This window comes from Microcebus murinus, chromosome 8 (genome assembly GCF_040939455.1).
Source record: "Microcebus murinus isolate Inina chromosome 8, M.murinus_Inina_mat1.0, whole genome shotgun sequence".
Classification (NCBI taxonomy): domain Eukaryota; kingdom Metazoa; phylum Chordata; class Mammalia; order Primates; family Cheirogaleidae; genus Microcebus; species Microcebus murinus.
The window spans coordinates 99295707-99417602 of NC_134111.1; the positions used below are offsets into that span (position 1 = coordinate 99295707).

At 38.6% G+C, this 121896-nt stretch overlaps 3 protein-coding genes and 1 non-coding gene across 4 annotated transcripts; 2 read left to right on the forward strand and 2 right to left on the reverse strand.

Moving 5' to 3' along the window:
- Positions 1 to 948: 948 nt before the first annotated feature.
- Positions 949 to 16302, forward strand: C8H2orf72 (chromosome 8 C2orf72 homolog). The gene is made up of 3 exons (XM_076006032.1): positions 949 to 1602; positions 4670 to 4771; positions 10050 to 16302. Exons 1-3 carry the CDS (start codon positions 996 to 998, stop codon positions 10154 to 10156), a joined length of 816 nt encoding a protein of 271 aa, XP_075862147.1. The 5' UTR covers positions 949 to 995; the 3' UTR covers positions 10157 to 16302.
- A 2668-nt stretch (positions 16303 to 18970) lies between these two features.
- On the forward strand, positions 18971 to 118497 carry PSMD1 (proteasome 26S subunit, non-ATPase 1). The gene is made up of 25 exons (XM_012749386.3): positions 18971 to 19159; positions 23404 to 23447; positions 24087 to 24160; positions 24353 to 24522; positions 28703 to 28908; positions 33846 to 33989; positions 37043 to 37269; positions 40490 to 40550; positions 41785 to 41913; positions 43210 to 43298; positions 43767 to 43845; positions 44392 to 44565; positions 46322 to 46433; positions 46990 to 47186; positions 48158 to 48253; positions 49207 to 49271; positions 88808 to 88922; positions 92371 to 92487; positions 100989 to 101091; positions 107895 to 108064; positions 110325 to 110417; positions 111795 to 111881; positions 112466 to 112612; positions 115932 to 116087; positions 118279 to 118497. The coding sequence occupies exons 1-24, from the start codon at positions 19144 to 19146 to the stop codon at positions 116076 to 116078; spliced, it is 2862 nt and encodes a 953-aa protein (XP_012604840.1). The 5' UTR covers positions 18971 to 19143; the 3' UTR covers positions 116079 to 116087; positions 118279 to 118497.
- HTR2B (5-hydroxytryptamine receptor 2B) lies at positions 57524 to 75450 on the reverse strand. The gene is made up of 4 exons (XM_012749387.2): positions 75333 to 75450; positions 73798 to 74406; positions 62741 to 62941; positions 57524 to 58964 (listed from the first exon to the last, which is right to left on the reverse strand). The coding sequence occupies exons 2-4, from the start codon at positions 74216 to 74218 to the stop codon at positions 58072 to 58074; spliced, it is 1515 nt and encodes a 504-aa protein (XP_012604841.2). The 5' UTR covers positions 74219 to 74406; positions 75333 to 75450; the 3' UTR covers positions 57524 to 58071.
- Positions 66722 to 66828, reverse strand: LOC142872812 (U6 spliceosomal RNA). Its single transcript, XR_012920898.1, has one exon. It is a non-coding gene; the product is annotated as a U6 spliceosomal RNA (small nuclear RNA).
- Positions 118498 to 121896: the final 3399 nt, after the last annotated feature.

Sequence of the window (121896 nt, forward strand, 5' to 3'; positions counted from 1 at the left end):
AGAGGGCACTAGCCTGAGCTTGACTCAAAGGGGCCTTCAGTGTAGCACTGCATAATACATGGGGGAGCAAAGAGCCACACACAGCTTTTTACATTTAATTAAAATGAAATGAAAAGTAAAATTCAGTTCCTCAGTTGCACTAGCCAAATTTCAAGTGCTCAGTAATAGCCACATGGGGTTCGTGGCGGGAGCATTGGACGATGCAGATAATATAAAACATTTCACGGTTCTATTGGACAAGGCTGATCTGCACTCCTGCTCCTGGCCTGCCGCGGCCCCGACTCACGCCAGAGCATCCCTGCGAGCCACATCTACCCCACTAGGCCTTCTCCCTGGCCGTCTGCATGCCTGGTTTTCACCCCCAGTGCCTAGGGCAGTGCCCCGCGCACAGTAGGTGTTTGCGGAAATAGTGGACCCTCGACCAGCGTTTGCCAAATGTTGAAGGCCCCAAGGAGAGTTGGATGGCAGCAGTAACCCCTACTTCTCTCTCCTGTCACTCCCTGCCCTCTTCTCTGCAGCCACCTTCCACCCACTCGGAGCAGGAGCCGGGGGCACAAAGAGGGGCCGGCCCTGCCCCCAAACCATGTGGGATTCCAGAAATACCTGCTCCAGGTTTCAAGGCATCTTACCTCCAGAGGGTATCTTCGTTCACAGCATAATTATCTGTCTTCCCCCACCCTTGGCTGTCCAGCGCCTGGACCTACTAGGTGCTCACTAAGTATTTGCGGGATGGATGGACGAGTGCATGAATGAATGAATGAATGAATGAATGAATGAATGAATGAATGAATGAATGAGGGACGCTCAGTTTCCCGCGGGCTCCGGGAGAACCGCCCTCCCAGACCCCGCCCCACGAGCGGGCGGAGGGCGATGTAGAGCGGCAGCCCGCGGGCCGGGGTCCGGCCGGCTCGGCCCTGGGGGCGTGTCCTGCCGACCGGGGCCGCGGCCGGAGAGGAGGCGGCGGGCGCGGGGCCGCAGAGGCGGCGGCGGCCGGCATGGAGCGCGAGCTGGAGGCGCTGGCGGCGCGGCCCGCGTGCCCGGCCGAGCCGCCCTTCCAGGCGCTGGTGGAGGCGGCGGGCGGCCGCGGGCAGGTGCTGCTGGTGGGCGAGCTGTGGGAGCGCGAGCAGAGCCGCGCGCTGCTGCGGGACTTCGCCGGGGCCGTGTTCCCGCCCGAGCCGGCGGCGGCCAAGCCGGGCGGAGCGGCGGCCGAGGGCGCGGGGCCCGGGGCGGCGCGCGGGGCGCAGAGGGCGCCGGGGGCGGCGACGCGCGCCATCCGCTCGCCGCTCGTCTTCGTGCTGTGCCGCGCGTCGTCGCTGGCCGCCCGGGAGCCGCGGCGCCGCCTGCGGGAGATGCTGCGGGACGTGCGCGGCCGGCGGCGGGCCGGCGCGGCGCTGGTCGGGGTGCTGGTGGCCGAGGCCGGGCCCGAGGACGCGGTGGCGCCGGGGCTGCGGCTGCTGGAGGCGCTGCTACGCGCCGTGTTCGGCCGCCAGGCAGGGGGCCCGGTGCAGGCGGCCGCCTACTGCCCCGGCTGCCCGGCCTCCAGCCTGGCCGTCCAGGCGGCCGCCTGCAGGGCCCTGCAAGCCGCCGGGCCCGGGCGACCAGGTGAGAGTGAGCGGAGCCCGGCTGGGCGCGGGGCGGGCGAGGGGGGCGGCGGCCTGGGGAAGCCCCCCAACCTGGACCCCTTTAGGCTGCCCAACCTCATTGAGCACCGAGGTAAACTGAGGCCCAGAGCGGGAGGTGCCTAGCGGTGGAGAGCGGGCTCTGGGCTAGGAGTCGAGCCTGTCGCGGGAGGATCCGGAGTGCACGGGAGATGTCTACAGGGCCTGGGAAGGCCGAGGGGACTAGCCGGAGGCCGGGTAGAGAGAAGGGTTGGTGTGGGCAGCGGGTAGGGAGGGGAAACGGAGAAGAAATGGGAAAGACCTAGGATGCGAAAGTTCAAGGCGGGCGGATGGCAGAACTGGGACTAGTGAGGTTGGCGGTGCCAGGAGCTAGATTCTAGGGCGCCGCGCAGCTGGGGATGCGTCGGGATCTATAGGAGGGGCGACCTCAGCGCCAGGTAGGCTCAGTGTCCGCCGGGTCAGAGGAAGAACGCCAGGAATAGGTAATAGGTGCCGGGGACTTGGCGGCGTGGGGGAGGTGCGCGGGACTGACTACACAAAATGTTCTCGTGCTTCCTGGCCGCCCGCCAGGTGTGCACCCACTGCTGCGCCTCCTGCCTGCCCCGGGTCTGTTGAGGCCACCTTTTCCCTCCTCAGTCTCCTAAAAGGTGGAGAGGGGAGTGAGTGTCTTTTCCCATCCCTGTGACTGCAGCCGTCAGCAGAAAAGTCGGAATCTCCTCCATCCTGGAACACAAGCTTTTACAGGAACCCTCCAGTGTTCTAGGATTAAAACATGCACATTCGGTTTAGCTGGATCTGGCAAAACTGGGAGATCTTTGCGCTCCCCAGCTCCCTCTGCCCGCCCAGTTGGGCAGCCCTCCAAGCCCTGCAGCCGTGGCTGTTAAGGAGTTAATGCAAACGGTGGCTGTGTGGTGCCTCCCAGTATCAGTGTGTAAGCCAGCAACTGGGAGAAGCCAGACATGGGGGGAAGGGGGGTCTTTCCCAGCCAGGAGACCTGTGAAGTTACCGGTGTCATACTTGCACCTGCCAGCCTGGCCTGCCTGAGCCGGTCAGCTGCAGAGCCTGCCCTAACCTTCCTCCCTCTCTGGGGGGAAGCCATTTTTCGTTGAAGCTGTGAGGATAAATTTTATTTTATTTTATTTTTATTTTAGCGTATTATGGGGGTACAGGTGTTAAGGTTACTTATATTGCCCATGCCCTCCTGCCCCCTCAAGTAAGAGCTTCAAGCGTGTCCGTCCCCCAAACGTTGCACATCTTACTCGTTGTGGTTGTATGTACCCCTCCCCTCCTCCCCCCTAGGATAAATTTTAAATTCAATGCCCTGCATCCTGGAAGAGAAAGACCAGGGAAATGCCCTGAGCTGGATTGGTGTTCAGATTGCAGATTGCAGTGCCTGCCCCTTCACTGACCTGCAGGTACCCCCCTTTCCCCCAAAGAAAGGAATTCTCAAATTTTCTGCACCTTAATGAGCTGGTGCCCCAAAGTCTCTTAGCCTTTAGTCCCCATTCCCAGGAAACAACTTTCAGTTCCCCAGAGCCTGGCTTGCACTGCCCAGCTGTTGCCTGAGCCTGAAAAGCCTTTTCTCCACTCCTCTTCACCTGGCCAGTCCCATCTTGCTTGGACTTCTTCCTCCAGGAAGGCTTCCCTGACCCTCCCAGCTCTAGTTTGCTAATGAAACCTGAGAACCCTTTGCCCTGCTGCTCCTTAAGCTCTTACCACATGATTTTGTCACTTGTGAGTTTAACCACGATTGCATTCCCCCGTTTCCTGACACCCTGCCTGGAATGCAGAATGGGTGAATGAATCCTTGCTTCCTTTTAAACAAACACTAACACTTTTGAAATCTTAGCACTTTGCAAGGGTGTTTTTCTCTACTGTATTAAACTCTTTCCTACTTTCATGAAAACACTGAACAAACTAAAACCTTCATTAATGACTAAAGGCCATGAGCATAATTATAACTCACTGGTCACCAATTTCTTCTGTAGCTTTCGCAATGGGCAATGCTATTACCCCCACGCCAAATGGATTTGTCACTAAGGTTTTGCTAGCAGTTGTGTCTGGTTTTTAAAAGTTTTCTGATCTCTTTCCTCACTGCCCAGTGATAATTCTTATTCTTTTAGATTGCTTGCCTTTTGGCAGTGCCCTTAGGCCCAGTTTATGTTGCCTAATCCAGCTGCCTTGGGCTGAAATACTAAGGATCCAGTCTTGTTAGAACTGGACAGTGCAAATGAAGGGTAAATAGATTTATCTGTCAGGTACAATGTACACTATTCTGGGGACAGGTACACTGAAAGCCCTGACATCAGCATGATGCAATTCAACTAACAAAAAACACTTACACCCCCTAAATTTTTGGGAGAAAAAAAGTAAACAGACCCTGAGTAAAGATTATGAACAAGGATTTTCCTTGTTTTTGGCTGCCTGGAGTCTTTTTTTGTTTTTAACTTAGTTCCTGGTGACTTTATGTTATTGTCAAAAAAATTAAATCTATTCCTTTTAAGGAATAGTTTTAACTAAAAATCAGAGGGAAAGTACAGCTCCTTGAGTCTTTTCTTTGGTGTTATGACATTGTAATTAATTTCATGTTATTTGTGTTACTGTAGTTTCCCCAACATGGTACCTACATCACAGGGCTTTGTGAGGATGAAATGAGAAAACTTAGGTCAGGCGTCCTCACACTACGGCCCACAGGCCACATGTGGGTGTTTTTGCCTATTTGTTTTTTTACTTCAAAATAAGATATGTGCACTGTGCATAGGAATTTGTTCATAGTTTTTTTTAAACTATAGTCCAGCCCTCCAACGGTTTGAGGGACCGTGAACTGGCCCTATTTAAAAAGTTTGAGGACCCCTGACTTAAATAAAGCAATCATTTTTTAGTAAGTACAAAAACCCACCCACTTTCGAAAATCAGAATCTTTGTTTTTTTAATCAGACAGTTGAAACTAGGGCAGTTGACAGTTGAGGCTCTTGGTTTGCTAAACAAAATCTGTTTTGTGAAGCAGGAACCATTTGACCTTCTGCCTCTGGGTTTTGTGTCCTTTCTAGCGGAAGCACCGGGCCTTCCAGGACTGCTGGCCTGCTTTTCCTGGGGTCCCTGGAGCCGGAGGAAGGACCGGGATGTTGCTGCCTCCAGCAGCCCAGCTCAGGGTGAGTGCTTCACCTCTGACTTCCTGCAGCTTGAGGGCCGGGTGTATGGGATTACGGGAGTGGTCACATGGACATGGGGACCTTCGGGACAGAGCAGACCAACATCCATGGAGCACTTGCCATGTGCTGGGTGGGGGTGTGAGCAATGCGAGGTGCCACATGCCAGGCAGTGGGCACATGGGCTTGGTCGGTCCGGGCTGTTTCCCCAGGAGCCTCCCCCTAATGAAGCAGTGCGGTGAGGGCTGCAGTGCAGGTGTCCCAACATGCACAGTGGGGGCCGGGGGGCAGACACACTAGGTCTCCCCTGAGGATTCAGGGAGTATCGTGGAGCAAGTGACATTTGAGCTGGGGATGGAGGGATTTTCGTAGGCAGGAGTAGGAAGCTTTGGAGCACCCTGAACAAAGGCGTGACAGCGCGATGTCATGCTCAGAAACCGCACCGCCGTCAAGAGTGGCTGGAGGTGAGGTGCAAAAGGAGACCAGTGAGGGTCAAGGCTGAAGAGAAGAGTTGGGACCAAATCAGGGCCCTGGACATGAGTCCTTCAGGAGGAGAGCGCCTCTGGCGATTTCTGAGCAGGGAGAGTGGGGGTGCTTGGGGACCTGGCAGGGCTGTCCGCGCAGGGAGACAGCAGAGGCAGAGCCCAGCCTGGCAGCCGGGGCGGTGGGAATGGAGAGGAAGGAACTCACTTCCAGGGTGGAACCGTCAGGCCACCACAGGGAGGTGAGGGAGAAGGCGAAGGGACCATGAGGAAGGTGAGAAGCGTGGTATATCCCCCCATTGGAAGGGAATGTTTCCAAGACCCCCTGTGGATGCCTGAAACCACAGAGAGCCCCAAACCCTATGTATACACTATATTCTTTCCTATATATACACACCTATGATAAAATTTAATTTATAAATTGGGCACAGGATGAGATTAACAACAATAACTAACAAAATATAACAGTTATAACAATGTACTATAATAAAAGTTATGCACATGTAGTATTTCTCTCAAAATATCTCGTACTGCGCTGTGAGTCACTGAAACTTGGGAAAGTGAAACTGTGGCTGAGGGGGACTGTGGTACCCAGGGGAGCAGGTTGTGTCCGGGGAATGGACATGAACCCACCCCACCCCAAGGCACACTGGAAAGGATAGCTTTGTCACATAAACAGTGGACAGTGGTTTAAAATAAATTTGTATTGCGTCTCTTATTTTAAAAACAAAATGATGTATCAGTTGATGTAGCAGTCTTCATTGCTGTGTAACAAATTAGTGGCTTAAACTTAGTGGCTTAAAACGCATTGATTGCGGCCGGGCGCTGTGGCTCACGCCTGTAATCCTAGCTCTTGGGAGGCCGAGGCGGGCGGATTGCTCAAGGTCAGGAGTTCAAAACCAGCCTGAGCAAGAGCGAGACCCTGTCTCTACTATAAACAGAAAGAAATTAATTGGCCAACTGATATATATATAAAAAAAAAATTAGCCGGGCATGGTGGCACATGCCTGTAGTCCCAGCTACTCGGGAGGCTGAGGCAGAAGGATCGCTTGAGCCCAGGAGTTTGAGGTTGCTGTGAGCTAGGCTGACGCCACGGCACTCACTCTAGCCTGGACAACAAAAATGAGACTCTGTCTCAAAAAAAAAACAAAAAAAAAAACGCATTGATTGGGTCCCTGCCTTCTGGCTGGCTGTCAGCTGGGGCTGCTGTCAGCTCTGAGGGTCCCCTGCCATTCCGTGCTCTCCCAAGCCCTCCTACAGCAGCTCCTGCTCCAGTCAGCAGGAGAATCTCCCTCTCCAGTTGGCCTGGAGGGAGTCTCACATAACATAAAGTAATAGAGGGAGTCACTAGCTGTCACCTTTGTCATAGGAGGTGCCCCAGTCAACAGAGTGGCTAAGCCATCATATTCCCCGGGCCTGCCAACACTTGGAAGGAGGGCTCAACACAGGCTCCCTACACTTAAGGGGCTGGAATCTTGGGAGGTATCTTAGAATTCTGCCGATCACAGCTGAAAGTTCAGAAGATACACAAAACAGAAAACAAACATGAAAAAGCATTCACTGAATTCCATCCGTCAGAGGTGACTATAATCAGTATTTTGGGGTAAGACCATTCTATTTACCCATGTATCTCTCCCTCTCTCTCTTTCTTTTGTGCTATTTACATTTTAATAAAGTCACTTTTATATAATATATAATCTTAAAATGTAGCAGAATTTGAACTGTTTAATTGCAAAAATATTAACTTCAGCCTCTCCATCATCATTTTGGATTTATCTGGAAACTAAAGGGGAAAAAAATAAGGCAAAAGAATAATTAGCAATTTTATATAAATCTGGGAGAACTTCCCTCTCTGTGGTATATAACAAATCTCATGTGGAAGTGAATGTATTAAAATGCAAATGGAATTTGTGGATAGACAATATATATTTTACAGTATACTTATTAATACATACATATGTAGCCTTGTGTTGCTTAATAACAGGGACACGTTCTGAGAAATGTATCACTAGGCAATTTCATCATTGTGCAAACATCACATAGTATACTTACACAAACCTCGATGGTACTACTACAGACCTAGGCTGTATAGTATAACCTATTGGTCCTAAGCTATCAACCTGTACAGCATGTTACTGTATTGAATACAATTGAAACATAATGAGAAGTATTTGTGTATCTAAACATAGAAAAGGTACAGTATAAATACAGTATAAAAGATAAAAATAGGCCAGGTACGGTGGCTCATTCCTGTAATCCTAGCACTCTGGGAGCCCAAGGTGGGAGGATCCCTTGAGGTCAGGAGTTCGAGACCAGCCTGGGCAAGAGCTAGACCCTGTCTCTACTAAAAATAGAAAAAATTAGCTGGGTGTGGTGGTGTGCACCCGTAGTCCCAGCTACTCAGGAGGCTGAGACAGAAGGATCATGTGAGCACAGGAGATTGATGTTACAATGAGCTATGATCTCGACACTGCACTCTAGTGAGACTCTGTCTCAAAAAGAAAAAGAAAAAAAAAAAAGATAAAAATAGTATACCTATATAGGGCACTTTCCATGACTAGAGCTTGCAGGACTGGGGGTTGCTCAGGAGCATTTAGGTTCTGAAGCTTCCTTTCACTTACCTTCAATAATATTGAAATTTAAATAAACTCTATGCAGTTCTGAACTATTGCATTCAAGTAGTCGCAAATTAACTCATTACTACATTGTTGGATGAAAATATTGACTTAGAGTGACACTAACTACAGTTATGGGTTGTTTAACAACAAGGACACATTCTGGGAAATGCATCGTTAGGCAGTTTCGTGGTTGCCCAAACATCATAGAATGTACTTAACACAAACCTAGGTGGTATAGCCTACTATACACCCGGGCTGTGTGATACAGCCTATTGCTCCTAGGCTACACACCTGTACAGCGTTTACTGTACTGAATACTATGGACAGTTGTAACACAATGGTATTTATGCATCTAAGCACAGAAAGGGCACAATAAAAAGGGTATAAAAGATTAAAAAGGAAAAAGGGTACACCTGTATAGGGCATTTGCCATGAATGGAGCTTGCATGACTGGAAGCTGGTCTGGGTGAGTCAGTGAGTGAGTGGTGAGTGAGTGTGAAGGCCCAGGACGTCGCTGCACACTGCTGTGGACTTCCTAAACACTGTACACTTAGGCTGTACCACGTTTATACAAAATATTTTTCTTTCTTCAGTAATAAATTAACCTTGGCTTACTGTAAGATTTTTTGCTTTATGAACTTTTAAATTTTTTAAACACTTCTTGACTCTTGTAATAACGCTTATCTTAAAACACAAACACAGTATCCGACTGTACAAAAATATTTTCTTTATATCTTTATAAGCTTTTTTCTATTTTACTTTTTATGTTTTAAATTCTGTTGCTAAAAACTAAGGCACAAACCCATCGGCCTTGGCCTGCACAGGGTCAGCGTCGCCAGTGCTGCTGTCTCACCTCCACGTTGTGTCCCATTCGAAGGCCTTCGGGGGCCACAGCATGCCTGGAGCTGTCACCTGCTGCATCAGTGCCTTCTTCTCCAGTGCTTCCTGGAGGACCTGCCTGAGGCCGTTATACAGTTGTTGTTGTTTTCTGTTTGTTTTTTAATAAGTAGGAGTACACTCTAAAGTAACAATGAAAGTAACAATTTAAGTATAGTAAATACATAAACCAGTGACATAGTTGTTGATTACCTTTATCAAGTAATATGTACTGTATACGATTGCATGTGCTTTTAGATGACTGGTAGTATACAGTAGGTTTGTTCAAACCAGCGTCACCACGAACGCGTGAGCAGTGTGCTGTGCAATGACGTCAGGACAGCCATGAGGTCACTAAGCGATGGGAATATTTCAGCTCCCTTATAATCTTATGGGACCACCATCCTCATATGCACATGGTCGTCGTTGACCAAGACATCATTACGCCATGCATGGACTGTACACACCGTTTTGGAATCTAGTTTCTTCATCTGTAATATTGTGACTGTCTTTCCATGGCAATAATCATGTTATTTATATATCTTTTATCTTTTATTTTTGGGGAGATTGCAAATTAACACGCAGTTGTAAGAGATCATACAGAGAGATCCCGTGCACACTTTGCCCAGTTTCCCCCGTGGTAACATCTTGCACAACTGTAGTGCAGTATCACAGCCAGGATACTGACACCGATACGTCCACAGGTTTTATTCTGATTTTCCCAGTTGTACTTGTCTCATTAGTGTGAGTGCGTGTGGGTGTTTAGGTCTACAGAGCTTTAGACACCATTTTTAGTCCCTGAATCCCACTATAGTGTGAGCCACGCTACTCAACAGTCCCATCTGGACGTTAATCAGTTCCGGTGCGTTCAGCCGCAGGTAAGAAACCATGACTCAAGCTAGCGAAAGCGGTGAGGGGAAAGCAGTGAGGGGAGTCGTCCTGTCGCCTAGCACAGGCCAGAGGGGGAGGCGGCTTCCAAGTTGCTTGGTGCAGAGGCAGGGCTCGGTGACCCCACCACGGAGGCAGGGTCTTCCCTTCCCTCTGCTGGCCGTCCTCACTGCTGCCTAGGCTGGTGGCGAGTTGGCTGCAGCAGTTCCACTAATTACTCCTAATTATTTCCTTAGGATAAAATCCTAGGAGTGGAATTGCTGGGTCAAGGGTATGTACGTTTTTAAGGTTTTCACTATGTATCTTGTTTTGTTTTTTAAGTAGATACTCACTGGGACCAACTTCCTCCCATTCGTTCCTAGCTTGCTCACTCAAACGTTGGTGTCTGATGGGGCGATTCCCTCTCCTGTGTTCCAGGTAACCTCCCGGAGCCTGGAGAGGAGCTTGCGCTCACAGCTGTGTTTCCCAACGGAGACTGCGAGGACCTGGGAAGCCGGGCATGCAGTCCTCCGCGCTCCCGCTGAGCCCGCTGGGGACTCCAGATGAAGGCTGGACCCTTGCCTTGGGCTGTCCTGGCTCTGACTACAGACTGGGGCCTGCCTCCTGCTGTCTGGGCCCCCGTGTCTCCATGGTGGCCTCAGCTGGTGGTAACTACATAGACCCTCCTGCAGGGGGGCTGCCACATTCACAGTCACCAGCTAGACGGCGGGACTTACTAAGACAAGCTGCACCTAGGAAGATGTATCCCCTGGGAACCTGCTCCCCACTTGGCATTTGCTAACTGATCACAGGGAGCTTACTCTGTCTCTCTGGGCCTTGGTTTCTCTGAGCCGTGGGGACAGCCGGCTCTCTCCTCTGAGGCTCTGCAGTGCTGTGCTACCCCATGGTGTGTGCAGTGCTCCCGGCACATGCATGAGCATCCGTTGCTTAGAGCCCAGCTGGAAAGAACTGCGGACCAGGAGTCAGCAGATCTGAGGCATGGCCTTGGACATGTCACTCAGTCCCTGGGGCTTCTGTTTCCCAAGTACACGAGGGGGCTACCAGCCCAGTGGCTTTCCAGCGGGTGCAGCTGCCCCTGCAAGCAGCACTGGAAACGTGTGTGTGTGTGTGTGTGTGTGTGTGTGTGTTGTGGGGGGGTCACTGTGACTATGGAACCCCTAGAATTTAGCGGGTGTCCTACAGGGTGCAGGACAGCCTCCTAGCAAAGACCTGGTCTACTCAAAATGCCAATCATCACCCCTTTGAGAAACTCTGGATGAGCCAATCCCTTCTCCCTGTCAGAGTCCCCCAGAGCAGAGAGGGTCGGGTTTTCTGGGACCTTGGCTCCTGGCGCCAGCCAGAATAAAGAGGGACCACACTGTTGCCTTGGGGGCCTGTCAGGGCAGGGCCAAGACAGTCCGTGCGGTGCAGGGCCAGGACAGGAGTAGCCATGCACACCTGAGAGAAGAAAGAGCCTTTCTCTTTCTCATGTTGACACTGACTTTCTGTGCCAAGCCCTTTGAGGATAAGAATGTTGGGAACTGCCCATGGCACCACACAGAAGGAAAGCTAGGGGCATGGCATGCTTGGGTGCAGGACTTGCTCTAGGTCCCAGGTCCTAGCCCAAGGTCAAAGCAGACACGGCCCAGAGATTCTTGAATCCTTTCCTCTGTGTCAGTGAGCCCGAGAGGGTCGATGGTGTTCTTGTGGAGCCGGGAAGGCCGTCTGCCACTCACAGAGGAGGCTCTGCGTTACCTCCCTTGTCTTCTTCGCTGCCCCTGGGCAAGTCCAGAGTCTTTGGGCTGGCAAGAGCAGCTCCTGATTTTCCTAGCGGGAAGCACTGTCTGAGGGAAGAGGCTACATTCATTCCCTCCCGCGTGACTCGCTCAGCAGACACTCAGTTGTGGTCACTATTTGCTCGGTGCCCTGTGAAGTGCTGCATAACTTTGGTTACTTCAGCTGTCTGTGTGATAGTGCCAACTTGTGCAGTGTGAACGTTTCTTTGGCTGAGGGGCTCTATGATTTTAAGGAGGGGCCCTCCTTGCTCGGTGCCTCGGTTTCTTCTCCATCCTAGGGAGCCTAATCCTATCTGAGCCCCACAGGGACAGTGTGAGGATGAGCAGGATGACAACATCCTCACATGTGGGGTTGGTTCGCAGCAGGCATCATTTTATTGCAGGGCTGCCAGGTGTGGTGACTCCAACCTGTAGTCCCCACTACTTGGGAGGCTGAGGCAGGAGGATCACCTGAATGCAGGAGTTCAAGGTTACAGTGAGCTATGGTCACACACCTGTGAGCAGTCACTGCGATCCAGCCTGGGCAACATATTGAGACCCCATCTCTAAAATTAAAATAATAATAATGCAATAGATTGACCCTCCTTCTACACAAGAGTGAACTCAATGAATTTTGACTCACTGATTTTATTGATTTTGTTTTAAAAAATGGGGAGACATGTATTTTTGAAGCTGCTATATTTTTATATTTCTTTATTAATTTCTTTGTAATAATTGGGTTAAAGTTTTATTATTTGGTGGGGGGAGCGACCTTTTTTTAATTTAGAAATTTGTCTAAGGCAGAAGTTATAAGGTTTAAAAACCTCTGTATCTGTTGCCAATATTTGAAACTTGGGAGATTGCACATTAAGAAACTGAGTTTTCTGGGTGGAGGATGGGGCATAGTGGTGGCTCCAGTTTGCAGCATTTTCCCACCGCCTCCACCTTAGTCCCTCTCTCCCCGTGCCCACGCATCCCATCCCCTACTGCCCTTCACTCCTAGAGGACACCTGCCTGGTGCTGGCCCAGGTGGGCTTTTGAGTTTGCAGCCTCTGGTCTAAAGGGTTAGCTTTACACATTGCGTTTTCATTGCCTTCGGTATTTCCTATGAATAGTTAGAAGATCTTTGTTTACTGAAATGGGTTCTGCCTCCCAACTGACAAAACAGGGCTGAGCTCGTCGCAGCTTTCTTGAGATGTGGCTGCCACAGGCACCATGCCTGTAGGGACACACTCTGCTGTTTCCTGGCTAACAGAGTTAGGTGCCAGAATTCTTCTCTGAAGGACGTCAAGAAGGCTCAAAGGTTGGGGTGGGCCTGTGTGAGGGAGGAGACCCTGGATTAGGTCAGTGGTCCAAGGAGCCATCAGCAACGGGCCTCCAGCAGGGTCAGATCTGGGCTCTCGAGCACTCATCTTCCTAATACAGCAGTGGTTGTGCCGCTTCTGACTTGAATTAATAGTTCTTTGTGTCTAATAAAACCAAGCAGAACCTCACTGGTATCTTGTCAAAAACAGAAGGGCTCTTCCCCTCTATTCTTTCTGTCTCTTTTTTTTTTTAATGTCAACATTAATTTTGGTCAAGATTTTTGATGTTGTTTTTGTTGTTGAGACAGAGTTTCGCTCTGTTGCCCTGGCTAGAGCGATGTTGCCCTCATCATAGCTCACAGCAACCTCAGACTCCTGGGCTCAAGCAACCCCCTGCCTCAGCCTCCCGAGTAGCTCGGACTATAGTGGGCATCATCACACTCGGCTAATTTTTCTATTTTTAGTGGAAATGGGAGTCTCATTCTTGCTCATGCTGGTCTTGAACTCCTGGCCTGCAGCGATCCTCCCACCTTGGCCTCCCGGAGTGCTAGGATTAAAGGCATGAGCCACTGCCCCTGGCTGCCTTTCATTCTCATAAGGTATTCCTTGCAGCAGCCCTTGGGAGCAGGGAATCTGGGTCGAGGGTAGAAGCCTCTGGAATAGTGACCTGAAAGTCTCTAAGCCTCTGCCCTGGGTGACATCTCCACAGCTCTACCAGCCAAGATTAAAAATCATGTAACTAGGAAACATAAGCAAATATTTTAAAAGATTAAATTTTAAAAGATAGCATTCAGCTTGGTATACAATAGTGCACGAGCATGTTGTGCACATGCATACGCACTCATGTCTGACCAGAGCTCAAACGGCCTTAACTGAGTCTCAGAGAACCCTTTGTACCATCCATATCACATTTTTTTCTCCTCTCAAAGTATTTGTCTCCAAAACTTGCTGCACAGGAGGAGTCCCTTGGATGTCAAACCAAAAACTAAGGCAAACCTGCACAGGAGCCAGAGCTGAGGCCCCAAACCTTTGATCTAAATGAACCCCTCTTACCTGGCAGAGAACCAAGGGCGAAACCTCGCTAGGGAAGGTTAATGGCAACCAGGTGAACTTGGAAGTAGTCCATACTTTAAAATGTAGAGGGGAGAAGCTGCAGGGTGTTCCCTGCAGTGAGGAGGCCTGGACTTTGTCATGTTTGCATGGCAAACACAGCACAGTGAGCAAATGTCAGAGGTTGGCTGTTTGCATCCAAGGGTTGCATAAGCCCTTCTGACCTGGTTTTGTGCGTTAGTGGATCAAGGATTGGGACAGACAAGGAATTTGGCCTGGGCAGCCTGCCATTTGTGTAACCTTGGAGTTGAGGGAGAAATGGGGTACAAGGCAGGGTGGATGACCAGGATGCTACATGGACCCTTCATGTGCCTTTAGCCTGAGCCAAAGGCTCTGGTTTCCTTATATTTGGGGCTGCCTAATTGGGAGCAGAGGCAGAGGCTACCCCACCAGGCCATGCCATGGTTCACAGGGTATGTGCCAGAAATCCCACTGTGAAGAATGGGAGGGACCAGAGTGTGGGGTAGCTCAGGTCCAAAGTGGGGCTGGGCGCTGAGACCAGTGTGGGACTGTGGCTTTGGCAAGGACAAGAACCCTGTCTGGCTTTCTCCCTGGGCTCCCCAGCCCCAGCTGGTGCTTCTGCCACAAATGCAGACCCAAGACTGCCTGTTCTTGACCAGTGAAATCCAGAGACCCTCAGTAGGGCTTGTTGCTGTCTTACTCTGCGTCTAGTTGGAGTAATTAGACACTGAGTTTAGTCCTGTGACTGAGCCCACTTTTGAGTCCTGGTTGCAAAAACGGAGTGTCTTGAAGCACTGAGTTCCTTTGTTTCCTGACGGGTTAAAGAGGCCTTCTCAGAGCAGGCAGTTGCCTCTGATCATTGCCCTAACCCCAGGCTAACCTCACCCTGACCACCTATAGTCCCAGGAATGTCGCCTGCTCCGGAACCCATTGCTGCCAGGACAGCCACTGCCAGCTCCTGGCTCCCCCACAGGAGTGGGGCTCACCTTCAGCCTCCTCACCGCCTCCCCCCACACACACACACACAATCTGGCCCAGCAATGTGGCATCGCCTAAAAGCAGGCAAGACCTTGGAGCTAGACCAAAGGGCCAGGCCTGAAGGGGATGGCAGAGGAATCAGGCCTGGAAAAGGGTCTAAACCAGCCCTGCCTAAGAGAAATCTAACATGAGTAGCTTTATATTTTCTAGTAACTACATTAGGAAAAAAGAAACAGGTGATGGCCAGGCATGGTGGCTCATGCCTGTAATCCTAGCACTACGGGAGGCCGAGGCGGGCGGATTGCTTGAGGTCAGGAGTTCGAAACCAGCCTGAGCAAGAGCGAGACCCCGTCTCTACTATAAATACAAAGAAATTGGCCAACTGATATATATGGAAAAAATTAGCCGGGCATAGTGGCGCATGCCTGTAGTCCCAGCTACTTGGGAGGCTGAGGCAGAAGGATTGCTTGAGCCCAGGAGTCTGAGGTTGCTGTGAACTAAGCTGACGCCACGGCACTCACTCTAGCCTGGGCAACAAAGTGAGACTCTGTCTCAAAAAAAAAAAAAAAAAAAAAAAAAAGAAAGAAAGAAAGAAACAGGTGAGATTAATTTTAATAATATATTTTCTTTAGCCCCAAATATCTGAAATATTTCAACTGTTAATTATTAGTGAGACATTTTACATTATTTTGCTAAATCTTTGAATCATTTGAGGACCTTACACTCACAGCCCCATTCAGATATTAAATTTCCATCAGAAAAACTTGATCTATACTTAGATTTTATTAAACTTACAGCTATAAGGATATTCAGATCCTCAAGCTGGGCGTGCCTGTAGTCTTAGCTACTGGGGGATGCAGAGGGGGGAGGATCGCTGGAGCCCAGGAGTTCAAGGCTGCAGTGAGCAGTGATTGTGCTAATGCACTCCAGCCTGGGCAGCAGAGGGAGACCTTGTCTCTTTAAAAAAAGCAAAGGAAAAGAATATTCACATCCTTGAATTGTTCCAGATATACTTAAAAGTTGTCCAGTAACTGAATTCAGTATCTATTTTAAAGTTCCGATCAATTAAAATTAAAATTTAGATTTCAGTTCCTAGGTTGCACTAGCCACATTCCAAGCCCAGGAGGGCACCTGTGGCTGGTGGCTGCGGTGATGCACAGCACTGGTCTGGAAGGGAAGCCAGCTGCAGAGCTGTCTGGGGGGGGTCATCGTGGTTCCTGAGGCAGCTGCTTCTCTTCCCCCTGTCCTCACTTGCCGGGAACTGGCTGGTCATCCTAGCCCCCTGGGCAAAGGATGACTGACAGTAGCTGCCAGCAGTCCGCTTGTGCAGGACAGCCTCCCACTGCCAGAGGCAGGAGCTGCCCTCCTGGACACCACCCTTCGAGGGAAGAGAACCCAGTTCCTCTGACGGCTTCACAGATCCATCTGTGCCTCGGTTCCCCAGATCAACTCCAGCCATCCCGAGGCGTTTCCCTTTAACCTCGCGCCCACCCACGGGAGGCCCGTGTCACCTGCTGTGCACCACGTCTCTGCTCCCACCAATAAACGCCTTTACCCTGCGAACATGCGGCACGCGTGCTGTGCGTGAAGCCGCCGCCAGGCTCGCGCGCGAGTCGGTGAGATCTGCGGTTTGTCAGCGCCGCTCGGTCCTCCGTGGCCCGGCCGGGTCTGCGCGCTCTGCAGGGGACGCCTGCCCCTCCCCGCACCACCGTGCAGCTCGAAAGGCGACCCGGCTGGATTCCCGGTGGAGGGGCTGCGCCCGTCTAACGCCCAGGGCCCTGAACGCCCGCGGCCGGGCGCGGGGCGGTCGCGGGGCTCTGCGTCTCCTGGGGAGGTCGCGCCCCCTAGCGGGCGCGGCGGGAGCTGCGCGAAGTCGCGGGGTCGCGGGGCCGCACCCGGAAGGAAAGCGCAGGGCCAGGGGCGCGGTCTCCTTCCGTCACCCCGGCGGGCCCGCAGCCAGCCGGTACCTGTGTGAGGCCACCGCTGACCTCGATTGGGCGTTGAGACGCTTCGTGTCACTCCTAAATTTGTAGGGAGATGGTTTATGAGCAGAGCGGTCCGCACGGCTTTTCTGTGATTTCACTATGTCCCACCACAGTACGGCTTGCGTGTCTTGTAGCAGGCAGGGTTCAGAGCTGTAGGTCTGACTTCCAGACGTGCGCCAGTGACCACCTGACCGGCGTTCCTCCATCCGCCCACAAACATGACCAGCAGAGGCGATCAGAGTTGCGCTTTGGAAAGATTGCTCTAGACTGTGATGGCATGCACCTGTAGTCCCAGCTTCAGCGGTTGAGGCGGGAGGGTTGCTTGAGTCAGGGGTTTGAGGCCAGCCTAGGCAACATTGCAAGACCCCATCTCTAAAAGAAGAAGAAGAAGGAAAAAAAACCAAAAAACCAAAAAACCTCATTCTGGCTAAAGAGGACAGAATGCACTGGAGAGGGAGAAAGGCTTGCATGGGGCTGTCATCCAGGAGGGAGAGCTGTGGCCGAGCCACTTCCCTTCCTGCCCATCTTCACAGGTTCATGTTAAGTTCAGATGGCGTCGTGTTAATGACAAGCACAAAGTCCAAGCTGGGGACATGATTGTCCTCCCATACAGAATGCCTTCTCCTCAACGAGTAGAGGTAGCACATTGGCTACCTCTCTTTGTAAAAAACATTTTTAATTTGTTGCCAACATTTAAAATTTTGAAGTTGTTGCATGAAATTCTCATTCTGGCTTTTCTTGGAAAAAGCGTAAGCTCCCACAATATTCACCCTGCATTCTTGCATGGCAACACTGCAGGAGCTGAGAAGCAGCTGCTCTTTAGATGGGACACTCACTATTTTGTCACAGTCTCCACCACCCCAGACTGTCTCCCTGATGCTAAGACACCATCCTGCAGAGCTAGTTATTTTCTTGCACTAGGCCTGCTTCACTCATTTCTATTACCCATTGGCATTTGTTTGTGGCTCCTTTAGTGGTTTGGGGCACACATATGTCTTTATGTGAGGGATCGAAGTGCCTCTGTAGAATGATATCCCAAACTCTCAATCTGTTTATTTTGCATGCACGCCTTCTCAGGCAGTGCCTTTCAATCTGAGCCATAGGCTCTTCAAAAGCATTTAATAATATTTAATCTATTTTTTAACAACCATAGTTTAAGGATACTAATTTTTAAAAAATTCACACATACTAAAATGTGTTATCAATCACGCATAATTTGTTGGCAACCACAAAATATTGTCTTGTGCCCTTAGAGTAGATTGTTTTAAGAAGGCCACAGAAATATACTTTAGTCACTGCTGTCCAATCGAAGAGTAGCTTAATAGTGCAAGGTTAGTGGCTTAAAAAATGCTACTGTTTTGCCACTAATCTTTGTCAAGACTTTCTTAGTACTGACTATTGAAGTAAGTTGACTATTGAAGTTGGTATAAGGCTGCAAATGGCAATCGCAACTGCCATTTCAAATTTCTGAAGATGTATCAGAAACCAAGAACCCATTGTTGAGAGGAACTGGGCAGATGGAAGGAAAGCATGGAAGCCAGGTGTTTTTTCTTATTCTCTTTGGAAGACTTTCACCATATATCTTTCTGTACTTCTGATTTTTAAAACATGTCAATGTACAGTATTAACTACTGTACATTTTAATACAGTATTTAGTAACTTAGCATAACATTAACTACTGTAGATTTTAATACATTAATAATACTGTACATTATTCCAAAATAAAACCTTCATTGTTCAACTTCATAATAAACCAGTGATTATGTATGGATTCATTATGATAACAAAGCTTTTCTGAGAGTATATCTTTTGAAGACAGGCTATGCTTAAAAAAAATTGAAAGCCACTTTACTAAGAAAAACGCTCTTTGCCACACCTCCAACTCCCAAAGTCTTGGCTGGAGCGGGGGATGGGGGACCAGGTGAAGTGGGAGTTGATGCAGTGAGACCGCCCACCCAGCAGGTGCCACTGTCCGCACTGCTCTCACCTCCCCTCTGCACTCTTTCTCTCAGCAATGGCGGGTGATGGTGGGGTCCTCTCTTTGCGGGAGTGTCCATTCTGATGCCTGATGCCAGGTGCAGATTAGCGTCCCCACTGTGCAGAAGCTCTGACTTCAAGAAGGGTTATAGAAAACAATGGCGCTCTCTGCTTAACCTTCCGAGCAGGCTGGGGAGGTGTCCGCGGCAGGGGAGATGCAGTCCAGGGGAGAATTCGTGCCGGGTGGCAGGCGGGGCAGCGGGCAGCCCCGGGGCGGGCGGGGTCCTGAGTGAGAAGCGAGCCGGCGGCCTCAGCAGGCGACTGACTGAGCAGCGCTCCCGGGGAGCAAGGAGGTGCGGCGGAGCGAGCGGTCCCGGAGCTGACAGATACACTGCGCGGCTGGAACGGCGAGCGAGCGGACGAACGAGTGCGGGACGCAGCCATGATCACCTCAGCCGGTGAGTGCGGCCCGTAGCTGGCGCTGGGAGGGAGCCGCCGCAGCGCCGGCTTTTAGCTGAGTCAGGGCCGGTGACTGGGCACCTCTTGGCGGAGCGCCGGCCTGCACAGCTCCTCGCTGCCCAAGACCCACCCCCGGGCCGGGGGCTGGGAGTCTGACCAGGGCTCTGTGGGCCTCCCTGGCCACTCTGGCTTGAAGGAATCAAGCCAGGTCGACCGCCTTGGCTTCCCTCCCCAGCCACACCCCCGTGCCGGCTCCGAGGGGCGTCCTGGGCCTTCCCTGGACTCCGGAGAGCTTTCCTTTCTTCTATTCCTCGCATTCCTGGTCGTGTGAGGCCGTCCGGTCCCAGTCCTTTCCCGCAGGTGGTTGGTGTGGGATGGGCCTCCTGTGCCGTCGACAAGAAGGCAGCTCCCTAGCCTAGCAGCTTATCTGCTGCATGAGTGCCTCGGGACCTGGCCGAGCTCCATTCTGTTTAGAGTGACATCCGGAATAAGGTTTGGGATCGGTTGATACTGAGTCCACTCCATGGTATTCAGTTAACTTTCGTGTTCTATGAAGATCCTGAAGACATCATTATACTGAGACCCAACTTACTGTTTCGAGGCTAGGTGCTCTGTAAACATTCTACATTCAAGAAAGAACTGATGGGTCTGCAGAGCGGGTTTCATTCACTTAAACCATTGTGTAGGTAGATTCATGTAGTGACATTTGAAATGAGACAAAATATAGAGATGAGGTTTCAAGGAGATTTTTAAGTTCCCCACCACAGGCTGATTTGCATATAGCTGTCCACAGCCTTGGTGCTTTTTTCTTGCCTGCTTACGTAGCGTTTTCTGGTCATCTCTTACTCTTACATTTTGTTGTAAACTGGTGATCAGAAGACCTGTATGGTAAAGGGATCAAAACCATATTTGTAGGAGGACTGGCTAAGGAAATTGGTGGAGATGCTGGGAGACTTAGTAGTTATTTTCAAACACCAAGAGCTGACTCCTGTACCTGGAATTAGACTTTTTTTCCCCAAGGGTTACACATGATTTGGAGATGAATTTTAGTTCAATATAAGGAAGAGGTTTTATTCAGTCATAGCTTTGTAAGGATAAAATAAACACCAAGTTTCTTGTTACTTGTTTCAGTTACTTATAAATGTAGATGTCATCCTGTTTCAAATCTGTTATAACTGTTTCTTCTAACTTGGCCCAAACCATCTTCATCTCTTGCCTGGGTTTCTATATCAGCCTTAAGACTTGTTTTTTCCACCATTACCTCCATATAGTCCATTCTTCTTGTTGTAATCAGAGTATTCTTTTTAAAACTTTAATCACATAATGCATCTTTGTTTAAAATCTTCCAGTGCTTCCATTGTGTTTAGAACAAAATCCAGACTCTTAACCAAATCATGTATGATTCCTGCTTTGCCTTGTAGTACCCTCTTGCTCACTTACTATACCATAATTACACTGACCTTTTTGTTCCTTAAATATGCCAATTTATCTCCTATCGTAGGGCCCTGGCACATTCTGTTCTCTTTCTAAACTCTTCCTGAAGTTTTCCCTTAGTTTCTCATTCTTTAGTCTCAATTCAAATGTCAGTTTTCCCTTACTGCTCCTCCTCTCTTAAAACATGCTGACTTTCTCTTCACTAGCTGCTACCTCTCTCCATCACAATTCTGTGATTACCTTGTTTGTTGACTTGCCCAATTACTGTCTCTTTCTGGGAGAATTTTGGCAGGAAACTTGTTTTCATAGTTTTTAGAATACTGCTAAGGGCATGGCAGAAGTTCAAATGTATGACTTGAATGAAGAAATCAGCTAGCCAATCAAATCAATATATCAGTCCCTAGAGTTTTTAAAGTAGAGGCTGAAAAAGCACTTTTGGGGAATAGAATAGTGTTTAAATGTCTTTAGGGTGGCAGGACTAATAATTTCTGAAGTTCTACCCTGAGATGCTGTATGATAGTATAGTATATATTTATTACTGTCACTTAAGTTGATTGGATTACTTGTTAGCTTCTGCTCCAAACCTGTCACTTTTTTTTCCTGTCCTATGGCTTGTGTTGGCTTATAAGGAAGGAGGTGCCTTAATATAGGCACCTTGCAATAAGTGGTGAATAAGAAGTCAACATGTACTCTTAGTTTTTTTTCAAGATGATTGACTATGAAAGGGATAGAGAGAGACGCTTACTGGAGGGAGATGTGAAATTGAGTGGGTTGGCGAGGGGGGGTTGTTTTTGTTTTATCATAATATGGCATATAAAGGAAAGTAGTGCTAGAAAGCTTTCAAACAATAGTCTCCCACCTCACTTTTCCCTTCTGATCCCCAGAGGCAAGCATTTCCAACTTTTAAGCTGTGTCTTCTGGAACATAACTCCATATTTATAAATAATACCCAGATATTGCTATAAATTGATTCAATAATTTTAGACAGTATCTGCTGTGTTCTGATTATGGCATAAGAGGTTTTTAGCATCCAAAGGCCTTTCCTATTCCTTTCCTCATCCAGAAGAGAGTCTGTTTTAAGATGGGAAATATTAGTGTATCGAGTGTAGAGTATTTGATTCAGTTCTAGTCCACGGCCAAGGGCTGACTTTGTAAGCCAGGACAACCATGTACCAAATTAGTCACTGTTGCAACCAAACCAGAGAGTATAAAAACCTATCTCTTCTTTTGGTAAAAGCCATTCAGATACAACATTGATTAATGAGAGGTTATCAGCACTTTTTGTATTAAATGTTCTGTTATTTATGATCTGTTCTACATTTACAACACTCTGGTCTGTCATCAAATCCACACCACTAGTTTGCACATTTCCTTTTTACTGATTCAATTTCTAAATGTATCTGTTCTTCATGCTTTCAGTTAGTCTCTCTGTTCTGGTCTTGTCATACCAACCTAGAGTACCAAGAAGTTCTTTTTATCTGCTTTTATGCTTTTGGAATAGTAGTATGCTAATCTTGCTTGGTAAATTTTGTATCCTTTCCTGTATGGCTCCCTAAAGAAAGACTTCTTAAGCTATTTGACAAACCTACAATTATTGGTTAGAAATGGCTACATCTCCCAATTACAGCTGCCTTGACACTTTTTAATCAAATCACAGTTTCAATTCAGTGTTCCAGAATGATTTTAAGACCCACATGGAAAACATATTTGACAGACAGTTTGGTTTCCTTTGTGGTCTAAGGACAGTAACTTCCCATATCTTTTTTCTAATAATCCCTTTAACATATGACTATATTTTAAGATATGTTCTTTTGGAGAGGATAGTTATTTCTTTTACCCTCTTTTGTTAGTGGTAACACCTTGATGCTAAAAGAAGACAGATGGGGACCACTGTGCTTTGGTAATTGGAATTCAAAATGAGTAAGATTGCTCATTTAGTAAAACATTCTAGGTTACTTTTGATAGGAAGAAGGTGCCTTAATATAGGTACCTTCAAATAACTGAAATATTTTACCCTTTTGAGTTGATAACTAAATGCCCCTTTTTTCCATAAATAATTGTATAACTTGATTTATTTTGTATGAATAGTTTTATTCTAAAATTGCATGGGAAAGTTTGCCATTTTGGTCAATAAATTAGGCTAGTGGCTCTCAAACTGTAGTGAGCCAAAGAATCATAGGAAGGGCTTGTGGCCCTGTTACTGGGCTCCTTCCCCATAATTTCTGATTCTGTAGGTCTGATGGAGAAACAAAAATTTGCATTTCTAATAAGTTTCCAGGTAATACCAATGCTGTTGACCCAGAAACCACATTATGAAAACCATTGAATTAGGCAAATGATATGATATATATGGTATCATGAAGGTTTGATAACCTTTACAGTTTTAAAGAAAAATAATCATTCCCCTAGTGAAGTCACTCCTCAAAAAATACTTATTTTTTCCATCTTTTTTTTCCCCCACTCTGTCACCCAGGGTAGAGTGCAGTAACCTTATCATAGCTCTCTGCAACCTTAAACTCCTGGGCTCAAGTGATTCTCCTACCTCAGCCTCCCTAGTAGCGGTACTGTTAGGCACACTTCATCACACCCAGCTAATCTTTCTATTTTTTGTAGAGACAGAGTCTCACTCTTGCTCAGGCTGGTCTTGAGCTCTTGAGCTTAAGCAGTCCTCCCACCTCAGCTTTCCAAAGTGCTAGGATTACAGGCATGAGCCACCATGCCTGGCCCCATCATATATTTTTGACCAAGTGTTAATTTCCATCTTAGTGAGCATATGCTTCATAATCATGATATACCTTTTGTCTTGTAGCTGGAATTATTTCTCTTCTGGATGAAGAAGAACCACAGCTTAAGGTATGAGTTAAATAAAAAGTAACTAGGCTTAGTATGAATACTGTGTAGCTTTTTAAATTTAGTAATATCTATATATCTTCCATCATTTAAAGTAGCCATCCTACCCAGCCTGTACCTAGTCATTGAAATCTAACCAGAGAAGACAGTATTTTAGCAACAGCTGTTGGTTTCTCTTGAGTATAATAAAGCTAAGGCAAGTAAACCTCAGTATGGCACTGAATAACTCCCTAGTTTCTTTATCAACAGATAGCGCAAAAAGTTGTTTCTTCTGTTTCGCCTATTTAAAGTTATTTGCATTTGATGAAAATTTGGAATGTACTTCAGGTGGCTCTAAATACCTGAATTCATTTACATCTAAACTAGCAACCTGGAGTCATCTTATATATTTAAAGAAGAAAAATGTTTATTATGAAAAGGAGTGACATTATACGGTTAGTCTGATGTTTTATCGTTGAAAACATAAAGGAAATGTGTAAACCCAAGAAAAAATATCAGTAAATTTTTATATTTGTCATATATTAAAAGTTCTAGTGAATATTATTGATGATTTGGCCATTGATTAGTTGGGAACTTTTTTTTTTAAAGGAAATGTAATGGTAAGTCCATCTCAAAATAGAATTTTGGTTTTATCTTCTACAGGAATTTGCACTACACAAATTGAATGCAGTTGTCAATGACTTCTGGGCAGAAATTTCTGAGTCTGTAGACAAAATGTAAGAAATTACTTTATTTCTATAAATTGGAATAAGATAGATCAACTTCAGTTATCTGTGGATGTGAATCTTGTGGCTTATTTATTCATTTAGAAATTTGCTGCTACTAAATTGTGGCTCAAATATTTAGATTTGGGAGTTTAAAGGAAAACTACAGTTTTAACTAGGCCTATACTTCCTAATTTCTTTCAGAGAAGTTTTGTACGAAGATGAAGGTTTCCGGAGTCGGCAGTTTGCAGCCTTAGTGGCATCTAAAGTATTTTATCACCTGGGGGCTTTTGAGGAGTCTCTGAATTATGCTCTTGGAGCAGGTGACCTCTTCAATGTCAATGATAACTCTGAATATGTGGAGACTATCATAGGTAATTATTTTCTCTCTGGTAAGACCTTATCTTATTGGCTTCTTTCTTGCTCTAGTGTATAAAGCATTTTCCCCCCTGAATTGGATGTTGCCAAATTTCATTTTAACTGGAAGATGATAATCTTTCTCTAATAATTTTATGCAGTCTTGAGTTTTTAGACCTGCCTTCCAACTGAGTGCTAGTTTTCTTAGCAGTCATGGTTATCTCTAGTCCAGTGAGCATACTGTTAGATGGAAAGGTTATTATGAGTAACAGAAATTAAATGATACTAATTTATGGAGTTGTTCCTCATGCAAGAAACCATTATTCAGTATCTGCATTGTGTTAGGCACCATGCTAGTCATGATAGATACCATGGTTTATTTCACAACTGCCCTGTTAAGAAGGAGCTAGCCCTGTTTTATAAATGAGAAAACTTGGGTTTTGAGATAATAAAGACACATGGCTATTAAATAGGAGGGTAAGAATTTAAAACCAGGTTTACTTGTGCCAAAACCCATCCTGTTTCTACTAGTTACCATTGTTTTCTCATTGGTTTCTTTATTAGTATTATTCTTTTCAAGATAGGATCTCGCTCTGTTTCCTAGGCTAGAGTGCAGCAGCATGATCATAGCTCACTGCAGCCTCAAACTCCTGGGCTCAAGTGATCCTTCTGCCTTAGCCTCCCAAGTAACTGAGACTACAGGTGTGCACCACTGCACTCAGTTAATTTTTCTATGTTTTTGTAGAGACAGGGTCTCGCTACATTGCTCAGGCTAGTCTCAAACTCCTGGCCTTAAGCAGTCCTCCCTCCTCCGCCTCCCAAAATGCTAGGATTACAGGCATGAGCTACCTTGCCTGGCCTGTTTCTTTATTTTTGAAGTGAGTGTGTAACATGCAGGCAAAGTTTTGGATTCTCTATCATATTTCAACACAGTTTTAAGTTCAAACAACTATGTAAGATTTTGTTCAAACAGAAATTTGGTAAGTTTAAAAAATGCTTGAAAATTCGTGATCTAGTAGATGAAAGAAGGGACTGCATACCCTTCACACATGTCTTTATGACTGTCAAGCTTTGGATTATAGTTACAGAGAACTCAAGGGTGTGTTCTGTCAAGAGTGTGCAGTAAGCCGGGCGCGGTGGCTCACGCCTGTAATCCTAGCACTCTGGGAGGCTGAGGCGGGCGGATCGCTCGAGGTCAGGAGTTCGAAACCAGCCTGAGCAAGAGCGAGACCCCGTCTCTACTATAAATAGAAAGAAATTAATTGGCCAACTAATATATATAGAAAATTAGCCGGGCATGGTGGCGCATGCCTGTAGTCCCAGCTACTTGGGAGGCTGAGGCAGAAGGATTGCTTGAGCCCAGGAGTTTGAGGTTGTTGTGAGCTAGGCTGACGCCATGGCACTCACTCTAGCCTGGTCAACAAGCGAGACTCTGTCTCAAAAAAAAAAAAAAAAAGAGTGTGCAGTGTGCATACTTTGTATTGCTAATTAAAAGGTGATCTGCGTTGTTCACCTGAATGTCTACAAGGAAAAGTTGGTATTCTCTTTCAGAAATTGGGAAATACTACATAAGGGGGTTGCAAGCGGCACCTTCATATGTCCCTAAGAGTCTTTACATTTTTAAAGTTTGTGCTGTGATGTTGTATTAGAGCTGTCCAGGAAGTATCCAGCCACTGTTAATGTAATGAAAACGGATACTTTCAGGACAGGCCTCAGTAAAATGTTGCAAGTAACTTTATTGCTGATTGAATTGGGCTTTTTATCTGTGAATCCTATAGGAAGTGATGGTTTTAAAGGGTAGACCATATCATTTGAAACCAGAGTGCACTTTCTTTACAGTAAGCTAGAAATGGGGAATTAAATACACTTATTTATCTCTTTTCTGTTATTTGATGATTTTTTTTGATGAACATTGATAATTTTTTTCTAACAATGATCTGCAAGCACTTACAATGCCACTTTTTTTACAAAATGTGCTTTTAAACAGGACTGTTGGTATAAAGTTCTATGAGATGATAGATGCCTTCCCTGTCTCTAAACACTGTGTCATCACACTGTGTCATCTTAGTGTATGGAAGTTGAGTGTTGATCAGTAAACAAGTTCTGTTTGTTTTTCTTTGTGTAGAATTGGGATTCTTCTAGTTTTGTAGGGTACATTTTTAAAAACATCAGTGAGATTTGTGAGGGGGTATACAAAATAGAATTCGGAAAAGGCTTCCTACCATCTTTATATAATAAACAATACCTCTAGAAAATTTAAGACAGTAATAGATCTCCCAGTTATAATGAAACTTCAGCTGGGAATCAGGCTAGAGTCTGGGTTTTATTTAAAACATAAACCTGGAATATAGTTATTACATAAACATAAACCTGATGAATCAGAGCATGAATCTCATTTGAAACCTACGAGGTATATTTTTTTCCACCATAGTTATGTAATCTGAGGAAAATTTTGCAAATGTTCTAATTCTGAGGTTCCACCTTGATGGGGTAGGAGTAACACTTTCTCACTTAACTGTAGTTGGTTCAAAAAGCTCGTATTAGAGCCTGGTGAAAATTCTCTACAACTGTAATTGTTTTAAGGTCTATTTTGTGACTGCCACTTTGTTCTTATTAACTGTAACTGAACCTTCATGGTTCTTCCTGAATAGACTCTGAATGTGGTGTATTCCAGTTTATAACAATCCTCTGCTTCCCTCAAAATAAAGACAAAGTTAACCTGAGCCATCTAGTGGGCCAGCAATCCTTTATGCTAGTTCAAATTATTTTTGTTTCTTGGGGCTATAGTTTGCAACTAATTAAACTTATCCCAATCCCCTTCTCTTTAAAAGGGAGAGAGATAAGCCAGTGAGTTATAGAGAGAATAACTAGTATATATGTCATTCCTCTTGGGTGGCTATTTATATTCTTTATGAATGTGGAAGGCTTAGGGAAATGCTCTCTTTCGGTTGTACCTAGAAAGTTTAAGGTGTGATTGCAGAGAAATAGAAGTTGCAAGCAAATTAATGTTTCTCATCAGGTGTGCTATCGATGCCCTTCAGTATGTCACTCCCCTTCCCCATCAACCCATATTATTGTGAAATGTGGAAGCCAAATTGTGCACATATACCAATGCATGAATTTTCAGACACCGTCTTGGAGGAAATAGGTTCTACCCACGTCACACTGTGGCAATGAATGTAGTCATGGCGCTGCATAGCATGTTTTGATCAATGACAGTAGTGGTCCCATGAGATTATAATACCATGTTTTTACTGTACCTTTTCTATGTTTGGATACACAAATACTTACTATTGTGTTACAGTTGCCTACAGTATTCACTACTATAACATGCTGTATACAGGTCTGTTCCCTAAGAGCAATAGGCCATACTAAATAGCCTAGGTGTGTAGTAGGATATATCACCTAGGGTTTGTATAAATACACTCTGTGATGTTCGCACAATGATGAAATCACCTAACAATGCATTTCTCAGAATGTATCTCTTTTGTTAAGCAACACATGACTGTTGTTTCAACTCTTTTATAATTCATGGAAATGTTTTTGAAAATCTTTGAAATTGCCTTTCAAACCTCTGACATATTTCACGTCATTTCACTGTTGTTTTACAAAGATGATTTAGACACAGTCTTTACTCTGAAGGTGCTAATGGTTTCATTAACGCGAAGAAGTCGAAGATACTAGTATGTAATAATTGCTATAATATCCTCAATAGTGGCAGGTGTTTGTTTTTTGAAAGTGAAACAGCAGTTATTTTGTAGCCAACTCTTAAATAAGCAGCTTAATCAGGTAGAGCAATATAATTTTGGTCAAAATTAAGTAACAAGACAGAATTTTACTTTATTTATTTATTAATTTTTAAGAGGCAAGGTCTTACCCTGTTGCCAGGCTGGCCTTGAACTCCTGGGCTCAAGCAATTCTGCCTCAGCTTCCCATGTATCTAGGACTATGGGCACATACCACTGCACCCATCTGAAAAATGTTTTCAATAATGTCAGCCTTATTGGAATTAGTGTATAGTGTAACCATAATGAAGAGAACAATATTAATTTGAATGTATAAGTTCTAGCATTTTAAAATTTGCTTATTGCTTTATAGTCATCCCATAAGTTATACATGATTATAAATGCAGGCATTGTACTTTCTGGTTGTTCAGCCCAGTGTATAAGGTAATTAGTTATTTTATTTTCTCCATAGCAAAATGCATTGATCACTATACCAAACAGTGTGTGGAAAATGCAGATTTGCCTGAAGGAGAAAAAAAACCAATTGACCAGAGACTGGAAGGCATTGTGAATAAAATGTTCCAGCGATGTCTGGATGATCACAAGTATAAGCAGGCTGTCGGCATCGCTCTAGAGACACGAAGACTGGATGTGTTCGAAAAGACCATACTGGAATCGGTAGGTAGCTGTTATTTTAGAGATTGTTGTTGACGAAGAATCAGCAAAGCAAATTATTCAAACTGAAAATTTCATGGGTAGTAAAAAGAAAATGGGGTTTAGAAATAATAAGGTACTCTTTTGCCATTTGTTTTATTTTTATATTTATGTGTGAACCTCAGCTGTTTTGTGTTCATAACTGTCTGCTTTTTAACTTATTAAATTTCTTTATTCCTTTGAAATAAAGAAATTATTTCAAATAATTATTTATTTCATAAATAAATAATAAATATTTATTTCAAATAATTTCAAACTTGCCTAGGGAAGTTGTATTAATTACCCTGCTCTATTTAAGAAGAACATATTGATAAACTACTACCGTGTTTCCCCGAAAATTAGACCTACCCATAAAATAAGCCCTAGCAGGATTTCTAAGCATTTGCGCAATATAAGCCCTACCCCCAAAATAAGACCTAGTGATGGGCGTGGCTACACAGTATCTGTACAACCCATGCATTCTGTCGCGGAATGGTAAAGAAGACGAGCAGCCCTTCTCATCTGCCCCATCGTGACAGCTACTATCCTAGAGGTGACCAAAAAGGTGCAGGCAACCCCACCAACAAGGTTGGCTCCCCCTGTCAGGTCCCGGCCATCCTGTGCATGCTGCAAGCTGAGGCTTTGAGGGGAAAGTCTCCTCAGTGAAGTGAGCAGGACGCTCCGCTTTGGTTATTGTGTGTCCCCAGGGGGGAGAAGGAAAGCTGTGGCTGCCATTTTACTATGATGATGTTCCAGAAGAAGACGACTTAACTATATTTGAATAAATGTAGATTGTTGTACCGTACTTAAAAAAAATAACACATCTCCTGAAAATAAGCCCTAGGGTGTCTTCTTGAGGAAAAATAAATATAAGACCCCGTCTTATTTTCAGGGAAACACGGTATTTTAATATATTTATTATAGTTAAAACTACAAACTAGATTCATGGTTTGGGGTTGTTTTGCAATAATTAAGACAGTTGTATTTAATTATAATAATTAAGGAAGGGAACTTACCAACAAAGTAGTCAGAAAGGTGCAAGGCTGAGTTAAATAGGCATTGATCTGCAGGCCCATTTTGGCTGCTTCTTATCTCCTAGATGTACTCTGCCCAATTTCTCTGCCAAAAATATATTTTCCATTCCTTTCTTTACCTACTTCATTCCTGTTCATGATTCAGATCTCAGCTCAACTGTCACTAATTTGCAGAGCTTCCGTCAATCCCCAACACCCATACCCTCCTCAACCCCTCCTGCAAAGATTAGGTCCAGTTTCTTTTGTTAATTTCATGGTGCCTATATTTTTTGTAGTGTTTATCACTTGTTATTAATTATATTAATATGTAATTAACATCTGTCTTTCTCACGAGATTAAAAGCTCCATCAGCACAGATGCTTTGTGCCTTTTTCACCAGTATATATCCATCCCTAAAGCCTGAGTCAGTGTTTAGCAATAGTAGTAAGATTTTTTTTTTAATTTGTGAATGACCTAATGCAATAGAAAGGCCCTTGTTTCACTCTCAGTTTTATTTTTGAGCAGTTGTACCCTCTTTTTGTCTTCATGTGAATAAGATTAAAATATTTATTTTCATTCATTCAATAAATATATTTTGAATGCCTGCTGTGTCCCACTGTTCTAGACATTAGAGATATACAGTAGTTCCCTGTTATCCCCCCTTTCCATGGTTTTGCTTTCCTTGGTTTCAGTTACCTTTAGTCAACTGCAGTGTGAAAATGGTAGATGGAAAATTCTGGAAATAAACAATTCATAAGTTTTAAATTATGCACTGTTCTGAGTAGTATGATGAAATCTCTCTCCATCTCCTTCTGTCCTGCCAAGGACAGGAATCATCTCTTTGTCTATTATATCCATGCTTGTATATATTACCTGCTCATTAGTCACTTAAGTAGCTGACTCACATATCAGATGGACTATCACAGTACCACAGTGCTTGTCTTCAAGTAACCCTTATTTAACTTAATAATGGCCCCAAAGCAGAAGAGAAGTGATGCCTAGAATTCAGATATGCTAAAGAGAAGCCTTAAGGTGCTTCCTTTAAGTGAAAAAGTGAAAGTTCTCAACTTAATAAGGAAAGATAAAAATCGTATGCTGAGATTGCTAAGATCTATAGTAAGAATGAATCCTCTATCCATGACACTGTCAAGAAGGAAAAAGAAATTTGTGCATTGTATATATAGGGTTCAATACTATCCATGGTTTCAGGCATCCACTGGAGGTCTTGGAACATATCCCCCTTGGATAAGGGGGGACTACTGTAGTGGCAAACGAGACCCAACAAAGTTCCTACCAAAATGAAACAGTCCATTGGGAGAACCTAGAGGAGAAACAAGTAGTCAAACAAATATACAAGGTAAAGGAGTGGTAAATGTAAAAAAATTAAAAATAAATAAATAAATAAATTTAAAAAATAAAGCAGAGTAAGAAATGCATCTCAGTGAACATATGCATATAGATACAAATTTAAGTTTTATGAAACAATACCTACCTTTACTAACTACTTGTGATATAACTCTGATATTTTAAAATTGTATTTCATTTTTTAAAAGAAAATTAGTTATACTGCATTGATTTTAAATCACAGTGATAAGTCACAGCTTGCTTTTTGAGAAACACTCTTGTAGCTTCAGTATGCTTATTTATGTTAAAGGACTGTTATAGGGTGATATCTCAAATATTAGGGGTGCTTTTGAGAGCCACAAGGTAAACACATAGGTCAAAGTTTCTTCATAGGGAGAGCACCAGACAGATGTAACAGCACTCAATGCTAGAATCACTCAGACCTAGAGATAGTTCTATACATTGTGTTTCCTGGTCAATGAGTGAGTATAGGCAGTAAGTCATGAGGGCATCTAGTAGCTAGGTAGGAAGCAGAAAGACTTCAACAGACACAATTGAAAAGCATAGCCACTTAGTATATGGACAGTTGTACATATCTTTTTATAGCCAGTGCCACTCAGATTGCAGCATCATATTGGGTTATTAAGTGTGGAATGTCTGGCTTTTTTAAGTATTAAGTTTGACAGTTGATATCTCTGACATTTCACTTTGACATTTCATTTTTTTTTTTAATTGTGAAGGTACATCCTCATTCTTTCAAATGTAGGTTTTGGCTTTTGATTATCTTCCAAAATTTTTTTAGAGCAATTTTTGCTCTAAAATGAAACCATGGATAAGTCAAAAATTCGTGTTATTTTTGACTATGGGTTCAGTTGTGGAATCAATGCAATGCAGATAGCTGGAAATATCAACAAAGTTTTTGGGAAGGATGTGGCTAAAAAACATACAGTACATCGATGGTGTGAGAGGTTCCATTCTGGTGATTTTAATCTTGAAAATGAGCCATGTGGGTGACCTGAGACCGAGGTGGATAAGTGATGAGCTGAAATCTGTAGTGGAAGCAGATCGATCTTAACCTGCGTGTGATTTAGCAGCAAGGTTTGATATTTACTGTTCTAACAATATTGGACCATTTGAAACAAAATGGGCAAAGTAAAGAAGCTGGATAGATGGGTACTGTATGAATTAAATGAGCATCGGAAGAAAAATTATCTTGAAGCTTCCCTTTCTTTGCTGTCATGACAAAGACAAATCATTTCTACACCGTATTGTTATGTGTGATGAAAGATGGATTCTTTTTGACAATTGCAAGCATTCAGCACAATGGTGGGAGAAAGATAAAGTGCCGAAACTAAGTCCGAAACTGAATATTCATCATAAAAAGCTAATGGTAGGGGAAATGGGCATTTATTGAAACCTTAAAATCTGTACCCCCATAATATACCAAAATAAAAAAAAATAATTAAAAAAAAAAAAAAAAAAAAGCTAATGGTGTCTGTCTGTTTGGTGGTCCTGCGCTGGTATTATCCACTACAGCTTTATGAAACCTGGTTAGTTGATTATAGTGGCGGATGTCTACTGCAACCAGTTGGATAAAATGATGAGGATGCTTGTGATTAAGCAACTGAAATTGGTCAATAGAGACAGGCCAATCCTACTGCAAGAACACATGTCACAAAAAAATAGCACTTCTCAAACTACAGAAGCTGGACTTGGAAACTCTGTCATCCACCATATTCACCAGACCTTGCACCAACTATCACTTCTTCCAGCCTTTGGAACGCTGCTTTTTTTTTTTTTTTTTTTTTGAGGCAGAGTCTCACTCTGTTTCCTGGGCTAGAGTGCCGTGGCATCAGCCTAGCTCACAGCAACCTCAAACTCCTGGGCTCGAGCAATCCTTCTGCCTCAGCCTCCCAAGTAGCCAAATTATAGGCATGCGCCACCATGCCTAGCTAATTTTTTTCTATATATATTTTTAGTTTGCTAATTAATTTCTATTTTTAGTAGAGATGGGTCTCCCTCTTGCTCAGGCTGATTTCGAACTCCTGACCTTAAGGGATCCGCCTGCCTTGGCATCTCAGAGTGCTAGGATTACAGGCGTGAGCCACCGGGCCCGGCATGGAACACTTCTTACAAGGAAAAATATTCAATTCTCAACTAGCTGAAATTTTCGCGATTTCATCACCACTCGCTCTCCAGGCTTCTTCACTGCTGGCATAAGCAAGCTATTGTTAAAGAGGGCAAAACTGTGTTGATAGTTTAGGCGCATACTTTGATTGATTGTACTGCTGCTTGTTTGAGACATAATAAACTACACTTTTGATTTGAAATCAGACATTTCATATTTAATGACCTGATATAATGGTAAGATTCCAGGGCTTAGTGTCAGAAAGACCTAGAACTTTAGCTCTGACAATTAAATAGTTCAATTAAAAGTTTTTATTAAAGTTTTATTAAAGGTTACCTAGATTGACTAAATAAGCTAGATTAAAATAATTCAATTTCTAAATAAATATAATGCTTCAGTAACCAGATAATAATATATCTTTAAATTGTGTCTTTCAGAATGATGTTCCAGGAATGCTAGCTTATAGCCTCAAGCTCTGCATGTCTTTAATGCAGAATAAGCAGTTTCGGAATAAAGTCCTAAGAGTTCTAGTTAAAATTTACATGAACTTGGAGAAACCTGATTTCATCAATGTTTGCCAGGTAATTACATTATATTATATTGCATCACACCGCACTATGCTGGGCTATGCACATTACACCATATTACTTATATGTTAACGTTTTATTACATTACTATAGTGGCTTCCTACATGTATCTCAATTAATCTTTTCAACAGCCCAGTGAAGATAAGGTACGTGATTTATATTCCTTTTAGCTGATAAGAAATTGATTCTCTTGACACTGAAAAGCTATTTTGTTATAATGCATTCTTTCTGTGTATTCTTTTTTCATTTTGAAAATAATCCAAGCATTTAAAGAAATTTTAGAAACAAAGAAGGTCCAAAAAAAATGGTAGAAGGAAAGATAAAAACAATACCTGTGCTACACTAGTTATTCTAAAAATAATTCAAACTGTAGAAACTATCAATGGTTTCATTACCCAAACACAACCAAAACATTTGGGTATATTTTTTGTATCTCATGTATGTGTATGAATTTGCTTACACATAGAAAAAATTCAGATGGTACAGAAAATATAGAAAATGAAAAGTAAGTCTTTCCTTTTCACTTCACCTGAACCTTTTTCCAATGATAATGCATAGATGTTTTTCTCCACTTATTGGCACATGTAGAGCTACCTCATTCTTTTAATACCTGTGTTGTAATTTATTGATTGGAAGTGTGCATAGGTTTGCTTTTTAACAATTATCATACCATATACATTTTTTATTCTGCTTAGAATATAGCATTTTATTGTAAATTTTATTATTTCTTCACTATAATATACCCTAATGTGTTTCCATCCTCTTTACTTTTAAAAAAATTTAGATTTGGCCGGGCGCTGTGGCTCACGCCTGTAATCCTAGCTCTTGGGAGGCCGAGGCGGGCGGATTGCTCAAGGTCAAGAGTTCAAAACCAGCCTGAGCAAGAGTGAGACCCCGTCTCTACTATAAAATAGAAAGAAGTTAATTGGCCAACTGATATATATAAAAAAAATTAGCCGGGCATGGTGGCGCATGCCTGTAGTCCCAGCTACTCGGGAGGCTGAGGCAGGAGGATCGCTTGAGCCCAGGAGTTTGAGGTTGCTGTGAGCTAGGCTGACGCCACGGCACTCACTCTAGCCTGGACAACAAAGTGAGACTCTGTCTCAAAAAAAAAAAAAAAAAAAAAAAAAAAATTTAGATTTAAGCACTGTTTTTACAGTGCTTTTTAAAGCATGTTTGAAACAGAAAATGCTAGGGAAAAAAATCCATGTTTAAATCACCAAAGTCAGTATTTTAATTAATAGTTTTAAGTTGATTTTTTTTGTATCACCCAAAATCAATTTTACATTTAATAGTGTATTTCCTTTCAGTTTTCTTTATATAGGTTTTTGGAGTTTTGCTTCTATATATAATTTTTAATACTTTTTAAAAATAGTTTTAAAAACCTCATATGAAAAATATTAATCAATAGTTTAGAGGCAGTTTTATTTTTTTTAGCTGTTTTATTCCTAATAAATTTTTAAAAAATTCATTGTACATTTAAAAAAATTTTGAACAGGTGATAATAGTCACATGATTTAAAATTCAAAAACAACCGTACAGTATACAGTAAAAAGTGTTCTTTCTATTCCTTCTCTCCAGCTACCAAGTTTTCTTCCCTGGAGGCAAACAGTATCAATTATATGTAGCCTTCAACTTAACATTTTCTATTTTCTAACTCTTTACTAGCTCTTGAGCTAACTCTTTATTGATTGTGCAGTCATCATTCAGTTCATGTACTTTCTTATTTAATCATTCCTCTGTATTTGGTCATGTATTTTGTTTCTATTATTTCCTGTTCTTAATTACAATAACTTTGATTAATACGGTTATTTTGGGCCGGCGCGGTGGCTCACCCTGTAATCCTAGCACTCTGGGAGACCTGCTCAAGGTCAGGAGTTCAAAACCAGCCTGAGCAAGAGCGAGACCCCGTCTCTACTAAAAATAGAAAGAAATTAATTGGCCAACTAATATATATAGAAAAAATTAGCCGGGCATGGTGGCACGCATGCCTGTAGTCCCAGCTACTCAGGAGGTTGAGGCAGCAGGATTGCTTGAGCCCAGGAGTTTGAGGTTGTTGTGAGCTAGGTTGACACCACGGCACTCACTCTAGCATGGGCAACAAAGCAAGACTCTGTCTCAAAAACAAACAAACAAAAAATATGGTTATTTTGAAGTTGAGTTAATTACTGCCCTAAAGGAACAAGAAAATTTATTTATTTATTTATTTATTTGAGACAGAGTTTCGCTCTATTGCCTGGGCTAGAGTGCCCGTGGTGTCAGTCTAGCTCACAGCAACCTCATACTTCTGGGCTCAGGCAATCATCCTGCCTCAGCCTCTGGAGCAGCTAGGACTAAAGCCACATGCCACCATGCCCAGCTTATTTTTTCTATTTTTAGTAGAGATGGGGTCTCACTCTTGCTCAGAGCTGATCTAAACTCCTAAGCTCAAGCAATCCTCCCACCTTGGCCTTCCAGAGTGCTAGGATTACAGGCGTGAGCCACTGTGCCCAGCCAAGAAAATTTAAATTGAGTTCTTCAAGGAGAAATTCTAACCTTTTGGGATAATTTTGTTAAAACATATGGCAAATCATAAGACTAGTAAGAGAAATGCTTCAAAATGGTATTCTTGTCCTATTAAATATACTATATATTTAACATATATAGTATTATGTCCAGCACAATACTATATGTGTTAAATGAATCAATGACTCCCATAAGGTGGAAAATACAAGTTAAGCAACAGAAACACTTAGTAAGTTATGAATAAGGTTTAAAGAAACCAAGATGCAATCAGTACTGAATACTGTATGCTAATTATCAGGCATAATATTAAGAGCTGTGCATATAATTCATATGGATTTTTTTATGGAAGGCAGATGCTATTTTCAGGAAAATTTCACTTAGTGCTCAGTTTAGAAATAGACTGGTAGACTAGAAAGTTAGTCTGCCCTAGTTTGCCTCTGCTTATATTTTAAGGTTTCCTACATTGTTGACTGTTTCTCTCTTAAGTTCTTTGTGGATAAAGTTTTCAATTGTTATGTAATTGTTCTTTATCTCCATTTCAGTGCTTAATTTTCTTAGATGATCCTCAGGCTGTGAGTGATATCTTAGAAAAACTGGTAAAGGAAGACAACCTCCTGATGGCTTATCAGATTTGTTTTGATTTGTATGAAAGTGCTAGCCAGCAGTTTTTGTCATCTGTAATTCAGAATCTTCGAACTGTTGGCACCCCTATTGCTTCTGTGCCTGGATCCACCAATACGGGTACTGTGCCAGGATCAGAGAAAGACAGGTATAAGTATCTTTTTCTGCATCAGAACTAATTAAACAAGCTTTATTTCTTGTGGGGAATAAGTAGAATATTCATAGACACCATTCTAAAAATAAATAAATACAACTTTTCGCTTTCATAGATTGTAAAGTCTTATTAGGCTGTTGCTCTGTTTTGTACTGGGCTAGGCACAGTAAGGAAAACCAAAAAAATGGACCCCCCGGGAAGGAATAGAAGTGATTATCTGATACAGAGGCCTACCAGACAACATGTGTGCTATTTAATCAACTAAATTAAAATTCTTAGGTGGTATAGGTAGGCTACCTTTTAGATAAATATTTAGCAATAAAAAGGAAAAACCAAATTAAATATTTGGTTTAGATATTTGAAAAGTAAGAAACATTCTTAGCTTTTTGTGCTTTTATTACAACTAATTACACAAATATCTTAGGCTGACATGCTATTAAATTTTATTTTCCTGGGTTTTTTCCTTAACACATTTAGGCCACTTTAATAAGAATATGTGTCTTATTTATGCCTGCTTATTTTCCTTCTGAAGTTGTACACACAGCAGTTGAGAATCATTCTTTGGAAACCTACATAGATGTCACTCCCCTTTCTACCTCCAGTACCTTCTCAAATAAAATTCTAAGCCCTGAAAGTAGCCTAGAAGGTTATATATGATCTGGCCTTTCCATGCCCTCGGTTTATCTCTTTGTTCCTTATGGACATCCTTCACATGTCACTGGCCTTCTTGCTGGTTCTCAAACATACCAAAAATATTACTGCCTCATTAAGGTTTTCTTGAATTTTAGTTTTTATTTGTTTTCTTCCCTTGCTTTATTTTTCTTCTTTGGGGGCCTCCTCCTTTTTTGCCCATCTTCTGTATTTGTCACTTTCTTTTGAATTTTTTTCTATTTAAATTCTTTTTCTTTAATTAAGTAATAATTTAAATACAGTAAAATACACATGTCTTAAATATACATTTCAGTGAGTTTTAACAATATAAACACCCATGTAACCAACACGTCTGTTATCATCTCAGAAAATTCCTTTGTGCCTTTTGCAGTCAACCTCCTGCCCCTAAGACAACCGCTATTTTGATTTCTCTCGCCATAGATTAGTTTGCTAGTTCTCGAACTTCGTAAAAGTGGGATCTCATAGCACATTTGTTTTTAGCTTTTCTCACTCAGGATAATATCTGTGATATATATCTATGGTCTTGGGTGAATTAGTAACTGATTCCTTTTTATTGCTAAGTAGCATTTCATTGTACACATATAGCACTGTTTATCCATTCTTCTACTGATTGACGTTTCAGTTGTGTCTGGTTATTGACCATAAAGAACAAGGCTGCTCTGAACATTCTTGTACAAGACTTTTTGTAGACAGATGTTTTTATTTCTATCTGGTAAATACCTTGGAGTGGAATAGCTAGACTATAGGACATATGTTTAACTTGGTAAGAAACTGTCAAACTTTTATAATGTTGTTGTACCATTTTACCCTCTCACCAGCAATTCTGAGCATTCCAATTGTTCTGCAATTTGCCCAACATTTGATGTATCTGTCTTTTTAATATTACCCTTTCAAGTGGTGTAAAGTGATGTTTTCATTGTTATTTTTTCTTTTCTTTCTTTTTATCCCCAGTTTTTCAAAAAGATGGGATCTCTCTGTGTTGCCCAGGCTAGAGTGCAGAGGCTGTTCATAGGCGTGATCATGCCACACCATAGCCTTAAACTCCTGGGCTCAAGCAATCCTCTTGCCTTAGCCTCCCAAGTAGTTGGGACTACAGACACATGCATGCCCCTGGACCCAGCTTTCATCGTGATTTTAATAGAAGTCATTTGTCAGATACATATGTGAGGAATATTTTCTACTAGGCTTTGGCTTGTCTTTTCATTTTTTTAGTGTGTCTCTTGATGAGCATAAGTTTTTATTTTTGAAGAATCCAATTTTCCATTTTGGAGTTCCATCTTAAGAAATTCTTTGCCAGCCTCATGGTTGCAAAGATATTCTGCTATATTTTCTTCTGGAAACTGTATAGTGTTAGATTTTATATTTAGGCCTATAATGGATCTCAGTTTAAATTTTTGCATATGGTATGAGATAGGAATAAGATTTTGTATCATCTGGGGGATGGACACGCCTGAAGCTCTGACTTGGGTGGGCCAAGGGCAATATACATAACCTAATCATGTGTACCCCCATAATATGCTGAAATTAAAAAAAAATTTAAAGAGATTTTGGTTTTTTCCCCATATGCATATCTAGTTGTTCTATAACTTTTTATTTAAAAGACTGTCCTTTCCCTGTTGAATTGCTTTGGAGCCTTTGGCAAAAATCAGTTTACCATGTTTATGTCTTTTTTCCATTGATCTGTAGGCATATCTTGGAAATATAGGTTCAGTTTTAGACCATTGCAGTAAAAAAAAAAAATGCAATATCTTGTCTTTCTTTTCTTAAGGCATAGTATGTTGTGTTTGTTTGCTTACATGTCCCTTCTGAGTTAATCTTCACTTCTGAAATGATTATTTTTCCTCCTTCATTTCTAATTTTTCCCTAGTTCTGGCATGTTAATATGTCTTTTACCTCTTTTGGAATAACTTTTTCTTATAATGTTTATGGGATTTTAGTTTGATCCTTTTCTGTGGCTTATTTTTACAGAAATTAGTTTTTCTAAACTTTTATAAGGGAGCCTTGTTTAAGATAGTTTTCAGTTTCACTGCTCTCTAGAACTTCCTCTTCTGTTGTGTTTTTGGAGTATTAAACAAAATGGTGGCTTATGTTCTGAGATCTCCTGGCTCTGTTTCCTTTCCCATTTTTATTTGGACCTTCTTTTTCTTTGTCCCTGACTTCTTTATTTGGATTTTGTGCCCAGTATTTTCTCCTCAGTATTGTGCTTTGACCTAGAAGGGGGTGTTGGCCAGTTAGTTTTATCAGTAGTTGGGGTTCCAGCTGCTTCATTGCTGACTGGTTTTGTAGCTTGACTGTTTTGGGAATGGGGGATTTATTTTGCCACCAGATCTTGTTGTATTTGTTGTTCGTGGATTATGCTTACCTAGTTACTTTGTTTATTTATTTGGGGGAAATTTCTTAGTGCTAATGATTATAAAGTAAACATTATTTTCTTGCAAAATATTTAATTTGGACATGGCTCAGATCTACGGTATAAATAAATTGCACATTCTATTCAGAAAAGAGTTATCAGATTATTGATCGTTGGATCTCTTCATTTTAGTGACTCAATGGAAACAGAAGAAAAGATAGGTAGTGTGCTTGTAGGAAAAACACCAGAAGCGGTGAGTATGCTTTTTGAAGTTGAGATTGCCATTTAACATATATTCCCACAGTATACTGTAAATACTTTCAAGTATGTATTATATACCTGCTTTTATGAAAGTTTATTATTAAATGTGATACCAAAGTCATTTTATAAAAATGGATTTTCTGTAAAAAGCAAAATTTTAAATATTGATCCAAAAAAGCACTTAGAAGAAATCAAATCCTTAGATCCTTACCAAAGAATAATCTCTGTACAAAATAAATTCAAGTTACCTGTCACAGGGTGGGAAAAAACTATGACCTCTAACAAAAGGCAATTTTTCACATGGGGTTAATGTTGTTTTTCATATCAGTGGTGTATGGATGGGTGGGGGAAATATTAGAGCAATAGTCTATTAAAGGTAAATCCTTTCTCCATTAGTACTTTGGTTTCTGATGCTCAGGTATGGAAACTTCAATTGTTCTTCACCTGGGTGGAGAGTTATGTTAATGATTTGGTAGTTCATGAGACCATATGTATGTGTTGATTAAAGGTACTTTGTTTTCTCAATTTTAAGTAGGGAAATTTCATCTAACTTTTAAATTGACTATAAAAAGTAATTTTCCTGCATTTCATTAGTCATTATTCTTTCCCAGTTTTTAAAAAAGTATTAAAATATTGGCCAGGCACGGTGGCTAACGCCTATAATCCTGGCACTCTGGGAGTCCAAGGTGGGCCGATTGCTCGAGGTCAGGAGTTTGAAACCAGCCTGAGCAAGAGTGAGACCCCATCTCTAGTATAAATAGAAAGAAATTAATTGGCCAACTAATATATATAGAAAAAAAAAATTAGCCGGGCATGGTGGCGCATGCCTGTAGTCCCAGCTACTCGGGAGGCTGAGGCAGTAGGATTGCTTGAGCCCAGGAGTTTGAGGTTGCTGTGAGCTAGGCTGACGCCATGGCACTCGCTCTAGCCTGGGCAACAAAGCGAGACTCTGTCTCAAAAAAAATAAAAATAAAAAATGAAGTATTTTACATTGTATGCTAGTTGGGAATGAATTATATTCTTCCATCAAACTAGTATCATATCTCAATGGCATCTAATAAAAAAATAAATTCTTCTTCCCTAGTAAATAATTGAGTTTTCTGGATCTTATTAAAATATAAGTTTTATTGACTATTTGAATTGCACTGGTTTAGGGCTGATGAAATAAAGTTGGCTTAGTGGATTTCAATAATACTGATATGAATTTTCATTCTTTGTTTTGGTAGAGTCCAGAGCCCAAGGACCAGACTTTGAAAATGATTAAAATTTTAAGTGGTGAAATGGCTATTGAGTTACACCTGCAGTTCTTAATACGAAACAATAACACAGACCTCATGATTCTAAAAAACACAAAGGTAGGAAATTCATCTATAATGGAGGTTTTTTTCCTTACATCTCTTTTTTTCTTTATATTTCTTTGTTGAATGAAAGTACTTATATTTATTTCCTTTTGAATACTTTATTATATTTTATTCTTAAGGAAATAAGTATTTAAGTTTTTATTAAAAAATGGGTAAACCTCTTGGACTTGTTGGAAAGGGAAGGGAATTAACAATGATTGAGCTCCTGTTTTGTGCTAGTCTCTTGTTGAGAAGCTTAGTGAATTTTTCTTTTTGTTTTTTAGAATTTTTTATCTTAATGTATACATGTGACAGTTGGACAAATAGCACAATCAGAATATTAATATAGTTTGTTTATGTGTCTGTATTTCCCATTGAACCATGAACTCCTTGAGAGCAGAATTTTTACCTTGTTTTGTTATAGCCTTTGTTGAGATACTGATTCTGACAGTTAATACTAATTTTAATTTTTGAACAGCTAATATATTTGGTTCAAAAATGTTTTAATATACAAAGATACATAGCATGAAAAGTCTTCCTTCCTTCCCTCTCTCTTATTTACCCAATACCCCTTTCTAAAGTCATTTATTGTTTTTTTAAAACCCTATACTAGTCACTGATTAAACAGTTGTTTGATTGAAGCATATGTAATAATGCTTTTTGCAACGTTTGATACAATTTTTGCAAATGGTAAAAAGATACAGAATCACATAACTTGCACTTATGATAAATATCTGAAGCTACTCTTTATAATATAGTGTCATTAAAAATAAAATTATTTGGTGGCTGCCAGAAGTGCTGGCTGGAAGAGTGCAGCACTGTTCCTCAGGTTACCCCAATGCCTGGGAGACCTTGGGCAAGATGCTGAAGAGAAATGGCAAGTGAAACTATTCAGAAACCAAAGGATAGAAAATGTGCTACCTAAATTCCCACTTAAAATGTGCTATTGAACTCAAGTTAAAACTGCAGTAAAACTATTTGACTTCACTATTTTTATAAACTAGCTATTTCGTCTTCATAAAGAAATACTCAGGGCTGTTCCGAAGGTAGTGAGTTATCTCACGTGATTGTTCACAGTCAGTTACAGATTGAACTCCTTATTCTACTACTTTCCCCCCTCCTCACCACTGCACTTGACTAGTCTTAAAAAAAAAAAAAAGAAAAGAAAGAAATACTCAAAATCTGTATTTTAAATCTTAGTTCAATTTGTTCATGTTTCTGCCACAAAATAGGGCCTCTGACTGTGTGTGTGAGCATGTGGATGTGTGAATACTTTGCCAATGATAATAAAATCTGTATTTGTTTTTAAAGGATGCAGTACGGAATTCTGTATGTCACACAGCAACAGTTATAGCAAACTCTTTTATGCACTGTGGGACTACCAGTGACCAGTTTCTTAGGTAAATATACTTGATGATTTCCACTTTGGTTTAAAATCATCTTTAACAGAGAATGTGTTGACATTGTTCCATGGATATGGAGACCTTTACCTACTGACTAGTCTTAAATTCTAAATCATATTTTTGCTATTTTATATATTTTTTATTGCATATGCCTACTTGTTTTAAGGTGAAATTAATTCCTTTATTAGTTGGCTTGATCGTAGGCTTTTGAAAGAAATATATTAAGGTCTGAAAATTTAATTTTGATTTTGTTCATAGTGGAATTACATATCATACATTAGAAAAATGCTCAAAATGTTAAGAACTTAGTAGGTAAAATAGAATTAATAGTAACTTGAGATTCACAAAATAAAATGATTTGAAAGGATTCAAGGTAAAATTTTAATGCTTTTGGCCTTAGTTTTAAAAAGCTTTATGGAATTCACTTGTTTTATAATAGCATTATTAAGTTTTCTTTTCTTACAGAGATAACTTGGAATGGTTGGCCAGAGCTACTAACTGGGCAAAATTTACTGCTACAGCCAGTTTGGGTGTAATTCATAAGGTAATGCATATTGATTGGTATGAACAGGCATCAGAACAGAAGCAGTTTTTCTGGGGTTAAGAAAAAATAAAAGTTTACAATTCATTGACAAGTACATTTTGTTAAATCAGATCAGTCATCTTACAGGGAAGGATAAAGTATATAAGATATTAAAATACATATGTGTATGTTTTTAATAAAAAGTAGAAATCTTTTTCCTATGAAGGCTGTCTAAGCCATTGAAAGGATGAATTAAAATGTTATTTGATGGCTAAGATGAATCTGGGCAAATGTTAGAAAACAAAGGAAAAAAGCTCAAGCATTTGTGATCTTTTCTAACCAGGATATGACTGGGTCATATCCTGGATAAACTCCTATACAAGTTTATCACTCAACGAAAGGTTGTCCTTTCGTTTGAGTGATAAACTTATATAGGAGGGAGCCCCACTACCGCCTTCTCTATCAGCGAGGGATCGTTCTGGGGACAAGGAAATAACCATAGAAAATGTTATGTCTTTTGTTTTCTTGTTTTGTCTTACTGACTTCTTTGTTGTGACACACTTACAGGGTCATGAGAAGGAAGCATTACAGTTAATGGCAACATACCTTCCCAAGGACACTTCTCCAGGATCAGCCTATCAGGAAGGTGGAGGTCTCTACGCGTTGGGTCTTATTCATGCCAATCATGGTGGTGATATAATTGACTATCTGCTTAATCAGCTTAAGAATGCTAGCAATGATGTAAGTACTAAAATGGAAAACTAAATTTCTATTACTTAGGAGACCAAGAAAACATTGTATTTGCCAAAGTATTTTAGTGAATGGAGATTTTGTTGAATTTGGGAATACCCAAAACAGAACTGTTTTCATAGTTTTTTTCATAAGGTAATTTCCTTCCCTTCTCTGTAAGCTAAAATTGTGCCTCTTAGTCCTTTAAACCTTGTGTGTGGTCAGCAAAACAAAGCAACAAGTACTAGTAAAACATATATTGTATTCCCACACTTCAGAGTCTTAGAATGTTATAACTATAAGTGACCTTAGTTTCCATCTAATCTAACCCTAACATTTTATAGGAAACTAAAGCCCAAAGAAATTGTATATATTCTCTCAGAAATAAGAATTATTGCTTGTTTGATCTTTGGTAAATGTTTTTTAATATAAATCTTTTGGAAAAACTTAGCCCTTTTTTTATTTTAAGGAACCTTAAAATATTAATAGGATTTTAGACTTTACCTTTTATGTTAGAATAAACTCTTTTAGAAGGCTGTTAGGAGAGTGGCTAAGTGAGCCAGAAAACCTTATACTTCAGTAAAAAGATTGAAGCCAATAGGAGGATCTTTCTTAGTTAATGATTCCCCATCCACAAATCTTGTGTACATGTACACACATCTTGACCTCATTTTCTCTGATCTAAAGTAAAAATTTTCTTATGTGACAGAGTTTATGGTTACAAAAAACAACAGCGATAGATGGCATTAGAAACCTCCTCTGACTAACTTGAACTAGCAGTTTATTGGAAATAGCTTATGTATTAATAATTAATAGAAAAGTAAATGAATCAGTTCTCACAAAGGTTAAGAGCCAGGGCAATTCCAGGGATCTAGATAACAGGAACTCAGAATTATCTTTTCAAACCCTACTATCAGGATGAACTTGAAACATTTTTGGTCATTGTGTCATTCCACTTAAGAAAGATTAAAATTCCAGAGAAAAGGAGCATCCTATTGGCCTGGCTTGGGTTACATGCCCACACTTTGGCTAGGGGAAGGTGGGAGCTTCTTAAATGACAGTCCTCCCAAGACTAACCAATGGGAGAGGAGTATTCCCAAAGTAAGGTTAGGGTGCTGTTACCAATAATAGGATATGCATTCAAAATTGACAGATAACCACTGAAGTCTACTTTCAAGTGAAGATCAACTTTGTACTCTCTCTCCTACTTTTTTCACAACCATGCTCCATTAAATACTTTTTTCTCCTCTGTCCTTAGTTTCTTCTATACTGCTTCCTTTCCTTCAGCCCATAAGCATCCTCAGGTCTCGCCTATCCTTAAAAAATCTTTCCTTGACACTTGTGTCTCCCTCTTGGTTGTTGTCCAGCCTTTCTCCTCTCTTTCTCATGTAAACTTATTGAAAGAGAATTGTACTCCATCAACTTTTTTCTCCCATTCATTTCTCAACTCATTCTCTTTTTTTAATTTTAATTTTTTTCTTTTTTTTCCTTTTTTCTTTTTTATATATGGGTCAGGGATGGGGAGAGGCAGGTGGACAGGTGGGGCAGGCAGAGGTCAACTCATTATTATTTTGTAACAGCAAACATCATTCTACTGAAACTGAAATTACTGAGGTCACCACTGACCTTCTGATTATCAAATGCTTTGATCACTATTGCTGAGTCAACCTCTGCATATTTAATATCAAAATGTATTTTGAAATTTGAATGAAAGCTTGGGTTTTAAGTATAGTGTACCAAGTCAATGGAGTCAATGTTTTTTCCCTAGATTGTTCGGCATGGTGGCAGTCTGGGCCTTGGTTTGGCTGCCATGGGAACTGCACGCCAAGATGTGTATGATTTGCTAAAAACAAACCTTTATCAGGATGATGCTGTGACAGGTAAGCATTTCTTTCTAAAGACATCAAACTTTAGTATTAATGTAATTGTAATATTTGTTTTCTGTCTATACTTTGTAGCCTTTTACAATACTGATGGATTTCTCTACTTGAAGAGGGAGTAGATTTTGCTCCATTTGTCAGACTTATCTTTTAAAAACATGTTTTGTGATATATATAGGCTTCCTGAAATGGTATATCTTGTGTGTCTGCTTGTATAATTGGATTTTTGCACATAGGATTTATTAGAGTGATCTACTTTTATTATTCTATATTGCTTGTTGATAATGTAGGAAAAATGTCATAATGTCTTCTTTGAAATTACTATAGGATTTGATGGTATATTCTGTCAAAGTTTAAGAGGAAAACAGCTATAAAATGTATGGATGTACTTCCACATAAAGTATCCTCCTTTTTATCAGGTGGTTTGAAAAAATGTTATCAAAAGCCAATGGTTCTTTTGGTAGTTAATGCTAGTAGGTGTTACTTTCAATTGGATGTTTCATTAACTTGAGTTACAAATACAACTCTTAATAATGTTTTACTCTTTAATTGTTAGGGGAAGCAGCTGGCCTGGCCCTAGGATTGGTTATGTTGGGCTCTAAAAATGCCCAGGCTATTGAGGACATGGTTGGCTATGCACAAGAAACTCAACATGAGAAGATTCTGCGTGGTCTTGCAGTTGGCATTGCATTAGTGATGTATGGGAGGATGGAAGAGGCTGATGCTCTCATTGAATCTCTCTGCCGTGATAAGGTGTGATCACATTTATCCTCTTTTCCCCCTGTATCCCTCACTCTCCAGTTCTCGATGACATGTAAAAAACACTTATCTTCACTGGAAATTAACTTTTTTTCCCCATCAGAACACTTAGATACTTGTTCATAAAACTTCTTGCAAGATATATAAAGCCTAATAGAATTAAGTAAGAAAAACACTGATTAGAAGAGGTGAATGGGAGTAATTGAGAGTTTAAAATTTTGCCACAGTGTCACATCAGTGATATTCAGATAAACAGATCCAGAATAGTTCTTTAGGAATTTAAAAGTTAATCATCTTTTAGAAGTAATATTTTCAGAATGATTTTATAGTTGTTTTATAAGATATAAAGTTCACTTCATTATTCTTTCATCAGAAAACAGTATGAATCTCTATATTTATTTGGGTGAGATTTTTTTCCATTTCCTTTGGTTTTGTTGTTTTATAATGATATTGTATATGATAGGTCATCAGTGATAAGTAATACTGTCCTATTTAATCTGATTTAAAAGAACCATTGCTATAGTTTATTGATAAAATTGCTAATTAATTTGTTCAGTTATTAATTTTCATATCCCTTTGACTCAGTGGTCAGTGCCTAGGAATTAAATGATAAGGTAAAAATCAGAATGTGGAATTGGAAGCCAACTTCTTTGTTTGATAAATGGAAGTTGACTACCACAGGGATGGATGTCAGTATTGACTTGAGTTTTTATTTCTTAGAAAATATGAGGCAGGACAGGAATATTGCACAGAATATTGGGAATTAAGAGCAGTTAATTCCTTCTATATTAGAGTCTTTTATTTCTCTATTCATTTAGAAAACTACCAACTACAAAAGAGTTCTCCTTGAGTTCATTTCTTACCTAAAACCATCTTACCTGGTAGATGCCACTATGCCTTTAGACTGTAAAAGTCATTGTTTAAAATAGTATGTTGATGATTAATGTTGAATTACTCTTTCTTAGGACCCCATTCTTCGACGGTCTGGGATGTATACTGTAGCCATGGCCTATTGTGGCTCTGGTAACAACAAAGCTATTCGACGCTTGCTACATGTTGCTGTAAGTACACTGACCTTTCTTGGGAATGGGGTAGAAGGGAAAGTTTGCAGATGGACAGTAAGTGTCTAGGTGACTGCAGCACCCACACAACGTGACCAACACCAGTGGTTTCAAATTGAGATTCTTATTTACTGGACACAGTAGGCTATAACCTAATACTAAGTTCACTGAACTTTGCAGAAGGATATAGGACAGTATAACTGTGTCTGTATGAATGGAAGTCTTTAAAGCCATTTAGGTGCAACTTCTGAAACCCCACTCCAAGGACCACCCTCATTTGTAAGGGAATGAGACGATATGAGTATGTGCAACCACCCTAGGATAGGGAAATCTAATGAACAACAGGAACTGTTTCTTTTTACAGCCAGTGAAGTTGGTTTCCAGGTACCCCTAAGGGACATGCTCTATTATAAAAGACACACTGCGCAGGAAAGCCAATGCCGGTTTTCCAAAAGGCTTTCTCCACTCATGGTCCTCTTAATACAGGTGTAGTTTATCAGCAGTAATATTGCCTGGCCACACAGTAGACATTCCACATAAGTTTAGCTCAGTAGTTTTCTATCATCATGGTGCTTTGAGAAGGTAAATTCCCTTGCAGAAAGGCTTACAACTGTTATTAACTCCTTTTTCCCAGAGATGATCACATCCCCAATATTTATTAGTAATTTTTCCTTTATCAGTGCAGTATGTGGTATGTTCTAAATGCTTATATTGTACTTGACATATTTTTTTGGAAACAACACTGAAGGAATTCTAAATTGGGGAAAGACTTTTATAAAAATATATGTCTTTTTTTTTTAAATTTATTGTGGATTTAAGGTGTGCAACATGATGTTTTGATATCCATATGCATAATGAGGCAAAACATTCTATTAAGAAATAATATATTAACGAGGTCTAATTTACATTTGAATGTGTGGAATAATATAATCATCTTAAACTTTTTCCCTCAGGTAAGTGATGTTAATGACGATGTCAGGAGGGCAGCAGTAGAATCTCTTGGGTTCATTCTATTCAGGTAATAATTTCTATCTTCTGATGCTATTTATATTCCATCTCTTTTTGTTGTCAGTAACTAAACGGAAACTAAATACTTGAGGAATATATCTAGGTTCAGAGTGAGAACAATTTAACAATAAGATTAATACTGTTCATCTGAAAAAGAATAAAGTATGTCCTGGTATTCTGAGAACCTATTTGAGAAGTGGTAAAACAATATAATTATTTCTCTTCATATTTACATAGCATTCTGCTTATTCATTTAATTTTTTAAATCCAAATAACTCCTCTTTTTATATATATTGGTAATTCAGATGGGATGTTATCTCTTACATAGGTTTGTAAAGTTTTTTAAGCTATTTTAATAAAAGTAAAAGGTAATAGGCTTTGTTTAAATGCAAAAGGGTGAACATTTTGCAGATTAAAATTGTTTTGGATTTACAGATGTGGAAATGCCTTTGGCAGTATAATATAGGTGTGTTTAAGAAGGCACACTCTAAACCAGCCTGCCTGGGTTGAATCCTGGTTCAGCTTCTTACTAGCTGAGTGACTTTGGGCAAGTTATACAACCTCTTTGAGCCTTAGTTTCCTTATCTTTAAAATAATAGTATATATTTGAAATTTTTTTGATGATTTTTAGATGATTAATTGAATTAATATATCTAGTGCCCTTAGAACATTGTCTGTAAGCACTACCTAAGTGTGTGTTAATGTTGGTAATTGTAGTGATTAGAGTTAGGGTGGTATTGGTGGTAGTACATATAGTGGTACTTCTTCTAGTAGTTCTCATTACTGTCCACTAAGCTCCAATCTCAAATCTCAGTGTTTCTTTTAGCTAAGGTACAGGCATACCTCATTTTATTTTACTTTGCATATACTGCATTTGTTACAAATTGAAGGTTTGTGGTGACCCTGTGTTAAGCAGTCTGTCAGCACCATTTTACTAATAGCATGTGCTCACTTTGTGTGTCTGTGTCACATTTTGATAATTCTCTCAACATTTCAAACTGTTTATTATTATTGTACCTGTTATGGTGATCTTTGATGTTACTGTTACAGTTATTTTGGGGGCACCCCCAACTGCATCCATATAAGATGGTGAACTTAATTGATAAATATTGTATGCGTTCTGACTGCTCTACTCATCAGCCATTTCCCTGTCTCTCTTCCTTTCCTCAGGCCTCCTTATTTTCTGAGACACAGTAATATTGAAATTGGACCAATTAATAGCCCTACAGTGGCTTCTAAATGTGGAAGTAAAAGGAAGAGTCGCATGTCCCTCACTTTAAATCAAAAGCTAGGAATAATTAAGCTTAGTGAGGAGCAGGGCATGGTGGCATGCACCTGTGGTCCCATCTACTTGTAAGGTTCAGGTGAGAGGATCTCTTGAACTCAGGATTTCAAGGCTATGAATTGCACCACTGCACTGCAGCTTGGGTGACAGAGCAAGACCCCATCTCTTGAGGAGGAAAAAAAACTTAGTAAAGAAGGCATATAGGCCAATATCTGAAGTCTCAGATAATAGTTAGCATTTTTTAAATCAATGAAGTGTTTTTTAATTAAGGTATAATACTATTGCACAATAGACTACAGTTTAGTGTAAACATAACTTCTATATGCACTGGGAAACCAAAAAATTAGTGTGACTTGCTTTCTTGTGATATTCTCTTTATTATGGTAGTTTAGAATTGAACCCACAATATCTCCAAGGTATGCCTGAGCTTTATGTTATATATATTATATACTGTATTCTCACAATAAAGTGAGCTAGAGAAAAGAAAATGTTATTAAGTAAATCATAAGGAAGAGAAAACATCTTTACTATTCATCAAGTGGAAGTGGATCATTATAAAGATCTTCATCTTCCTCATCTTCACATTGAGTAGGCTAAAGAGGAGGGGTTGTTATCTCAGAAGTGGCAGAGGCAGAAGAGATGGAGGAGGTAGAAGGGGAGGCAGGAGAGGCAAGTACACTTAGTATAATTTGTTAACAGAAACAGTCCACATGTAAGTGGATCCACACAGTTCAAGCCCGTGTTCATGAGTCAACTATACTTTGTACTGTATGGGCACTGCCTATTATAGTTTATTTGTGATGAAATTACACAGTAAGTCCCAAGTTACATGTTTGATGAATCAAGTGTCATGCGTTCTTTTAATTTCTAGGAAGAGTTTTTCCACCCAGAGTTCCTTAGGAGTGAAGCTCTGTTGTAAAGATTCTAAGATAATTTAACAGATATTTCTTGATCATTTATTGTAAGCTAGTTATGGGATCATCTCCGTAATATTCCAGATAGGAAGTCATCCAGCTACTACAATCTGTAAAATATTTTCTTTGTATTATGGATAAAAATGTTGAATAAAATAAAACAAAATGCAGACCCATGTAGCATGCTAATAGTTTTCTCCTTACACTAGTTTTCTTGAATGAGGTTCAACTAGATACTAATCTCCTTCACTGTATTATCCTCTAACCCTCATTTCTCCAGCTTATTCACAAAGACACTAGAGAACCTTCACTAAATGCTAATAATATAATACCCAAGTCTACTAGTCTGGCACCTCGGAAATAGGTTATGTCATTAGTTGAGTATGATTGTTTCTTATGTGACACTTTTCATAGAATCATTAGGTATTGATTGAGGTCTTTTCTAAAGTCTGATAAAACCTGTGTGTATTAAGCTATTCTGCATTTTTTTTCCAAAAGATCTGCCACAGACTCCACACTTAATTTCTTGAACCCCATCTCTTCATTTCTCTTCTTGAACATGCAAATGCTTTGCCGCAGTCTTTTTGTACCTTTGCCATTTTGTTTTTCCTCTAAAATTTGGTTCATAATTACATCCATAAATTTGTTCTATTTTAGGGAGGTAATTTATTTAGCTTCAAGACTTGAACTCATCTCAGGCAGCTAGTTTCTTAATCTGTTTTGCATTTTGATCCGTCTTTTTATCTTTCTGGGTCTAAAAATTATTCTCTTTGAGAGAAAAGATGGAAGCAAAGTAAAAGTTTAATCCTTCCTGTCGTCTTTGTGATATCCAGCCAAGCTGTGACCTCGACCTTTCCTTATTCTTGCTGTAGAGTTTAGACACACTCGAAAATGAAAAAATGGTTTGTCATTGTCATCCTTAGAGGGTTCTTTCTTAAAATTCTTATCAGGAACTAGATAATTTTAGTATGGAAAATATATTCTTCAGGTGTTCCCTTAGTGACTCTTGGGTTATGTAAAGAATCCTACTCATGTTTGTCTCTTAGATTGTTTCTTCGTTGTCACCTATTAATTCTTCCTATGACTCAGTGACTTTATATTCCTATCAGTGTAAGTCCGTGGCCTTGTGTATGTATATATTCTGCAACATTGGAAATTGATGGGCTTTATGAAACTGTTTTTTTCGTTTTTAACCTGACAGTACTTTGCTCTCTAATAACAAAATTCATTTCTGCCCTTATATCTTCTGTAGCCCACACATGTGTTAAATTCTCAATTTCAGCAGCAGATGTCTCCCATGAGCTGTTTTTAGGTTTTGCTAAGGTCTCTATACCTAGAATAGTCAAATACAACTAGTAAATTGTTTATGTGCTTGCTGCTCCTAAGGGACCATTCTGAGTTCTCTTATCATAATGTGATTCTTTAAGAAGTAGGAACTAGGAAAGACTTTAGAGATGATTTTGTCTAATGCTTATTTTATAGCTGAAAATTAAATGTAATTGACTTATTTAAGGAGATGGAGTTAAATCGGGTTCTTTAATTTTTAAAGGTAGAAGCAACTTTTAGAAATCAACCAATATTCTCATTTTTTTAAGATAAGGAAATTGAATTACAAATTAGTTAACAAAATTTCCCATTATCATAAAGCTAAATGATAGAACTGAGATTCTAATAAATAGGTCTCCTGATAGACCAGTGCTTTCTGTATCATGCCTTGTAGTCAGTGGCTCTGATAGAACATTTTTATTTTCAAATTTCCTCATTTTCAGATTTCCTTATTAACTTATTAACTGTAATATTTGGGAAGTGTCTGTCCTGTCTCCTAAGACTATTACATGTTTACTGATGTGATATCATTTACTTTCTTAGTGTCTACTCCATTTTATCTTTTTTTCCCTTTAGATTTCACTTTTTAATAGTGACTTTGCAGACATTTGGCTTTATTACACCATGCTTTAAGAATTTATTTCTTTTTAACCTTTTTTTTTAGGTGTATTTTTGAACATGAATACTGAAAACATGTTAGTAAACACTTATTTTTACTTCATCAACTAAGATAAAATTGTCTTTGTATAAAATTCTAGTGTATATTATGCCCTATATTCACAGAATAGTCCAGGAAGTTATAGTGTTTTCCTTATTTCCTTCTGATATTTGTGGATTGTTATTTGTTCATAATGCTTATGATAAAAGTAAAAAATTAAATTGAAAATGATTTTTGCTTAGTTAAAATGAACCTAAGACATTAATTTTTTATCTAAATAAATGTTCTTTAGTGGAACATCTAATAAATAAGTGATTATTTGGCCTATTATTATTGGTCTAGTTGGCAGACTTTATTATTATAACAGTACTATACAATACTGTTGTTGGCATTGACTGAAACTCATTTGAAAGTGAATAGAATTTGCATTATTTTAACTTGACACTAGAAAGGAAAATGAAAGAAGTCAAAAGAAGCCATTGTTCTTTATATACTTGCTAAAATTAAATTGCTATAATGAATAAATTGATAATCTGATATGGACATTTCTTAAAATTAGACAATCTTCAAGGCCCCTACTTGCTATGACTTAGGCTGTTATTAATACAATGTGAAATTAAATATTTCTCAGCATATACATTTATATGTTTTCAGATATGGGTTGATCTTGCAAGATGAGCAAGAGATTCTTGGTGCAGATACTTTTCAGATCACACAAAGTGATTCCTTGAATATAAAAATGTTGTATCATTATAGATCCTTATAATTTGAAAGAACCCTAGCAGTCAACCAGTTACCACCTAATGCATGATTTGCCTTTACAATATCTCTATTCACAGTTTTATATCAGTTTGATACATATTCTCTATATGCTGTTCTCTGTTTCTGCCTCAATATCTTTGTGTTTATGTTCTGGGTGCTGTGGCTTTTCCTTACATTATGTCTTTTTCATTTTGTTTTTCTTTTTTGAGACAGAGTCTCCCTCTGTTACCCAGGCTAGAATGCAGTGGCTTCAGCCTAACCCACAGCAACCTCAAACTTTTGGGCTCAAGTAATCCTCCTGCCTCAGCCTGCCAAATATCTGGGACTGCAGGTGCATACCATGACACCTGGCTGATTTTTTTTTCCTATTTTTAGTTTCCCAGCTAATTTTTTTCTATTTTTAGTAGAGACTGGGTCTCACTCTTGCTCAGGATGGTCTTGAACTCCTGACCTCAAGCGGTCCTCTTGCCTTGGCCTCCCAGAATGCTAGGATTACAAGCATGAGCCACCATGCCTGCCCTCATTTTTTTTTTTAGACAGTCTTCCTCTGTTACCCGGGGTAGAGTGCCGTGGCTTCAGCCTAGCTCACAGCAGCCTCAAACTTCTGGGCTCAAGCAGTCCTTCTGCCTCAGCCTCCTGAGTAGCTGGAACTACAGGCATATGCCACCATGCCCAGATAATTTTTCTATATATTTTTAGTTGGCCAAATACTTTCTGTTTTTAGTAGAGATGGGGGTCTCGCTCTTGCTCAGGCTGGTCTCGAACTCCTAAGCTCAAACATCCACCCGCCTCGGCCTCCTAGAGTGCTAGGATTACAGGCATGAGCCACTGTGCCTGGCCCGTCATTATTTTTTATACCTTTGTTTTCCCCTCTTTGTTAATTGACAATAATATGAAATAGAGTGAAAGTTTTTTTCAAAATTATTGTAAACAGATATAATCTGTTCCTTTGCTTTGAATAGTAAGATTACTAGAGTCCCTTTGTTAACTAGGGGTGTTTATCTGCTGAGATTTGCCTCCAAATTATAGATTTCTTTAAAGTATTTATAAAATTGAAATATCAGTTATTTATCAAAGTGGTAAAAATTTGGGGTTATGTACCTTTTCACAAATAGTGGATATTGGAGTTGTATTTCATTTTCTAGAATACTGTGAAAATATTAGAATGATCTCTCAGTTAATTGTAAGCAAGGAATTTTCTTGAGGATGTGAAGCTAAATAGTTTACAGGTATTGTGGTTAGTTTTGTAGGTGTGCATATGGTTAAGCACACAAATCTGTAGGCAGTTGTCTACAGGTAGAACTTTGGCAGTGTGATTGCCAACTCTAGTATTTAGATTTCTTGAAACAATTATGTATGTTTTTAGTTACATAAAATATAGAATGTGGAATACCATTGTGGTGATATCTGAAAACTTAATCTCATGTACCTTGGCAGAAATATAGATATTACTTAACATATGCCGAACCATTTATATTAGAGACTGGAACCAAAAAGGAGAATGATTTTTTTTAAGGAATGTAAATTATTTTGCCTCTTATCTAAGATAACCCATGCTTACTACTACTGAAAAATCTTAGACTAATAGGAAAAAATGCCCAAAGCTTTGATGCTTTAGGAATTTATAAGATATACTCTTCCTTCGAGATGATATAGAACCAGGGAGAAAATGTAACAGATCAGCTCATGCAATACGCTGTCCAGCAATAAAAAAAATAAAATAAAATAAAAAGAATATAAAAATAATTAAATAAAATATAATTTAAAATAAAATAAATATTTTTAAAAAAAAAAGAAAATGTAACAGATCAGGATCTATGACTTAGAACCAAGTTCTAGGAAAGGATTCTGCCATTGGGAGAATATATGCCTGGTTCACTTATGCTGAGATTCTCCATAGGCAACGCATTTCTTGAGGTAATGATCCTAAGCTGAGTTGCCTGGAAGAGAACAACAGTAGAGTCATAGGTTGAGGTGTAAGTATGGGTTAACCTGAAAAGAAAAAGCTAAGATATGGACTGTCTTCACTTTAGACCCCCTTAGCCTAAATTTGCTTACCACTTATAGGAGTAGCATAAAAAAAATGTATCAAAAGTAAACAGAATTGTTTGCCATTTACTGAATGTCCCCTAGGTATCTCATCCTCATAAGAACTGTATGAAATGTAGATGAGAAAACTGAGGCTCAAAGAAATTAAGTATTTCTCCTAAATTTAGTCAGCTATCCAGTAAGTGGTACAGGTTGGATTCATTCCCAGATCTAACAATGTAAAATGAAATAATGAATAAAAAATTTCGTGCCAGAAGTTCAGCTGAGTCATTTGGCAAGCACAGGCAGCTGTGATCTTAGTTTATGAGCTCACTTAAAGTTTAGATCCCCCGATTGAGGTCCTATTCTTCCAGCTTATACATGTTCATTAATATCTTTAAGGAACATAGCGTGGTTCAGGTAACCAAGAGCAATTTCATTTGCTTTTTCCTCTTCCAGTAGACCCTGCCTGCAAGTAGATGTTTCTGGTATCAGCCATTTAACAAACAGGCCTAGGCCGGGCACAGTGGCTCATGCCTGTAATCCTAGCACTCTGGGAGGCCGAGGCGGGCGGATTGCTCCAGGTCAGGAGTTCGAAACCAGCCTGAGCAAGAGCAAGACCCCATCTCTACTATAAATAGAAAGAAATTAATTGGCCAACTAATATATATATATATAAAATTAGCCGGGCATAGTGGTGCATGCCTGTAGTCCCAGCTACTCGGGAGGCTGAGGCAGAAGGACTACTTGAGCCCAGGAGTTTGAGGTTGCTGTGAGCTAGGCTGATGCCGCGGCCGGCACTCACTATAGCCTGGGCAACAAGCAAGACTCTGTCTCAAAAAAAAAAAAAAAAGAAATTAATTGGCTAACTAATATATATATGGAAAAATTAGGCATGGTGGCGCATGCCTGTAGTCCCAGCTACTCGAGAGGCTGAGGCAGTAGGATTGCTTGAGCCCAGGAGTTTGAGGTTGCTGTGAGCTAGGCTAATGCCATGGCACTCACTCTAGCCTGGGCAACAAGCAAGACTCTGTCTCAAAAAAAAAAAAAAAAAAGAAATTAATTGGCTAACTAATATATATATGGAAAAATTAGGCATGGTGGCGCATGCCTGTAGTCCCAGCTACTCGAGAGGCTGAGGCAGTAGGATTGCTTGAGCCCAGGAGTTTGAGGTTGCTGTGAGCTAGGCTAATGCCGTGGCACTCACTCTAGCCTGGGCAACAAAGCGAGACTCTGTCTCAAAAAAAACAACAAACAGGCCTAGTTCTAAGATCCTGTTATTTTGTGTGAGATCTAACTACTATCCTACCTATCCCTTCCATCAAGACAGTTTCCTGACCAAAGGAACATTATGACTACATTTAACTATACCAAATGTAAATGGCAATCTTAAGATGTGATTATTGTTTTGTGCACTTATTTTTAGCTCTCCTTATCACTTTTGTTCTGTATCATGCCTTATAGCTGGTAAAGCCTTGAAGAAGAGGCTGTTTCTTTTGTTTTATTCTTAGCACAACTTCGCATATAATTAGGAATTAAATACATTTTATGATGACATTGATCTTTTTTTAAAGCCTAAAATTTATTGATTTATTTGATTTTATTTCATTTGAATACCTTGCCATTTAATCAAACTACTGGATTGTCCTCATTTGTAGCTGTACAAAATTATTTTCTTCATGGAGTTTTTTGTCCAAATAAGAAATTGGATAATCTTAATCCCTAACTCTTAGATTAAAGAGATGATTTTGATATATGACATAAAGTTGTTCTTTATAGGATTCTTGGTATCTTTGCCATCTCACTCATCATGTTAGATAAAAACGGTGCTGTTCTGCTATACATAACTGACTTGCTCTTCAGTTTTGTCGCCTTCATTTTCAGTGAGGAGAAGTGTATCTAGTAGAATGATTGATGAAGACTGAATGGTTGAACTTCGGAGCCTCATTGGACTCTGGTACATGGCAGGATTAATCCCATTTCGAATTCCATGTTTCATGAAAAACTTAGAGTTCTCTGCCATTGGATTCCTGAAGTAAATCTTACTTGAGCGTTTTCTACGAGTTTTTACTCTCTTTGTCACCTGGTAATTGCAGGTTATGTATCGGCCAAATGCATCCCGAAATGTCTTGTTGAAGAGGGTGTAGACCAAAGGATTCACCCCTGAGGAAACATAGCCTATCCACACAAATATCTCCAGGAGCATTTTGAGAGTAGTTTGGTCACAGGAATCACACAAAACTAAAGTTATATTTGTAATAAAAAAGGGACACCACATAAGCAAAAAGAGGAAAAACACAATCCCTAGGACCTTTGAGGCTCTCTGTTCATTGGAAATGGTCTGCACTGACTTTTTGCCAAGAGAGGACATTCTTCGCATAAGTGTTTCATCACTTGAGTTGGGCAGAGTTTTGTCCTTGCGAGAACCATCCAGCATTGCCACCTTTTCAGGTGATGAACAAGGTGTTTCATCCCTTTGGAAAACTGTAGACACAGTCAGCCATGTTAGGTGTTGAGGTGGCTTTTTTTTGACCAAGTAAGCTTTCTTCTGTAGAGCATGGATAGTGAGAAAGTAGGTGACTATCATGATCGCAAGCGGTATAAAAAAGGCAGCCAGTGAGCCAAAGAGCATGAAATTGCCAAATCGTTCCTTTGTCAGCATGCAGGTGATGTTGTTTGGGTTATCCACATCAGTCTCTATCCCTTTAATGGGGATCGGAATGGCAATGCCTAAGGAAGAGGAAAACAAGATATATTGAGTTATTTTAGGGCCTATAACTCTTAGATTCAGTCCTTTTAGATTTTATTCTAATCACTTTACACTGGTTATGGCATTGTAATTCTTGGGACCTATGATGCAGCATCTGTCAAAGCATTCATCAGTGGAAGATTTGACAGATAGAACCTAAGTAAGCATATCTGCTGTTTTTAAACAAATGAATTGGTTAGTGATTTCAGGTTTATGATGAAAGCTTACCTAAAGCTATAGTATGTCTGTGACATAGTAAGGGATGTCTTCATTTATTCTGCATTTCTCCTAATCCATTTGTGTTTTTTGATCTATCCCAGATTAAGGAAAAGGAATTCAGAAAAGAAGCTGCTTTTAGTATCCAGTGTAACTGATCTAGAGAGATTTCAGAGTACATTCATTCAGTATCTCAATTCTGAATAGATACCTATTTTATCTTTTGAGGTTACAGTTGCATTTAACAGTTTTATTTTTTGATAATTTGTGGATGTCTTTTAATCCTTTCTTTCTAACTTCTTAGGGAAAACTAAGGAAATCTTTTTAATGGTACTTAAAAATTTGAGTGTGAGAATTGTGAAATTTATTTTCAAGATTTAGAGTTCTTCTAATAGATTATAAAAGAAGTGCACCTCCTGCTAATTTTCTGATGCTTTAAATACCATGAAGTAGATATTTAAATATTTTGTTGATCAGTGAAGTAGCTTATTAGAAAGAGGAATAACACAAAGGTTAGTCCGAGTCTTTTCCCCTTGAAACGCAGACATTTTTAAAATGTCTGAATTAATCTTTAGAACCCTCTAGATTCTTGTGGTGTTTTATGAATCCAAGAGTACTTCATCATCTGCACAGCTTTTAATGGTAGCTAAAGAGCCCTTGACAAGAATATTTTCTTCAAAACCTTTCTAATGGAGGCCATTCCTTTTTCTACTTTTCCTCATGTACACCACCAGAAAGGATTCTGTATATTTTGTTCTACACCAGCAGTCATCGTACTACAGCTTGAGGGCCAAATCTGGCCCACATTTAGTTTTTGTATTAATAAAAGTTTTATTGGAACACAGCCACACATATTTGTTAATTTATTATCTATGGCTGCTTTTGTTCTCCTCCAGCAGAGTTGAGTAGCTGTGACAGAAACCATATACAGCATGCAAACCAAAAATATTTACTATCTTGCCCTTTATAGAAAAAGTTAGCTGACCCCTGCTTTACTCTGTTACTTTCAGGTCATCATTTCACTGTTTTCTTTCTCCCCAGAGCACTTTCCGTTGTGAAGTCTGTTTAACCTACTTCTCCATCCTGGTCATCTCCCAGCCTCCAGGACATTTGTCCATCTTCCTCAATGGTTTCAGTACCTTGCTGTAGTCTTTCTCTTCACTGTTTCATTGCCATCATATTCCATGATTTCATCCCATTGGTGACCCTTTTAATGCCTTAATTTTATATTTTTTGAACTCTTCAACTCTAATTATTATTTGCACTCCTGAAGCCATCCTCAAAACAATCCCATATCGAAATTTACAAACTCTGATGTTTGCCTTCCTTGTCCTGCTACTCTCCAGTATTGGAAAACTTCTTTTTATTGCTACCTTGGCCTCTAGTCTATCCATCCTTCTTTATTTTCTCACTTCATTACCACCACCACCACCCCCATTCAAGGCTCCCATTACCTTCCTATCCAGCTTGTTGGTCAATCACTATCCAACTTTCACTAGTACTTTTTATACTCATTTCTTCTTATATTTATTTTATGCTTTCTGTTGCCAGGTATTACCTAGGATAACTGTAGATACAAAAGAAGATAGTGAACTCTTCATCACTTTGTAGAATTTCAGCCTGAATTTACACCATCATCTGCATTTTCTTTTTTTCAAAGTAACCAAATTAGGACTGGTTCTACAAGACAAAGTGTGACAAGTCAAAAGAACATTGATCTTGGCCTTGGTGCTAAAAAGCTGTAAGAGTTCTTAAGCCAACTATTTAATACCTTTAGGTTTCTCTTTTTCTAATCTCTAAAAGGAAAAAGTAGATTTCTAAGATCCCTTCCAAATCTATAAATCAGGAATCTTCCTTTTTTTTCTCCCGTTTACACTTATCCCTTTGTATTAGTGTAATTTGTTTATATATCTGCCTCCCTTGGGTGCAGAAATTCTTTTTCTTAATCGTCCATGTATTCTTAGTGCCCAGCACATTATAGACACTCAGTAAAAATTTGATTAATTTATAAATTCATATTATCCAGCCATAATTTAGATATCACTTCTACCAACAGGCTGTTTGCCTTATTGGCTTGATCATATTTTACAGTTTTAAAATGTTATAATTCTCCTTAAGGATCCATTTCTCTTATTTTTTTCCCTGCCTCTGCGCTACTCCTTCCACACTACTCCTCACACTCTCCTTTTTCACCTCCCTCATTGCAGTAACTGCCCAAAACAATGTGGGTCATTTGACATGAACGACTTTATTTTCCTCTTCTTTCAAATTTTGTCACCCAGTGTCTCCCATCCCCTTTCTCTAGCTTCTTTTGCAGGGGTTGGGGGTTGGGTCTGTTCTGCTCTATAAGTCAGCCTCTTCCTTTCAAACTGGCTTTTTCTCATTGTTTTCAAATCTCTCCATTCTTAATAGACTTTTAGACTTAATAGACTTAATAGACTTTTCCTTGACCCTACTTTCTTCCCACACCGGAGAATTAACATACCTTGCTTTTACCTCCAAACTTTTTTTTCTTATCACCATAGAAACAACAGAACCTCCAAACTTTTTAAAAGAAATGTGGCCCCAGTATCATTATTTCAGGAATATAAAGGTCAATTTCAGTGTCTTTCTTGATTTTTTTGCCCCAGTGTTCTTACTCTGATTAGACAGAAGTAACATTTTTTTCTTGCCTTTCTTTTAACATTTCAGGTCTTTTAATTTTTTTCCTCTTTGAAATTTTTGTGCTAGGAAGAATTGAATTTGCTATTCAGGTCATTGTAATTGTTGCAAATCTGTTTGTTTTTCTGATATTGACTTAGAGCTTTGAATGATTTATGTTGTACTTCATGCTAAGATACTCTATTATAGCAGCTATCTTTGATCATTAAAGATGGGCACAAGGGCATAAAACAGTTTAGGAGAAATGGGCTTTCTTTTTATAAATCATTTCTGAATATTTAACATGTTTTCTTTGCATCTCAAAACTTTTGATTAAACATATTCAGAACACAAACAGACATTTAACTGCGCTTAGTCTATACACACATATGTATTGAAATGTTGGCTTCTAAGATGAATTTATGTTCTTTGATACCTGCCTACAAAAAATTGGGGGGTTTTTTGTTTGTTGGTTTTTGGGTTTTTTTCATTTGTTTGCTTTTTCTCTTTTCCTATATATCTTCTTAGATGTAATTTAAAGATACATTTTGGTTTTTGTGACTTTAATGTATTTGCAAGATTCTACCTGCTACCTAGACCTTAATGATCTATAGACAAATATGAAAACGCTTTTGTATATGAAAGTCAAAGTAGGAAGATATCTCACTGTGAAGATGATTTTTTCTGAGGACATGAACTTTGTTACTTCTTCATACTTTTACTGAGAGTATGGTTTAGAAGGTATAAGATGTAATGACGTAAAGAGCTTGTGTTAGTACATCAGTAGGCTGCTTTGATCTCTTATGCTGAGTTTCATGGGCTACCAGACCTGGTATTCTCCTAGCCAAATGGAACCAAAAGCTATATATACACCACCCACATTCTGGTATTCCCCACATACCTGTTGAAATTAGCCACACCACTGTTATCTTGATGAATGCTGTAGCCCGTGAGTTATATTGATTGGCCTGGATTGGCTTTTTGATGGCTATGTAACGATCCACTGAAATGGCACAGAGATGCATGATGGATGCAGTTGAAAAGAGAACATCAAGAAATAACCAGGCAGGACATAGAACAAGTGGGAGGGGCCACGTAGCTTCTGAAAGAAAGAAAAATAATACAAAAACATTTTTTTCTGCAAAATGGCAACCTTTAGTCTACAGTTTCTTTATTAAGTGATACATTTTTTTCTTATTCATTATTCATCTGAAATTTTATGACTTAAACCTCTATAAGATAATGTTTAACTTCAGATAATGGAGACAATAATATTAAATACAATATTTCTATAGATGGTACCTTTTAAATATATTTTCTGTTTTGTATAAGAATTATAACCCTTTTTTTCTAAGTTAGCAGCAGTTTAGAATCATTTTGATTTTGTTGATTTTTTGTGATCATTTTGATTTTTGTTGATTTCTTTGTAATCTTTTAAAAATCTGTATAATGTTTTGACTGAAACTTAACCTCGCTATTCAAATGCAATTTATTTTTAAGTTGCTATTGTATAAAAAGAAAACATTTTACCTTAAAAGGAAGCAATATGTAAAAAAGCATATTAGGAGTCTCTGTGAGGCCTAGGTTTTGGGCTCATTTCTAGCAACAACTATCAGCACAATCCTTGTTTATAGCAAACTCTCAATTGGTGAAATAATTAAGTGAAGTAATTTTTTTCCTTTTGACAGAAATAGTTCTTGAATAAAAATTGCAAAAGGAATGGCTTCAGATTATCCTGGAGAAAAGAGGATTATTATCCTTCCATCATCCATCATTCACTCCAAACACTGGAGATGTATATAAGACAGACTTTTAGTTTAAAAAGAAAATTTCAGAGTTAGACATAATACTTTATTTATTTAACAGACTTCTATAAAACACTAACTATGTACCTCATATAGTCTTAAGCACTTCAGAAATATTAGCTTTTTAAAAAATTTCATGTTTGGATGTGATATTGAATATTCTATCTACAGAGTTTTCCATAAATTTACTTACACAGGTATTCATACATATCTGAATTTAATACATTATGCATTATATTTACACACAGTACATATATGTTCACAATTTCAAACAACTGAAATTTATTTTAGAGTTCCCCCAAGAATATTTTAGTTAGAACCCACTTTTCAAAAAAAATACATGTAGATTTTAGAACTTGTTATGAAAGCAGATTACTCCTATAGAAAACAGATGTCATACGTATGAGATTATCTGAGTTCCTTTTATGATTTGATTGTTGTATGTCCACTGATAAAATATAAATTACTTTGTCTTCTCCTGGTTATTACAAGTATATCTGACTTTGACAGGTATAAAGTGATTGGTATAATTGAAGAGAGACCAAGATAACTATGTCTGGATTGCAGGGAACCAAGAGACCCTTTAATCTTGAACTATGTAAATTCAAGGAGCCTGGGGATGGGGAGAGGTTAAAATCCCAAACCAAAAAAAAGGCCATAATTTAGGGAGTTTTTAAATAGACTTGATTATGTTATTTTCAAGAATCAAGGAGGATTTCAGTGAAAAATATTTGGACACATTACAAAAAAGGTAATAAGGGTGACAAATTCACTTTTTAATGTCTTTTATTTCCAGAGTTGGTATGTGGTGTTATTAATAGGAATATTAAAATATTTTTTCTTAGGGACAAAATAACAAAATCAGCATGAGTTTTTATTCAAAATGAATAAATGCTTGCTTGGTACTTGGTTCCATGTTCAGCAGCTTCTTAAAAAGGGATTAAAGCATTAGGTGGAAGGAGTCATTCATACTTTTAAGTAAATTACTATAAATAAACTTTGCCTACTTGTTGAATTGAAGGTAGGAAGGGATGGAAATGGTAGATTATAGATTTATTGAGCTGGAGGGGACCTTAGAGAGATTGCTGATTTTGCATATGAGTAAGTTCGGGTACAATTAAGTCTCTGAATATAGGGGTGTGGAGGGGAGGCATTTAATGTTTATCAAAATTTAAATATGAGTTGAAAATGTTCTTTAGAACTTGCTGCTTAGTGTACTTTTCAGGTCAGAGAGTGAGGATTGGCATCACCTGGAAACTTACTAGAACTGCAGGCTCTTGGGTCTCATCTCAAACCTACTGCGACAGTCTCTGTAGTTAAGTAAGATCCCCAGGTGATTTGTATACTAATTAACATTTGAGAAAAGCAGTGCTTTGGAAGACTTTCTCAGAAGGATTGTGTGTGAGTCTTAAAGATGCATCTAGGTTTGCTGTTGTAGGATAGATACTCAGAATACCTCATGGAAGGAAACTTATGGGAGGCTTCTCAAAATAAAGAGATAAAGTGTGGCATAGAAGCCTATGTTTAGAAAAATCTAATCAATTGGATTTTCTTCCACTTAGCCAAAGCCTATAGATTTTCTGTCAATGAGTAGAAAAGGACCTTGGACAAAGGCAGCTTAAAAGTAAACTAACAATCTAAGTGGAGTGAAAATAAGCACATATGATTGAGAGAGTGTTGCAGTGGAATAGAGAGGTACCGTGTTTCCCAAAAATAAGACCTACCCATGAAATAAGCCCTAGCAGGATTTCTAAGCATTTGCGCAATATAAGCCCTACCCTGAAAATAAAACCAAGTGATGGTCGTGGCTACCCAGCATATCTGCACAACCCATGCATTTAGTCGCAGAGCAGTAAAGATGACGAGCAGCCCTTCTCATCTGCTCCATGAGAGCTCTATTGCTCGACATGAGAGATTGGGGCCAATGGTTCTAAAGGAAATAGAGTCGCAAGAAATTCAGGATGGAATTCAGGGTTTGGAGAGTTATGATGATGTTCCAGAAGAAGACGACATAACTATATTTGAATAAATGTAGATTGTTGTACCGTACTTTAAAAAAAAAAAAACACATCTCCTGAAAATTAAGCCCTAGGGTTTCTTCTTGAGGAAAATAAATATAAGACCCTGTCTTATTTTCGGGGAAACATGGTAGAAAAAAGTCAAGTTTAGAGCTGTAACCAGAGATATTGATCATAGTTAAGGATTAAAAGGGCAGATAATTATTGTGCTGTATCTTAGGTTTCCTTTCTTTAAATCCAGGGTCTCTCTGTATCATCTTTTAAAATGGTTTGCTTTTAGTTTAAACCTTCCTATTCAGCTAATTCTAGTTATGGATTATACTTATGAAAATTAGGCTCTGGAAAATTCTAGTTATAAATCTAGCAGCCACAAGAAAACTCTTATATAAAAAATATGTCTCTTTGGAATTTGACCATCTGACCCACATACTTTTAATTGTGGACTAAGAGGGAAAGCTTTTTAGTGCTGATTTAATTAAGCCTTATTAGCCTCGCTTTCCAACTAAATGAATTTATTTATACACTCCAATTTTGGAGCAGAAAGTGTGAATTAAATTTAATACAGATCACTAGAATTTTCTTATTTCAGTCAGTGCTTCTTATTGTTAAGAGAAATATTGAGATGTGGTATCGAATTTTCTTTAAGAAAGAACAAGACCCAGCCTGAGCAAGAGTGAGACCCCATCTCTACTAAAAATAGAAAGAAGTTAATTGGCCAACTAAAAATATATAGAAAAAATTAGCCGGGCATGGTGGCACATGCCTGTAGTCCCAGCTACTTGGGAGGCTGAGGCAGAAGGATTACTTGAGCCCAGGAGTTTGAGGTTGCTGTGAGCTAGGCTGATGCCACGACACTCTAGCCCGGGCAACAGAGTGAGACTCCGTCTCAAAAAAAAAAGAAAGAATGAGACTGAGGTTTACAATTAAGAGAGATCTGTATGATTCCGGGTTTCATGAAATATTAGTGAGTAGTGTCTTACTTTCATGTTAGTTTTGTAACTAACATGAATGTAACAGGTAACTGTATTAGCAGATAATTGTATTAACTTTTTTTTTTTTTTAAATATGGAACGCTTCACGAATTTGCGTGTCATCCTTGCGCAGGGGCCATGCTAATCTTCTCTGTATCGTTCCAATTTTAGTATATGTGCTGCCGAAGCGAGCACTGTATTAACTTTTTATACAAAGAAAAACAGGCTTGTGTAATTGCCTAATAGATTCAGGCAGTCTAAGAATTTATAGAAATCGAAAACAGTTCTAGGCATTCTTGGTTCATAATAAAGGGACTTTTCCTAGTCCAACTATTTCAGTTTAAAATTATTTTTCAAGGCCGGGCGCAGTGGCTCACACCTGTAATCCTAGCACTTTGGGAGGCCGAGGTGGGTGGATTGCTTGAGGTCAGGAGTTCAAAACCAGCCTGAGCAAGAATGAGACCCCGTCTCTACTATAAATAGAAAGAAATTAATTGGCCAACTAATACATATAGAAAAAATTAGCCAGGCATGCTGGCACATGCTCTGTAGTCCCAGCTACTCGGGAGGCTAAGGCAGGAGGATCACTTGACCCCAGGAGTTTGAGGTTGCTGTGAGTAGGCTGACGCCACGGTACTCACCCTAGCCTGGACAACAAAGTGAGACTCTGTCTCAAAAAAAAAAAAAAATTTATTTTTCAGTTCCTATTAATTTGGTAGGTTTATAATCAGAAAAGTTTTTTCCTATTTAGAATAACTGAATAAAAGTTAAATTTGTATGATGAGACAGTTTTAACTATTTCAAAACTTTTGTTATTTTTATTAAGAATTTTAGTTTCAGGGCCGGGCGTGGTGGCTCACGCCTGTAATCCTAGCACTTTGGGAGGCCGAGGCGGGTGGATTGCTCAAGGTCAGGAGTTCGAAACCAGCCTGAGCGAGACCCCGTCTCTACCAAAAATAGAAATAAATTAATTGACCAACTAAAAATATATATACAAAAAATTAGCCAGGCATGGTGGCGCATGCCTGTAGTCCCAGCTACTCGGGAGGCTGAGGCAGTAGGATCGCTGAGCCCCGGAGATTGAGGTTGCTGTGAGCCAGGCTGACGCCACGGCACTCACTCTAGCCTGGGCAACAAAGTGAGACTCTGTCTCAAAAAAAATAAAAAAAAAAAGAATTTTAGTTTCAGAATTTATAATTACATTTATTTGTTATAATATATTATGTCCAATTTATTTCCACAAGGGCTTGAGACATTATTTAAACTTTGAAATAACCAAGTGAAACAGTTACAGATTCAAATAAAAAGAAAGAGTAAACGTGTACAGAAGAGTCAGTCTAAGGGAAATAAATTATCAGGTACTTGAACTAAATTAATTACTGCTATTCTGGGGCTCTAAATATTTTTTGTTTAAAATGAAGGCTGTATGTCCTAAATACCACCATACAAAAGGTGTAGTAGAACTGTTATTCAGTTATAGAAGTCTTTGTCCCCTGGACAAGGTTCAACAACTTATAGGCATGGGCCTAGGTCTAATCCCTTCCTCAGAAAAGAAGTCTGGCAGTCATCTCAAGGATTTGTACAGTATTGGTTAAGACTAAATTATTGTGGGCCAGGCGGGGTGGCTCACGTCTATAGTCCTAGCCCTCTGGGAGGCTAAGGCGGGAGGATTGCTTGAGCTCAGGAGTTTGAGAATAGCCTGAGCAACAGCAAGACCCTCTCTCTACTAAAAATAGAAAAAAACATTAACCAAGCAACTAAAAATAGAAAAATCTTAGCTGGGCGTGGTGGTGTAAGCTTGTAGTCCCAGCTACTATGGAGGCTAAGGCAGGAGGATCGCTTGAGCCCAGGAGTTTGAGGCTGGTGTTAGCTAGGCTAGGTGACAGAGTGAAACTCTATCTCCAAAAAAAAAAAAAAAGAATCAAGTATTCTGTACCACTTAAAATGAAATATAACTTTAAACAAAAAAACAAACCTGAGATTTGCTTTGTCCCTAGAAAAAAAATTCTATGGCTCTCTTAAGAGTTACATGGAGTTATATAAGATATAAATGTTGGCTCTGTATGCTAAATATGGTAGAATTTGTCGTTTGCATTTTAGAAAGCCATAGTAATAGAGTTTAAGAGTGTTAATTCTAGAATCAGTTCTGGGTTAAAATCATGTCTCTGCCACTTATTTTGTAACCTTGGACAAATTACTTATCCCTCTGCTCCTATGTCCTCTGTAAAATGGGGATAATAATACTCATTTTATAGGGTACTTTATAGGGATGACAATTAAATACATGTGAAGTGTTTAGAACAGTGTCTGGCATAGAGAAGAAAACATTCAATTAATGTTAGTGCTTATTACTCTTGCTGTTTGACAGAAGTTGGCCAACTAACCCAACCATGGAAACACTCCTACTTAGAAATGATAAGCCAAATCATCAATATATGTATGCTTGTCGTTCTGCCTACTGTGGCAACAGTGTGTACATCTGACTGAATTTAAAGCTGTACTTAGGGAGGGGGGGGGGCGGTGAGACGTGTTTAACTCTGTTTAATTTTGAGTTAAATTTTTTATGGAATTATGTCTTTTACTAAAGTTGAATTTTAACTGCTATTTATTTTATATATGGCACATAAAAATAACTTGTATGTATTGCAGATTGGGCCATGCCTAGGTTTTTGGTGTTTTTTGGGTTTGTTTTCTTTTTTTGCTTTCTTTTTAATAAGTATAAAAACCTGAGGTTTTCAACCAGAAACTCCATCTCTTGATGAAAGAGACTCATTTTATCTGAAACCTGCTTACACTTTAGGCAAGTTTTTAATTTGGAAAGCCAAATTATGCCATTTATTCAGAAAATAATTAACATTGATCTGTAAGTCTAAGGCATAAAATATTTCCCTTTTGCGGATTTAAAAGGCTATATTTAAAGCCATTCTAAGAGAGCTGTTCCTATAAGAGTTCATACAGATACATAGTTCATGAACTTATTGGAGCAGGAAAAATCCTAAATAACTCTAAATGTCCAAAAAGAACATAGTTCTAAAATACACGTTTTTTAATCTCAGAAATTCTAATGCTTCTCTATCTTTAGCTTCTAGAAAAAAGAGACATAGTTCAGTGTTTAAATTATTGTTATAAAGTTTCTGTTTTGTTTGTTATTGTTTTTCGACTATATTTGTGCATATGAGTTATCCTGGGGTTAGATGTCTAATATGATAGTGTTTTAAGTAATTTAATACTTATGTAAATTTTTCCCTGATTTTTTTACATTTCCCCTTTTCAAAAAGAAGTGGCTTTAATTGCTTTTCTCCCTCATTTCACAATTGGATAGAGCAGCATTTGACCGCAAAAATGAATAACTGACTTTTTTCTTTTACTGTTATATATCTGTTTTATTTCTGATTAGACTAATTTCAGCTAAATCACATCTTTAATCTATACTAATAGCTAACTATATTAATATCTACCAGTTATTAGTGCCTATACCATGCTTGGCCATACTTGACAATGTGGTTGAACTCTGAGATATTTGAGATACAAGTGACTTGACTGAGTCAGCACAGGAGAACCAGGATTCAAACCCTGGGATGTCTTGCTTCAAATGCCCGTCTTTCAGCCATTTTACACACACTGTTTCAACTATACCGCAGATGCTGTTTATATAGATCATGAGGCATGAATTAAAACTTATAATATAAAGCCAATAATGCTCAATGGAATTTTTTTGGCTTTTTTTTTTTTGGTCAATACAATCAAGATTCATCCCTTTGCTTTTTAAATCATTTATAAACTGAAAGAAGGAAAAGTTGAGAGAAACTCTTAAATGGTTAAAATGTTGTCTTTTTTATACCAGCATACTTTGTTCTGTTTTCTTCCTACTCAAGTATTTCTAATATAGACATTTTCAAGCTACTGATCTGTGATCATGGATTTTAGAAATTATAGGCAAGACAGTAAAAAACTAGAACTACGAAGATCAAGTCCAGCGCTCCCAGATAGGAAGAAGTGGTAGAAAAGTTCAAATCATTTGAAAGACAATGTTGTGGCCAAGCTGTCACAATCTTGATAAAATAGAAATTTAAACAATATATAATTAAATATTATACAAATCAATAGTTGAATAAAATATTCCTCAGTATAAGGGTGCAGGAGCCACTTTTATTTTCCTGCTCTCCTTTTTTAAACTTAATTTTATTAGAATACTAGCTGGTGTAAAATTTTTGTGTTACTTTCATTAACCTACCCTGAGATGGCTAAAATTGCTCATAGTGATATGATAGTTAATCTTTTATGATACAAAATCAGGGACATTTGTTTGTACAGACTTCAAAAGTCCTGAAGATTATCCGTATAATAAGAGAAAAATATACAAAGTCTACTTCTGCCTTTTAAAGTTATCAGAAGTTCTTCTAAATGCATTAGTTTAAAAAGTATTTATCAACATATAAAAGGTTATAAAAATACTTAGTATTCGAAGCCAGGTCCCTATTTGTAATATGTGCAGTGCCTAATTTATGAATTCATCCTTTGAAGCTTTTTAGAGGGCAACATGCATTTTTTTCTTATACTTTCTCATAGAAAGAGAATTATATTTTAAATAATGAATTAATTCAATAATGTTTTAAATAGTGGTTACCAGGTTAGTTTATTTTTTAAAAGTCTGTTAACCCCACTGTACAACTTAATTACTGATAGTAAAAGTGTTTAGGGCTATGAAAGATTTTATTTTGTAATTAAAAATTAACAAATATATGAGCCAAGCACATGACACACACTTGTGATCCCAGCTGCTAAGGAAGCTGAGGCAGAAGGATCACTTGAGCCCACGAGTTTGAGGCCAGCCTGAGCAACAGTGAGACCTTGTCTCTATTAAAATAAATAAATATTAAAATCTAACAAACATTTGAAAGAATGAAATACTCTTAAAATATCTGTCATAGTTATTTAATACACAAATATGAAGATATTTTATATATATATATATTTTTTTTTTTTTTTTTTTTTGAGACAGAGTCTCGCTTTGTTGCCCAGGCTAGAGTGAGTGCCGTGGCGTCCTAGCTCACAGCAACCTCAAACTCCTGGGCTCTAGTGATCCTTCTGCCTCAGCCTCCTGGGTAGCTGGGACTACAGGCATGCGCCACCATGCCCGGCTAATTTTTTATATATATATCAGTTGGCCAATTAATTTCTTTCTATTTATAGTAGAGACGGGGTCTCACTCTTGCTCAGGCTGGTTTTGAACTCCTGACCTTGAGCAATCCGCCCGCCTCGGCCTCCCAAGAGCTAGGATTACAGGCGTGAGCCACAGCGCCCGGCCTGAAGATATTTTATATATTTTGTGTTAACATATGTTGGATTTTCTGCTTTTATTGCTAAGAATATTTTGGGTACCAAGATTTTAAATATAAACTTAAAATTTTCAGCTGCTGGAAAACCTACTGTTTTCCTATAGAATACTTGGAATTATCTTTGTTATCTGTTTTTGTATTTTGTTAGCTCACTTTAATACTATGGAACTTTGCCTTTTAATATTTCTTTACTATTTAGCTGATAATTTAAGTACCTGTCACTGTATTTTACATATATATAGATGTTTGATACTTATGAACTCAGAGATTTTAAAGTTAAAATTCACTTCTGCATAACTCCTTCAATTTTATTTATTCAACATATCAATTAAATTTTATAGCAGTATGAGATAAGCAGTTTGACATTTTCTGTATGCCTAGCTAAACAGTGGAAGAGTATGATTTTACATTTTAAGCTACTATTGTGTGCTTGCAGATGAGAGATCGTATCATATGCCTGTACAGTCTTTATCAAATATGTATATATAGTTGTTCATAATCTTTTTTTTTTTTTTTTTACTTTTTTCGGAATTAAGGCTATTTATGTTCTCTTAGTGTAAGATTTCTTAATTATTTCTCAAGGTTACATGTAGCATTAGATTATTCAAAAGATTACAAATAGATAAAAAGGAGGAGCATAGATAAAAAAGATAATATTATGATTAGAAAGTTTAATTAAAGCAATAGAACCTTATTCATTGCTGCTTGTCCTGCCATAGAATTTTCTTGATTTATTTAAAAGACTAGTAAATGTTGATTTAGACTGAGAAGTTTAAATTTGTTACCATCTGATTGTATTTAAGACAACAAGTACTTAATTTTAGATATTTTTCTATTATAAAAAAGTAACATTTTAAATCTGGGTATAATAGATGGACTAGTAGTTTTTCTTCACCTAATATGCATTCTAGTTTAATAAATTTTATTTCTATAGCTTAAAATATTTTTATTCTTATCATATAAGTAAGTTTAATCCTAAGAAACCATACATGCTACAAATAATCATTTTTCTTAAGCAGTTTATGAATGAAGTATCAGTTTACACCAAGCATTGAATAAGTTAAACATCTAATGCTGATTCCAGGGGTCTAGGAGCCCTTATGATTGATCAGCAGGATTGTTTGCATTTACCCAAATTTTATAACTCCATATGATGTGCATAAATCAGAAACTAATTAATGTCTTTTAATATCGCTATCCTTTCTCTATTATAACAAACTGAGATTTCAATATCAAGCCACATTTTTATTATAATAACGTAGGTTTGAGTTGACTTATTTTATTAACTTAGAGATTCTATCACGAACACAGATGGTCAGATAATTTTAAAAAATCAAACAGATGGATTATCTCTTGGGAAACTCTAAGCCAGACCATTTCTTTCAACAACTAAACAGTTCGTCTTAACACGACACATATAGGAATTGTGTTCAAGTTTAAAGTAAACAAACTATTAAGAGATATAACAAAAATTTTTAGAACAGTTCCCAAAGTGTTGATAAAGAAAAGTTAAAGTGTAGTCTATTCATTATAGTTTTTAGGTAATGTATGCAGAATCTATAACTATTGCTAACTTGAATGGCTTTTTAAGTGATTATATTAGATGGCTTAGGAGGGAGTAAAATTGTTTCCAAGAAATTATTTTTTGCTCTTTAAAACTGATGATCAACCGTAAAAAATGGTGAGAAATGAAGGACTGTTTACTTGCTATACCTTTAAATAGTCCATCTTTTATTTCAGGGAAAATACAGATTAAATGAGTGTCCACTTCTCTAACAGTGTATCATAGTTCTGTTTGACGGCAGGAACAGAGTGAAATACTTACCAAACATTATTGTCAAGAGGGCAATCGGCATCACAAACAATCCAACCAGCAAATCAGCCACTGCCAGGGACATTAGAAAGTAATTGGTAGCATATTGCAGCTTTTTCTCCAGTGAAACAGCCAGAATAACAAGGATGTTCCCACCTATTGTGGGTATTATCACCATGAGTATCAGAAGAGCTGCCCAGTGCAGTTTATTTCCCTCTTCCTCAACAATCTGTTTCATTTCCTCTGGTATTGATTCTGTCTGTAATCCAGAACGGTTAGAAGAAATTAAGTGATCCAATGTCCTCTGCAAAATGTGCTCAGGAACCGTGCTTTGTTCAGACATTCTATAAGAGAGAGCCATTTGCTGTTTTTCTGTAGTTGGATCCAGTTCCGGATAGTGGTCATCAGCATGGTCAGTAGCTAAGCTAGTCATCTGCTTTTATAAGGCATTGTACCTATGCCAAACACTCAAAGCCAAAGTTGACTCCTTCCTTTAAAAAAAAAAAATCCCAGTTTTCTAAAATGAGAGTATGTTTGTCCATGTTTGTAGGTAAGACCTCCAGGTAGTTAGTATTTTCTAGAGGCTTAGATTTCAGAAGGCTCAGTGAAAGAAACTGATAGCTGTGGAAAAAAAATAAGCTATTTATTAGTTTCTCTCTCTCTGTCTTTTTTATTTAGCTGTAGTTATAGAGTCATTTTTGAACTTGAAAACCAGAGAGTTCTCCCAGATACAAAATATGTAGATTGCGTTATTTTATTTCCAAAAATCAGTAAAAACACTTGAATTTAGTAGCCCCTCCCTTCTCAATAGATCTGTTGTACATTTGTCACAATGCAGCCAAATCCCCAAAAATGTTATGTTCCAGATGTTCCTCAATTAATGAATTAGAAGAAACATTAACTTTTTCAATGGTTATAATAAAAAGATAGGTGTTTCCTGACCTTTGAATGTCTTTTTACCCTTACGTACGGAAAAATAGAAAAGTCAAAGCATTAAATAGTTCAGAATAGAGCTTTCAATTACATACTAGCCACCCACCTAGAAATACTACAAGCCTAACTAATGTCCAAATAATTTACCGGCTAGAAATTCTTATATACTTGGTTTTGTCTGATCAGGTTTGTCTTAGTACTGATATAAATTCCATTTTTATAAAGCATGTTGGAATTTCTTCAGTTTGAGAGAAGAAAAAAGTAGATATTACTAGGATCCAAATGGTTGTTTTTAGTAATTTCATCTCTCATAGCATGTTTGTGCAACAAACACTTTCTGAAGTTAATCACTAAATTTGCCAAATTTGAACCATTTCTTTTTTTAATTAGTAATTTTTTTTCTTAACCTTCCCACTTCCCTTGGGAAGGAGGGGAAGCTGAGAGGAAGATTAAACCATTTGTTCATAAAATTATAAATCTCCCCTTTAGCATTAGTAAATTTTCATTTTCGTTTTTAAAACACTGAATAGAAATGAAGGATTATGGTAGCAGAGTTCTCAAAGATTAAAAAAATACCTGTAGATTAATTCTGTATGTATGTGTTAAATACTTACGTTTCATTTGCTTGTTACTTTCCTGAGCGTGTCTTCTTATCCGTTCTGTAGACCTGCTTGCTTCTGTGACTCAAATCCTCCTCCCATTGACTTATTCTGAGCCTCTAGCACTGGCGCTTGAAAGCAGTGAAACAAATGTGTTGTATAGCTGTAAGCATGCCAAGGAGGTTATTTCCTCTTTAATACATTCATTTTTAGAAAGTAGCAACATTCATTGTAATTCATAAACCACTGTTAAGTGTGTTGAACCAGTTCATGACCCTTATTCAAGTTATATTCTTAAGAGTTCTCTTTGATACTGGGAAGGGACTGTAATAAACTCTGTCGTCTTAGCTTAAGATAGTTTTGTTTGAGATTAAGCCTGGACTATTTTTCCCATTTGAGAAAGAATAAGATACAATCAAGAGATTCTAGAGCTTTCATTCTATTAATATAAAGATTCTGTGCTGTTAGCCATACAGTGGTTTCCACAGTTTTGATTTCTAGTAGTGAAACAAGATTCTCATCCAGCTTTTATGCCTTTGCTGTGGAACACCATTAATTTTCTCTGGTTGCAACCTTATATAGAAGAGCATGGAAAAGTCTGAATTCTACATGTATACATAGGTTTTAGCAGAAACTTTTCACTGCTTATTTGTAAACAGATGGGCTCTGGGTTTAGGGGCTGGTTCACTGGCAGCTATTTTTTCACAGATTTTACAGTGGGAAAAGTATATTATATGCAGTGAAAACATTTTTGCCTTATTTCAGAAAACTGATATATAAATCTTAATAGTTATGCTATTTATATTTTTTCTAAACTGTAAGACTAGCTTAGTATTAGAACTTCAGCATTCTCAAGGTTACCTTTTTAAAAGATCACTATAGATAACTCATATTTTAAAATCATTAATATTATTGATCTGTGTTGGTATTTGTGCCCCTTTTTTGTTTCAAATTTATATTCCTTGTGTTGAAAGCTATTAGAAAATATTTAGTTCAGTTCTGCTGAGCACTTCAGGTTTTATTTGGTATTTGCTGCTTTTTTCAAATTAAAATTCAATATTTTAGAAAAAATTACTTGCTAAGCATTCTAGGTGCAAATAAATGAAATAATACTCAAGAGTAATCAGCTATATTTTAATGTGCCAGAATTTCTATTCAGGAATATGAAAATATTTTAAAATACTGCTTTGCTCTGAATCACAATTTGATATCTGTGCTTATGCAGGTAGAGGTCTGCAAAACAAATAATGTCAGATTGAAGATAGCAACAGTATTATATCCAGTGAAAAGACTTGTATGAAATAAGCCTTTATTGGTTTGTGTTTATCCTTAAACTTTTAAAATACTCTTGAAGAATATTATAAAAACCCCAAACATTGTTACTGCAATGCTTTGCCAGTATAACCCTTTCACTCATATTCACTCATTTTATTTTTCCTCAACATATAAGAATAATTAAGATTGGTACTTGGTATTTTGCATTTTCAGATTGGTTTAATGACTAAGAAACATAATAACTAACTAGGATAACTACTTATTTGGCAATCTCAAGTTACTGGAAACATAGTTGAGAATCAGAAAGAAAGCAAAATAATAATAAATAAATAATTATATAAAAGATTAAGTGAGTCTGAGTTGGCAAATAATTAAAACTGTGCTCTAAAAATCCTGTGCAATTTAAGTAGAAGGTAGTATGTAAATACCCACTTCAAGTCTTTTTACTCTCCATACACACACACAACCTTGGCCTGTCCCCCCTCTTTAATGAAAGTAGCATTTGCACATGGCAATAAATCTAAATAGTACAAAAGAATGTTCAGTGATAAATTCACTTGAGGCAGTTTTAACAAACATGTTTCCCTGCCTAATCCAGATTAGAGTAACAAAAGGTGAACAAGCACTTTGACAATAGCAAGCAGGGTCAACTGAAAAAAACAAATCAAGAATTTAAAAGTACACTGCCCTCTGGGAGGCCGAGGCAGGAGGATTCTTTGAGCTCAGGAGTTCGAGACCTGTCTGAGTAAGAGCAAGACCACGTCTCTACTAAAAATGGAAAGAAATTAGCTGGACAGCTAAAATAAATAAATAAATATATATTAGCCGGGCATGGTGGCACATGCTTGTAGTCCCAGCTACTCGGGAGGCTGAGACAGTAGGATCACTTAAGCACAGGAGTTTGAGGTTGCTGTGAGTTAGGCTGATGCCACGGCACTCTAGCCCAGGTAACAGAGTTGAGACTCTGTCTCAAAAACAAAAAAAAAGAATGTAAAAGTACAAACATACAGGCCTATGCAGAGTAGAGGCTTGTAGCCCTTATGTAACTCAGCCCTCCACAGACTTATGTGGTATAATTGATAGCATAGTGATGATGTCTATGTATTTAAGAAAAGGCTAAATCATCTTTGTTTAACTATGTTTTGGATGCCAGGAAATACGAAATGTATTATCATTTCCATCCAAAAATGATAATAAATATAAAAGTATGATTCTTAGTGTTAGGGTAGGATTTCAAATATCTAGAAATTTCATTTGTGTAGAATATTTCACTCCCCTAAAACTTAAGATAAATTAGCTCTTACTAAAGTAGCTTAAAGGTCAGATTTAGCCTCTAACTATAACCAAAAAACCTATTTGGGGCATTTTTTCTAAGATACTGAATTTTCTCCCTGATGCCTTTTAAGTTTATTGAACAGATTCTATGTTTGACCTGCAAGGGCAGTCTAATGTCTCTTATAGGTCTAGGAAGACAACTTAAACAGCCAAGGACTTTTTTTTTTTTTTTTTTTTACTTCTCCTTATAATATCTATCAAAGACTAACCATTAAGGAATTTTTACCATTATGGGGATTGTATCCATTACATAATCACTCATTTGTGAAGTATTTACTAAGTGCCATATGCTTATGGAAGTACAGTAATGAATGAGATAAACATTTTCTGCCCTCATGTAATTTATAATTTTATGGTGGATGCAAACAAGTATATTGATAACTGTAATAGAGACATGGTAGAACTAATACTAGCTAACTTCAGCAGGACCCACAGTGCAAATATTTCTCAGCCACTTTTTTATTCAGCTTTCTAATTCATTTCTTTGACCAGATCAGTGAAAGAGCTAAAACTGTAAGAATAGCTATTCCAAACTTAATCTGTTCTCCTTAGACTCCTTCACTCACTGTCCCGAATAACTTTAACATTGTATTTTAATGAAAAATAAATCTGATACAAGCTCCACCACCTTTCACTGTCTACTCCTCAAAATGTCTTTCTTTTCATTGATCCTGTCATTCCTTGGGATTAAATTATCATTCTTTTCCACGACTGACTTCAGTTAGGTTCTTGATCCTAACTCTTTAATATATATAGATATAATCTCCTTTGCAATCTTGCTGAGTAAGGTACTTTCTTTTTCTCACGTAGAATTTGTGCCTTGAATATTCACTCCTTCACCTCTAACATCTTTCTGGCAGAATGCTCAGGTTTTCAGATAATGAAAAAGAAGACCTTTCTTATACCATAAGTCTCTTTCCTTCATTAACAAACTTTTTAAAAGTATTACCTGTCTTTTTCTCTTCTTACCACGCATAGTCTGTAACCCTTATAATCATATTTTTGTTCCCAACATTCTACTACAATGCTTGGAAAGTCACTAATTAATACTGGTTGTTGATTTTATGCAATATTCAGTAGTATTAACTAAGCATTTCTCCTTAAACTGATTCTCTTTTGGCTTCAAATATGCCCCATCTGGGTTCTGTGTCTTTCTTGTAGAATCTTTCCTGACTCTTATATACTCCCTTAATATGTAGATTCCCACCCCACCCCCCCAGTGTCCTCAGTTGACTTCATCTTCCTCATTTTTCCCCTCCGTTTACTTTTATTATAGTTTCCATCAACTTGAAAAAAAAAACTCCTGAAACTCTGTTTCTAGCCTGATGGCTATGACTCTGGTCATCAAACAAGACAAGCAACATACCTAAGACAAACTTGCTTAATATTTCTGAGCTTTAATTTCTGTTTGTGTAAAAAGATGATGATGTAATCTGTTCTGTTTTACAGCAGCATTTGACCCAGTAGATCTTTTCCTCTTTCTCTTCCCTCACTAGCTGTTCCTCCTTAGTTTCCTTTGCTTGTTCTGTTTAGTCTTCTCAACCTCTTAAGATTGGGACTCCACTGGGACTCATTTTTTGATCTGTTTTCCCCTCAGTGTGCACTTGGTGATCTCATTCACTTTTATGGCTTTAAATACTATCTATATACTGAAACTCCCAAATTTGTATCTTTAGCCCAGATATCATTTCCTACACACTTCAGACTCCTATGTCCAGTTACCTAATCAGCATTTCTCTTAGATGTCAATGAAACATCTCAAACTCGAATTGTACAAAATTGAACTTCTCTTTTTTTTAATTGCAGATCTGCTCTTCTTATAGTTTCTTTATCTCTGTTAATGGTAGTTGGGTCCTTTCTGTCTCTTTCTCTCATACCCTTTTCTCCATCAGAAAATTCTGTTGATTCTACCTTCAAAAGATATGCCAATTTAAAACTCTTCCCCACCCCCCAAACCCACCACTACTAACATCTTACCAAGTCATCATCATATCTTAAGTGGATTTCCAAGGAGCCCCCTAACTGGTCTTCCTTCTTCTACCTCAAACTCGTGGGCTCAAGTGATCCTCTTGCCTCACCCTCCCAAAGTGCTAGGATTACAAGTGTGAGCCACCACACCTAGGCCAAAATAGACCTTTTTAAACAAGTCAAATCATATCATTCCTTTGCTCAAAATCCTCTGATGGTTCTTCATTTCACTATTGGAAAAAACCATAGTTCTTGTAACAGCCTATAAAACCCTACATGATCTGCCCCTTCATTATTTTTCTGACCCTGTCTTCGCTTGCTCTTCCCTTTCTTCACTGCACTCAAACCATTGGCTGCCTTGTTGCTTGTCAAACATGCCAGGCATTATTCCACTGTAGGACCTTTGTGTGAGCTGTTTCGTGTAAATAGCATACTCTTTCTCCAGATGGCTGCTTGGCTTGCTTTTGGAGCATTCCTTCAAGCTGAGCCAGGTCTTAACTACTCCGCCTTCACCTTCACCTCCTGCTTGTGCAGACAGAGCCTGAGGTGAAAGTTGAGGGTTTCCCAGGCCTTTCCTGAGCATGCATCCAACCTTGGCCACGTGTTGGTCTTCCTAATTTGATTGCTATACACAAGAGCTTTTAAAAGCCGTTATTATCCCACCTATTTCCTTTCTCAACCTCTTCCTTCCCAGGCCTTTCAGTCTGCTTATTGCTTGCCCTATTATCCCTTGCCCTAGGCTGCTGAAGCCAGTACTTTTGCCTTTAAAATATTTTCAGCAGGCCGGGCGCTGTGGCTCACGCCTGTAATCCTAGCTCTTGGGAGGCCGAGGAGGGCGGATTGCTCAAGGTCAGGAGTTCAAAACCAGCCTGAGCGAGACCCCGTCTCTACTATAAATAGAAAGAAATTAATTGGCCAACTGATATATATATATAAAAAAATTAGCCGGGCATGGTGGCACATGCCTGTAGTCCCAGCTACCCGGGAGGCTGAGGCAGAAGGATCACTTGAGCCCAGGAGTTTGAGGTTGCTGTGAGCTAGGCTGACGCCACGGCACTCACTCTAGCCTGGGCAACAAAAGCGAGACTCTGTCTCAAAAAAAAAATAAAATAAAATATTTTCAGCAAATGCTGACTGGAAAGCAGTCCAGCTCCGGGAACTCTCTAAGACAGGTGAAATGAAGACAAGCCATTGTGCTAGATGTTGAAACAAGCACATTTCTGCGAGAGTAAGGTCTGTGTTGCTTCCTCAGGCGGCAACTATACCAAGAGTACAGGCTGCTGTCTTCACTGTCACAGCCAGTCTGGGGAGTAGGGGACAGTAGGTGGACAATTGAAAACACCACATTGTTCCCTTACCACAACACAGTAGCTTCTTGATTAAGCTTTCCCCTGGTTGTTGTAAGTTTTTGACTGGATTCCAGTGTGAAAGTTGATCTAGACAGACAATGTTTGCCAGGTTGTTACTCCCAGAGTGCTGCTCATACTGTATCTGCTTTTGTTAACAACAAAAGGATAAGATTTTTTTTAAAAAAAAAAAAGAAGTGAAACTCTATAGTACTACCTGATGTCCTTTAATCAAAACAATTCTTATACTATATAGTTAATGATCATAAAGAACCTAAATATATTTTGGTGGAGATTTACTCAACTCTGCAAGCCTTCAGTAATCACTATAAACAGCAATCAGAAACGGACTTGTATTATCAGAATACTTGCTTAAATGTCAGAAGTAAACTACACTTTCTGAGAATTGAAGTATATTTGTATTTTTTTTTCTTGAAACAGAGTCTCACTCTGTTGCCCAGGCTAGAGTTCAGTGGTGTCAGCCTAGCTCACAGCAACCTCAAACTCCTGGGCTCAAGCAATCCTTCTGCCTCAGCCTCCCGAGTAGCTGGGACTATAGGCATGCGCCTGGTGAAGAAACCAGGTCATTATTCCTGCTCAGTTTCCCACAGTATGGATTTTGCTGCTCTGTATGTAATTTAATATGTTGTTTGATCATCTCTATTTTCTATAAGTTGATAGTTGGATCTAGAAGCTTGATCACATTCAGGGTATTTTTGAGGGGCAGGGCTGACAGTACACATAAGGGCTAATTCTTTTTTCATGATGTTAGCAGACATTGGTAATCATGCTGAGATCCATTAATTTATTATAAGTTGCAAAATGGTGATATAATTTTATTGCTTTATTAACTGTTACTTTAAAAAAATTTTATATATACATACATCATATGTCTACATGTGTGTATAGAGATTAATGTGCAGAAGTTTTGCTTTCAGTGAATGTTTGCATTCCAGTCATTGCTTAGAAAGTTTTTTTTGTCCTTTTAGAGCTGCCTGCTGAAACATTGAAGTAAACATATAAGAATACTATGGTTTTATTATACTCTTGAAAAGATTAAATGTCTAAGCTAAGTTATTAAAGAATTTTTCATTCCTTGTTTTAACACTTGTTTTTTTTTCCTAAAGAATGTATCAAAGTTGGAACTGTTACTAGACTGAGAACCTGACATGTTCTTTTAATATGCTTTTGAATTTATAGCCCTCACAACATATCTCTGTCTTTATTGCCGTCAACTAGGTAAAGCTCTGCATTAGGCTCCCAGTATTTATGTTCCCAGGCAAAGTTTTTTCTAAAGCTCCTGAAATTGTTAATGCCCTTTGGAAAACAAAACCTAAGTCTAAGTTCTGTCTCCTTTCAGATTTTTCTACTAAAGAAAAGAACTTGAGTTTTGTGATTGGTTTAAGGATAGTATATACAATATCTTTTATTTATTCTAAATGTAATACTTTTTTAACAAGTGGAGATCATAATATAAATGAAGTTTTATGATTTTAGGATAAGCTCCTTCCTATGAGTCAGTTTTCCCTGGAATATCCTGCCCTTGCTGCAGCCAAGGGGCAGGTTGCTAAGTATTCTGTCTGCCATTAGCTCCCTAAAACATTGATGAGGAAACCTAGAGGTCAAAACCCTAAATATAACCAGCTTTCTGGGTTTAATATCCAACTTGCTTTATATTGTTTTGAATGAACCTTTGGTCATGAGTTACCCTACCTTTTTTAAAAATAAGAGCCCAGAACTGGGCACTGTGGCTCAACCTGTAATCCCAGCACTTTGGGAAGCCGAGACAAGAGGATCACATGAGGCCAGGAGTTCAAGATCAGCCCAGGCAACATAGCAAGACCCTGTCTCTACAAAACATTTAAAAATTAGCTGGACGTGATGATGTGTACCTGTAGTCCCAGCTACTTGAGAGGCTGAGGTGAGAGGATGGCTTGAGCCCAGGGGTTTGAGGCTGCAATGAACTATGATCATGCCACTGCACTCCAGTCCAGGCGACAGAATGAGACCCTATCTTTAAAATAATAATAATAAGAGCCCAAACTACAACATTAGCCAAATTTCTGGTTCTGATCCAAAGCCAATTTCTGATTACACTAGATACCAAGGATGATAGTATAGTATTTTACTCTACCATACCACCAACTCTCGCCAGTGTGCATAAGGAGGAGCAGGTATTGTTTCATAGATAAGGCAATTAAGGCTTAGAGAGATTTATCTCCCTGCTTAGAGTGATTATCTCCCTGCTAATAAATGGCTGCACCAGATTTGGAATCCAGGTCTTTTTTATTCTAAACCCCCTTTTCTTTTTAGCACAACAAACTGAAGAGATGAAAGAAAGATCATTTAAGGAATCATTGTATTATTTGCAGTGAGAGGTGATCAGGGCCATTATTTCTAGAAACAAATAAGATTTAAGGGTTTTACTTGACTTGGTGGCCAATTGATTAGACATAGGGAGTGAGGGAAGAGAATGATTAGAGATGTGGGCTTCCTGGGTGTATTGATGAATGGTCATGTTGGGAGGACAGGCAGTTTAGGGGTACAGTGCCCTTCTTCATTCCTTTCTGTCTGTATGGGATTTTTTATGTTGACCAAGGTGTTTGTGGTATATTTGCTTAAAGACATCCAGTAGGCACTTAGAAATTCAGGTTGCTGCTCAGTTTATTTGGAACTCTTTTTAAGGAGTATAGGGGAGTTAAACAGGGATGGGTATATTCTTAATTCCTGTGTATTGTGTTAATCCTCTGATGCTGTGGCACTTACCTAATGAGAATTATAAACTGATAATTCTACCAAGGGACTATCCTGAAGTTTTGTAGCCTCAAAAATTTCCTTCAAATACTTAGCTAGCATGTTGGATTCCATAGGCACAACAAAGGTGGTTTTCCCAGGGTGCAGTTTGTCCATCGCATTTTAGGCTTGCCGGCTCTGTTGATTTCACCAAATGTGGGAAACTTCACTGCATAATTTGTGGTATTATGCACTTTCATGCAGTGTCGCGGGGTGGGAGGGTGGTTGCAGAAATTCCCTTTGTGATGGCCAGGCTTGGGACAGTATTTCTGCCTATGTGCATATATTGCTGTATTTTTCCTCCTTTAGTGAAGATAGATTAGAGGGGGGAAAGAAAGACATATTCTTGAAAGCGTCTTGATTTATTAATATGATTTAACGTTGAAGTTGCACAAAACATTCAATAAAGAAACAGTAGTTAAAAGCCAGTGTGTTGAAAGAAAAGAATTCATATGTGCAGTTGATAGTTGGATGATATAGTAGTGACTTGTGCTCATGCCTCTTGCACGGTTCCTCCTCTGTGGAAGGTTTGTACAAATAGTAACATTGACAAGATGACTGTTAGCTACAAGCTAAGAAATTTTATTGAAACAACAAATCAGAACTTAGTTACCTTATTTCAGTGTGTGTTTCATTTTTTAAAGCAGAAAATCACAAATTATTTTTATTAAAACTGAATTATATACTTGACATTAAAGCAGTGTTTTACTTGTTGTAAAGTTTTGTTGTAAAGTTGTACAGTTTTACTTGTTGCTGCTTATAATATTGTTCTTCAAGATGAACCACAAGGGTAGCAATACTTAAGAGCAATGAGATTGTTTGTTTTTTCATTTTCTTTACATGATAACTATATAAATTAGCTATTAAAACCTCAGAGGATATATTCTCTCATTTTACATTTAAAGATTAGACTCCCAAAATTATGTGTGTCTTTGCATTTTGAGAGAGGAGACTAATCCAAAAAAAGATTTAGAACCACAGAATCGAATCATTGGCGGATAGTTACATACTAAGTACTGAGAGAGCCTAAACCAAGACCCAGGCTTTGCAGTTTTTGAAGCTATTTCACATCCATTATCTCATTCTTCACAACAACTAGCCTGCTAGGGCAGACACATCCATAAGGCATACCTGTGCTGAACCAAGCTCTTGCTTGCATGGGATTTAATATTCTAGATTTAGGAGGCAGACTAAAGAGATGATAGTATGAGTAGAGGCAGGAAATAGAAAAAGGTAGAACCTGGGAGGGATAGTGAGTAACACACTGACTGGTATGGAGTCTGGAATTGATATAGTAAAGGGAAGGTTGAAAAGAAGGTTGGGTGCCATCATTGGAAAGCTTGCTACCTGCCATGCCCCTAAGTAGTTATTGTGCCAATAGTCCTGATTTTTTATTCCTAATGTTATCTTCCATTATTCCTCTACACAAAATCCATGTGGTTTATCTACTAACATTTCCTCACGCTTGCTTCCCACATTCCAGTGTCCATTCCTTTGCCCACAACATTCGTCCTTCTCCTATCAGAATAGTGCCCATCCTTCAAGTCCCAATATAAACCTCACCTGTGAGGCCTTCCCTGGCCCCTCCATCTGGTCTTCCTGCTCATAACATCAGAACACCTAAATAAAATTAAAAGATACTTAATTAGCCTTATGAAGTAATAACTCACAAGTATGTTCGTTCTCCCTGGTTTTGATTATCTAGCTGAATTATAAGTTTAAGGAGGAGGGGGAGCGGAACAGGGCTTGGTATATTTTCCAGTGCCATTAGGCCTTGAACCTAGTAGAAAATACTTACTGATGAAGTCTCTAAATATAAATTTAGTTTCGCTTTCTTTGTCCTTACTAAGTAATAAAAACTATTTTATCTATAGTACCTAGCTAGCACTGTGCTAATAATTTATGAGAGGTAAAAAAAATACAGAAGATTTGAATGATAGGTCTACTTTTAGTTAAAAAAAAATAATAAAAATATATATGGTTTTATTGGTAATTAGATGGCAAAATACTTGAGTTTGTCAGAGGATTTGGGGATATCAAGTTATGGAAAGAGCTTTTAGGTTCTTAGCGTAATAGGAATGAAAATAAAAGTTAAATGATGGTGTCAACTACAGGTTGTAGAATAACTTTCCAACAACCCTTTAGTGTAATATCACTATAAATTTCATTTTTATTTCATAAGAAAAGTTGTCCTATAATAATGGGCATTGGTTTAAACCTGTGATAATTGGTTCATTTTTAAAAACCATAGAATTGTATAGTTGGAACAGACCTTACAGAATTTCTAGTCCCATTTCTTCTTTTTTCAGATGAGGAAAGGAACCATGGAATGTTTGGTTAATTGAACTTTGTCAAAATTGGCCCAGCTATTTAGAGATAAAACAGGAACTAGAACATGAGTTTTAGACTTCATGGTTTCCTCATATATAACTTATTCTTATATTTCTCATTATGGATTAACTGAAAGCATATATGTTATTACTGTATTTTCAGTTATTTGTTCATTTTTTATATTATTTCTGAAAAATAGTCAAGAAAACCTATCTCCAGCTGGGCATGGTGGCTCATACCTATAATCCCAGCACTTTGGGTGACTGAGGTGGAAGAATCACTTAGGCCAGGAGTTGGAGACCAAGCTGGGCAAGATACTGAGACCCCATCTCTACAAAAAATAAAGAAATTAGCTGGACGTGGTGGTGCATGCCTGTAGTTCCAGCTACTTGGGAGGCTGAGGCAGGAAGATCGCTTGTGCCCAGGCATTTGAGGTTGCAATGAGCTATGATGACACCACTGCACGCTACCCAGGGTGATAGAGCGAGACTCTGTCTCAAAAAAAGGAAGACATCTGTTATACAGAACAAGCAAGATCCTATCTCCAAAAAAAAAAAATCTATCTCAGATTACAGAGAAAAAAAATCTAAGTGACTTGCCTAATGTGTCACATAACTAACAAATTAGCAAAGCTAGAACTAACATCCAGATCTTCCATTTTCTAGTACATTCCTTTTTTTCTGACACCATACTATTTTTCTACATTGTTGCCATTAGTATTATCTCCAAATTATTCATACAAGAAAGTTTAATCACTGGGAGGCCGAGGCGGGCGGATTGCTCGAGGTCAGGAGTTCGAAACCAGCCTGAGCAAGAGCGAGACCCCATCTCTACTATAAATAGAAAGAAATTAATTGGCCAACTAATATATATAGAAAAAATTAGCCGGGCATGGTGGCGCATGCCTATAGTCCCAGCTACTCAGGAGGCTGAAGTAGAAGGATTGCTTGAGCCCAGGAGTTTGAGGTTGCTGTGAGCTAGGCTGATGCCACGGCACTCACTCTAGCCTGGGCAACAAAGCGAGACTCTGTCTCAAAAAAAAAAAAAGAAAGTTTAATCAAACTGAGAACATTTTTCAAGAAAAAATGATAGACTTCTGTTGTAGGGGGAAATGATCCAACCTTCTCTTTCAAGCAAAATTTCATTTTAATAGATAATAGTTTTCATAAACTTGGCTCTATTCCATTTGAAATTTAAATTTACCGTGTACTAGAGTTTGAGGGTAGAGGACAATTCCAATATAGAATTATGGATTTGAATTGATGTGGGTAATAACTACTTTCATTCATAACAGGATGGTCTTTTAGAAAAAAAAACTTTTCTCTGGGAGGCCAAGGCAGGTGGATCATTTTAACTCAGGAGTTCAAGACCAGCCTGAGCAAGAGTGAGACCCCTATTTCTACTAAAAATAGAAAGAAATTATATGGACTACTAAAAATATAGAGATAAAAAAATTAGCTGGGCATGGTGGTACATGCCTGTAGTCCCAGCTACTCGGGAGGCTGAGGCAGGAGAATTGCTTCAGCCCAGGAGTTTGAGGTTGCTGTGAGCTAGGCTGATGCCATGGCACTCTAGCCCGGGCAACAGAGTGAGACTCTGTCTTAAAAAGAACCAAAACTTTTTATTGAAGTTTAACATACATCCAAAAATGTGCACAAAATCATTAGCCTACAGCTTGATGAATTTTCACAACTACATAGACTTGTGTAACTAATACCCAATTCAAGATCATAACATTACCATTACCAGCTTTCCAAAAGCTCACCTTATACTCTTCTGGCAACTGCCCCAGTCCTGTTGCTCCTCAAGAATAGCTACCATACCATGATAATCCTTTAAACAATGAGGTCAGGTACTTCATTAGTCAAGTTTGTCCTGTTTTTTCTTTGCTGCAAATATGGAGAGGATGAAAAAGAACAATTTCTTTTAATTCTTACCAATGCAAAAATAATTGCTAAAGGCAAAAAAAATATTCCTCATTATCAAGATTTATTTGCTGGTTTAGTATTCAACTAAAGTAATACTGGGGGATTTAAATCTTTCATGCAGCTTTAGAAACACCCAGGAGTCACTTTAAATGACTTTTGTCTTCTGGAACAAAATGCAGAGTGACCAGGAACTAGGAAGATGGATGCAGAGCAGTGCGCTATCCCCCATGTGGCTGTCGTATGCCATGGAGGAGGCACAGGCAATGACTGGAATTTAGGGCTGTGGATGAGGAGTCACTAACAGGACCCTTTTTCTTTGCATACATTCTCTGAATATTGAAGGTAGATTTCTTTTTCTATCATTATTAATTAGAATTCTGTGGGAGATTTTTAATTGTACAGTTTATGTGTTGCTCTATTGTTTCCCATTACTTTTAAAAAAACTCAGTTAAAATTCTTCCATCTTGATTTAAAATATGTTCCCATAACACTCTTATTTTTTGTTTCTTATCAGGACCCCTGAACAGTGTCCAAGTGTTGTTTCTTTGTTGTCAGAGAGTTACAACCCTCATGTGCGCTATGGAGCTGCAATGGCCCTGGGGATCTGCTGTGCTGGTACAGGAAACAAGGTAAAACCTGAAGCCAGTGGATCAGTTCTTTCTTGGCACCACAGTTTTCCCTCACAGAAGAGTTTATGTAACAGCTGTAAAAATACAAGTGTAGTGTGATCTATAAGACTCACAAAGCTTCCCAGTGTTCTCTCACTTCACTATGCTGGATTGCCCAAAGCTGCTTAAGAACAAACCATCACATTACATGGATAGCTGTAACTGAAGCAATGCTGTTGAATTTTTCCTAGAAATCATTGATTTCTTTAAAAATAAATAAAACAAAATATTAATAGTTTTTTCTTTAAAGAAACTACTCCAGTCATTATACGTGGTTATTTTACATGTTTGATTTGTATAATTAGTATTATAGAAATTAAGGTTCTCATCCGAAGCCACCAAAATCTGTTCATTTGGCAACATTTCTATTTGAAACAAATTACTTATGTGCTATTTTCCTGTTTTCTCATCTCTAATCTTGAGGGATAACCTGGTATGTGTTAAGCCCTCAAAAGTAACAAAAGAAAGAGGTGAGTTAGGCAAGGTGGTGATCTGAAAACATAATTCATTTTGAGATTCATAAAGAAATGTGCTATTACTTAAATAACAAGTATTCTTGATTCATAGCAGTGACATAATCATCATGCTTTACCTCTCATGCACAAGCCTTGGCCACCTCCTAGAGGCAGGCCTTTCTTTTAACAAAGAGTGTGTGTGTGTGTGTGTGTGTGTGTGTGTGTGTGTGTGTGTGTGTGTGTGTGTAAGAGGACATGGTTCTGCTTACAGTGTCTTTACATCAGAGAGAAGGGAGTCACTTTTTTATCATCTATTGTCCAAACTCAAAACAAAACATAGATGTAAGTTTATGTATTGATTCCAGGAATCTAAATTTTACTTTGCTTAACTTTTTCTCTAACAAAAGGTATTGGTATTGGATACAAATAATGTTTTCCAGTCACATAAAACATTATTGAAGCTGGGAATAAAAATAGGTATTTTCACTACTTGTGGCAAGACTGGTTAAAAATTTATAGAGAGATATCCCCTTCTAATATTTCATACTATTCTGTCTCCTTCCCTTCATATTTTCTTCATAGCACCTGGCATATTTTATACCTATTTTGTTTATTGTCTGTCTCCTCTCTACTGAAATATAAAGTCCCTGAGACAAAATGTTCATTACAAAAACCTAAAATCAACCTGGCACATAGTAGGTTTTCAATAAATATTTACTGTATGAATAATGGATGGCAAGATAATTTAAGGATACCATGGACATGGTCTCTGTCCTCACAGTTTTCATTTTTTGGTGGGGGACAGAGTCTTTCTCTGTTGCCCGGGCTAGAGTGCTATGGCATCAGCCTAGCTCACAGCAACCTCAAACTCCTGGGCTCAAGCAATCCTCCTGCCTCAGCCTCCCAAGTAGCTAGGATTACAGGGATGCGCCACCATGCCTGGCTAATTTTATATATATATATATTTTTAGTTGTCCAGCTCGTTTTTTTCCATTTGTCTTAGTAGAGATGGGGTCTCACTCTCGCTCAGGCTGGTCTCGAACTCCTGAGCTAAAATGATCCGCCCACCTCAGCCTCCCAGAGTGCTAGGATTACAGGCGTGAGTGAGTCACCACGCCCAGCCTCCTCACAGTTTTTTAAATCTTTACCTTCTTTTGGGAGAGAATTGCTTACATGAAAATATATCTTCAGTTTTACTAGAGATGTGTTGGGTATATAAGATGCAATTTATAGAAATTGACCCTTTTTTTTAATCAAGGAAACATCTCTTCTGTAAACAAAGGGAGAATATAGTTGGATGTTTTATTAAGTATTTGCCCCCTCAGGTCTTTAGTTGACATTTATATCAGGCCTCATAAGTTAAATGTAAATTAGATTTTTTTTTCTATTCCAGATTATTCTACACTTAATATGATATCTAGGAGCAAATGTTCTTTGAAACATAGCATCTGACAAGTTAATTCAATGAGAAAATTTTATTACTCATATTAAACAAGTCTGCTTTATTTCTAGACAATTTGTGTGATGTTATCAGTACCTATCTAAGGTTTGGTGCTTTGGTTTTTTTATTTCTTGAAAACCCAAAACATCTGTTTATTTCTAAAATATACCTTTGAAGTTGTATTATTATACATACCTCAGAGGCCAAGATATTATCTTTTAACTTGTAAGTTAGAAATTTGGTATCATGACTTCATAAAGAATATTGACAATATGTGTTTGAAAAATATACTCCTCAGCACAGCGTCATTACATTTTTCAGTAAAGTGGAGAGAAAGAATGCACATATCTGGTATGTGTATTATCCGTTAATAGCTATTATATATTTTAAAAATATATAAATAAGTTTACATGTGGAAGAGTCTAAAGTCATTTTCTAAAAAGGGATTCAGTTTGTTCTTCTTTTCCTTGGTCTTGGAATGAAGGATACTTGAGAAGTTACAGACTGAATTAAGAAATGTTTGATCATTGTGAACCCATTTCTCTCTTCTTCCCAGATTTATACCTACCTAAGTCTTCCCAGATTTATACCTACCTTATAAGGGACGTGTGTTATAAAGTGGCACTTCCCAAATATTCTGCAGGGTGTTAATAGAAGTTGTATGGGGCAAAGAGTTCTTGGTGAAATACAATGGACAAATGCTGAGTTAAATAAAGTTTGAGCTGGGCGCGGTGGCTCACACCTGTAATCCTAGCTCTCTGGGAGGCCGAGGCGGGCGGATTGCTCGAGGTCAGGAGTTCGAAACCAGCCTGAGCAAGAGCGAGACCCCGTCTCTACTATAAATAGAAAGAAATTAATTGGCCAACTAATATATATACAAAAAATTAGCCGGGCATGGTGGCGAATGCCTGTAGTCCCAGCTACTTGGGAGGCTGAGGCAGGAGGATTGCTTGAGCCCAGGAGTTTGAGGTTGCTGTGAGCTAGGCTGCTGCAACGGCACTCACTCTAGCCTGGGCAACAAAGCGAGACTCTGTCTCAAAAAAAAAAAAAGTTTGAGTGCTTTCTTTAACATAAGGCATCCTAGAGCCTTTGGTATGATATTCACATTCCTAGAGCCTTTGATACAATATATACATTTGAATCTGCAAGAGCTGATGATACATAGTATACAGGAAGTCCTAACCTTATTTAACAAAAGAGTTCTTTTTCATAGAACTGATATTCTGAAAAATAAGATATTGAGGAAATAAGTACTAATAAACATTTTGGAAAATTCCATCGCTTGTCATCTTGGAAAATGCAACCATGAAATTAATTCTAGTCTATTTGATTTAATATGTTTTGCTATTCTACTAGCAAGTAGAATCTTTTGTTTTGGGAGTTTTATTTCTTTTTTGTTTTGATTTAATTTTTAAAATTGAGTCTTGTAAAATCATTAATGAGGCACATGATTGTAATTTGAAAATCCAGCCATATCAACCTTATTTAAAGTTGTTTTTTTTAATTCTTTCAGGAAGCTATTAATTTGCTAGAACCCATGACAAATGACCCTGTGAACTATGTGAGGCAAGGAGCACTCATAGCTTCAGCTCTCATCATGATCCAGCAGACTGAAATCACTTGTCCAAAGGTGAGCAAAGAAATTCTCTGGAAGGGAGCCGATTTGGGCTTTTCTTTAGTAACTTAACTTCTTTGAGGACATTTTTGCTTCAAACACTGAAGTCACAGGAAGGTAAAGTATTTTGGGGGGTTGAGAGAATGGGAAAACTTTAAATATATATATGTGTGTGTATATATATATATATGTATATATGTGTGTGTGTATATATATATATATATATAATGCTCTTTAAATGTATTTTTTAACAGACTATGATGTTTTAAATTTAAGTATATAGCCATGCTTAAACTCTTGGGATGATAAAATCATAAAATCAAATTTTTTTGCCTTCCACAGACCTTTTAGAATTTATTTAGCAGTTCCTCTGATATAGGATGCAAACTCAGGCAGCCCATGGCTTGTCTAATCTATCCTTCTAAGGTAATAAAAAAAGTCCTGCAGTCAGTTTATATCATATATACAATCTCAGTTTAGAAATGAGTGTGTCCACATTCTCTGTTGGAATGTCTTCACCCTCCTGGGCAATCTTCTTGGGCAGGGTTTCAAATGATTGTAGGATGTTTTTTCTTCCCACTTGACCTACATTTACTCCATAGAAACCCTCCTGCATATTTTGCCCTTCTTGTGGGTAGAAATATATAGCCTGTCAGTTCTAGTACCTCAGCTGATAGCTAATGCCTCTCATGTGTCAGATGTTAGAGCACAGTGACCCCTGATCATATAGAATGCTCCAAGGGGTCCCTCTGAAGTCCCTTTCTCTGGGCTTGGAGCAAGGGGAAAAGACTCACACCCCAACTTTCCCAAAGAGATCCTTTTCACATATCCTTCACAATCCATATCTACCCCGTGGTTGACTTTGTAATAGATTTCGAAATACCTATTTTAAAATTTCCTCATGACAGTCTCTTAAGCCTCATGTTGTTATGTTCTTTTTTGTTTTTTGAGACAGAGTCTCGCTCTGTCACCTGGGCTAGAGTGCTGCAGTATCAGCCTAGCTCACAGCATCCTCAAACTCCTGGGCTCAAGCCATCCTTCTGCCTCAGCCTCCCAAGTAGCTGGGCTTACAGGCACATACCACCACACCTGGCTAATTTTTCTATTTTTAGTAGAGACAGGATCTTGCTCAGGTTGATCTCGAACTCCTGACCTCAAGCGATCCTCCCGCCTCCGTCTCCCAGAGTGCTAGGATTATAGGCATGAGCCATCGCACCTGGCCCAGATCTTTCTATTCTTGGCTTAAAGTTAGGGCTCCTTCTATTAATTCTGCTCAAATATGGGAAGTAGTAAAAAAATTGACAACAGAAAACTATTGACATTCTGTCTTCTGCCTCATCGAGCAGATATAGAACACCACCCTCATTTTAAGAAAAGTAGATTTGCGAGGGTGGAAAAAGAAAAATTTTCAGAACTCAAGTCATTGATTATTCATTCTAATTTTATAGAATTTTGTTTAATAAATTTCAGTTTATAAGCAGTTGCTATCATTTTTGTTTCATTTATCCAGTGCTTCTCTCTCCCTTTTCTCTCTGTGTCTCAAAATCATTTCTAAGACTTCCAAAAGTTATATATTGCAAAGATAGAATCTGGCTTCTCATCCTGTTTTTATAATATATTACTTAATAAATGAAATCTTCGAGTATATAAATATCTTTCCAAACACAGCCCACATTTCTGTTTTTTTTTTTTAAGTATAACAGCTATCATGAATATCTTTTATATCTTTTATTTCTGCTTTTGATCTTCAACTGAGCTTTTGGAGATTATCCAACTGAGTAATGTCATTAAAGAAGTAAGTTTAGGGCCGGGCGCTGTGGCTCACGCCTGTAATCCTAGCTCTTGGGAGGCCGAGGCGGGCGGATTGCTCAAGGTCAGGAGTTCAAAACCAGCCTGAGCAAGAGCGAGACCCCGTCTCTACTATAAATAGAAAGAAATTAATTGGCCAACTGATATATATATAAAAAAATTAGCCGGGCATGGTGGCGCATGCCTGTAGTCCCAGCTACCTGGGAGGCTGAGGCAGAAGGATCACTCGAGCCCAGGAGTTTGAGGTTGCTGTGAGCTAGGCTGACGCCACGGCACTCACTCTAGCCTGGGCAACAAAGTGAGACTCTGTCTCAAAAAAAAAAAAAAAAAAAAAAGTAAGTTTAGGCTATGGAATGTACCTCCTCTAACACTAATATATAGACATTTATTCACTTTGACATCACATGTTGTTTTCATGTGACTTGTATTATCAACAAGACAAATGTTTTACCATCTTCCCATCCTCTGCTGTAGGATTTTATTGATTTTACAATCACAACCTCTGTAACAACACTGGCAGAGTCCTTTGGGGATAGGTTGGATAGTTTTAAAAAGCATTCAACTTTAATAAGTTTTATATTTAGAAAAAGTGAAGAAATATAGCAGTTTAAATAGTAATTTTTAATCATTCTAAGAAATATTAATGAATTAAATCTTAGTAAATACATGGGCAAATTGCCATCTTCAGTTTGTATCAGAATCTTGGATTCTGAATAATTTTTGATTAAGTATATTAAAATGAAGTTATAGCTAGTAACCATTGCCATTTATATAAACTGGTAGGCAAATGTCAGTGTGTACATCACTGACTACAAAAGCAAAACTATATGTGACGGTGTAAAACTCAAAAATTCTTTCAGAAAACACTGCCACTTAAAGTGAAGTTGTTACTCAGCTTATAAATTCTGAAAGTATAAGTCTATTTCATTGTCTTCTGTTATTAAGCAAATGATGAAGAACTTTGTGGACTACAGCTTATATCATAATCTTTCCTTAATCTGATAATTGTCAGCAAAACAACATTAATATTCTTGGGGTGGCATACAACATTTTTCCCCAAAAAAAGTTGTTAAAAAAAAACTGAAAAAGAATAAGTTCTTAAGGATACAGAGTCCTAGTTGGGAGGTTGCAAAGAGTCCATGAAATAAAGTGTAAACAGCTTGAAAACAAAGATCAAATGTTAATTTCATCAAGAATTACAACCCTTCCTCAGAGGAATCCAAAAGAAGAGTTTCTCAGATATTTTGTGAGATTCACAAAGGAAATTTCCAAAGGAGATGTTTTTATATAATTATTAATATATGTTACATCCCTAACACTTAGCTCTACCTATGGTGCTCTTAGTTGAAGTACCTTCAGTACATCTTTGCTTTGCACCTGTCAGTTTCTCGCTGGCTCACACTCACCCAGTTCCTGGGTCTATGTGACCCATACACCCAATTTAGAAAGCCCTTAGACCAGAGGTTCACATTTTTTTTTTTTTTTTTTTTGAGACAGAGTCTCACTTTGTTGCCCAGGCTAGAGTGAGTGCCGTGGCATCAGCCTAGCTCACAGCAACCTCAATCTCCTGGGCTCAAGCAATCCTACTGCCTCAGCCTCCCGAGTAGCTGGGACTACAGGCATGCGCCACCATGCCTGGCTAATTTTCTGTATATATATTTTTAGTTGGTCAATTATTTCTTTCTATTTTTAGTAGAGACAGGGTCTTGCTCAGGCTGGTTTCAAACTCCCAACCTTGAGCAATCCGCCTGCCTTGGCCTCCCAGAGTAGAGGTTCACATTTAACTAGAATAATGTTCTTCTGTAGGTCCTTAGAGCTATTTTCTCACATAAACCCAACTCGCCTCTTTTTGAAACATCTACTTTTTGTTTCTCTTGTTAAATGAAGCTTAGCAGTTAATATGAACATGTATATATTAAATATCATACATAAAATCACATGAAAATATTACAATGTAAGAATAGAATCTGGTGCTCCTCCTTACTGATGCCATCTGGCCTAAGGCCTGATACAGGGAAGCTTCTCCCTCCATTGACAAGTACCCTATTTGGAAGTAGGATCATATTTAGACAAGCTTGGTAAGCTGCTGCAATTCTAAAATAAATCATGGTTTGGGTAGATTAGGCTTTTGTGGGCATCATGATAGCCTAGAGATATTTCTGTAGCGAAATATGTCAACTTTTATAGGATGAATTTATAAGCATGAAATTTTATAAGATGATATTTTATAGCATAACACATTTATAAGTAGTAGTCTATCTATATTATCATACTGTTGCCTTAAGATAGGGGCTTGGACTCTTATGGTATCAGTGGTAATAACAAAGAAAAAAGCTACAAAAAATTACCATTAACAAAATAATAATAATGAAATTGAAAAGGGAGCTGAAAACATAATTTGGGATCCTGATAATGGGAAAATCACAATAGCATCAGCAAGAATATTTTGAAGGAAAAGTAAAGACACTTTTCATTTAGACATGTTGAGTTTGAGATGACAGCAAGTTAGGTGGAAATAAGATAGTTGGAGCATAGGAAAAAAGTCAGAACTGTAAAGAAAGATTTGGAAACTAGCCATAAAGAAGTTATGTAAATTCATAGCCCTTTATCTACAATTACAAAATCCAAAAAGCTCTGAAAACTCAAAAGAGGTTTGTTTTTAAGGTCTCATTTGGCCTGGCATGGTGGCTCACGCCTGTAATCCAAGCACTCTGGGAGGCTGAAGTGGGGCGGGTCGCTGGTGGTCAGGAATTTGAAACCAGCCTGAGCAAGAGTGAGACCCCGTCTCACTATAAATAGAAAGAAATTAGGCTGGGCACAGTGGCTCATGCCTGTAATCCTAGCACTCTGGGAGGCTGAGGCGGGCAGATTGCTCGAGGTCAGGAGTTCAAAACTAGCCTGAGCAAGAACGAGACCCCATCTCTACTACAGATAGAAAGAAATTAATTGGCCAACTAATATATATAGAAAAAAATTAGATGGGCATGATGGCGCATGCCTGTAGTCCCAGCTACTTGGGAGGCTGAGGCAGGAGGATCGCTTGAGCCCAGGGGTTTGAGGTTGCTGTGAGCTAGGCTGACGCCACAGCACTCACTCTAGCCTGAGCAACAAAGTGAGTCTCTGTCTCAAAAAAAAGAAAAAAGAAAGAAATTAATTGGCCAACTAAAAATGTATAGAAAAAATGAGCCAGGCATGGTGGTGCATACCTTTAGTCCCAGCTACTCAGGAGGATGAGGCAGAAGGATTGCTTAAGCCCAGGAGATTGAGGTTGCTGTGAGCAAGGCTGATGCCATGGCACTCTAGCCTGGGCAGAGTGAGACTCTGTCTCAAAAAAAAAAAAAAGGTCTCATTTGACCCAATTATGAACTCATTTATAGCCATTATGCCAGTATAAATATTCATATATTGCACTGCTTCAGAAATAGTAATTCGTCTGATTACGGGATGTTCCCCCACACTCTGCTGGTGTATTGAATAATATATATGCATCATGCTAGCTTTCTAAATAATTCCAAAATACATCTGGTCTCAAGGATTTCACAAAAGAAAAAAGACATAAGTGAAGTCATAGCCACAGATGTAAAGTTACAGAAAAAAGGAAGAAAACTGCAAACATGGTTCCTTAATGTGCAGCTACAGTTCTATGACCAGGAATATAGAAAAGGTAGAAAGGAAGAGACATACCCAGTGATAAGTACCAACAGAAATGACTCCAAGGAACTTCATTTCTTTTCCCCTGACATCTAAGAGAAGGCTTTTTTCCAGCAGTATAAGGTATAGAGTTAAGAACATGATGAATGTTAAAGTTGCATGATTTTAGAGAAGGTAGATTTTGGATACTCATATATAATAGATCACAGAGTTGCCTAAAATTTTAATTGTCTGTTTTGTGAGATTTTCGTAATATAAAATGGCAAGTTGATATGATTTTGTCCTACAAATGCTATGTTTTGGGTTTTGTTGGCTGGGATACTGTTTTTTGTTGTTTGTTTTTTTTTTTGAGGCAGAGTCTGGCTTTGTTGCCCAGGCTAGAGTGAGTGCCGTGGCGTCAGCCTAGCTCACAGCAACCTCAAACTCCTGGGCTCAAGCGATCCTCCTGCCTCAGCCTCCCAAGTAGCTAGGACTACAGGCATGCACCACCATGCCCGGCTGATTTTTTCTATGTATATATTAGTTGGCCAATTAATTTCTTTCTATTTATAGTAGAGACGGGGTCTCGCTTTTGCTCAGGCTGGTTTTGAACTCCTGACCTTGAGCAATCCGCCCGCCTGGGCCTCCCAGAGTGCTAGGATTACAGGCGTGAGCCACTGCGCCCGGCTTGGGATACTGTTCATAACAATGAAATCAAGTTAGAAAATTGTGATCCTCCCCCTGCTTGCCATTAATTGTGATAGTAAGCATGCCAGTTGTTTCACCTCACTACAATCTTCACATCTGTGAAATAGAGAGAATAGACCAAATGATCTAAAGTTGCCTTCCAAATTTAATCCACTAAAATAATGCTTTGCCAAGAATGATAATAATGAAAATTAAGCTACTGATACACAAGAAATAAAATGTGAGGAAAAATTTTTAAATGATAAAAACTAGATTTTTTAAGTATTCTACTTAATATTAATTGTATAAGCTGGTGTTATGTTTGCATTGATATTTTTTTAGTCCATCTTTCATTTTTACTGAATACTTTCTTATCGTTTTGAGTGCAATTTTATATTTAAATCCTTCCCTATAATGTACGTTCAGTGCTTTGTTCAGTGTTTCTTTTTATAAGTTCATGAAATATTTCATAAACCTTTAGCACAAAAATTTCCATCCTAAATAAGGTAATGTAAGTGTTCATCTAAAATAAGTTCAGAATCAAAGGAATTTGACCTGGTGAACCAGAGTAAAAGCATCAAACCTTAGGATTTTTTTAACTAGAAGGAAATTTAGTGATGATCTAATCATGCTGGGTTTTTATAATTAAAGAAAATAAGGCCAAGAGAAGTGAGTGGCTTACAAGTGGTCATGTGGTAGGCAGTGGCCAAGTTAGCTCATTATTTCTCCACTATATTCTTCTGATGCCTATGAATAAAAAATGAGAGCCATCTTTAAGGAATATTATTTTGTTAGCAGATATATTACTTAGTTGCAGAGATAATAGGAAGGACTGGTAGGATTCGTCCTCCATATATTAAGACAGCACCATGAGAAGTCTTTTACATATTACATTACTTATATGTGACCTCATGGAATCCTTACAACAACTATGTAAGGTAGGTGCTATCATCCCTTTAGAGACAAAAAAACAGAAACTCAGAAAAGCTTGTAACTTACCCAAACAGCTTATAAGAGCAGAGATACTTGTAAGCTAGGTTGTCTGATTCTATATTACTCTGCCACCATATCACATTGTGGTCTCCCAGACCAAGACAAATGAAGAGGGGAAAAGATTATGAAGAATATGTAATGCAGATGAAGTCATTTTATTAGGAAACTCAAATTTGGTATTTTCTGCTTTTGGCAGATTTGGGGAGCTCCATGATCATGTGCTTCTTGAACAAGCAGACTTCTTCCTGGGTGCCTACCATTTGAAAAGCACTGTTGGGAAAACAGAAGTGTAAGACGTAGAAGAAGCATAAAATAGTTTCCTTATTGTCACCCAAACAGATTTAAAAGAATCTCTCCCTTTATTTATAAAGAATATATTTTATAAATATTATTTTCTAATTATAAAAGTAATACATACAAATCTTAGAAAATTCAGAAAAGGATAAAGAAGCAAACAGAAGCTGGGCGCGGTGGCTCACGCCTGTAATCCTAGCACTCTGGGAGGCCGAGGCGGGCGGATTGCTCGAGGTCAGGAGTTCGAAACCAGCCTGACCAAGAACGAGACCCCATCTCTACTATAAATAGAAAGAAATTAATTGGTCAACTAATATATATAGAAAAAATTAGCCGGGCATGGTGGCACATGCCTGTAATCCCAGCTACTCGGGAGGCTGAGGCAGTAGGATTGCTTGAGCCCAGGAGACTGAGGTTGCTGTGAGCTAGGCTAACGCCATGGCACTCACTCTAGCCTAGGCAACAAAGCGAGACTGTGTCTCAAAAAAAAAAAAAAAGAAGCAAACAGAAATTACCAGTAATCCTACTTAAAGTTAGTCAGTACATTTTCCATTTTGTTGTTACTTATGATAAAAGTGCTGATTCTGACAAGTCCTCAGAAAATTAATATGTATGCATAATGAAAATCTTTACTGTGTATGTGAATATACTTAATCCAAAATACTCACACGGGTTGAGTGAAGGGTAGTTTATTTACAGGTGGAACTGAAGGATTACTTTTAGGAAAACTGCAAGTTTGATAGTAAGCAGAGTAGCTGTAATTCAAAGTGCAGTGAAAGTCTTAGTGTTCACTCAGACTGTTTAGGCTTACTGACTAACAGTGTTACGGTATGAAATTGCATTCAACATTCCCTTGACCTTGAATCATCCACTGTGGAATGAGGATTGAAAACAGAGCTGGTGCTCCTACACCAGAAAAGTCCTAACACCCATGATTTCAACCACAGAACTTTCCTGCCTACAAGTCTGGTCCATATCCCTCTCTTTTTGAATGTTATGAAATTGAGAACTAAGTCACATTACCATTTGAGCAATCTGTCACTGGTCTAAAATGGCACCACAAATGCATAGAATTAAACTAATTATTTTTCTTGCTCCTTCAGGTGAATCAGTTCAGACAGCTGTATTCCAAAGTCATCAATGATAAACATGATGATGTCATGGCCAAGTTTGGCGCTATTCTGGCCCAGGGCATACTGGATGCAGGTAAATATTTTTAAGTCTTCCAGATGTATTTATTTATTAAAACTAAATCTAATGAAATAACTGTCTCTGATTATATGACAGTGGAAATTGAGTCTGAGGCAAATTATTACTGGAGAAAATTTGGAGCCTTCAATTCATAGTGATAATTTTTAACAGAGTCATTAAGAATGCAGACTGTTAAGAGTTTGAATCCTAGTCCCTTTACAGTGCTAGCTACATAAACTTGAGAAGGTACTTTCCCTCTCTGTTTTTGCTTACTTATCTTGTAAAGTCTACTTTATAGTGGTGGGAGGGTTAAAAATACATGCAAAGCAATTAGAACAGTGCCTGTCACTTAGTAAAGTGCTCAATAACTATTGGGTGATTTTTTTTCCTTAATTTTCTTAGTATATATAAGTTTTAAATAAGTTAACATTAAACATTTTTTGAGGAAAACATGTTTTAAATAAATTCTAGCAGCCACATCATTCCTAAAGTAAGATTCATGGAATATTTACCAAATAATTGTATGGCATAATATGCTATCTGGTTCTAAAATTCACCATTATACCATGGTCTATTTCAAAAGATAGAGTGGTGTTCCTTAGCCTGGGGGTTCATTAGACATATTCCTCAACTTTATTACTGGTGACATCTCTATAAAGGAAAAGGAAAAGAGCATATACCTACTTCACTGTTCAAGAACGTTACTCTTTTTCTCATTGTATTCTATCCGTGTGGAGTATAATCTCTGTTGTTTTTTGGGGGTTTTTTTCCTTTTGCTAATTTGAAAAGTGAGGAATAACATTTCAAGGTTTTTAGGTTGTTGTAGCAATCCTGTTATTAGGGGAGCATATAAAAAATAATTATTAGCCAACTATTTCTTCTAATAAAAACATTCTGTTAGCCATCATTCTTTCCTCCTCAGTCAACCAGGAATGTGTATATATTGGTATTGAATGAAATCAGAAAAAGAAACTGCAGTTGTTTAATACCTGCCTTACATTTTTGTTGTTAATCTTTTTGGGTTTTCTATATGCTAAGAATGTTTTAATTGTCTCATGGTTTTTAAAGTCCTTTTTATTTATTTATGTACTAATTCTTTTCTTTTTTTCTAAGTTATTTAATTTTGCTCTTTATTATTTGCTTTTTCTTAGAACTTTGCTCTTTTCTAAATTTTTGAGGTAAATGTTCTTCTATTTTAATCTATTTGTCTAATAAGGTTGATTTTTGTTTTGGGTTTTTTTTTCATTTTCTAAAAAGTTAGGAGTTTTCTGCTTAAGCTTTTAGTGTTGAGGTACAGTTTTTTTTCTTTTTCTTTTTAATTAAAAAACATTTCCTTATAGCTCTATATAGATAAGGAAAATACTCTATGGATGTTTTGGATAAAGTAAACCATTTCTATTCTAGGTGATATTGATTCCTTCCCATGTATAAATACAGACATTGTAAATACAGTCAATACAGACGTTGACATCCCATAGGTTCTTCCTCTCATTCTTTACTACCTTCCAGTATTTTTGTATTATATTTGCATTTTCATGGTTTGTGATATTTACATTGCCTTCAGAAATCATAATTGTCACAGTTGTATGCTTTTTTTTTTGAGACAGAGTCTCACTCTGTTTCCCGGGCTAGAGTGCCATGGATGGTATCAGCCTAGCTCACAGCAACCTCAAACTCCTGGGCTCAAGGGATCCTCTAGACACTTAATTGGCTAGGTTTTATCAGTAATTAAGTTTTTTTAATTGATTTTTTTTAATATTTAGATTTACAGAAAAAATTGGGCAAAAAGTATAGAGTTCCCGTATGTCCCTTATCTCCTTCCAATTTCTCCTATTGTTAGTATCTTGTATTAGTGTGGTATATTCACTACAATTGATGAGCCAATATTGATACATTGTTATTAATAAAGTCCCTAGTTTACATTAGGATTCATTGTCTATGTTGTACATTCTATGGGTTTTGACAGATCTTGAATGACATGTTTCCACCATACAGTATCATGCAGCATAGTTTTGCTGCCCCATACATTCTCTGTGTTCCACCTATTCACTCCTCCTCACCCTCCCTATAAGCCCCTGGTAACCACTGACTTTTTACTGTCTCCATAATTTTATATTATTTATTTTATTAAGGTATAGTTGACAAATGGAAATTATGTTTATTTACAGTATACATGATGTTTTGATATATATACACATTGTAAAATGGTTGTCAAGCTAATTTACACATCCATCACCTCACATACTTATCATTTTTTGTTGTGAGAATATTTAAGATCTACTCTCTTAGCAGTTTTCAAGTATACTGTACATTATTATTAACTATAGTCACCATACTGTACAGTAGATTTCCTGAACTTACATAGCCTGTCTAACTGAACTGTCTCCATGGTTTTAGTTTGCCTTTTCCAGAATGTTCTGTAGTTGGAATCATACAGCCTTTTCAGAGTGACTTCATTTGGTAATGAGTGTTTAAAACAGGATTCAGTAGTAACATTTTACTATTCCATAATCTTTTTTTTTTTTCTTTTTAGCTGCCACTTTTTTTTTTTTTTTTTTTTTTGAGACAGAGTCTCGCTTTGTTGTCCAGGCTAGAGTGAGTGCCGTGGCATCAGCCTAGCTCACAGCAACCTCAAACTCCTGGGCTCAAGCGATCCTTCTGCCTCAGCCTCCCGAGTAGTTGGGACTACAGGCATGTGCCACCATGCCCGGCTAATTTTATATATATATATATCAGTTGGCCAATTAATTTCTTTCTATTTATAGTAGAGACGGGGTCTCGCTCTTGTTCAGGCTGGTTTTGAACTCCTGGCTTTGAGCAATCCGCCCTCCTCGGCCTCCCAGAGAGCTAGGATTACAGGCGTGAGCCACCGCGCCCGGCCTAGCTGCCACTTTTTGAAGTTTACAATTTTAAATTACAACCCTTTACTTGTTCATTCAGCATTACTATAGGTTTTTGTTGTTTTTTTACTATATTAGGGTTATTTGTTAAGAGTTGGGGAAGAATAATTCTGTGCTTTACCTTTATTCTGCAATCTTTGCTAGAAGTCATCTCTGTCTTTCCCTCCTTTCTTCTTCTTTTGGAGCCCCTGTGTTTGATTTGTCATGGACCAATCAAGTTTTGGTGCTTCTTTCCATTTCTTTATTTGTAATCTATTTCTATTTATTTTGGTTCAGGTATTTAATACATAAAAGTTTTATACATATAGTGTTCACTATTATAAGCATAAAATTATTCTCTTGTCTTTTTTCACTTTTTAATATCCTATCCAACTGCATTAGAAAAATTTGCAATCCTGTATCTCTCTCCGTAAAGTTAGTGGTAGTAGAGAAAAATCTGAGGAGGGTAACTTCAAAAGATGGAATGAAGTTGAAATTTATGAGAACTCACTCAGTGATTTGGACTCTTCTGGGAGAAGAGCTGAAGATTAAGAAGATTTATGATTGAAGTCTGTTAAACTATAAACACTATCAATAGGATAAACTCTCCCTGGCTTATTAAATTTCAGAATGTTAGAACAAAAGGCTAGTTTAGTTTGTAAGTCTGAGAAGATAAGTTTCATTGGACTAAAAGAAAATTCAACTTCAAAACTTAAATCTATCCCCAGAAACCTATCTAATTAAAGAGAAAAAAAAAGAAATATAAATAAAATATTTAAAAAAAATTTAAAAAAAAAAAAAAACTTAAATCTAATAGCACATTCTCTAGGCAGCCTTTTCCTCTCTTGTACCCTACCCAGCCTCACCCTAGGTTAGGTACCTTGCTTAGCTGTATGTTCCTACTAGCACCCAGGTTTATAGCTATCATAATATGCTGTGTCTTATTTTAATTATCTAATCTGTTGTCTTCACTAGACTGATGTCTCCTTGGGATCTTTTTCAGTATTTTATTCATAATTCTCAATATATAGTAAGCATTCAGTTTTTGTGGGGGTTAGTGTAGGGAAGAATATAAGCAGACAATAAATGCACATAACTCCTGTGGGAAAAACAAAATAATACCTGACCTTTTTTTTTTTTTAGATAAAAATCTTAAATGAAATATCTATAGTGGGGTTTTAAGAAAATCTAGATTATTTTGTTGAACAGTAGAAACCCTATTCTTGCAAAAATTAAAATGCTGTTTGGTTTAGTATTTATTTTTGACAACCAAGCAAAATGTAGTCACCTATGAAATATTGAGATCAAGAGAAGTGAAATGTGAGCAACTAGAATCCAGCATTGTAATTCAAATTGGGATCCTGATTAGGCACAGACAAGCCCCATTGTTATAGGCTGTATTATATAAACTAACAGATTTGCATTTCACAGTTCTGTGTTACAGCACTAACACCATTTACTGGACCAGAGATTGCAACACACCTGCCCTTGAGCCAAATCTGACAAGGATGTGTTTTATTTTACCTGCTAACAAAATTTGCAAGATTTTGGACAAAATCCAGATAGAGTCCACTTTTAAAAACAAAATGACTTAGTGACCCTGGACCTATATCTCTAGTAACATGTTCCCATTAAATAAAACATGTACTTTCCAGTTTACTTCAATTCCCCACTTCTCCCAGTCCATGTTTTCTCATTTGTTTACCCATCTCATTCCTAAAGACATTCGAGTTTGCAACCCCTAATAGCCTCCTAGAATCTCAACCTTACAAGGGCTCAGTAAAGATCCAGCTATCTAACTCTGATAGCTTGGACCTCAGCTCTGGTTCACTGGCTTTCAAACTGTGCTTCTCTGTAGTGTCTAGAGGAATAGTCTAGGGAATGTGGCAAAAGATCAGGTTCTAAGCCATGATACCCTCCCAACAGTCCAAACTTCTCATTAGACAGAATCAGCTCTGATTTTATTGTTTTACATATTGTGGTTCCTCAAAAAATTTTCAATTGAATCAAGAATTGAAGCTTAAAAGTTTTCTTTTGTTAGTGCTAGTGCTCTAGTTCAAATACTAAAGTTTATACCCTTATTTTGCCAATGGAAAAAAAGACTCTTAGAAGTAAAGTAAGCCAGGTGTGGTGCCACACACCTGTAGTCCCAGCTATTCAAGAGGGTGAAGCAGAAAGATCACTTTAGGCCAGGAGTTTGAAATCACAACATAGCAAAACCCTATCTCCAAAAAATAAAAAAAGAAGTAAAGTAATTCATCTCTGGTCACCAGGCTAGTTAATGTCAGAGCTGCCTCCTACCAATGTAAGTGATTTAATAATTTGTAGAGTAATGCTTCATACTGTACTTGGATTTTTCTGTAGTTGCACATAAATCTTTATAACTGATAATAAATATTTCTCATAATTCTAATAGTTTTGTTTTTGTTTTTGTGGGTTTTTTTTGAGACAGAGTCTCACTTTGTTGCCCAGGCTAGAGTGAGTGCCGTGGCGTCAGCCTAGCTCACAGCAACCTCAAACTCCTGGGCTCGAGCGATCCTCCTGCCTCAGCCTCCCGAGTAGCTGGGACTACAGGCATGTGCCACCATGCCCGGCTAGTTTTTTCTATATATATTCGTTGGCCAATTAATTTCTTTCTATTTATAGTAGAGATGGGGTCTCACTCTTGCTCAGGCTGGTTTTGAACTCCTGACCTCGAGCAATCCGCCCACCTTGGCCTCCCAGAGTGCTAGGATTACAGGTGTGAGCCACCGCCCCCGGCCTCTAATAGTTTTTATACTGCTTAACACCTAAAAGAGCAAAAGTCAGAACATATTCTTTACTGTTATTTATTTATTTAGACAGAGTCTTGCTATGTTGCCTAGGCTAGAGTACAGTGGCATCATCATAACTCACTGCAATTTCAAATTCCTGGGCTTAAGTGATCCACTTGCCTCAGCCTCCCAAGTAGCTGAGACAACAGGTGTGTGCGTACCATGCCCAACTTATTTTTTAAATATTTTGTAGAGATGGAGTCTTGCTATGTTGCTGAGGTGAGTCTCAAACTCTTGGCCTCAATCTTCCTGTCTCGGCCTCCCAAAGTGTTAGGATTATAGGCATATGAGCTACCATGCCTGGCCTGTCAAATATATTTTATAAATGTGTGAGTATATTATAAATATGTAATTTTCTACATTCAGACATATGATTAAAGCAGCAAGTATAAAACGAAGTTAACAATATCTACCTCTTGGCCTCTTTGCTATTGCTTGCAAATATATGTACTATTAATAAATTATTAGCACTTTAAGGCCAGGCGCGGTGGCTCACGCCTGTAATCCTAGCACTCTGGGAGGCCAAGGCGGGTGGATCCCTCAAGGTCAGGAGTTCGAAACCAGCCTGAGCAAGAGTGAGACCCCATCTCTGCTATAAATAGAAAGAAATTAATTGGCCGACTAGACATATATAGAAAAAATTAGCCAGGCATGGTGGCACATGCCTGTAGTCCCAGCCACTTGGGAGGCTGAGGCAGAAGGATTGCTTGAGCCCAGGAGTTGGAGGTTGCTGTGAGCTAGGCTGACGCCACGGCACTCTAGCCTGGGCAACAGAGTGAGACTCTGTCTCTAAATAAATAAATAAATAACACATTAAAAGGTAATATATAGAGTAATATTTAACTTAGAATCATAGTTTTAATACTCTTCAGGCTTAGTTTTTTAAAAACACCTGCCTATAGATAAAGAAGGTCTACATTTGCCCTGAGTCCAATTAAAGTATAGCATTTTCAGTTTTGGAGAGCCTAGATAACTCAATGACTAATTCCATGGACTCTATATTAGATTGTATGAACTGTGCTCTTAAAATAATCGCCAGATGTCTTCCTAGTGCAGTACTTAGAAATAATAAAATCTTTATTATTACCCCACTGGATTGCTGTTCATAGTTTCTCTTTTTCTACAGGTGGTCATAATGTCACAATCTCCTTACAGTCCAGGACTGGACACACTCATATGCCTTCCGTGGTTGGTGTCCTTGTCTTTACTCAGTTCTGGTTCTGGTTTCCTCTTTCACACTTCCTGTCATTGGCTTATACCCCTACCTGTGTCATCGGCCTTAACAAGGACTTAAAGGTATGTTTGTGAGACCTCAACTTTGTAGTACATCCTGTTCACCATATCCTATTGATACACACCAGCCACTCGCAAGGATTTCCATGAAATTTTAAAGATGAGTTGGCATCTCATCAATAACATGTTTTCCCTTCAATTTGAGTCATCACCTTGTTAAGTGGAATTTGTCAGTGGAAGTTTTAAAAATCCTGTCTCCTTACTAGCTGTGTAATATTGAGTGAATCAATTGAGAGGGAATGGTGAAAGAGAGGGCTAAATTCAAACATACAGAGAGACTTTGTAGACCACTCTGATGAATTTTATTTAATACTAAAGGCTGTGTGAGCTGTTGAAGGGTTTCTAATAGACAAATGACATGAGATTTGCATTTTAGAAAGATTGTTCTGGTATCAATGGAAAGCCATTAGAATGCTATTGCAGTAATCTGGGCAAGGTAGAATGAGAACCTAAACTGAATCTTAATAATAAGGAATAAAGATTTGAATCAAGGACATGTTTCAGAGTTATATGATACTATAATGATTGATGGAAGAAAGAATTGTTACTAAAGGGAAAAGCAAAATAGGAGGATGTCCCTTTGGTAGTGGCAGAGAATAAGACCAGCAATGAGGAGCCAGGGAATCTGACAGAATGAAACTGGTCACTTAAGTTAAAAACTTAAGGTGCTTCATGCTTTGTCATCACATTTTTAATCATATTTTTAAATGCGGTTTGTGATTTAGGCCTTTCTCAATCCTGTGACCTGATGATTCATCTTCTTGTTCTTTAAAGGTCAAAAGGCTTTTTGACCTTAAAATAATTCTTATGTCTAGTCATCACTGTTCTATTAAATTTTCAGAGTGGAAAATTTTTAGGCCAAAAATCGCCTGATAAAGATTGAATGTTTCATTGTATTGATTTTGCTGTACAGCTTATAGCTAATTAAAACTGCTCACATTTGTAAGCAGTTTTATTTCTCGAAATAAGGATTTGGTTTCCCAATCCCTAACCTTTAACATTGTAACTAAACATCCTATAAAGGGGCTTTTATTCTCTACCAAATAATTTTGTGATCTGTTTTTATTCTTTACTATAAAAGCCATGTGGACTCAGCTACAGAGGAGGCTGAGGCGGGAGGATGGCTTGAGGCTAGGAATTCAAGACCAGCCTGAGAAACAACATAGCGAGACCCCCGTCTCTAAAAAAAAAAAAAAAAAAATGAAAAAAATTAGCTGGGTATGCTAGTGCACATCTATACTCTCAGCTGCTCAGGAGGCTGAGGCTGGAGGATTGCTTGAGCCCAGGAGTTTGAGGTTGCAGTGAACTGTGATTGTGCCACTGCACTCCAGCCTGAGTGACAGAGTGAGTACCTGTCTCTAAAAAAGAAGAAAGTGAGATGGAGAAGATAAGCTTCCTGGCCCTAGAAAGTATGGTGCTTATTATCATTCTCCCATCAACATAAATTGGGTAGAGAAAAATTCAGACCAAAGAATTTAAACCTGGTTACTAAGTAATGTGAAGCTGACTTTCCATTAGGCTCATGTTAGACTCTTATAAGGCATAATTAAATGATGTGGAAACAATTTTTTTTTTTTTAATGGAGGTAGAGTCTTGCTCTGTTGCCCTAGCTAGAGTGCGGTGGTGTCATAGCTCACTGCATACTCCAACTCCTGGGCTCAAGTGATCACCCTGCCTCAGCCTCCTGGGTAGCTGGCACTACAAGCCCATTCCACCATGCCTGGCTAATTTTTTCTATCTTTTGGTAGAGACAGGATCTTGCTCTTGCTCAGGCTGGTCTCAAACTCCTGACTTCAAGCAATCCTCCCAGAGTCCTAGGATTACAGGCATGCGCTACTGCGCTTGGCCAGGAAACTATTAATATATATACAGACTTACAAGTTAGTGTGGTGCAAGGAAGGGACATGGAAGTTTGGGACAGAAAATCAATCAGACAGCTTTACAAAGGAGGTAACAGTTAATCTAATGCTCACACCATGAGTAGGACTTAATCCATTGAAGCAGGGTAGGTTGTTAGTAACAGTGAGATAAAGGGGTATCTATTCAAAGGCACAGCTTCAGGAAAGCATAAGGAACTACAGGTAATTCTGTAAAGCACCTAAAAACTAATTCAATAAAAGAAGACAGATGCCTTTCAAAGAGTAGTGATAACATAGTCGAACATCTATCCACCATTGACACTTCTGGTCTCTTTTTTGTATCTTACTTAAATCTTTATGTTATTTTAATGGAGAAGGAAAAACAATTTCTTTTATTTCTTCAGATGCCAAAAGTTCAGTATAAATCAAACTGTAAACCATCCACGTTTGCATATCCTGCCCCTTTGGAAGTACCAAAAGAAAAGGAAAAGGAAAAGGTATGTTCTTTGTTCCTTTAAGCAACATTTGTACTTAGATATAGGAGCTGAGTGTTTTACCTGTGCTCATTTTTAAATATGTTTTATGTTTAAAAGTTACATTTCTCGTGGTAAAAATCTAACATTATACAAGAATATGAAGTAAAAGTGCTTTTTCTGTCTTGGTCATCCAAGTCCCATGTTGTAGGATTCACAACTGGTGAATCCCTGTGTAGGTTTTCTCTGCATGTGTCAATACTTTTTATACCACAGATAGAATTATTCTCTACATACTATTCTACATCTTGTTTTCACTTTAACATATCTTTAAAACTTAGTGTATATAGATCTCATTTTTTTCCCAAAGCTACCAAGCCATGCCTTTATGAATGTAGCATTATTTGTCATACTAGTTCTTTCTTTAGTTTCATTTAAGGTTATTTCTAATTTATCACTACTACAAATGAGGCTGGAATGAAAGTCTTTATACACATCCGTTTGTGCCCTGTGCAAGTAAGTATATAGGTTAGAATCTTAGATGTGGAATTGCTTGATCAGAAGTAATACACATCACTTATTTTCTTAGATATTAACCAATTTACCTTTCAAAATGGATATAATCAATTTATGCTCCTACCAGTCATTGATATGTGTTAAATCAAAGAATAATGATTAGAGAGTTGTACTTGCCAATGAAGTTTTACTCAGTAAAAGTATCTTTCATGACACATGACGTATAGGAGAATAGTTCTTTCTGTCAGGATAATGTCTCATATTATCCAGTTAATTATTTGGTGTAAATTGTGTGTATAAGTGGCAATAATTATATAATTGGCCAAATTTGAGGGTGGCCGCTGTGTTTCATACCCTCTTTTTAGTTCTAAAACAAAATCAGCTTTACACCAACCAATATTGCCCAGCTGTTCAAACTCCCTGTTTCACCTTTGATTTCAGTGAGACCCATCAAGGAGGATAATTCCAGGCCATCCACTCACCCATTATTATTGTAAGGCACTAGTCCAGTGTGGACATCTCTACAACCAGGACTGGAGGAAATTATTGTGTTTCCCAGTGCTTTCCCTATAAAGTAAAAAAGGATATAGCACCCAAATCTTTATCTTAGAAGTACATGATAGCAAATTTATATACAGGCTAGGCTACAGATTAAAGAAGATTAGAATTATATTAGACACAAACCTCCAAGAACTAAAGATTCACCTGGATAATAGTAGTAAATAACGTCAGTAAATGTCCTTGTTATTCCCATTTATTCTCGATTATTTTGTTCTTTATAATACTTACTGCCAGCAAACAGAATAGTATTATAGGGTTCTTAGGGCTTATATGTTTGTATAGACCTAAGGGATTACAATGATTTACCCTGTTCACTTCCTCTAGGTTTCTACTGCTGTGTTATCTATAACTGCCAAGGCTAAAAAGAAGGAAAAAGAAAAAGAAAAAAAGGAGGAGGAGAAAATGGAAGTGGTGGGTATAACTTGGTGGTTGGTCATACAGGTTGAAATATCTCTCTGTTATGGTCCAGATTCTTCCTTAGTCTAACATTAACTATACCTTGCTCATGGCTTCCTTCAAATAATTATCCTATTCCCAGCATATAGAATGATATAATTTTACTTGAAAGGGACACTAGAAATTATATCCATTTGTAGGAAGAATAGAAGCTTACAAATTAGGAATAAGTTCCTGGAGGAAATGACAACCAAAATAGGTTTTGAAGGGCAGAGTGGGATTTTTAGCAGACAATGAAATGATGGTAGGAGAAAGAAAAATCCTTTCAAGCAAAGAAATTGTCATTTGTTTAAATAGACCTGATTTTACTTACGTCTGCTGGGTTTTCTACCATCTTATCCTTTAAAACCAAGTCAAATACCACTCTCATTCCCAAATGGAGTTACATATGTCCTCTGAATCTATTATCACGTTAGTTGTACTTCCATTATTATCTGCCACTAAATTTTATACATAATAGTTGCTCGGTAAACTTATCAAACATTACTCAGTGATGTGGAACAGAAGTGAACCTTTACTGAGCCTTTTTTCCCCCCTAGGATGAGGCAGAGAAAAAAGAAGAAAAAGAGAAGAAAAAAGAACCTGAGCCAAACTTCCAGTTGTTGGATAACCCAGCCCGAGTTATGCCAGCCCAGCTTAAGGTCCTAACCATGCCAGAGACCTGTAGATACCAGCCTTTCAAACCAGTAAGTTACCAGTGGCTCCTAGCTCTATATTCCATGGGATAGTAATCTGTAGAACAATAAAATATTGCTAGAGAAAGATAAATCTACAAAATCATTAGAACAAGTTCTCTAGTACTAAGAAATCTCTTAGCAAAAGAAAGAATATTTCCCTCCATTTCATATATATTTTGGGGAATTTTTCTTTTTTATGTGTAATTCTACAAACGCCCTTATTCTGCCACAGGTGTATGCCATAGACATTCCTAAAACAGCATAGTGATTGGGAACATAGACTGTAGAGGCAGGCATACTGGATTTGAATCTTTTTTTTTTTTTTTTTTTTTTTTTTTAAAGAAATCACCACCTTTCAATGGATTTGAATCTTGATTCTACCACTTACAGGTTATGGGACGTTAGGCTAGGTACTAAATCTCTCACTGCCTCAATTTCCCTTACTGTACAGCACAGATTATCATCCCTACCTCACAGGGATATGGCTCAAATTGAACAAGTTAATACATAAGCACTGAGAACAAGACCTGGGACTGCTTGGTAAATGTTAGTCATCATTATAATTACACTGCTGTCATAAACATTACATTTTAGAGTTCAAAAAGGATCTTTGTGCCATTTAACTTATTCCAAGGTGTAGAATATTTCATGTTAGTAACAAATGCTTATCAGAAATTTAAGCATGACACTGTCTTTATCTTCCAGGTTCTTGTACCTAAAAAACTAAAAAGCCATCAATAGACCCATTCGATATATCCAACTGCTAGGTCTATCAAAGATGTCAGATATGAAATTTCTAGATCCTCATACAAGAGTAAACTACTCTTATCAACCTGATGGTGGGTCAGAGGTAGCTGAGCCAAGGTCTTACTTGACTAGATTATCAGCTAGAGGAGACAAAGGCAGAGAATGGAAGATAGTGTTATGTAGTGGTTTAGAGCTGGAATTTGGCATAACTGGATTTATATTTCAGCTCTGCCATTTCTTATCTGTGTGAATATACAAGGCATTTAATGTCAGTTTCTTCATCTGTAAAATTGGTCTGGTAATACCATCTCCCTCCTAAAGATGTTGTAAAACATCTAAACCAATGATAAATGTTGATCTGTAGCACTACCTAATCTATAGTAGTTGTTGTGTGGTGTTAAGTGAATGAATTGATAGAACTGCCAATGGACGCCTTAAATATGGTCACTGTCTGATCTGCAATCCAGTTCATCTTAGTGGCATTTTTACAGAGAATGTGTGCTAATAGTGTCTATAAACTTTTCTTGCCAGTTGCAGTGGAATATATATCCAGAACAAATGTCTTAGGACACAACTAGTGCATACTCCAAGCACAGGAGATACCTAATGTTTTTGACAATTATGAACTAAAGATAGACATATGCTCAAGGCCAGGAGACAATATGAGCACACTGGTATGCCACAGTTGGAAATAAAATGTTTGTTAAGTCTTTGCTCAAATTAAGTCAGAGCTATAACAGTTGATCCATCTATAAATCCGAAAGACTTCCTCTGTCTGTGCAAGCAAGTAATGAAGGCTGAAGAATAATTGTCAGTTGCCTGGCTGACTGTTGAAGGTGTAGCCCAACACAGTCTAACAAAGACTGGGAGACTTATTGTTCCCAGATGTTTAAGGAAATTCTTGTCCAATGAATAGATGATTAAAGAGACTCAGTGGACACACAAGACAGAGAACACAAACTTTATAGTGTTTCATTGCCTATATATTCAGTTGGTATTCACCCTTCCCAGAGAACAGAAAATCATGTATCTTACTGCTTAGAGGGTGAACTTTCTTACCAACATATGCAGCATTAATAAACCTAACCACGTATAGCTATAAACAGCTCTTTACATGTGTGGATGGTATTGTAGGATTTGAGTTGGATTATTTCATTCCCGTTAAGCATGAAATAGTAATAACCTAGAGCCAGATGTTTCCCCAAAATAGGAAGTCCTCTTGTGAACTGGGTATTTTCTGTCTGGTAGCTTATTCATCTCCATTTGGTCAATTAGGAGGTTCAAGTAAATTTTTAGGCCATGGAGGATTAGGGCGGTGACCACATGCTCTGATTGTTCTTGGCGTGAGTATTGATAGTAAAGACAGGGTCCATTCATAAAATGCATTCTCTTCAAGAAGAGCAAACTTTTTAAGGGAGAGGTTCTAGGTAAATGTAGGATATGTGTGTATTGGGAGAAGGGAAATAGTTTGGAAATTCATGAAGGCATACCAGTTTTGTAGCGTGGCAGAGCAGAGTTCTGATGAGTAAAAATCGGATTAGGTTGAACTGCAGAGATGCTTATACATATGTGAATCATTTGACTCATGTGCTTGTGCTTCTTTTCCTTCCCAGTAATGTGCTTTGGTAGAAATATGCTTTTTCCAGATGTGCCCTGCCACTGTTGACTGATTTAATTACAGAGAGCAGCTTTCCATTTCCTTTGACACAGGCAAGCAAATAGAATGAGGTTAGCACACCAGAGATGGGTGAATAGTTTGGTGTTTGGATTCACCTTCTGCTAATATGTTTGGAAGAAGGCTTAATAGAATTGCTGCTACAGTCTGCTTTCTGTTTGTTTCCCATCTGTTTTTTCATTGGCTTGCATCACCAGGATTTATGGATCAAAGTGAAAAACACTCAGATGTCTGGTATATTTATGCTGTTCTCTCCATCGTTCTGAAATTGCTGCTGGTTTTTCCTTTACAAATTATCTTGTCTGGTTAACAAAAAAAAAAACAAATTATCTTGTGTCCAAAATGATGGTCATCTCACAATAATGGAGTACATATTAGATTAGTGTGCTTCTCAAACTTTAATGCGCATGCAGATCAACTGGGGATCTTGTTAAAATGCAGATTCTGTAGATCTAGGGTGGGCCCAGCTTTTCTTTATTTTTAACAAGCTCACAAGTGATAACAATGCTGCCGGTTCAGGACCACATCTTGAGGAGGAAGGCATGAGAATATTGTATTTGGACAGGAAACATTCATTATACCCCCAGTCAGACTGAGGTTAGTAGCCAGATCCATGGCTGAGAAATACTGTTCTTAAATTAGGATGCAATTTAACATCTTAAATTAGGATGTTCAGCTGAGTAGAACAGCATCACATGTTATACCATCCAGAGCCATTGGGTTAAGTTTGCAAATGCTCCTTATAGGTCACAGTTGTCTTTATCCTAGTATAGTCCTGCCCTAGGTTTTTACTTCTGCATCATTCAGATAGTTTTAAGGTGCCATTTAACAAGCGTACACTCTAGATGTGAAACAGGCTTGGAATATGAGTGGAGCTTGTGCTTCTTCACTGCTCTCTGTTTACAGCTCTCCATCGGAGGCATCATCATTCTCAAGGATACCAGTGAAGACATTGAAGAACTGGTGGAACCTGTGGCAGCACACGGCCCTAAAATTGAGGAGGAGGAACAAGAGCCAGAACCCCCAGAACCATTTGAGTATATTGACGATTAAGGACCAGAGGTACATGTGCAACCAAATTATGAAGGGAAACCTCTTCGCCAGTACTTCACAAATGTTTGTTACAAGGACATCGTCTCACTGTTTTCCTTTGTTTTGTGCTTAGTACTTATTTACACTTAAACAGCATTAAAACTTCCCCCTATTTTTAGCTCTTTCTGTGTATGTAACAAGAAATGCCTTTTTTCTTTCTTCCTTAACTCTATACACTACCAATGCTGTTCAAAGTGGCTGGCCTGTAAACTGTTTTTATAGTTCTGTAAGGAGATACTCGGAAACTTGCTTCAGAATGTAAAGCGACTCAATGCTTCTTTCATCCGCAGAGTCTTCCCCAAAAAGTCATCTGAACTGTATAGTTTGCTTAGTGATGGAGTTGATTTACATTCTGATGTAAGTGCCTTGTGGATCAGTAATAGTTGGACTGGCACTGGCCCATTGATCACACTTTTGAGTAGCACAGATATACAATTTTCACCGAATTTTCTCTCTCCCTATCTCCTTTGGCAATACTTTTGACACTAGAAGCCTTAACATTCATTCATTCAGTGTGTGTAAGTCAGGGTGCTTATAGAGACTTTGGGGTCATTTAGACCACATCACAAAGCTTCATCCAGTTGAAAAGGATTATTACTGTGCCAGTATTCTAACAGTACTGAAAGGGGTCTTTAGATGTGAAAGATTAGAATAATATAATTCATTAAATTGTCATTCTTAGTTGCCTCATTTCTTTTGAATGGTCATCACATAATTGAAGGCTCAGGTGAACGATAATCAAGGTTCCCTAATCCTACCCTAGCACGAACACATTTTCAGACAGCTATGAATTTATTCTATGCTTTAAACAAAATAAGGACAGTATCATGTATTATATTTAAAAGTCTAGTTGCAAATCAAGCATGGTGAGTGTTATACACTGACTAGCAATTAACGAAAACTTTACAGAAATCTCAGATAAATATTAAGGTAGAAACCCTGCCATTTGTAGGAAAATATATTCATGCCTCAGGGAGACTATTAGTTTGGGCCTTAAGAAAAGGGGATTTATACTAATTTCCATGTTATCTAAACTTAGTTTTGAAAATTATTGGCCAGGTGCTGTGGCTCATGCCTATAATCCTAGCACTTTGGGAGGCCAAGGCAGGAGGATCAGTTGAGGCCAGGACTTCAAGACCAGCCTAAGCAAGGGTGAGACCCTGTCTCTACCAAAAATAGGAAAAATTAGCTGAGCCTGGTGGTGTGCGCCTGTAGTCCCAGCTACTTGGGAGGCTAAGTTGGGAGGATTGCTTGAACCCAGGAGTTTGAGGTTGCAGTGAGCTATGATGATTCCACTGCACTCTACCCAGAGCGACAGAGTAAGACTGTTATCTCAAACAGAAAGAAAGAAGAAAAGAAAGGAAATTATCTTTCAGCCTTGATGGTTTCCTAAGCTTTACCCAACTAGCACATGACAGTATAGATGTCATGATCACTCAGTCTCTCTTGGAGAATGGAAATGACACCTATTAGCGTCCTTTTTAGCCTTTTTAATACCTTACAGGAAGCCCCCCGGGTGATGGCTTTCAAGGCAGTTTACTACAAAATGGCTTAGAGGCTTATAGCTGGAAACTGGATTCTTGTTAGGTTTTAAAGGATAAAATATTCAGTCCATTAAGGGTTTGAAGGCCGGGCGTGGTGGCTCGTGCCTGTAATCCTAGCACTCTGGAGGCCGAGGCGGGTGGATTGCTCGAGGTCATGAGTTCGAAACCAGCCTGAGCAAGAGCGAGACCCCGTCTCTACTATCAATAGAAAGAAATTAATTGGCCAACTAATATATATAGAAAAAATTAGCCGGGCATGGTGGCGCATGCCTGTAGTCCCAGCTACTCGGGAGGCTGAGGCAGGAGGATCGCCTGAGCCCAGGAGATTGAGGTTGCTGTGAGCTAGGCTGACGCCACGGCACTCACTCTAGCCTGGGCAACAGAGTGAGACTCTGTCTCAAAAAAAAAAAAAAAACAACAACAACAACAAAAAAGGGTTTGACAGCTATAGTCTGTCTTAACCCAAAGTAGCATAAGGACTGCAAAGGCAGGGTTGAGGCCTAGTTTTAGATTTCAATAGCTAGTAATAAAAAAAAAAGAGGGGGGAAGGGGAGAGAGAATGTTTTGCAATTAAGAATGACTCTAGCTTCTACCACCACCCCCATTCCCTTCCGCAGGATCTCACTTGCTCTTCTGAAGAAGATTGTCCAGGCTCATATTGGAAATGCCTATGAGGAAATTCATGCCGAGACCTGCTATTCAATGCATGTGTACCATTGCCTTGCGCTGACCTGAAGAACCTTGTCTCCAAGTCTTTGGTTGAAAAGAAGATATATGACTATTTAGTGTGCTCTTTCACAGAACTTGGTTTTCAAATAAATATATTAAAATCTCCAGATGGACAAGACTTTTGTTTTTCAACCTGGATTTTTAATAAATGAATCTAATCCTCTGCCCATCATGAAATTCCTGAATTCAAAGAGCTAAATGCTTGATGTGCTAGGATGAGTATGCATGACTTTCATATTGATGAAAAAGTTCAGCTATTCTTAAATTATAGACCATTTTGAGAATATTGGGGGGGAAATCAAATCTTGCTCCTTACCCCAAGAATTCTCTGCAATTTTTTTAATGGAACGGAGAGTGGAATGCCATCCCTTACTGAAGAAGTCTCTTTAATGATCCAGGAAAATGTTTAGACAGCTAAAAAGCACTTTTTTAAAAAACAAACTTTGGTTTTAGGATAAACAGGCAGGGTTAATCTTCTGACAACTACACCATCTCCTTGTGTTCTGCTATATGAAATGGGTCTTTCTGATTTACTGGAACATAAGAGCTAGATTTGAGAGCTTTTGTGTTGTTTTGTGATTTGATCTTCAATCATGTATAATAAAGTGGGTAGCTTCCAAAATTATACATGAATGGCACTTTGCTCCTACCTTCATTCTTTCACTTCTTAATTTAGGATATAGTCTTCTGAGTCTGGAAGAAAAAAAACCAAAACTGTTATTAAAGGAAAAAAAAACTCCTATATCAGCCCTAAGATATTCATCTACCACAGCCTTGTTATTAGGTCCAGGTCTAAAGGTTACTGATCCCAAAGGATAGCTCCACTCACTGGTTAATTTCATTGTATCCTCTCCTTTGTAAATTCCTAGTTTCCTGAATATCAGATGATTCTATAAAAGAAATTATCTCATTTCCTAGCCTCATTAGCTATGTCCTTCCTGTTCAAGCTCGTAACATTGCTTGCATTTCAGAGTTATCTCTTACATTTCCTTTAATATATGAAATGTTTAAAAAACAGAAGTCTCTCAATGATGTCACTGTCTAAAATTGAGAAGTCTGGGAGGGGTGGTACATTCACTGGCCTCCTGCCAAAGTTATTACTTTCTTTACAAAATAATAGATTGAATTTCAGGGAGCAGTCAGCACTAGTTCCTGTTAGTGCAATTCAAAATTTTAAGTCTTGAGAAGGTTATAGCTTTAAACATTGCAAGCTATGAAGTAAAATGGTCGCATGGATCAGATTATGAGACTGTATCTGCTTTCCTGGTGGATTTTTCCCCCTAGTTTTTATGGGAAATGCATAGCTCTGAGACCTAACCAAGGAGCAAGGAAATCTAGAGTGAAAATAACAGGATGAAATAGTCATACGTGAATGCAGGACAGGAGCTAGAGTTTATGCGATCAGTGGAAGAAACAGAAGGGAAATTGGCAGCAATTACTACCAGCTGATAGTGTGGCACACTGTTTCAGAATTGAAGGCAAGTGAGATGTCCAACATTAAAACGAGGTGGAAGTATTAGTAAATGGTTTGATTTCTTAAATTGGCCTTAATCCTAGTATCCAATCTTTTTCCTGCTGCTCTGCAGGTAAATGACTCTGCTGACTCCTGCCTTTTAAAAATACTCTCCTTGTCCTCTTAGATATGTTCTGATTTTCCTCCCTGTCTCTGACCTCCCCTTCATTTAACAAATTGACAGTATTCATGCTTATTTGAGCATCTATTTGTGCAGGGACTCTAGTTCTTTGGTCAGTCCCACTCTCTCTGTGCTCTTTAACTGCTGGCCTTCTCAAGAATTTGGTTTTTGGTCCTTCTCTCTACACATTCTTCAAGCAACCTAATCCATCACACACCTTCATTCACCATCTTTGTACAAATGACTCCAAAGTCCACATCCCACCCATCCCTTTCCTATGAGCTCCTGACGTGCACATCCAACCACTCTCACTGCCATCCCCTTTTGGGCTGCCTCACAGGCACTTAAAACAATACATCCAAGCACCCTCCGTATTTATCTGCTATTTCGGGCTAATGCCAAGACCTCCATCTGGCTGCCCGCACTGAAAAACCAGGCTTCACCTTGACTCAATGTGTGGTTTCTCAAATATCTCCAGTTCGTTCATTCTTTCCTTCCCCACTACTCGCTACCTTCAGCTGAAGCACTTAACTGGTCTCTGCCTCCAGACTTGTCCCACTCTAATCCATTTCCCAAATTGATCTTTCTAAAATGCAAATCATGTTAATCTGCTTAAAAGCTTTCAGTGCTTCCTTGTTGCTGAATAAAGCCCCAAACTTTTTTGCAACCATTCATAGCCCTCAACTGGAACAAGCCCAAGTGTCCATCAACAGGAGAATGGATAAACAAACTGTCATACAAACTGTGTCACAGTCACACAGTGGAATACAACTCAGCAATAAAAAGGAACTGATACACAAGGATGAACCTCAAAATTATGCTGAAAGAAATCAGACTCAAAACACTACATACGTGATTTTACTATATACATGAACTTAATGAAGAAGTTCAAAAATGGGTACTCCAAGCTGGGTGTGGTGGTACATGCCTGTACTCCCAGCTACTCAGGTGGGGAGGCTGATGCAGGAGGATCACTATTTCAAGAGTTTGAGACCAGCCTGGACAACACAATGAGACCCCTGTCTAGTTCTGGAGGCTGGGAAGTCCACGAATGAGGAATCAGCATCTAGTGAGGGTCTCCTTGCTGTGTCATCCCATGGCAGAAGGGGGAAGGGCCCCAAATTCTTTAATATGTGCACATGGCTGCCCAAGGCTTTAGCTGTCGCTTGCCTCTCCAGCCTCCTATCTCTCAACTCTTCCACCTCACACTCAGAACTGTTTTCACTTCCTCCAAAGACCCAGGTTCCTGTCACCTAGCCTTTGCACATATTGTTCCCTCTGCTGGAAATATCCTCCTGTTTTGACTCCTGCCATTTTTAAATCTAGTCATTTAGGTCTCAGTTCTTTGAGACCTCCTCCAAGAAGCCCTCCTTGGTCCCTCCCAGGAAGGCTAGGTTCTCTGAGCTTCCCCAGGACCCAATATTGCCCCTTATTGTCCTCATGCCATATTATCATTCACTGCCTAGTTAACTTGCCTACCTTCCCCTACATGTGTCTTGCTCATCATCTTAAACCCTAGCACATAGTCTATGATCCCGTATTCACTGACTGACTGTTCTTGAGAATGGTAACTGGGAGCTACAACTGAGCATTAACACAGCAGTTTGAGACAGAGTCCATGAGCACGGACGAAGGTGGTTTCGTCTGTCTCAGAGCTGCCTTCCCCAAGGGCCTAAATGTCTTTTCACTCTCCTCCTGCAGTGACTGCTCCTGCCAAGGACTAATTTTCAGTTGATTTTGCTCTTGAAGAACCCTGGCCTTTCTTTGTGTGCACAGGCAAGATGGCCTCTCATGGATCTAACAGGCATGAGACGATGGTAAGAAATGAACCTGGGCAAAGATTTTGTGGCTTTGTCCCAGACAACTCCGCAA

What these genes read in the sequence shown, in the direction of transcription:
- C8H2orf72 (XM_076006032.1), top strand. Translation starts at nt 996, where the DNA reads ATGGAGCGCGAGCTGGAGGCGCTGGCGGCGCGGCCCGCGTGCCCGGCC. An exon ending in CGCCGGGCCCGGGCGACCAG is followed by an intron (nt 1,603 to 4,669) that starts GTGAGAGTGAGC and finishes TGTCCTTTCTAG; the next exon opens with CGGAAGCACCGGGCCTTCCA. An exon ending in CTCCAGCAGCCCAGCTCAGG is followed by an intron (nt 4,772 to 10,049) that starts GTGAGTGCTTCA and finishes CCTGTGTTCCAG; the next exon opens with GTAACCTCCCGGAGCCTGGA.
- PSMD1 (XM_012749386.3), top strand. An exon ending in CCAGGGCATACTGGATGCAG is followed by an intron (nt 101,092 to 107,894) that starts GTAAATATTTTT and finishes CTTTTTCTACAG; the next exon opens with GTGGTCATAATGTCACAATC. An exon ending in GCCTTAACAAGGACTTAAAG is followed by an intron (nt 108,065 to 110,324) that starts GTATGTTTGTGA and finishes TTATTTCTTCAG; the next exon opens with ATGCCAAAAGTTCAGTATAA.
- HTR2B (XM_012749387.2), bottom strand. Translation starts at nt 74,218, where the DNA reads ATGACTAGCTTAGCTACTGACCATGCTGATGACCACTATCCGGAACTG. An exon ending in CCTCTTGACAATAATGTTTG is followed by an intron (nt 62,942 to 73,797) that starts GTAAGTATTTCA and finishes TCTTTCTTTCAG; the next exon opens with AAGCTACGTGGCCCCTCCCA. An exon ending in GGTGTGGCTAATTTCAACAG is followed by an intron (nt 58,965 to 62,740) that starts GTATGTGGGGAA and finishes CCTCTTCCTTAG; the next exon opens with GCATTGCCATTCCGATCCCC.